At 38.8% G+C, this 116,215-nt stretch overlaps 4 protein-coding genes and 1 long non-coding RNA gene across 5 annotated transcripts; 3 read left to right on the plus strand and 2 right to left on the minus strand.

The window, feature by feature from the left end:
- Positions 1 to 7,111: 7,111 nt before the first annotated feature.
- LOC117294595 (cilia- and flagella-associated protein 58-like) lies at positions 7,112 to 66,077 on the minus strand. Its single transcript, XM_033777080.1, has 16 exons — positions 65,801 to 66,077; positions 64,819 to 65,124; positions 63,448 to 63,596; positions 62,293 to 62,449; positions 61,530 to 61,724; positions 60,721 to 60,858; positions 58,582 to 58,741; positions 57,618 to 57,892; positions 56,890 to 57,051; positions 55,709 to 55,827; positions 51,902 to 52,070; positions 37,781 to 38,004; positions 37,036 to 37,252; positions 31,610 to 31,729; positions 15,942 to 16,075; positions 7,112 to 10,255 (listed from the first exon to the last, which is right to left on the minus strand). The coding sequence occupies exons 1-16, from the start codon at positions 65,807 to 65,809 to the stop codon at positions 10,129 to 10,131; spliced, it is 2,661 nt and encodes an 886-aa protein (XP_033632971.1). The 5' UTR covers positions 65,810 to 66,077; the 3' UTR covers positions 7,112 to 10,128.
- LOC117294596 lies at positions 37,964 to 57,739 on the plus strand. The gene is made up of 3 exons (XR_004519565.1): positions 37,964 to 38,048; positions 55,834 to 55,897; positions 57,679 to 57,739. It is a non-coding gene; the product is annotated as an uncharacterized LOC117294596 (long non-coding RNA).
- Positions 66,078 to 66,263: 186 nt separating the features above from the next.
- LOC117295050 (grpE protein homolog 1, mitochondrial-like) lies at positions 66,264 to 76,275 on the plus strand. Its single transcript, XM_033777620.1, has 4 exons — positions 66,264 to 66,367; positions 72,226 to 72,379; positions 73,849 to 74,082; positions 74,841 to 76,275. The coding sequence occupies exons 1-4, from the start codon at positions 66,270 to 66,272 to the stop codon at positions 75,036 to 75,038; spliced, it is 684 nt and encodes a 227-aa protein (XP_033633511.1). The 5' UTR covers positions 66,264 to 66,269; the 3' UTR covers positions 75,039 to 76,275.
- Positions 76,276 to 82,025: 5,750 nt separating this feature from the next.
- Positions 82,026 to 107,090, minus strand: LOC117294709 (eukaryotic translation initiation factor 3 subunit A-like). The gene is made up of 19 exons (XM_033777221.1): positions 106,939 to 107,090; positions 105,478 to 105,668; positions 103,568 to 103,704; positions 102,799 to 102,962; positions 101,551 to 101,609; positions 100,717 to 100,857; positions 98,626 to 98,834; positions 97,628 to 97,799; positions 96,043 to 96,240; positions 94,420 to 94,536; positions 93,268 to 93,456; positions 92,189 to 92,326; positions 91,559 to 91,768; positions 90,402 to 90,620; positions 89,418 to 89,540; positions 88,635 to 88,788; positions 86,911 to 86,998; positions 84,315 to 84,521; positions 82,026 to 83,346 (listed from the first exon to the last, which is right to left on the minus strand). The coding sequence occupies exons 1-19, from the start codon at positions 106,985 to 106,987 to the stop codon at positions 82,026 to 82,028; spliced, it is 4,086 nt and encodes a 1,361-aa protein (XP_033633112.1). The 5' UTR covers positions 106,988 to 107,090.
- A 210-nt stretch (positions 107,091 to 107,300) lies between these two features.
- Positions 107,301 to 114,681, plus strand: LOC117295051 (DENN domain-containing protein 10-like). Its single transcript, XM_033777621.1, has 7 exons — positions 107,301 to 107,358; positions 108,628 to 108,827; positions 109,820 to 110,048; positions 110,755 to 110,866; positions 112,090 to 112,301; positions 112,884 to 112,978; positions 113,879 to 114,681. Exons 1-7 carry the CDS (start codon positions 107,319 to 107,321, stop codon positions 114,050 to 114,052), a joined length of 1,062 nt encoding a protein of 353 aa, XP_033633512.1. The 5' UTR covers positions 107,301 to 107,318; the 3' UTR covers positions 114,053 to 114,681.
- Positions 114,682 to 116,215: the final 1,534 nt, after the last annotated feature.

Raw genomic sequence — 116,215 nt, forward strand, 5'->3', positions numbered from 1 at the left:
ACATGGTATCTCTCAAGAATATTACCGCACAGCAACATTCAACCATAATTGCTTCTATACAATTAGGAAGGTAGTGCATTCTGCTCTATACTAGACTGGACTCAAGTCCCAATTCCATCGTCATCCGTAGAAAACTACTGTTTTGTGATGCTCTGCATTCCCCAAACTGTTCTGGACCACATTTTGACGGCGAGCGCGCACTGTACTGTCATTAGGGACCTCTCACACGAGAATGGGACTTGAATCAAGTCTAGCTCTAAACCAGGCCCCTATAATTGATGATAACCATGCCTACATCCATACAGACTGTAAAGTGGTTAACCCTGTTTCAGCCAAAGGAGTATGTGCGGTAGCGTACCGCTGAAAACAGTTACTTGGGTTGACAACCCAAGTGTAATAGCCCTCAGCTTGACGTCGTCGTCGTCGTCCGGTTTTATGATGTCAGGCGGGCGATATCTCAAAATGTTGACTCTACAAAATTGCCGACCTTGTTTGTTCGCAGCGTAAAAGGAATACTGTACAATTTCGAGGCATGTTTGTGTGGATAATTTTATTCCACTCTTAAGGTATCTATCTATCCATACGCATTTCAGAACAAACGGTTCCAAACTATTGTTAAAGACCAACTCGACCGATTTAAAGCAACGTGGTCGTTGAATGGTATTCAAAAGGTACCTGGACGCATTTTTTGTTGCACCGCAGCTAGGGGTTTAGACTGCAAGTTACTGTTTTGAGTAGGAGACTACGTTACTAAAAAACATCGTTGTGGTGTGAAGCAAAAAATTCTACCCGTCCATCATGTGGTCACAGCTTTAGTCCTCTCTCGTATTGACTGTTAATTATGGCGGCTTTCCTTCATTTGATGAGATGTCATATGAATTGACATCACTCACTTGAATGTTCCCCGTGCAAACAAAGTTCTGGGTCAAAAGCTCTCAGTGCAGCTGGACCAATGTCTTGGGTCCTCTTTCGTCATTTCTTTCCTCCGTCGAGTTTTTCTCTGTTTCGTTAACTCTTAACTTCTTCAGACTCATCTCTTACCAAAGTCAATTTGTACGTGCGCTAATATCTTGATGGTGGAATAGTGCATTTGAAATGGTTAAAATTATGTTCGGTTATGTTATTAGACCATGTGGACCTCTGTTTACAATGAATGTGACGTTGTACATTATTTGGGTATTCTGGCAGGCAAGATACTGCATTGGTCATGATGGGAAAGTTGACATTTTGTGTCATAACTTCCACATAAATCCAAGAGTTATGAAAGTAAAAGCTGGACAAGTTTTGAGATGTGCCCCTTTTTATCATATCAAAAGTTGATAAGAATTAGGCACTGCAATCTCCATAAAATATATGATTTTATGTTTCCTTCCAATAGGCTGTGTACAATTCGTGCCTGCAGGAAGTCCAGGCTCTGTGGTTCTTTTGTTAACATGTGACGTCACAGTCTATATTTTCTGCGCTGAGCATTTTTTTTTACGCTTATCAGATTTCTGCCTAATGTCCCCAGCTAATGTCTATGCCCCACCCCTTTTAAAAATCAGGAGCCTTTTATGTTAAACTGCTCACAGATAAAATATTGTGACATTTTCAAGCTTTTGTGTATTGGAATAAATTTAGAAATTATTGTCTTAGAGCCATGGGACACTTTCGGAACAGAACAAAAACTAAAAATTCACAGATTTACAAATAACTTACAGGGTTTACAGAAGGTAATGCATTGGTTAAAGACTTCTCTTGAAATATTATTCCATGAAATGCTTTACTTTTTGAGAAAACATTAAAACAGTATCAATTCTCGATATCGAGAATCGAGAGCTACGGATTTATTTTAAACACATGTCATGGCACGGCAAAACGTGCGGAAACAAGGGTGGGTTTCCCGTTAATTTCTCCCGACTCCGATGACCGATTAAGCCTAAATGTTCACAGGTTTGTTGATTTAAGCATTTTTGATACACGAAGTGTGGGCATTGGACAATACTGTTTACCGAAAGTGTCAAATGGCTTTAAATATACACGCAGATAATGTATTTGTTTTTACCTCCACATCAAACTGTCTTAATGTAAAATACAAACGCAATAATACAAATTTCATTGTCCCCGAAAATGCCCTTACAACAAAAATTAATCCCATTAAAGTGAAACCTTACCTTCATTCTCTAGGTTCAATGAGTGTTGCACGACGACAACAATTCGATGTATTTAGGTGTTGATGGATTATTCTTGACGATATTATTAATATAGGTTTTCTCGGTCAAATTCGGCAAATGAGCAGTCAATTTAAATTTCATGCGTTCGAATTAAAGCTGTTTTGCTTTTCCAGTTGTACTGCGTTTAAAATTCAGAATTCGGCCATTCAGTTTCGTTTTGGATCGAGTCAAATTCCTTAAGCACTCTGTTCAATTTAGCGTAGCGTCATTCTTTTTCGTGACACACACGCCTCAAGAAGCGTCTGCGAATTTGAATGCTGCTTTGATGAATTGTTAAATTGAATGATTATTTTGTTAATTCGAATGACGCAACATTACATTTGACTAATCCCAAATGACGAAATCGAATGACCCTTTTAAGTAGCATTCGATTTTGCGCGAAATAGAATAGCTTGGTGGTTAAATTGGCTGCTCCTTTTTTCCGAAATTGACCGAAAAACCTATATTTTATCTCCTTGTGACATCAACGTTTCACATACTAACGTAGTACATGACACTTAAAGGCAGTTGACACTATTGGTAATACTCAAAATAATTATAAGCATGAAACCTTTCTTGGTGACGAGTAAAGGGGAGAGGTTGATGGTATAAAGCATTGTGAGAAAAGGCTCCCTATGAAGTGCCTTAGTTTTCGAGAAAGAAGTAATTTTCCACGAATTTGATTTCGAGAGTTTAGATTTTATAGAACTTGAGGTCTCGAAATCTAAACGCTTACAACTTCGTTTATTATCTCGCAACTTCGATGACCGATTGAGCTCAAATTTTCACAGGTTAGTTATTATATGCATATGTTGAGATACACCAACTGCGAAGGCTAGTCTTTGACAATTACCAATAGTGCCCACTGCCTTAAACATCACAATACTAAATGCTCTTTTTGTATGATTGCATTTCAGAACTCTAAACCGTAAAGTTTGAAATTGTTTAAACCGGACGCCAAAGTTTTCGAGAACAACCTACTCGTGAAGGTAAGACTTTTTTTGTGGGGGGGGGGCAATCGTTTCTTCTATTCCATTGGCGTCACAAGCTATAAAAAAAACTTTCCACTTGATTATTTCTCGTCGTAAAAAATGAAAAATGTATTCTTCGCCGTTTGACTTAATTAATTTTAAACAGATGTTGTACAAACTTTGTAGTGCAAAACAACAAGTACTCCAGATTAATATTGACTGGAGGTAAATATTTGTGACTTTTGGGAAAACATTTCAAAATATAACATGGTATATATCGTCAGTAATTAATAGTTGAGAGTAATTAGCCAATTTCAACCATACAGTTTTGTCTAAATCAACATACTCCAGACTACTATTGAGGTAAATATTTGTGACTGTGGTTGAAACATCTGAAATTATGGCATGGACAATATTGTCAAAAATGATTGCGAGTTGAGTGTAATTCGCTAATTTTAGCTTAAAATTTGACGACAAGATTTGCATCGATGTCAGCAACGGCTGAGAAAATAATCCTCAAGTCGGTTTGTCACGTCACATTAGCCACTCAACGAAAGACGAAATTATTGTCCTTTTCCCCCAAATTCCTGATCCATTCTTTTTAATACTCTCTCTCTTCCCCCCCCCCCCCTCCTTGTTTTCAACCTCCCGTCCCCCGAAGACGTAAGAGCAGCACTATGTTAATAGACACGGGGCTTGTTTGTGTGTATACGGCCAGCTTAAAGTGGCCTATTTTGAAGGAAGCAGATGTTGAATTTCGGGAATGTTTGAGATGGTTTCGTAGCAATATAAGAAAAAGAAATCTCTAAATCCCCACAGACGAGGTCTGTACATGATAACGTTCAGCCACGAAGCGGCTTAAAACAACAGCGAACATTGTAATGACAACGAGTAGGCTATTACGTGTATTACCGACATCTGAGTTCGATTTATGTTCGTATCATAGCGATGCTTGTCACTGTACATCAGTCGTATTAGTTATTCGAGATATAAAAAGGAAAACTTGATACTTGTACAGTACAGGTTTGTTTATTGGGTTTTGGTTTTTTTTTTATTTATGATAATTCACATTGATGTGTGTTAATCTATACCAGCTCAGTACCAATAAATCATATAAAAACCAAACAATCAATCAATCAATCAATTAATCAGTCAATTAATCAATCAATTTAAAAATAAATAAATAAATAAAAAGTCAATAAAAAAATATAAATCGATCGTTCAATCAGTCAATAAATGAATAAATACATCAATCAATCAATCAGTCGATCGATCACTCAGTCAATCAAGAGCCAACATCAAGAGTTTGCTCGCTGTCACTTTTATATAAACGCGAAATGATTGGTTAAGCCTGCTGGAGTGGGTGAGAGTGGATGTTGAATGAACAGTCCTCTCTTTAAAACATAAAGTATATTACACATCTTTGGGAGTGTGGAGAATCTTGCACCCAAGTAGAACATTGAGCTTTGAGTTCAACATTAATGGATCGAGATGCAGGCTAGATAATGGAAGTTGTCTCTGTTGAGATCTTAGTTTGAGCATGTCTGTGGTCTACTAAAAGGCTTGTTTGAGCTTTGAACATTACAAAGATATCTCACTTTAGATCTTTGTTTGAGCATGTCTGTGATGCACTGAGGGGCTTGTTTAAGCTTTGGACATTGAAATGATATCCATGGAAGTTGTCTATGTTCAAATTATAGATTGGGTTTTTAATGGTGAGCTTTGAATATTGAAAAGTACCAATCGAAGATGTCTATGTTGATATCTTAGTTTGAGCAAGTCCGGTCTACTGAAAGGTTTGTTTGAGCTTTGGCCATTGGAATGATGTCCATGGAAGATGTCTGTGTTCAGATCTAAATTTAAGCTTATCTGCAATGTACTGAAAGGTTTTTAATTGTGAGCTTTGAATATTGAAAAGTATCAATGGAAGATGTCAATACTGAGATCTAAGATTGAGTTTGTCTGTGGTCAACCGAAAGGCTTGTTTGAGCTTTGGCCATTTGAATGATTTCCATGGAAGATGTCTATTTTTAAAGGTGAGCTTTGTTTGGTGAGATCTTAGTTTGATTATGTCCGTGGTCTACTAAAAGGCTTGTTAATGGTGAGCTTTGGCCATTGGAATTATTTCCATGAAAGATGTCTGTGTTGAGATCTTAGATTGAGCTTATCTGCGATGTACTGAAAGGTTTTTAATTGTGAGCTTTGAATATTGAAAAGTATCAATGGAAGATGTCAATACTGAGATCTAAGATTGAGTTTGTCTGTGGTCAACCGAAAGGCTTGTGTGAGCTTTGGCCATTTGAATGATTTCCATGGAAGATGTCTATTTTTAAAGGTGAGCTTTGTTTGGTGAGATCTTAGTTTGATTATGTCCGTGGTCTACTAAAAGGCTCGGTAATGGTGAGCTTTGGCCATTGGAATTATTTCCATGAAAGATGTCTGTGTTGAGATCTTAGATTGAGCTTATCTGCGATGTACTGAAAGGTTTTTAATGGTGAGCTTTGAATGTTAAATAATACCAACGGAAGATGTCTCTGTTAATGATCTAAGATTGAACTAGACTGTGTTGCATGAGATATCCATGGAAGATGTATCTGTTTGAACTTATCTCGAGTCTCCGTATGATATACTGATGGGCTTGTTTAATGGCGCCGGACGCTTTTGGTAATTACTCAACTTAACTGTTGGCATACGGAAGTGAATGCACTGACAGAACAACAACAAACAAACAAACAAACAAACAAACAAACAAACAAACAAACAAACAAACAAACTGTTTGTATAGGCATGTAGGCTACATGTACTATAGGTTACGTGTACAATAGCTTTTGTATTTTTTTTCTTCTCGGGACAAGTTCAGTTGCAAGGGGTGAACGAACAATACAACCTCGGAAGATATTTCATTGCAAAAACAATGATACATTAGTTAAAATTAAAATCTTATCAGTTAACACACAAGAACTAATAACTAAGATTCAGGACACTCGTTTTCTGAACAAGTTTTTTAAAAGTTTATTGGAATAACATTCAAGTAGAAAATATTATTTACCGTGCAACTTTCTTTAAAAAAATACACCAGTAAGCTCATGTAGCTGCGAGTCACCATCATCAGAAACTGTCGAAAGACCGGGGGAAAAGTCACGTCATGGCTCTGCTTTTTACCGTGGAATTCTGCGCTTACGGCCCAACAGAACCGCCCACTTTTAAAAGGGCGCCTCAAGCGCAGAAGTGTGCGGTAAGCAGCGCATGGTAATGTTGACATGGTTTTTCCTTTGGGCGGAAAATGGTTTTAAGAATTTGTCCCCCATCTCACAATAACAGTATCTGTACAATCGGGAAGACCTATATATGCCATCATTTACTCCCAGTGTCACTGTGTGTTGTTTTAAAACACAACAAGAAAACAATGCTAACAGCACTCGGAATTAATTTAATATAGATGTTAAATTTGCATCGGGGATAGAGAGTATTTATTTGTATTTTACCCAAAACGCTGTGTGTAGCACTGTTTATTACTTGGTATACTTTCCCCGAGTCAAGTGTAAAACGGAATTGGGGAACGTACTGGGTATTCATCGGCGTATTGGGTGAAACACAATTTATACTCCAGTTAAAGGAACACGTTGCCTCGGATCGGTCGAGTTGGTCTTTGAAAAGCGTTTGTAACCATTTGTTATAAAATGCATATGGGTAGAAAGATGTTGTAAAAGTTGAATACAATGATCCACACAAACATGTCTCGAAATTGCACGGTTTTCCTTTTACCTCGTCAATTAACACAGTCGGCCATTTATGGGAGTCAAATGTTTGACTCCCATAAATGGCCGACCGTGTTAGTTCGCAAAGTAATATAAAGGGAAAACCACGCAATTTCGAGGCAAATTTGTACGGATCATTGTATTCTAAAATATCTTTTTAACCATTTTATAACAAACGGTTTCAAACGCTTTTTATAGATCAACTCGTCCGATCCAAGGCAACGTGTTCCTTTAACTTGTTAGAAAATTACATTTTTAGGAAGCAGATAGTACGTCACCGATACGAACCAAATAATGTACCGCACAACGGCCTTGTAACACGAGACAATTTTTCCCATGCAACTTGGAGGCAACCAACTGCAGTTATACATGCAACAGGACCACTTCGGTATCCTAGAGTAAGTAATATCTTACGATCTCTAAGAAGAATGTGAGAACATTTGAATGTGAATGCCTTCTCTTTTGGATAGTGCCTGGAACTGGTTGCATATAGATCGCCTCGTGTGGCATGGTCGTAACGTAAACTAGAGGTGCGGTAGCGTTCTCTAAGTATTATCAGTAGGATTCGAAAGTTTGCATGGTGGAAATACGATATGGAAAAGTTTGCTGTAACACCATGTAATGACTATCTCTAATGAGTTGGAGAACCACCCCAACTCATTAGAGATAGTCTTTACATGGTGTTACCGCAAACCTTTCCATAACTTAAGTAGTGTCGTTCTCACTCCATAACAGTCTGCACACCAGTGTAGAGTCCGTACAATTACTTGTAACAGTTTAAAGAAGGCATCCATGTTTTTATGAGAAACCCTCTGTTTTTATTGTGTTGATGAATCTAATGAAACAAACATACCCACAGAACAGGGGGTGTGTACCATTTCCAATAGAGAGAGAGAGATAGTAACTGCAAAACAGCACTTAATAATAATACATCACCCGGGCGCCACAGGGACCACTATATTAGAGTAAAATCCTGCCTGTGGCTTGTATACACAATGATTATGTTATGATACAGCGTCTGCTGTTATCCCCGTGGCTAACATAAATGCACAGTACTTCCTGCTGGGTGGGAGTCGAGTCTCTTAATCCACTTGCTGAGCCAACATACAATTTTTGTAATAACTTTTTGGCGGCCATTTAGATGTTGCTCAGAGGAGCAGAGATAGGTGACTGGTGGCGGTTCAACCTGAGGCTTTCACGAGTGAAAACTTTGAATGATTTGCGTACAACAAAATGGATTTTCAAATCGAGGCTTGCATGAAAATACATGCAAGCCCACGGTGGCCATTTAACAGGCCCAAGAAGGGTGCCTTACGCCACCCAACCCGCTCCCCTAGGATTGTATTTGCATCTGCTCTACATAAACACATGGCGGGGTAGAGGCTTATGGCCTTGTCACACGGGGCAACTTTTACATCAGGCAACCTAGTGGCAACCAACTGCCGTACATGCTACCCTGCAAGACCACTTTGGTAGCACATGAGTAATTATTTTTGTTAACCAGTGTGAGACAGCAGGAGGGTTGATGATACCATATTGCAGAATAACATAGTTAATGTGTCTTTCAATACAACATGGTGTTAAATGGTCAGACAGTAGGAGGGTTGACCGAGTAACGTGTAGATGCCTTCACCAAATGATACCACATTGCAGGCCAACTGTTAATGTGTCATTCAACACAGCGTATGTGATATTAAATGGTCAGACAGTAGGAGAGTTTACTATTCAATGTGTAGCTTTCACCACATGATACCATTTTGTAGGCCAACGTGTCATTCAAACAACATGATATTAAATGGTCAGACAGTAGGAGGGTTGACTGTGTAATTTGTAGATGAAGTCACCACAATATACCACCTTGCATGCTCACTGTCATCTCTAACCACGGAACCATGTTACAGATTACACCCACACTCAGTGTTTATCAGCAAGGACTCACGTTCAGCTTAGCTTAATACTTTCCCATTCTGCTCATCTCAAATGAAGATGGTCGTGACAGATATAGGGCAAACCAAACAAAGGGAAAACTGTCAAAATACAATTCTACCTGTCCTTGTGTTTTTGTTATCACAATATGAAAATCACCCAGATTATGGCTACAGAGTGACAGCGGTGATGTGTGCATCATGGCTATACACTTTGTCAGTTACAATCACTGTCGGTGTTTATTGTAGTTTTTGATTGTTTCACGGGGTAATGATTAACCAATTAATAACCCAGATCATGGCAGTTGCCCTAATGAAGGATTGGTTTGTCAACACACTGAAGAGAGACTAATCAAGTCACTCAGATGTCAACAAGCAACCCCCCCCCTTTCCTGGGGAGAATAAAGCAATGTTCACACTTGGCTGGATTGACTTGCAAAGCAGGAGTGTGTTGGCGACCCCAACCATAAACATGGTCAATCGGTTGAGCGTTTTCGCGTGTTCGGTCGAGGCGCGGTGACGAAGCTGTTCAGACCAACCGGCGTAAGACTCGTGTATTGCAATCATCAAATTTCAGGCCTTTATGCTTCCTTTTTTTTTGAAAGTGCAAGGGCACCAAGGCATTTTCTCCCAGGTAAAGGGCACCCTATGAGGAAATTGTAAACTTCTACTTGAACATTTCAAGGGCATCAAGGCAATAACCAAAGGACATGGAGGGAATCGCCTTTGTTACCTCCACGAATTATTAAGCCTGAAATGATCTTTATCACATTTCTTCAGCCGGCACAATACGTCCCCTCCAACATTATTTAACGATTTCCCTTTTATAGCAGAGCAAAATGCAACACAAAATGCTTTAGTTGCTACTAAAAACATCAGCAATTGCTACTCAATACTAGCATTCAGTGCGCACAAAGTATGTTAAGTCTGTGTGGAAATATTTTGCCATGCCAAAGTGCTGGGTGAAAACGTTCCCTGTTTGGCCATTATAACTGAAAGAGCTTGTTTAAGTAAATGTTAAATTAAAATCCTACAAAGAAGTTCCAGGGTCAAAGCAACCAAAACGCAACAAAGGGAATGTTATTTGTTTGCACCCTGGAAATAATAAAGCCATGTAATAATAATTATGCACGCTTTTATATTTAATTATAACATAAATGCATTCATAAATCCATTAACATTGAAGTAAATTATTTCCCAAGTGGACGGAACTCTCTTGTTTTGATAAAAAAAAAACGTAAGATATTTCGATTCTCAAGATCGCGGTTGAAGGTTGTTTCATCTATGACGTGACTTTACCCAGTCCGGGCTGCTTGAGGTTGAAACCACCGCCAGTGAAACGAGGGCCGTCCGTACGCTGTGGTTGGATGGGGGCTGAACCAGCCTGAGCCATTGACCGATCTCGCTCTCTAGAAATTGAAAAAAAAAGTAACAAAATTAAGAGTTATGTACACACTCGTTTTGACTTCATGCCTCTTTCAGACTTTAAGACACTGGACACTATTAATTGTCAAAGACTAGTCTTCACACTTGGTGTATCTCAACATGCATAAACAAAAAACTGTGAAAATTTGAGCTCAATCGGTCGTCGAAGTTGCGAGGTATTAATGGGGGAAAAAAACCTTGTCGCACCATAGCCACACGAAGTTGTGTGCTTTTTAGATGCTTGATTTCATGATCTCAAATTCTAAATCTGAGGTCTCGAAATCAAATTCGTTGAAAATGACTTCTTTCTCGAAAACTACATCAGTTCAGAGGGAGCCGTTTCTCACAATGTTTTTGTTACTATCAACCTCTCCCCATTACTCGTTACCAAGTAAGGTTTTATGCTGATAATTATTTTGAGTAATTACCAATAGTGTTCACTGCCTTTAAGGCGTTTTGATACCTTTGGTAGAGCAAGTTTTTGGCCATAACATGAACCCTTATCTCACTGTGAATGAAGTTGTATGTAATATTTATTAACATGAAGAATTTCAGCCTCATTAGTATTCAAGTTTTTGAGAGAAAAAAAAGGAAATTCACAGGGCAATATTTTCAGGAGAGCTGCATAAATCCGTTGTACGTATATACACAGTATAACAAATTATTTCATGAAATTGTTTCACGTATTACTCAAAAACTACAGCACATTAGAAGTTAATACTTTAAGGGAAGCTTTCTATATTAATATCTTTAAAGGCAGTGGACACTATTGGTAATTACTCAAAATAATTATTAGCATAAAACCTTTTTTGGTGACGAGTAATGGGGAGAGGTTGATAGTATAAAACATTATGAGAAACGGCTCCCTCTGAAATGCCATAGTTTTCGAGAAAGAAGTAATTTTCCACGAATTTGATTTAGAGACCTCAAGTTTAGAACTTGAGGTCTCGAAATCAACCATGTAAACGCACACAACTTCGTGTGATAAGGTTGTTTTTTCTTTCATTCTTATCTCGCAAAAGAACTGATTTGAGCATGCAATTCCCATCATTTTGATACCAAATTTGCATATATGTGATTGAGAATTGACATGGTTATGACATATTTTTACCAAAAAGATGGTATTTTACCCTAAAAATGTCAGATTTTAGTGGTTTCTGCCCTGACCACATGGTAAGTCCGATCGGGCTAAAAATTGCTGTGCATTCATTGCTCATAAGGACCTACAATCACAGCAATTTTTATCAAAATCGAAAACATGAGGTAAAAAAGTGCGTTGGTCTGACATGGAATGACCCATATAGTATAAAAAGAGAGAGAGGAAAGGTATAAACAATAAATATTTATTCTGAACTGTACAAAGCGGGCGAATTCATCCTAACAAAATACCCCATAGACATCTACATGTATTTAACCAGGGCAGCCATAAAACATATGTGAATATGAGTAGATCTAAAAGGCAGTGCATAGTGAGGTAGAATAATGAAAACAATTAGCACCGCAACTAATATAAATAGAGAGGGAAGAAAGATATAAATAATAAATATTTATTCCGAACTATACAAAGCGGGTGAATGCATTCAACAAAAATATCCCATAGACATCTTTGTATCCAGGGCAGCCATAAAATAAATGTAAATATGACTACATCTAAAAGGCAGTGCTATCTTTTAAAATAAACAAAAAAACATTCTCCCTGTATTTCCTGAAGAAAAATACATCAAAAAACACTGCTCCTCCAGAGAAATCAACATTGTTTATATTAAAGTGAGATTTGAATTGAAAGAATATTGGTTGAATCGATGGAGTGGGAAACCCACTTAAGTGGAAGAAAAATCCGAAGAGATTTCGAGCAGATTCTAAAAAGGAAACGGTATTGTGAAGATTTTACTGATAAGAGAACTCATTCACGCAATACATAAATTGTTAGAACAACTGACGTGTAAGAAAAGCAGAACAAGTCATGCTGATTGAGGCAAAGAGACTATATTCCCAAGAAAAATGGCACCAAGTCCGGGCAAAAATATGACACAAACATGAAGAAGAAATTATGTGAAAAACTCTGTTCTGGACAGTAAAAAAAAAAAAATGTTGATATAAATAAAAAAAATGAGACAAGGGCCAAATTTCATCTGAACGACTCCAAAAACTAAAGGTATACTTTTGGTTATTGTCAACAACCAGTATCCTCACCTGGTGTATCCCAACAAATGCACTAAAAACAATATGTGACCATTTTGACTCAATTGGTCGTCGAAGTTGCGAGAGATGGACGACAAAACATGAAATTTAGAGCGAAATTACTTCTTTCTCAAAAACTACGTTACTTCAGAGGGAGCCGTTTCTCACAATGTTTTATACTATCAACAGCTCGTCACCAGCTCGTTATGCTAACAATATTTTGAGTTAATTGCCAATAGTGTCCACTGCCTTTAAATGAGGACAGCTGTGATAAGGTTAACGACACAAACATCCACTCATGATGAGAATATCTATCTGTGTGAGGGTCTGTGACAAAGGCTAAGAGAGTCAACGACACCTCTCAATAGATTGCTCTTCATCGGCTTGAGGACCTCATAAGCCTCAGGGTGAGGATGACGCCTCCTGTCAGTTACAACAGGGCGTGAGGCGACTTACATTAAAGCAATCCTAAAAGTCGTTAAAAGCACTGTACACTAATGGTAACTACTCAAAATAATTGTTAGCATAAAAGCTTACTTGGTAACGAGCAATGGGAGTTGTTTATAGTATACAACATTGTAAGTATAGGCAGATGAAAGCACACACATCATTCTCTTGCAATTTCGATGACCAATGAGTCCAAATTTTCACAGAGTTGTTATTTGATGCATTTGTTGGGATACGCCAAGTGTGAATACTGGCCTTTGAAATTGCCAAACGGGTCCAGTGCCTTTTAAGCATATAGTTGTCGTGGCACTCAGTAACCTTGCAAATGTATACAGATTTGTTCATGTGTCTTATTATGTACTCGGAAAAAAAGGTCTCGACATTTTCGAACACTTAGCTAGCCTAGAAAGTAACGTGAAGAGGGTATAGGATTAAAGCGTAGTACTGTATGTAAAGTTGGTATTATTTGAGTAGAAAAAGAGTTCACGCATGCATCAGTAAAATACGCGTAAACTAAGATATTTTTACGGAAGGTCACGGCAAACATTTCAACAAGCTGTTAACAAAGCACATCAAGTAGCAATATATATGCTTGAAAGGTTGCCAGCTACAACAGCATAAACATGTGATGGTATTCTGATCATGATTGTTTTCGTTTATGGAAAAAACGTTGATACACTAACACATAAAATATAATGGATACAAATATGAAACTTTAGATCTCATCATAGTGGGGGTGAATTTTACATAAAATATATGATTGCCTAAACGTGTTACTCTACGTGTGTAGATAACATTTATGTGGAAGCTTTGTAAACTATTGTTAATTGTGCACCTGTTAGGCCTAGCTTAGGGCTCGTATTACACGGAGGCCAGAGTCTCTGTTGCCCTGGTCTTGGCCTCTGTATCCCAGTTAAAAAAAATGATCCCATCGACCTTACGATCTTCCAAAGGAGGCCCTTTACACAAAATGAAATATGGCCTTGCCCTCTCAAAGATTAATATCCAGACCAGGGTCTCTGTTGCCCTGGTCTTGGCCTCTGTACCCCCTTCAAACAATTTCCCATTGGCCTTACGATCTTCTAAAGGAAGCCCTTTCACAAAATGAATTATTGCCTTGCCCTACTCAAAGATGAATATCGAGGCCACGGTCTCTGGTCCCGGTCTAGGCCTCTGTACCCAAGTTAAAAAAATGTACCCCAGTTAAAAAAAATGATCCCATTGCCCTAACGATCTTCCAAAGGAAGCCCTTTTCACAAAATGAAATATTGCCTTGCCCTCTCAAAGATGAATAACCAGTCCAGGGTCTCTGTTGCCCTGGTCTTGGCCTCTGTACCCCCTTCAAAAATGCTCCCATTGGCCTAACGATCTTCCAAAGGAAGCTCTTTTCACAAAATGAAGATTGCCTTGGCCTCTCGACGATGAATATCCAGACCAGGGTCTCTGTTGCCCTGGTCTTGGCTTCGTACCCCCTTCAAACAATTTCCCATTGGCCTTACGATCTTCTAAAGGAAGCCCTTTCACAAAATGAAGATTGCCTTGCCCTGTTATATCATGGAGGTAGCTATATCCAGGCCTGCCAGCTCCTACTGATGCTCTTCTCTTCCTCCATACATGGAGAGACGAATTAGGACAGTATCAGGTCGTTGCTCCGTGTGGAAAAGCGCACATATAGATCTCCCCGTGACTCAGATCTACAGATCACTACAGGTGACCCATCATGGCTTTCCATAAGCATGCACTTTTCAGGCAATAAACCAATATTACACGATTCCCGACTCCCCTCCGGTCAACTAATACCACTAATAGTAACCCATGAGCTCTTGTTTGTTGATACGAGACACACACACAGGGCACACAGCCTTTACCCGTCCAAAACGCTTAGGCGTGACCCTGTCAACTAACAGTAAAAACAGCATTTGTGTACTGGGAGCTCCCTGAGCTATTCATTTTATATCTTAATGGCATCTTGCCGATTGCATTCTGGGTTGTATTTTATTTCCGAGAGGATGGAGGGATGGGGGGGGGGGGGGTAATTCAACGGCACGGTGATCATAATCTTGATGGAAAACATTTTCAGCCTGTAGCCTGTGGGAGAGTGTGTGAGCACTAGCAGAAAGGAGCAATCCAATCTGGGGTTTCATCCAGTATTCCAATATGGACAAATCCCTTCCTGCCTTAACGGTGGATTTAGAGACGAACATTATGAGTTGAGATGATAAGAAGTTATCTCTCATGAATAGCAAAGGAAAAAAAAGTTTTTAATACCAAATAACTAAAAACCAAGATTAGGTGACATTTTGTTTTCTTAAAATGATCAATAACCTACTAACATTCTAGTTTTGACGACAGGCAGCCTTCACGGTAGAAGTGCTGTTCCTATTTTGCCTGGGTGAAAGGCAAACAGATGTAGAGACTTTTTCGCAAGACTGGCAGATGATAGATCATGGATAATTAATCTAAATTGATGCCTCAATGACAAACAGACAACTCCGAGTCTGTTTGAAGTTTCTTCCGTCGTCAATAATCAATACTGTGCGCTGCAGGGCCAAGTTAAAGGGATTGAGGCTGGTTTTCCCGTAGAGTTAGTACTGGATACTGGATACTATTGGTAATTACTCAAAATAATTATCAGCATAAAAACTGACTTGGTAACAAGCAATGGAGAGCTGTTGATAGCATAAAACATTGTAAGAAACGAATCCCTCTGAAGTAACGTATAGTTTTCGAGAAAGAAGTAATTTCTCAGTAGACTTCGTGTGACATAAAGGGTGTGTTTTCTTTCCATATTATCTCGCAACCTTGTTGACCAATTGAGCTCAAATTTTCACAGGTTTGTTATTTTATGCATAATGTTGAGACACACCAAGTGAGAAGACTGGTCTTTGACAATTACCAATAGTGTCCAGTGTCTTTAAACGTTGTGGTATCTATTCTGTGTAAGAACGCTATATAACTGCTTGGATTATAACTATTACTAGTATTGTTATAACTTCCATGAACAAACTAATCTATACAGTGTCTGTGTCATTCGATGCTTACCTGACTTGTTGGTCCTTTCGTTTCTGTGTGTAGTACTTCTTCTTCACTTCTTGTAGCTCTCTAGCAAGTCGTTCTATCTCGTACTTATACTCCTGAACTTGAGACTCGTACATGTTCAGCTCTGATGCCATCCCCTATAAAGAGTGAGTCAACAATAAGAAGGAGAAAGAAGTTAAAATCATGAGTGTGTGCCAAACTCATTCCCAGTGGTATGGTCTCGGCCTAATAAATGAGTAACAAACAAAAATGGATAAAGAAGTTAAACTCATGAGGGGGTGTGCGTGTGTGTGTGTGTGTGCCAACCTTGTTCCCAGTGGTGTCTGATCCGATCTTGCCAAGTATTGATATGGACCATAACATTTGGTAAACAAACCGAGCTGATTGACATGGACGGCCGAATGTTAGCAAAACACTCACTGTCTGAATATATGTTTTTATTGGTTCAACATTTTCTGCAAACTTTCATTTCAATATGTACCTCCAGTGGGGGCATATTTCCTTTGTTTTTGATAGTTGGATAACCGTTTTGGACTATAGGGTGAGCCACCTGTATAAGGTATGACGTCAATGCTCAAATGGCTACTTGATCCTCCCATGTTTTTGTGCTTGGTAGCAAGCATGCAGTCAACGGCTATATCAAATGTTGGGAAACAGACAAGAGACACACACACACACTCCCCGGTTGGAGAGATATCCGAACATGGTTACCCTAAACAGATTGATATAAATGCATGAGGAGGGAATCCAAAGGTGAATGTTCAACTCATCAGTGGAATAATACAGCATCCCCAACGTCCTCACGAACAGAGTTCATATTTCCTAATTTAAATATGTTGGTACTCGTGTTGAGGTTGGGGTTTTGTTTCTTTCTCTCTTGACGTTTTCCAAAGTTGATACATGTTAACGGTGCTATCGTGTTGCACTCTCTTGGACTGGCTATAAAACCCCTTTCACCCGAGAGCAATTTAGCTAGTGTCCCTTGCTAGTGGTTGTACAATTTTAACAAAAATGTACCTTATGGACAGCAATTTTCTCTGCTGTCAAGTTCTCTTGCAAAATCTTGTCAAGCATTGCTATAACCATGCTAAAATCAAGCAAGGGACCCCAGTTAAATTTCTGTCGTGTGAAGAGCACTATTAAAAGAAGGGCCATCAAATTGCTCCCTTAAATTGGAGTTGGGCACTACCTGCGTAATTAATGAACTCTGAAAAAAATTGTTTGACAGCTTTGGCTTTTTAAGATGTCTAACCGCGGGCAAAGTTTGGGTTGGAATTTGTCACAAAGAGTTAAAGGGAAAAGTGCGAGTCTGACTAAGGGAACTGACTACTAACAGTTTCATTGCTTGTTGGTTGTTCTTTTGTAGAGAGCAGCGCCATGAGCGACGCTTGCGGCGGATACCGGCGCTATAAAAGTGTCCATTGTTTTTATAATTATTATTGGTTCAATTTGTTTTTGGTTCAATTTGTTTTGGGTTCATACAGAAAGCTTGACTAGAGTGGGATTTAAAACAGTGATCTTCAAATAAACGTGTCGGTGCTCTAAAAACTGAGCCGATTCGCCCTTATAATGACCGTCTCCCAATATTGTTGTCAACATCTTTGTTCGGAATGAATGCCAGTCATAAGTCATTTGTATATGTGTGTAACTTTACTCCCCTCTTTTGGAGACTAAAATTTATTCCAGAATACCAATCTCAAAAGAAAACCATTTCAATGGATAAGAATGGCCATTTTCAGAAGAGAGAAAATGAGAATTTCTCATACAAATTAGAGCAGCTAAGTGTCGTATATTTGAACAAGTTGGCAATTTGATAACCAAATGCCAATGGACCCAACTTTAGAGAAAACCCAGTCTCAATGGAGGCAAATGAAGGCACTTAGTTTGTAAATTCTTTGGATATATTTGTTAACTCTACAACTCTATGGAGCACAAATCGATGCTGGATAAAAAGGCTATTTCATCCTCAAAGAGTTCTGACGGAGAATCTGAGACTAGTCGACAAACATCACCAGCGATGGCTTTATAAATAAATATATTAAACAAAACTTCTTTTTGTCCTTTGATAACTTGTAGGCCTACTCGTTTTGAATATCTGAGAGAGGCTAAAAAAAAAAGGGTAAATTGGGGGGGGGGGGGCGACAAGGAAAAAGGGGAATCCGATACTTATAAGTGCATTAAACTTAATGTGTTCAGGCTATATGAGCAGTACGTCATTGCCTGCAGAACATCATGCGTGTTTGCACAGGCATAGAGTGGGAATTATCCAGTACCCATCAGTGGCAAAGAGAAGGGCTAGACCCCCTCTTTCTTTCACCCTAAAGAGGAGGTGGTTAGCCACTGAATCTGCTGGGAAGAAGTAACATTCTTAGCGATCAAAAGAAAGAAAATCTGACTCCTCGTTCGGTTTATGTGTTCACCCACAGGAGAAAGTGACTCAACTCACTGCTTTGGATGCAATTTCAATGAAAAGGTTCCATTGGGAATTGATTGGTGCAGGTTGCTATAAATGTTTTCCTTTTTGTATGCAGTGAAAGAGCCTGTTACACTAAGCAAGGATGCCAAAGTTAAGTAAAAGACACTTTTGCTATGAATAGATTTCTCTTCTGTCTGAAACTTGGTATCCACAAGGATAAAGACAGGCACTGGTCCTACGGGCTCTCTGATTACATTAAATAATGGTGAAATTAGATAAACGCGCAGTGACCAATAAGCTTTCTATATCTGTGCTGTCAGACACACTTTTGGTCGTCTGTGGTGTGCCAAGTTTGTATTTAGTGTGAGATGTACATGCACGCATGTAATGTTTATTTAAATATATGCATGTACGTAGGATTTGACTTTGAATCCCAATGTGATATGAATGAGAGGTCAAAGGTACATTTGTACGGATCCGGACACTCGCTCAAAGCTGGTATCTGGCGTAGTTCACGAGCCTCGATCTATGACGTCAGTTGTTCATGCTATTTGTATTGGTGCATTCGTTTAGCTACCCTGGGTCGACCCCGGTACGTTCGAATACCTTTTACGTAATTCTAGGGACTCACCCGGTTCACTAAAAAGAGTGGGTCGTCACTTGGGGGTGTCACCGCGAGAGGGCGAGTGTGATCTTTCGATTAGCTCTTGTCAGGGGCTCACCCGAGTGAAACCGCGGGGTCGACCCAGGGAAGCTAATCGAACGCACCGAACAAGTAGATCCATGCACCATTATTGCATGACGCGCCATGTTTTATTTGAATAGCCAGGCAATGTCAATCTGTGTTGTAGTTCCAAAACAATAAGGCTACGAGCTCATCCTGCCATCTTTTTTTTGCCCATCAGTTTTAGCCCGCACTCCCTGCTTTGTTCAAACAAGAGAGCCCTTGGGACCCCCCCCCCCTGTGTTTGCTCAAGATCGAGTGACACTTCCGGCATTAGAACAAGAAAATTGCATATGATACAGATCTTTACGGTTGATTAATATCTTCATTTTAATAAAAACGGGCAGTTTATGGCCTTGTTATTTGTAACTGGGTAGCTGCCGATAATTGCCGACAGGCAGGTAGTAAATTATGTGATAAAACCATCAGATCTCTTGGAATTAATTACTCGGTATAAGTTAAAGGGCACTGGACACGTGACTGCTTAGGCGTTTTTAATTTCGCGCGAAATAGAGTAACTACATGTATTGTGGCTGTGGTTCATGCCTCATTGTTCAAACATTTTTTAGGAACATTGATGATTCCCATTGCTTTAATGTGATGGAAATACACTTGGGCATATTAAATGGTCCCAATATTCAACTACGAAAAAGGCTTGCCATGACTATTTTATAGCCCAGGGCATAACAAATTTCTGCCGAGTTATTCTTTGTGCTATTTTACCTTTAGGCGTTTCCTGATTAGACGAGCATCATAAAATCAGTGCACATACCAAATGGGGGAACATATAAAGAGGGGGTGATACTGAACACCTCGCTTATCAAACAAATGTGTGATTATGAAGAAGGGGAAGATGAACACACGGGGTGAGCTCATATTAGGTACCTTCGGGAGACCAAGGACAAAACATAGCATGGAAAATAAAAGGAATCTGCAGTCCTTCTGATTTGAAAATCACATGCGTGTGGGAAAAAGCACTCCTCGATTTTCCCGAGGGGTGTGATTTTCGGAGTGAAATTGTTAGCGCGTAGCGCGACGCCATTACGGCGTGGGGTCTGGGGCCCGCTTTATTACGGAGTCAACGTATGGAAATATTCTAAAGACCGGGGTGGTCCACAAGATATTTTGTCTATACAAATCTTAACTCTACGGGGACAATGGAAAGAACAGAAGATGTCTACACAAAGATGCATATAATGTGGTTTCATGAGTGTGAGTGGCTATTGTTATCATGGAGGGGGCTTTGTTGGATCATACGTACGTACTCTTCAGTCAGATTATAATGAATCAGGAAGGGCTACCCCCTGCTTCTCAGTCTGAGATATGTGAGACGCCTTTGGTTCGCGCAATAAATTAATCAGCATTTTATGGGGTGGGGGGGGGATGAGCCAACAATGGCAATTGTCAATATGGTTTAATGTATGGGTGATTGTCAATTGCAATGCATCTCTGCACTTTATGTGACTCGGCACATGAAATTACAAAACATGTGAAAAGATGCAGCTCAATCGGCCATTGGAGTCACGACAATAGTGCACATTCCATTATACGTTTTTTCTGTCTTTAAACGTCATGATCTCAAAACTAATTTGTTAACTCATCTCTCACTAACTACAGCCTTTCAGGCAAACAGTTAATGTCCAACCTTGACCACTACCATAAGTAAATCTGAGAACTTTTATCTAAAATATCTTAGAAATTTGTGCATGTACCCTGTAATCATTTCTTCACTATAGGATCTAATAAAGATTAATTGAATTGAATTGAATCGAAAGGGGGAAAAACGAAATCCTATGTATTGGTCTGTTTATGTTCGTGTGTGATCAGCAAACTACCCTACTCACGAGACGACCTAGAATGACCCAAGTCAATTTGATTTGATTTTCAAAACGTATTTGTTCTGAACTGAATTAATTTTGTTTAGATGTAACTTGTGACCAAGCAAGGCATTGTTTCGTAGACCATGTTATTCAAATCTAATTCGCGAATGGCTCCCTGCTTGTGTGCCCATGTAAAAGTCACGCTACCCCTTGGTGCCCCTTTAATTAAATGCTTTTATTAAAGCAATCGCACAACATCGGTAAACAGTATTGTCCAAAGGCCCATCACACTTCGTGTATCACAACTTACATATAAAATAACAAACCTGTGAAAATTTAGACTCAATCGGTCATCGGAGTCGGGAGAAAATAACGGGGGAAACCCACCCTTGCTTCTGCATGTTTCGCCGTGTCAAGGCATGTGTTTAAAATAAATCCGTTATTCTCGAGAACTGATAATTGTTTTAATGTTTTCTCAAAAAGTAAAGCATTTCATGGAATAATATTTCAAGGGAAGTCTTTCACCATTACCTTCTGTAAACCCTGTATTGATTGTAAATCTGTGAACTTTTAATTTTTGTTCTGCTCAGAAAGTGCTCAATGGCTTTAACATAATAGCTGCACATTCAAACTGAATGAAAAGTGCTGTAACCTTGACAAGATATACAGGCCCGCTGGCTTCACTTGTGACAAGACCACTCCACCTTGTTACCACACAAATACAATTCCAGCATTAGGTTAATTTGACGTGCCCAAGAAAATAACAGTAACTGGATTAAGACATAAACCTGAAGGCTAGGAGTACTTTTCGAGATCGTCTTCATACTCAACTCTTACTTGTACAGTATATATACAAAGTCAGAAAAGAAGAGACTCGACAAAAGACTGAAATTTTCAGTGAAATTAAATTGCAACTTTGCTGATGGGGGGAATGATTTAAACCAGCTCATTGGGGGGCTACAGTCTAGACCAAGAGTGTGTGTTAACCGAGATTCTGCTTCTCGGTGCATTGCTCAAAAAGTATTTCATGCATGCATTAAATAGTTCATATTTTCACTCTATTTCCCTCGTCTTGCACCCCTAGTCTCTTCCTATAGGCAATACATTCTCAACAACTCTTATTAATTAATAAAAAATTCGATATTTAGGTTTTGTATGTTTATTTCAGTCGCACCTGTAGGCCTACGTGCCTTTCTAACAAATGTGATCGGTCCACACCCCCCCCCCCCCCCCCCCGGGCTCCACATATTTTTCTCGAATGCCAAGTTCTGAGACGGGTTTAAGATACCGATCCACTAACTGCAGATTATGTAGTAAAATAGGCCATTATCTAAACATGATCACCCTAATCCATCAACATTTGAACCTATACTTGTGCATTTAAGTCAGAAAACACAAATTTCTGCGAAAACATCCACCCCCTGAGAATCTTCGTCATGTAACATATTGTCTACAAATGCATGTTTTTTTGCCTCAAATGGAGATAGCATGTTGTCTTTGAGGGTAGTGATTATTTCGGAAGGAGAGTGATCATTGTACGAGTACATGTAGAACAGGAGAAAAGTAACGCACAACACACATATCCTGGCCAGGAATCGAACCTTGACTAAAGTTTAAGAGGCGAGCACTTTACATAATAGCCACTCAAGCCATCCCATAACAAAACATGCTTTCCACTTTTGAATGAAACTTCTGGCAATGTTTCACCTACAGCTACAAAGTGTCTTTGTTTTGAAAGTACAAAAAAAGGCACTGGACAAAAAAACCACTTGGTTTGGTGTATTCCAACGCATCAAATAAAAAACCTGTGGAATTTGGGCTAAATAAAATTGTCAAGAGAATAAAAACACCTTTCCCTATGTGTGCTTTCAGATGCATAATAAAAGGCTGCAGCTAAAGTTGTTTGTTAATATTTGAATAAGAAATTATAACTACGTTAGTTCAGAGGAAACCGTTTCTCGCAATGTCTTATACTATCAATAGCTCCCCACTGCTCGTTACCAAGTAAGTTTTAAACTAACAATATTTTGATTAATTACCAATTAGTGTCTAGTGCCTTTCATGACCAAAATAAGATAACTTGGATAAATAGTTTGTTTCCTCTCGACAAACTTCAATTCCGAAATTGAAGACAAAATACATGTTCTCTCAACCTATGATGATGTATTGGTTTTCCATAAAGACACTGTGTGTATACACCCCCAGACAAATATTTCAAATGATTTTCCTCCTGACGGCTTTGTAAATTTATACCCGTGCTGAGAATTTCAGGCTGAGGGTTTACTCTATCAATCAAGTCAACTTCAGGATACAGCATTTCGTATAATAAAGGTACGGCATATCACTCTATAAATCCACTAAGAAAAACGTGTATTGACAGAGACAATAATTTACATTAGCAATCAGTCAGGACCGTGTCCACTACGGACTGTTTTCATGACATCACATCCCAGGGTTTATCCAAAGAACAAAAACCCATCAAGAATAACAAATGGTGGTTGATTCAATGGGGAGGTAGAGTGGCCCTAACGTAGATTACGACGAGCTAACACGGGGACTCTATATATACACCTATAGACTTGACTCAAGTCCCAATCCCGTGCCATCGCCAAAAAACTATTGTTTTGTGATGCTCTGCATTCCCAAACCTGTTCCGAACGGGACAAGCACCCCACATGACTGCGAGCGCGCACTGCTATACACCTTTGGGTGCGTTCGTTTATAGCTCCCCTGGGTCGACCCCGGTGTGTGGCGGTTTTTTTCCCAGGACGAACGTGGGTAATTATCTGCACTCGTTTGTCCTGGAAAAAACACGCCACACACCGGGGTCGACCCAGGAACACAAAAACGAACGCACCCTTTATCATGCTGCGTCCATCTTGGTCATGTTCCTCGTATCGAATAATGGATGCTAATAATCATCTTGCAGTTATAGGAACCAGACTATGTTGTTCTTCCAGCCTCGATTTGTATGATATCAAAAGGAGAAATTTAAGATGGCTGAACGTGATGAAGGTCTATTATACGGCTTGCTTGCTAGTTGGCACTATTAGGGACCTCTCACACGAGAACGGGGATTGAATCGAGTCTATAAATACACCAAACGTCAAATCCCATCCTCTCGGGCTAATTTGAATTTCGAAATTGAAGATCCAATCCCGCTATGTTTCAATCTTGAAAAGGTAACGACGGGGAGAGCTTAATATAAGAGAATTGTGTGCTGAAGACATTGTCCACACACACTGAGATGGCACTTCCAGAAATTGTGTATTTGCTGACAATGTGAAGGTGTTATTTCCTGCTGCCCATTTGCGTCAGACGTTAAAATGTTTTTCCTGTGAGCGGATCTATAACGACCATTAGTGGAACAAATCAATAATTGCCCTTAACTGAAGTAGATGGCTCTACGAGTAAAAAAAAAAGAAGAGTAATTTGGGTATTTTTTACGCCTCTTTCGGAAGCATGATCACCAATTATGGTAAAAGCTTCCAAAGTTTTTATAGCAGTGCAGTTTCTTGAACAAACTTTAACGTTTTACTGAACTTATCTTAGTTCCAAGTGATCATAAATATATTTTGGAGTGGAACACTTCATTAACAAACATTGGAGAAAAAGAGAAGGATTATGAGACATAGTGTATTTACCTCAGTCCTTTAATTTGTAGGAGGGCGTGGCGGTGTCACATTCTGTTTTGTTCCAAGTAGAATTCAAGCATGATTCAACGAGCCCTTCTCTACCATACTGGACTAAAGTTTGGGTAAACTGCGTGTGTCACTTATATATGTAAAAACTTCAAAGAAAATGTAATATGCCCACACTTTTACACAACATAACAAACCTGTAAAAGTTTAAGCTCAATTGGTCGATGAAGTCATGAGAACAAACAGGGGGAAACCATGTTTTCACTACGAGTTTTTGACCTGTATGGATTTTAAAGCATGGATTATGATGTCAGTTTAACATCAGTTTCGGATCATTTTGACGAAGAGTATGGGCCATACTGACCCAGAAATGGGTCAGACCCCAATGGGAACCGGAATCCAAGTCAATTATGACGACCCAAGTGTGTTTAGAGTGTACTGCAACTATAACTTGTTATCATTTTGAAAATGGTCACATATACATGTTTCTTTTTCAATGAACTGTAAAGGCCACGACAAGCGAGCTAAACTTCCTTATTGTGTTACGCGATTGATCAAAAAGACTTGGGGACTACTTGAACTCGTCATAGCTTGCTCTATGGTCATAGAGCATGCCCTATAGCAGGGATAAAATGAGATGGGTGAGGGAACAGCTGTTTTCAACCAGGTAGAGACTACCAGTAGCCGTTAATATTACACACTAACTAGATTTGTGACTACTGGACTTTGCTCATTTAACTTAAGGTCAATTTGCCCGATTGTAGGGCAAATCATCTTGCACAATTTGGCGCTGATAAAGGTAGGGTGTTAAAGCTGAGCCTTAAATAAAAAAAATACATTATCTTTTAAGTATGACTCCTGTGGTGGTCCGGTAAAGAAAGTGCACAATTACTACGTTAAAATATAAAATATTGATTGGATGCCATGTATACGTCGGTCAACGTTTTTCCAGAAACCTGTTAAAGATGCGATGTCAGATTTTTGGCCGATTTGACCCAAAAATTTTGATTTAAAATTCAATAGGTATTTTGATCGGGGTCGAGAAAGTTACAAGCTTTCATTTGAGCCATTGCTTGAAAAAGTCCGCCAATTATTAGTAGCAGTGAAATAAAGTGCTCAAAATTAGTTTTTTGTCGGGATCCCGACAATTATAATCACGTGACCAATTCTTATGTGTTTTATAAGAAACGTTTTAAATTTCTGTCATGGTTCCTGACCATTAAAAGTAAAAGTTAAACTTGTTTTCGTTAGAGCGGGTGATACTCTTTGAAATACCATTCACTCAAACTATTTCACTCAAAAAAAATCTCTTTTTTAGTACAAAATATCAAGGCTCTGCACGTAATACGGTATATAGGTCTCCCAATGTTTAAAAAAAAATTGCTACAGTCCCGGGCCAGAATCGGGCTTGACCCGTCACTAAAGCAGACTCCGAGTGAACACCCTTTAAAAAAAAAAGGGTTCTGAGAACACTTTTCTGTCACATATTTCGTAGTGTCAAATGGTTTAGGTTGAACGATCAAGTAACTGTGTTTAGCAACCTTTCGTCTGTAACTGAACACCTTATGCTTACACAATATAAACGCCTAACAGGTCAAACTAAACGCGTCAAGCGTTTACAGTTTATACAGAGCAAATCTTGGTCAGCCTGACCACGTACGAAATGGGTCAGGTCCCCTGAGACCAAGAATCCAGGTCATTATTGACCTATGACTTTTTTGTTGAGTGGATCTATTCTTGTGAAGAACAGGTGAAGAACAGTTGAGGCCTCTAAGCTCAATCTCAAAATCTATGTGTGTTCATATTGCTGATGTTGTTTTTGTCTGTTTGTGAAGCGAAATTGTCATTTTTGGAATTGCGCTATATAAGAGCTATACTTAAGAATTACAAAAAAACACTCAGCCATCAGAAACTGCCATAACAGCGGTTGTGTAAGGACAGTTTAAAGTCACCTGGAAATAGATTTTTTTTCTTCTTTCAAACATAAAAGTATATGCTTACGAACAATAAAACAATTTTTTTAGTAATTGTTTGTAACGTTTTATATGTTTAAAAAATATATAAAGTTGTTTGGGGGCTGACTCCGCCTACCCCTTTTGTGACGTCAATCCAGGCAGACTTTGCCTGCAATGCATATAGTAAACACACGTGCAAAGTACATGTACGTCCAAGTCATGAGTTGGAACATATTAAAAAGTGTTTTTCTGCATTCAGCAGCAATACACCTGGTCGGCATTGCCGGAAAAAAACATTTTTTTTTTGGAAACGTACAAACTCACGACTTGGTCCGTACATGTACTTTGCAATTGTGTTTACTCTACGCATTACAGGCAAAGTCTGCCTCGATTGACGTCACGAACAGCGCCCTCTCGGGTTCTACTCTTAAATTTGTAAATAACATAAGAACTGATTTTTTAAAACCTTAGTTAACTGTTTATTCACATTCCACTCATCAAAACACATATACTAGTGACAAAAGCTTTATTTTGAAAAAATACCACTTCCAGGTGACTTTAAACAACAAACAGGAAGGAGCAGGTTTGGGCAAACATTTCAAACGCTCCATCTTATCTTTAATAACCTTTTCGGAATGAAAAACGGAGGATTCTCTTCAAACCCTATCATCTGAGGAAATCAACTTTTGAATATTGGGTACATGTTGAGTGAGCCGATGATCTATACAGATAGGGCTTGTCCTGGGATCTTTCTACGCTGACAAGCTGAGCCGTTTGTTAACTGGGAATGATTCTGGCTTTAGTTACGATATAAACAGAACACTGTCCACCGTGTTTGGTTTTCATCAAGACACATCCCAAGACAGATACATATCTAGTGTTTGTTATTGACGGACAGTATACAGTCGCGGAAACATGTTTGCTGAAGGCAGAGCGATATCAGACCCGTTATTAAACAGACAGGCCACGGCGACCACGGCCTCCCTGGCCCCCGGTCTTGGCCTTGGTGCCTCCTTCAAGTTTCCCATATTCTGTAAGATGGAGCATTTGTGTCTGTGAGGTGCCCTTTCCAAAATGAAAATGGATTTGCCCTGAAACAGATGAAATTCAAGGGCTGCGATACCGAATGTTCAATGGAAAGTTGTATCTATAGCCAAGTAACGGTTTTGGTTTGGGTTCTCTCAACATAATGCTGATTTTGTTTAATCTATTTAGGCAAAACTATCCACTGCGAAAAATGTGTTTAAAGGAACATTACTGAATTGGTTTTTGCTAACAAAAAAGTTGCTGACAGTGTACGCACGTTATGTAATCCACCATATACATAAACTGACAAACCTGTAGAAGTTTGAGATCGATCGGCCATCTGGATCACGAGAGAATATTGAAAAACCGATTACAAATTTTGCATTGATCGATGCCAAAATAAAAATGGATAACACTGAGCGGTAAACTCCAAACGCGAACTTAGATTATTTATTTCTCCTCAAATTATGACATTTCAGACAGAAATATTTCAAGGGATGTTTTCAACTATCATCATCATTAGACCATGTAAGTTTTATGTAAATCTGTGATCTTCACGATTTTTGTTTCTTTACCAACTCTGTAACGTTCCTTTAAATGATAACCTTGCTTATCATTTGGACACCTGCTCACATGGCTTCCAGGATTCATATACACACACAAGAATCTAAGCATGTTTCAGGTTTAGCCCTATAATAATAGGACTCTTACGCTGTGCTTTCACTGTAGTATAATATGAAAGTGTAAGGCCATATACATCTGAAACCAAGTGTGTACAAAACTTAAGCTTAGAAAAGTGTCGAAAATCAAATACTGTTTTTAGAGTGTATAGGTACCGTGATATCTTTAAAAGTCTACAGTGTGTATGTTTCAGGGTGCAGCAGTGCCTATCTTGTTGAGAAACAGAGACCATAGAATGTCGAATTCATCCACGTTTAGCGAGGTGACAGCCGGTACCATGGGCTGCACTTCTGGACGTATTGGATGAGGGCAGCATTTCAATTATGCCAGAAATCGCGGCTATATCCAAAAGCCCCCCCCCCCCCCTCCAGTAGGCATGCTTATGGAGATTCAAATTTTCCAACATTGATTTCTAATCAACAGGGGAACTTAAGAGGAAACCATTTCACTAGATGCTTACTATCGTTACAATTTTTAATAACAAGCAGGCGATGGTATACAAAATTACACATTTTCTTTTCGGTACATTACTAGAGTAATGACACTGTGTTTGAGGAACAATTATGGTTGTAGACACGTGTATTTGCTACACGGCTACAAATCGTGTTGAAATGGAAAAGAGAACTACATTATACAAGATTGAAACATATAATGTTTGTTTGGAAATGAGAGACCAAAACTAACCTTTCACGTAGTATAGGGTCAACATGGAACCTGTTTGTCAAACTACGCTTCAACAACATGTAATTTCATTATAGAAGATGTCAGAATTCAATTTGTCATCAAATCCTAAATTTGTTGTTATACCAGTTTTGCTCCCAATATAATAAAAAAGGGACTCTCTTAAATTCTATCTGAGCCTGTCGTCAAACATACTCTTACAAAATAAAATCCTCTTCATGTTTTTCAACATCCCCATTTTGTCCCAGGTTGGGAAATATTACCGAGTGATCGGATTACGGGGGAACGCTGTTTCAGATTTGAAACACATAGACATGTAACTCAATATAGATCTCCACTAATGGGGGTTTGGATATCTCTCCTTAATGATGTTATCCCAAAGTTGTTTCCCGATGAACCCTTCACTCTTACAACAGATGACATAAAATGGTTATCTCGTCTTATTGTTGTATACACATAATTTCTCCCTCGACATAGTGCTGTTTGTTCATACAGAGTGGTGAGTATTACATTAAAACTTCTTCAACAGTTCCTTTGTAATACCTGCTTTCAACCTGCGTCCAATGCCGCACACGGCTGTCAGGTTGTGTTTTGTCACCAATCAATTTTTTGGGAAACACTTTCACGGAAAGTAGCCGCATACTCCTAAGGAGTAAATGCTATGGGGTTGAGATGGATTCAGGGTTGCTTCGGGCCAATGAATATGGACTATTTAACAATAGGCTAATAAACGCAAGATGCTTTGAATTGTAATTGTATTGAAGAAGAGAAAAAACTTCCCTGTCTTCTGTCAATTTTGGTTCTTGGCTAAGAGGTTGGTGGGAGAGGCCAAAATGCTATATGAAACACTTTCATAACACTGTAAAAAGTTTGCGTCACAGTTCATGTAAATCCCCTGGGCCTTTATAGACAGTATTTCAACCTCATTTAAACAGAAACCAACACCCGAATACTTAGGCTTCAGGCAATCCAGATTTGTGCAGATAACCTTAGGATGAATGTGATCCGATATGCAGAATAACATGTTTTCACCGTGCTGAATTTTTTTTTAAAAGGTTCCCCCCCCCCTCTCTGTGATTCTTTTGTTTCTTTTTGGTCAGCTAATCTTAGTCTCCCCTTGAAACTTGGTGGTTTGACGTACTTAGATGAAAACTCAGTTCTCTTGTCTCTTCCCCCCCCCCCAACCCCCGGCATCCTTCCCAGGATACATCATGGGTGATTATTGCAAATTGACGTGTGCAATTGAACATCTATTTTAAATACATTGTTTCGCTTCTTTTGTTGGGGTTTCTCCAGGCCCTGAAGTCGTCAGAGGACTCTACACACAATCGCATCTGCTGAGGACCCCCCCCCCCCCCCCCCGTTTTCATTAAGAGACAAAGTTCACACACACACAAAAATTGCACAAAGACCGTTTCTTTCAACATTCATCAGTTTTTTGATTGCTTGTGTCTCTTTTTCTATCGTTTCTCGGAAAGAAGACGGAGTGTTATCACAAGCAAAAATCCGTCTGGCATGGAATAAACTCCACATGGTTAGGAGGGTTGGGATTGCAGTCAGTCAGGCCCAAATGTCAAATGACGTCACGGCTGTACCTGAACTCATCACAATCACAGGAAAAAAAATTAATCTAACACCAGTCCCCAGTAAGTCACCGAACATCAACTTGTGTCAATATTATTTGCAGTCTGGAGCTGGTTATGGAGAGTACACTTTTGAGTTGAAGCCAAGTCATTTGCTCTTGTCGAGTCAATCTTTAAGACAAGATAAGCTCTTCTGTACCCAGTACAAAAAAAACGGACAAATCCCCTTTAAGGTTGGCTTTATATTGCTTAATATTTAACAATGTTAAAGGTGCAAATTGAAAAATGTTTCTCAGTTGAACTTTTGAGCATATAAACCTGTCACCTGATTCATCTGATGTCATCACCACAATAATATTTGTTGCAACATTTCTGAAGCAAATGTCTCTATAAGTTATTTAGTGCACTTTTTAGGCCACAAGGCGTTCATGATTTAACATCATAAGAGCAAGTTCTTGGGCCAATTTCATGGAGCTGCTTTAAAAGCCAAAAATAGCACGAAAATAGCTCGCTTATTTTACCCATGTTACTGAACCGAAACCACCGCGAAAACCGCTACGCCACGATCACCGGCTGGTGCTTGGTCCGTCGTTGGTGACGATAGAGAAGAAGCACTGGAGCATGGTAAATTCTAGAGCCTCGTCACAGTTTCTGGTCAAGTCTGGTCAAATTTAGCTCTAATCTTAATCCTAAGATGGCCAGTGTGGTAGACTGTAGACTGGTCCCCTGGCACTGGTCTTACAGGCCAAATGATTTCTTTGAATACACTTATTTCGATGGATAAAGGTGCGGTGACATAAGCTTTCCATATTATTTCCTTATTCTGATTGTTATTATGATGTTATTTGTCAGCTTGCCAGTAACTATTGGAACGTCCAACATTTGAGTAATTCCTGTGGTTACTCCTACATGTAGTTGTCAACTTTTTATGAGTTTTGAGTCTTGAGTCGTTGTACTCCCCTAAAAGCATTGCTGCTGTTCCGGAGAGGGTGGGTTGCAAAATCCATTTGTGCTTTATGCTTTCAATGTATTTTGTGTGTTAGAATGTTTAAGCATTCCCAATCATTTAGACCTTCACAATCGCTGTTAGTCTTGTAAATAGAAAAAACACTATACAAGAAATGTGGATGATTCATTGACTTACCTTCAGCTGTTTGGTCTTGTCCTTCATAGTCTGCTGGTAGATCTGCAGTTGCTCAGCCACCTCGGGACCTGGCTGTCTGGCCAGTATGTGTTTCAACTCAATATACAGTTTTTCTTTCTCCTGTTGAGACAAAAACAAACAAATTCAATCAGGGAATATTGAATACACCTTTAATGGGATTTTAGGAAGTAAAAACATGTGGTTTTCAAAATGATCTCTCTGTTTGCTGTGGAGTGAAGATAAATTTTCTGTTGCAATTTTGTTTTCACACTTCCATCAGAAGGGCGTGTGTAAGTTTAGAATTAGCTGCTAGCCACAAACTGGAATTAATTTTTTTTTGTCAGGAGGGTCTTAGAGCTCTATAGGGACAGTCTAGACAGTCATGTAGGAGCCAACAAAAGCATCTCTCCGTCCGAAACCCGGGTTTTCAATAAGAGCAAACCTAACTCCCATCAACAAGGGGGGCAAGTTCTCCTCAGTGAGTGAAGAAATAAATTTAATCATGTAGAAGCACATTTTATATGTGAAATCCTGGTAATAACCAAGCCAGTTTCATGCACAGCGATGTTTGAGATCCCCCCTCGGGGGTTGTCAGGCGTATATAAAGAAACAAATTCAGCCATGGTAAAAGCCTATGGTTCGGGGCACAATTTCAGAGAGCTGCTAAAGCACAAAAATTTGATAAAGACAGGATTACCAACCAAATTTCTGTTTGTTCCATATTGCTTGTTACTGGTACAATCAACTCTCCTGCTGAACAACAATGTTCGAGTCATTCAGTCAAGAGAGTAAATTTCTCAGGTGTATGTGAAAACCATGTACAGCAGGTGTACAGGGGGCCAGTTTTCAAACTAACTCTCCTGCACAGCATTGCTCAAGAAATTTGTTCAAGAGGATAAGTTTGTCAGTAGTGTTAAAGGCAGTGGACACTATTGGTAATTACTCAAACAAATTATTAGCATAAAACCTTTCTTGGTGACGAGTAATGGGGAGAGGTTGATGGTATAAAACATTGTGATAAATGGCTCCCTCTGAAGTGCCATAGTTTTCGAGAAAGAAGTAATTTTCCACGAATTTGATTTCGAGACCTCAGATTTAGAACTTGAGGTCTCGAAATCAACCATCTAAACGCACACAACTTCGTGTGACAAGGGTGTTTTTTTCTTTCATTATTATCTCGCAACTTCGATGACCGATTGAGCTCAAATTTTCACAGGGTTGTTATTTTATGCATATGTTGAGATACACCAAGTGAAAAGACTGGTGTTTGACAATTACCAATATTGTCCACTGTCTTTAAGAAACAAATTCAGTCAGGGTTAAGCTACGAGCCCTTACAGAAGTCCAGGTTTTGATAGAAACTAAACCAACTCTCCTGATGAACAGCAAACGTTCGAGTCATTCAGTCAAGATGGTTAATTTGTCAGCTGTACATGTACATGTACGTATGTGATTAAAGAAGTTTAGACAAGTCACCTCTTGTTAAAAGTCAATAGTCTCAGTTTTGTTTTCCTTCTGCTGCCTGGACACACGTCTGACAAGATGCATCTTTAAGGCCCTTGTTCAACTAGAAAGTATCCTGACGAGTATAGATTTGATAAAGATCTTCCTTCATAATGTCATATGTCTGGGTTGCGGTTTTTTTTTCTCCTTCAACATTATGTCAAAAAGCACTGAACAGAAACAAACATTGTGCGATGACGAGCTTGTATGTGCAATATGTAATTTGATATACTGTCTGTTTCTATTTAATACTCGTTTGATGAGTTCACCTTTCACGTCAAAACCATCATCTTTGGTTCATGTCTTAAGGGTGTGATGTCAAGTCGTTGGAGACGTTCTTGATATTCGAGGACCAGTAGCTCATAAGTTTGTCTTGTCAAAGATAAACCTGCTTGCCTTAAAAGCAAAATGTAATGCATTTTTGCCAATCTCTGATGTCAGATGTCTTGTAAATGTACCATTTGACGTTTGATATTATTGAAATGCTGTCAATAGACCCTTCCCATGAAATGTGTAAATTGCACATTGCGCGTGCGCACTAACGTTTTGGTTGGCAAAATGAGGGAACATCGCGCTGTTTTGTACACCGCTAATGGGTGAGTGACGCAGACGCAATTGCGCGTCTGCTTAGTGCACAACTCTATGGCGTTTGCCAACGAACAGGGTCTGTACGCATGCGTGAATGTAATTAGCATATTTCATGGGAAGGATCCATTAAATACATGTACATGTATGTATCTGCTGCATCTGGGGAAAATAGTCCAAAACCACCAACGTGTGTGATGATAATGTATACCAGTCATATTAAAGGAATATAATTTTTATTGTATATAGGGTGTTAAATTTGCTTCAGGATGGAGTATATTACATGTGTTTTACCTTTGCACCGATGTGTGATAAGAAACAAAATCCTAGGTACACTAGCCTACATTCTAGGACATCTATAGGCCCCACTCCATGGGGGAGTGAGCCATTTCTGGGTCAGGCTGACCTGGAACCTGCAACAAATTGACCCAGAAGTGGGTCATTACTGACATAACATTTGAGGAAAAAGAAAAAATTTTGTTTACCAGGATTCAAGATGAACAAGAAGTGGGTAAAACGAGGCAGAGAATCCGATAATACAAAAAAAATACAATTTCTTTTTACCTCTTTCCAGTTCACACTGACCTTAAATGGAGCAGGCCTCCTGGGCATGCTATCCAGGTGGGATTTGAACCCAATACCTTTGTCATTTTATCACTATCAGCAGAATATTTTGAATATTTTCACAGGTTGATTGACTTCCAGTGCACAAACAAACTTTGATTCCATTCCGATAACAAGTTTTACAAACCTCATGTTCCCATAAAAAATTAAGCTTCTTCCAAGGGCGTTTTCGGGTGAGATTTGAACCCAAGACCTTTGTCATTCTATCAGCAGAACATTTTGAATATTTTCACAGGTTGATTGACTTCCAGTGCACAAACAAACTTTGATTCCATTCCGATAACAAGTTTAACAAACTTCATGTTCCCATGAAAAATTAAGCTTCTTCAAAGGGCGTTTTCGGGTGAGATTTGAACCCAAGACCTTTGTCATTCTATCAGCAGAATATTTTGAATATTTTCACACGTTGATTGACTTCCAGTGCACAAACAAACTTTGATTCCATTCCGATAACAAGTTTTACAAACTTCATGTTCCCATAAAAAATTAAGCTTCTTCCAAGGGCGTTTTCGGGTAGGATTTGAACCCAAGACCTTTGGCTTTCTACCTGTAGAATATTTCGAATATTCTACAGGTTCATTGTCTTCCATAGCACAAACAAATTTTGATTCCTAATTAAGTTTTACACAAAGTAGAGGATGTTCCCATAGAAAAGGAATCTTCTTCAAAAGGTGTAGCTTTTTCCGTCTACTTTGTCTGAACAAAAAACCACCCCTACGCATGACACACATCGGAGATCTTTTTTGTTCCAGTGTCGGCAACAAGCCTTTAATTTGCGTGTATCCTTTCGAATAGGTTCAAACAAATACAATAAACTGCCACTCAGTGCCGCTGGCCATCATGTAACATGGGAAATAAAGTATCTCTTCCATCTGCCAGGCTTGTGTCAACAAGAGAAAAAAACTGGCGGTTATGAACCCAAGAAACAAACTACATGTGTATTGAACCTTTTTTAAACAGTAGAAACACACTCTTATGTTTGTCGTGTCTCCTTCTTCGTTGAATGTACTTCCAAGTCTTTAAAGGCAAATTTTACCTTTGTTTTTTTTAACCATTCGATTGTTTTTATCCTTTTATACATATAGATTCAAACCATAAAACTAACATGTGAAAATTTGGTTTCAAAAGGTGGTCGTGTTTTTGAGATACCGCCGTAATTTTGAAGCGCTTATGTCCACGCAGGAAGAACAATCTGCAAATGGTATACACAATCTGAAAAGCTTTACTGCAGTAACGCTTCTCAGAATTAATCTTTTAAGGGAACAAAAAGTGATTATTTTTTCCCATAACTGTAGTGCTTTTTTCACAAAATGCTCTTTACTTTTGAAAACTGCTATATGCTTCTAACCAATAGTTTTTATTGCTCCTAATTTCTAGGGTGATAACAGATGACCGAAAACGTACACCTTCCCTTTAACACACATCCCAGGTAAATGTCTCTCAAAAACTCACATAGTGGCTATAACATAACCTAGAACAACACCCATTAAAATAACACTGCGGGAAAAATAACAGTGTCTAAGGAGAAAAACAAATTCCACCAGTCGAAATTGCTTTTTCTGTGTTTGGACAAAACCCGCACGCTGTTTGATCTGAAGGTACTCAGTATATCAACTGAGAGAGTTTGAAAACTTTCTGTAGTGAGTCAAAACATAGATTTTCGAAAGCAGGCACAATGGACCCTTCCCATGAAATATGCTAATTACATTCACGCATGCGTAGAGACCCTATTGGTTGGCAAACGCCATTAGCCGTGTACAAAACAGCGCGATGTTCCCTCATTTTGCCAACCAAAACGTTGGTGCGTACGCGCTATGTGCGATTTACATATTTCATGGGAAGGGTCTATTTGTTTTAGTATTTGTTGTTGACCATGTTGACCAAAGCCACAAGAAACGTACAGTGAACACTAAGTGCATACAAGGAATAGGCCCTTAACAATTAAAAAAAACAAAAAAACATTTTAATATAAAAAAAAACATGGTGGACTTAAAAGCAAAGCATGTCAAAAACCTACAAAATAAACACAAAGGAAAATGTTAGAGGAACACCGACAAATTTTGAAAAATCGTTTTTTAGGTCACAGATTTTGTCTCATTTTTTCAAAAAAGGAAACTTTTGAACGTCGAGAATATAAGAGTAGGCGATGAGTTCTTAACTGGCCGATTAAAACCAGCAGGGTCGCGGCCGTGCGATAAAGGCCTGAGCCAAAGGCGAGTGCATTTATCTCACGGCCACGACCTTAACAAAAACAAAAATTTGCTCAGCGGGAAATTTCTTCCTTGATAAAAACAGGACTACCAACCAAATTTCCGTGTGATTTTCACGATAAGCAAACAACAAATCTGAATACCAGTATCAAGCAACATGAAACAAATCAATAATTTGGTTGGTTATCATGGTTTGACCGAGGAAGAAATTTCATGCTGAGCAAATTTTTGTGCTGAGTGCAGCTCTATGAAATTGGTCCCTGGGGCCTTTCTCAAACCTCGACTTGGGCTCCGGCTCAGGCTGAGGCTCCGCGCGCTGAGTACACACCTCAGCCTTAAACCTGCATGTTGGAGCAGCGCGTATTGCACAAATATCGGAACGCAGAGCCTGAGCCTAAGCCGAGGTTTGAGAAAGGCCCCTGATCTCTCCACCGTCTTGTCTCTCATGTGCGTGACAAGAGTAGCAAGGCTGCCGAAGAGAAAAGAGAAAAAAACTCAACTAACCTGAATCAGAAGTTCCTTCTCCACCACCTCTTCTGTCTTCTGTATAAGACGCCTCTGCAGAGTCTGGATCTTCTGAATCATCTCGTAGGTGCTGGGGTCAGAGCCCTCCAGCTTCCTCCAGCGGTGGATGTTCATGGGGTTCTCTAGCTCCTCCTCCAGGGCCTTGCAGCGAGTTCGCTCCCGTAGGAGCTCTCGCTGGAGGTGGTAGACTTCTCGTCTGGAGTGGACAACAAATCAATAAAGTCATGACTAACGTGATCCTCTAATTATCTAAAACCTGTCTATTTTTAATGTATAATCATAGCCAATGGCTTTTGTTAGGCCTGGGGGACTAGTGAAATTCACTGCTAGACTAGTCCCACTACAAAAATAGTCGCGAGTTGAATTATATTTTCAACAATAGTCGTGAGGAACACAATTGGTTCACCAAAAAAGGTATTTGCGCCTACTTTTATAGTTCAGTAGTTGTTTGCCTGATTAACCAGTCCAAATTACATTTAAGTTTGCATTGTTGTGACTGGTTCCCAACTTAAATTTTGCTTAGCAAAGTAATTTGTCAAGCAGTATTTTCTGCTTAACAGCTTTATTATTGGGCCCCTGGTATGTTAGGGTTATCTCTTTTGACTGCAGGTTTGGGGTTTTTCTTTACAGTCCTACCCTGGATGGTTTCTGCTCAGAATAATATTGTCCAAAGAATAACTCTTAAAAAAACGGGAAGAGTGCTAAAAAAGAAGAAAAAAGGTACCTCAGATCATCGACATTGGCAACACTCTTGTTCAAAATATTCTTCTCCCTTCTCAGCTTCTTGATTTCTAATTTCAGGAGTCGGACGTCTTCCAGGCGCTGCCGGTACTGCATCTCCCCCTTGGCCAGTGTGGACTGCTGAATCTTGATTTTTTCGTAGAGTAAGGCCAGCTCGTCGTTACGACGGACCAGTTGGGTACCGAGAATGTCTCGCTCGCTTATCACCTTGTTTCGGAATGAGGGGAGAAAAACAAATTGACAATGATCAGGTGGGTGTTTATTTCTACTTTCTCATTTGTAAAGCTTTGTCAGTGTGGAATATGGGCAGACCTCGAAATGACCCACAGCACAGCAACTGCCATGGTGCCCAGTGCTTTTGCTGTGGTGCCCTCCTCAGGGTTTCAACACAAACTTGCATTCCCCCATTTAAGTGCCCCTTACCACCAGGGGGAAATTGCTCTGCCTCTTTAAGAGTACAGTTCAAAGTTCAAGGCCTGTTGGTGTGATTTGGGAAATGACAAAGACCTTCATACAATAAGAAATATTTGTGTTTCAAACAAACATACACCACAACGCAGAATACCTCGACCAAACTTCTCAAAAGAGATTTAATAACACATGGTTCTACCGAAAACCTTACCTAACATAATACCTCAGTCTTTCCATATCCTATTAAAAAAGCCACGTCAAATACGTAATAATGCAATTTTGGGTGGATAAATCATCAAACATTAAACTAGCTCAATGCAACTCATGGTTTGTGCTTCTATTAATCAGTGGAACCAGTTTGTGTGTGATGGGCATGGCTTGCAGTGGTTCTGGATAGGACAAGGTTCTTCTCAGTCAGTCCCTGCATGCCTGATACATGCCTGATACGTCGCGGAGACAACAAGGGCGATTGCATCCATGCCCCCTGGTCATTGCCTTGGTGCCCTTGAAATGCTCCAGTAGAAATTTACAATTCCCTCAGGGTGCCCTTTACCAGGGGAAAAATGCCTTGCTGTCCTTGCCCTATCAAAAACGAAGCATATACAGGCCTGAACTGTCTATGTGGATTTCATTCAATTTGTTGTCTATAATTTGGACATAAATTGAATTTGTGAACAAAAGTGGTCCCCACAGTAATTGTTTGACAAGAAGAAACAATCGTTTTTAACAAAATCATATTGTGGATTTTCACTTTCCTTCTTAATCAGATGTAGGCCTATAGTGCGGTACTTTTCATGCTTAAGAGAAAGGTCTGTTCTCTACAGTTCATGCAACCTTTTACAGATGTGGAATTGCAATTGATTACCTTACAGCACTTAGCCGACAGTCTTGTTATTTTAAAACCTTGCAATACCTCCCTCTAAATAGGGATTTTGAGCTGTGTGTCTAGAGCACGTAGGCTCTTCTCTGTGCATTTGTTTTGACATGTTCTTCCGTGCAATTTCATCTTGCTACACAAAGGGACTCATCTTTTAAAGGAACGTTACAGAAGTGGTAAGAAACAAAATCGTGAAGATCACAGATTTACATAAAACTTACACGATCTATAATTATGATGATTGTAGAAAACATCCCTTGAAATATTTCTGTCTCAAATGTCATTTTTTGTGAGAAATAAATAATATAACTTCGCGTTTGGAGTTTATCGCTCAGTGAGCATTTTATTCGTTGTTTTTCTTCCACCGATGTCATGCAGAATGTGTAATCGGTCTTTCACTATTCTCTCGTGACCCAGATGGCCGATCGATCTCAAACTTCTACAGGTTTGTCAGTTTATGTATATGGTGGATTACAGAAAGTGCGTACACTGCCAGCAAATGTTTTGTTAGTAAAACCAATTCTGTATTGTTCCTTTAAAGTCGTGTGTCCACAGGCACTATAATGACCTACAGAATGCATAAGCACAGTTTATTTGTTATAGCAGTCAATGCACTTTACTGCAGTCAATCGAATTACAAGTGTTTACTTTGGACTTAACTAAACGATCAAACAAAATGTGAAGTTCACATTTCAAAGAAACTATTCCTATTTTGTGCATATGCTACGAAAATATTAAATATAAAAGTAAATAATTATGTATACACAAACAGCTCTGTGCTGCAGTCACTGTGTGGACATTCCTTTATCTAAACACTATTTTTAAAGACCAGTTTTCTCACTTGGTGTATCCCATCACAGGCATCAAATAACAAGCCTGTGAAAATTTGGGCTCAATTGGGCACCGATGTTGCGATAAAATGATGAAAGAAAAAACACCCTTGTTGGACGAATTTGTGTGCTTTTAGCTACGAATGAAAGACTTCTAGCTAGAAGTCTTTTAATATTTTAGTGAGAAATTACCTCTTTCTCAAAAACTACGTTACTAGAGGGAGTCGTTTCCCACAATTTTTTATCAACAGCTCTCCAATGCTCGTTACCAAGTAAGTTTTTAAGTTAATTACATTATATTTGTTTGAGTAATTACCAAACGTGTACCTTAATTCCCTTTAACACTGTAAATAACAGTGTAGCCTTGTGTAGTCCACATAGTGACGGTAAGGATAGCATTACAGAAAAAGTTTCCTTTCTTAAACAGAGACAATAATTGAACCACCAGTTTTATACAAACAACTTTAGAGCTTTTTAAGGTAAATACAGGCGTTAAACACCTCCTTTAAAAGGAGCCCTCCCCCCCCCCCACACCCTCGGGAAAAAAAAAGCAAACATAAAAAGCTTGATGCGGCCACACACCAGCTGGCTCGCTCCTAAACATGCATCGAGTCAATTGGTGCACTCGTACGTGATCTGATCATGTTGAAATCATGTCAACATGAATGCAGTATTGTACAAAAAGCAGCTTCATAAGACTGTCAACATGCGATTTCTTCAGCATCGCCACAGATCTATACTCATTCACCCTATAGAGCAAGGGTGTTACAGCCCATGTATTGCAATCTGGGCCTTTAGCTTGCATTAAAGGCACTGAACACTATGTAGTAATTACTAAGAAAATAAATGTCATTGTAAAAGCTTTCTTGGTAACGAGCAATGGAAAGCTGTTGATAGTATCCGTAACACATTGTGAGAAACGGCTCCCTCTGGAGTCATTGCTTTCTGCTACTAGAGCTTCTTCCATTTTTTATGGCCACAGATCTTTTTCTTACGCCGCACCGTTTCTTTGGAATAGTCTTCCTGTGTATATTCGCCAAGCTAATACTTTACAATGTTTTAAGTCCTTGTTGAAAACTCATTTGTTTAAAGCTTCTTTTTTGTAATTTACCTATTTGTATCTTGTATCTTTCTCTAATTGTTTATTTTGTTGTTTCTTTAATGCGCTTAGAGGCTTTTGCATTAGGCGCTTTACAAATGTCTTATTATTATTATTATTATTATTATTATTATTATTATTACTATAAGAATTTTAGAAAAGGGTAATTTCTCACTCAAATAAGCTATTAAAAGACTTCAGGTCGGAATCGTCTCATATGACATCTGAAAGCACACACATTTAGTGCAACAAGGGTGTTTTTTCTTTCATTATTCTCTTGCAACTTTGATGACCAATTGTGTCCAAATTTTCACACACAAATTGAGAATACTGATCTTTGACAATTACCAAAGGCATCCAGGGCCTTTAAATTAAAGAGAGGGTATACTTTTTGTAAATCAACGGCCATAAACACTTACTTGGTAATAAACACACACTTGGTAAGAAGCGTTGCAGCTGTTGATAACTTAAAACATTTTGGGAGATATTTCCATTCAAAGTGGTAGAGAGAGAGACTCAAAAACATTTAAACTTCAGAATTTTTTTCTGCACGAATTACCGACTATTCTTCCTGCCTGGACAGCTTCAGATTTTCAGCAATATCTCAAATATCCCAATGTAATTGTGTTCACAGAATAAAGTGTTATTGTGACACCCTATAGTATGTAAATTTTGTTTCTTTTGTGGAACCTACAAAATGTGACAACAATCTTGGTGTCAATGTAACACCCAAGTTTTTGCAGTGTTTGAATGCGATACAAAACAAAATGTCTCCACACTGCAATCAAAATGATTTCTCGAAAAAAATTGAGTTGACGCGACTTTGTTGCACTGACTGTGATCGTGATGTCTTTTAAGAACAAACCTCTTGAGTATGAAATTGATTTCCCCGGAAAATACAAAATTTAGTCAAAAGAACTGCAAGTCGATACAGCAGTTGAGATACTTCCCAATATCCCCACGTCATCCCCCACTCAAACGACCCCAATGTTATCCCGGTGTCTGAGACACTGACACCCACGTCAAAACCATTATCCCAGTGTGAAACAGCTCTGTTAGTGTCGTTTTAGGATTTAATTACAAATCCTCCATTCACTCCAAATCGCTATCTGATACCGGAGTCTTTGTTTGAGGCAGGTGACACTCGAGAATGACTTTCCGTTTTATCCCGAATCACAACAGTTAGGGCTATCCCTATCAGAGTCGTAATGCCCATACGAGTATAGCCAAGCCCGTCAATCAAGTGCACTTGTTGGAAATTTAATCCAACAAGTGCACTTTTTCGGTATAATATCATGCATGATTTTTTAATGTTACAGGGGGTTTGTGGTATAGACCTGGTGGTAAAGTTATCCCCATATTGATTAAAGGCAGTGGACACTATTGGTAATTACTCAAAATAACTATCAGCATAAAACCTCAATTGGTAACGAGTAATGGGAAGAGGTTGATAGTGTAAAACATTGTGACAAAAAACAGCTCCCTCTGAAGTGATGTAGTTTTCAAGAAAGAAGTAATTTTCCGTGATTTTGATTGTGAGACCTCAGATTTAGAAATAAAGGTCTCGAAATCAAGCATCTGAAAGCACACAACTTCGTGTGACAAGGTGTTTTTTTCTTTCATTATTATCTCACAACTTCGACGACCGATTGAGCTCAAATTTTCACAGGTTTGTTATTTTTTGCATATTATGTTGAGATACATCAAGTGAGAAGACTGTTCTTTGACAATTACCAATAGTGTCCAGGGTCTTTAAATCACTGCACTTTTATCAACGGCTAAGTAGCTAACTATGGCCCTTTTCGTAACTACGGACCATGGCATGGGCTTATAACTATAGGAAAGGACCCAAAGGAGCCTCAGTCCAAGCCCTAAAGCCCAGGACGCCGTTTCGGTGCAATTTCATGGCCCTGCTACGGTGGAATTCTGCGCTATTGCCAATAATCATTGTGGCCGTTTTGGAAACCACTGTTTCGGCTTGAGGCTTCTTGGTGGGTTTCGCTCACCTATTTGAAGCCCCGTAAGGAAAGCACACACTTTCTGAAAATAACTAATGAAGCCCAAACCAAAACACAATCCCAAGACGTGGTTACGAAAGATGACCACTTTACTTTACAAAGACTGCATTTCCTTAAGTTCTACCTCAGCAATTGAGATGTCAGACGTAATTTAATCATTGAAAGCAGAGATGTTAAACTTGCATCGGGGATAAAGTAATATTATTTTAGGTTTTTGCCCATGCACCGATGTGTGTTAGCACTGTATGCTCAGTACTTTCCCGAGTCCTGTGAAAAAAAGTCTAGTTGGTAAGACACTGCTCTAGAACGACAAAGGTCATGGGTTCGAATCCCAACAAAGTAATACATTATGCCTGTGATATTTTTTATCACAGGACTCGGGAAAGTACTGGGTATCACAGTGCTAACACACATCGGTGCATGAGTAAAAACCAAAATTGACATTGAAAGTATTATCTTCTTCTTGTTTCTCAAAGAAAGAGCCAAACAATAGAAACATCATTCCCTTTAATGCGCAAAATCAAGATTGATTTCTCCTCCGCGCCAATGCTTGACAAAATACCCATCGGGTTTAATATCACCTGAACTGTATGAGATAGAAACATGCAAGCAGGCAATGTACACTCTCTTGGCCCCCTGCAGTTGCTACATGTACATATTTACATGTGTATGCTGAGGACCCAGCGCCTGAGACGACCGATTCAGGATGTGCAATCCTTCTGATAATTGTTTGCGGTTAGTTGAGCACATTTATCAATTTAAAAGGTAATTTTGAATGAGAGAGAAAAAAATAATGTTGCCAGGTAAAGATATATTTTTATTTTTTATTTCATTTGGTTGGATGACGGAGGGAATGACCAAATGAACTGCCACAGGGATTGCTCCTGTAGGGGGTCTATTGATTTGCACATTACACTATACTTCTATCAGACAGATTTGACTGTAATAATTGGAATGGTTTAAAGGTACTGAAAACTATTGGTAATTACTCAAAATAAATGTTTAGCGTAAAAAATTACGTTTCTCACATAGCTCTATAGTTGCAAGGGTCGTGGGTTGGAATCCAACCCGAGTAACATGACTGTAATATTTTTTCCACAGGACTCGAGAAAGTACTGAGTATACAGTGCTTACACACATCGGTGTATGGGTAAACAACCAAAATTAATATTCTTTATCCCCGATGCAAATTTAACAAGTCTTATATCATTGCGGTACCCGCTGCCAAAACATAGGATTTGAACTGCCTCTAGCTACCGGGCAACCTCGGTAGTCTAGTTGGTAAGACACTGCTCTAGAATTGCAAGGGTCGTGGGTTCGAATCCCACCCGAGTTTACATGCCTGTGATCTTTTTTTCACAGGACTGGGGAAAGTACTGAGTATACACACGTTGCTAACACACCGATGTGTATGGGTAAAAACCAAAAATTAATATTCTTTATTCCCGATGCAAATTTAACATCTCTTATCTCCATTGCTCGTTAAGTATTTATGCTAACAATTATTTTGAGAATTTACAAATAGTGTCCAGTGCCTTAAAGGCATAGATTTGGCTTCATGTTTTCTTTCATTTTATTCTGCTAGGTGAAACTCCACTTCCTATAACAGTGGAGGTTGCAAATTATTACCACAATGATGTAGTCATGCCGTAAGTGCTTTCAATTCGACTCATGGGAGTACTTTGGCGTGACTCCCGCCAAAAGTGCACACAGATTACCGCCCTTATTAAAATTCCATTTAGGTGTGGAGTTAAGTACCGTTGTTACGACAGAGACCAATTTACCCGTGTTGTTGTTTCTGTTCTCTTATTTTTTTTAATGAGCAAAACGTACAAACAATTATCCCAGAACAAACCCCTTGCCTTTATCGCAGTGCACCGAACAGTGATTGATCATGGAGTGGATGTATATCATGTACTGTGATTATTAGTGAGGCAATTATAATTATATACAGTTTTTAAGTGCAGCAAATGAACAAGACAAATCATGAACGTGAAAACAGTTGTAAAGTTCAACGCTTGTGTTGTAGAATTATTTATACTTCAGTTGTTTTCATTTCAAATCTATATGGAATGAATTCTTTCAAACATGGGGTTGTTGACTCTACCAACTCTGCTCTACCAAGTATATGGTGCACTTATTTGTCAATATTCTCAAGAGAGAGAAAGAGAGAGAATAGTCTACTTTTTTATTTTTATAATTACCGTAATCACTGATGACATTACTCTTTCTTAGAAATAAATTCCCATCCGCATCCCCAAAGGCAGCTGCCCTTTTTTAAAAGCATGCCAATTTCCATTAAATATTCATTAAATTTACAATGTCAACATCTCATAATATAAATATTCATCAGACGTCCCAGATAATTTTCTATCAGCTAACTTTGCGATTTGTCGATCCTGATTTTGGCGGCAATAATAGACTACATTGTACCACTTCCCTGGTAACAGTTCATGCCCATGCATATTTGTTTTCTTCTCTGAATGGTGCGGTATAATCAAACAGCAAATACAGGCAATCAATCTTTTCAAACGAAAAAAAGAAGATTTTCAGCTCTTTGGGGGAAAATGCCGCTGGAATTTCAGGATTTCGAATTAGAAACTAAACACCTTCTCTCGAGGGGGATTTGTGACAGGAAGAGAAGTTACAAAAATAATAAATAACCACAAGTTCAGATGAGATGTGTTCTTTGAAATATTTCCCCTTCAATCAGAGAGTTGTTTTTTTTGTTTTTGTTTATTTATCGCAGACACGTTGATATTTTTATGTCCTCTAAAAAATGTGAACTGTAGATCTTTGGACAAACTGCTTCTGTCAACACCAAAGGCAAGTGCTTCTTCTTACAGAGAAGGCATTAAAAGGAGGTCACAGCCCTTCTCTGTTGCCCTGGTCTAGGTTGGAAGTGCCGTTTGCAAAAATGAAAATGGCCTTGTGGCCCTCTTAAAATTACAAGCCAGCGGTGAAACACAGCTTTTCATCTTTTGCGCCCAAAGTAATATAGGTCTCTTAATAATGTCCGCAATCTTACTTGTTATGTTAAAATATAAGTTAAAGACTTTCCTATTCCCATTTTCAACAATTTTTTTATTCAATTTTAGTTTAAAATGATCGTCCGTCTCGTTAGCATTCAAACAGTTTATTATTGATTTCACTGGTCAAAATATGGTCATTCAATTTCACAAAAGCAAAGAGCAAGAGGCCGGTCAGCCATTCAACTGAAGTATAACTAAAAATAGTCTTCAATGACTAAAAAAAAAAAAATCCTTAAAAAACAATATTTGAATGGGAAGAACGAAATCATGTGTGCACAATAACGAATTTTGAATGCAATATGGCTTAAAAAAAGACTTGTTTGAATTATGATATTGATAGGCATTGCATGGATTTGAATGGATATAAAACTGGATATTTTTTTGCTAAAGTTAGCCGGGAAAACTTATATTAGTTTTGATGCATTTTGGTTGTGGAAAAAAAAAATTATCCATGTATGATCAACGAGTCACTGTTATGGGAGACACTGCTTCCTTCTCAAAAACTAATGACGTCATCATTAAAAGTGCTTCCATTTGAAGTGCATGAAATATTGCTTTTTGTATGAAAAATATTGACGTCAAACATCTCATATTTTGTGCAGATTCAGCTGAACTAACCAAACGTTAGCACTCCAGGAGCATTGGTTGTTGGCAGAGTGATCCTGTCTTGTTTTGATATGATCTTGTGTGGCAATTTAGTATAGCGTGAACATTGAGCCAACTATGTGTTGTATGCTGAGATGTTTTGTTAAAAAACCCTCATCGCAAACATTTGACAGATGAAATTATTATTTCTTGGAAAACATTTTTTGGGGTGCTATACTCCTTTCACATTTGGTGCTCGATATGTGACATTCATCCCCCCTTAATATAAACTGCTTCTTCACAGTTTTTTTTTTACCCAATGTGTTGTCCTGTCAAAGCGCAGGAAATATCCCACATCGCATCCATGGGTCCTCATTTCAGTATCGTATGCAATTTCAATCCTGATACTTCACCGAGGCAACAAGGGGGATTGCCTCATGTGCCGGTCATCGTTGCCTTGGCCCCTTCAATGCTCCGCTGGAAATCACAACAATTTCCTCATTATAGGGTGCCCTTAACCAATGAGAAAATGCCTTGGTGCCCTTGCCCTTTCGAAAAAGAAGCACAGCATACAGGCCTGCGATTTAATCCACACAAACATACCCATAAATCTCGCAGTAAGCTGATGGTGACATCGTTTCAATTCCATGCCATAATTGTTCTCCCTCTTTACATGAAGTATACATTTCTTTTTTGGATCTCAGTTTCCAACTTTCATTACCAAACAGGAAGTACACTGAACACAAAATCAATGTTTCCCTCAATTTATTTTTAGCGTCCCCCATTCTTTTGCGGCGGTGACGGTAGTTTTCAATTCCGCAACAATTTGTCACCTAAGTGCAAACAATGCCGACAGCTAGATATCAAATATTTGCCCGTCTCAGGATTAAAAGTTAGTTTTTTTCACCCCTGGGCTTATCGATGACGGACTCAAAAATATTATTACTATATTCAATTTGGGAAACAGCTGAGATTTTGTCCGATCAAACTATGACGCAGATTGTTTTAAGTTCCTGAGATGGCACGAGTATAGTGAATGGCAAAGATGGGAGAGCCTGATCAAACAAATGGTGATAGCACGTTCGAAGACTTTATTGCAGCATAGAGATTGTTGTGTACTTGCCCTGTCCACCCCCACCCTTCTTTCTCTCTATCTTGCTTGCCGAAGAAACGTTTCCCTGTCCACCCCCATTCCTTCTCTTTCTCAATCTCTCTCTCTCTCTAGCCAATAGAGCACTAATACCCTGACGCAAAGCCAAAGGTGAACCACTCTCGGTGTGCTTTGGCGACCATGACCAGAAACAATTTTCTGACAAAAAGTTCACCGACCGAAACAATTTCCGAGAGCTACGTAAAAGCGAGTCGGTAACCAGAAACAGTTTGAGACGTAGGTCGATCATTTCAGTTTTGCAGTATTCAGAGAAGTGCGCGAAATGCAAATATTGTGTCCTCCATAATTCATGTAATTTGTCAAGTTGTTTGTACAACCTGGCACCATTGTCACCTGGTTTTATTTTTATAGCGATTTAAAAAACTCTCTTTTTGTTTATTTTGGGGCTTGAACGCGTCAGTTTCCCTTGTGGTTTAATATTCTTGATATTTTTTGTCTGCTTAAGATATTTACATAATGCATACTAAATGGAGATTAAACAAGACTTGACGGTGAGTAGTGAAATAAATCATAATAATTGAATCTAATTTGTGAAGCCGACACTATTTTCACCTAGGTTTATTTTAATATCGATCCAACTTGTTTTAATTTTCTTTTTAGTTTTGGGTTATGAACACATCAGTTTCCCTTGTGGTTTATTTGATTATTTTGTTTACAACAGTACCAAAATTTGAATTTTTATTAGATGGGGCATTTAGTGGTGCTTTTTCCTGGCTGGACTAGCTTTTTAACCTTTGTCTTTATTCTATATTTTGCTTGTTGTAAAGATTTTGTGCTGTTGTCGTATATCCGTAGTCTTTATTTAAACTAGGCTGTTTTCTGTTTGATAAATTAAATGTTTATATTTGCACAATATTAAAATTTTAATGTATTTGTAGTTGCTGAGCATCTCCGAAAAACAGTATAAAGTTTTTCTGACACCATCGCTAAGAGTTTCAACAAACTGACAGAACCTTAACTATGGATACAGCGCCTTCACAGATCAATTAGCCCATAGTCTGAACATCCAAGAGATTGACTGACAACCTTTCGTCTTTCTTTTCCACAAATATCTTCCTGCTTAGTCTGTCTCATTCACAAACTAATTACTTTCCTCCCAACTTTTGGTTTTGTCTTTTGTATTTCCAACGTCTTGCGCTCAACCCCCCACCCCCCCCCCCCCTTACCCCTCACAGGTCACACAGTGTCTTGTTGAAAAGTGTGGGGTAATTCTGTACTATAAGCATTTTTTTTATTTTAGTTTCCATCATTGAGCTGCCCTCAACGTCGAAAAAACTGCCCTTGTGAAGACCTTGTGAAGTAAACACTTAATGCATCTATTGCACTGTTAACACATCGCAAGGGGTCATTCTAGATTTTAAAAGTTCAGCTGTTTGTTGTGTGGACATGACAAAAGACAATAGATCTGTACTGGCCATAGGAATGGCTGACCAATTTCTCCATGCGACATTTCCTGATATCAGTGAATGTAAAAGTACAAACATGTTGTACTAAAGAAAAATTACAGTGTAGCTCTGTACATAAAACCTTACATAATTGAAATTCTATAAAATGTCCTTCGTATATTTTATGGTCAGGGATGTAGCACACGCACAGATGCAACCCGACTACGGTTTAGGTTACTTGATAAAAAGCAGAAGTACACTCGGATACTCTACTTGTGTTAGGGTTACATGTAAATGAATGCCAGTGTTTCCCCCTTGCCTGTACATATGATATGTAAGGTGTGCTCCCACAAAGTTTCAGAAGTGTCTTTCAAATGTTTACGGCATCATGCATTTTATGCTAACACAAAACACAGCGAAAAGGTGACACAGGCTGCAATTAAGTACTATCATGTCTAAAAAAAAGAGAAAAAAGGGGGAGATATAACACAACAAAAAGTGCTGCAGACATGAGGTCTCAAATCAAAAAAGATTTTTATTCCCGCCAATGGACAACTGAATGACAATAAGAAGAATATTTTCACTTATCCGTTTTTCAAGTTGTCAATAATCGGGGGAAAAAAGCTTGTTGCAAAAGTTTGTGTGCTTTCAGATGCCTAATAAAAAAGCCTTCAGACTTGGAAGTCTTTTTAATGTTTGACTGAGAAATTACATCTTTCTCAAAAACTACAATACTTCAAAGGGAGCCGTTTCTCACAATGTTTTGTACTAACTGAGCTCCCCACTGCTCGTTATCATGTTAGTTACAATGCCAACAATTACTTTGTGTAGTTACTAATAGTGTCTATGGCTTTAATGTTGATTAGTAATTTACTGTCTTTCAAAGGCTTAGTGTAAAAATACATTTCCCGGGAGACCCCAATGACTATAGTTCTGAGAATATAACTATTGTTCAGGCCCGAGTCCATTCTTGTAAGGCACTTTAGCCTGGGACCATCAGAGATAATGGACACATTTAGTAACGCTGACTTACTTTGGTATTTTTTTTTGCTAACTTTGAATAGACCCAACCGCAGTTTTAATTCCATCAGTGCTGTAGCCACAGAGCAAACACTGTAGCTCCTGCTAAAATGCTGCTACCACTCTGATGTTTTTTGCCTAACTTTGAAGAGACCCAACCGCAGTTTTAATTCCATCAGTGCTGTAGCCACAGAGCAAACACTGTAGCTCCTGCTAAAATGCTGCTACCGCTCTGATGTTTTTTGCCTAACTTTGAAGAGACCCAACCGCAGTTTTAATTCCATCGATACTGTAACCGCGAAAAGCCTGCGCTTGATGGTTTCATGATCATTTCAAAGTATGTTAATCTCTTTGCTGGTGGCCACGCTGGAGCCATACCTATTTAAAATTCTGCCAAGAAGACAAGCATTCGACCCCCCCCCCCCACACCCTCTGGCATCTAAGGCAATATGGCCTATAAATGATGAAGTCTGCCTAGTGGTCAGCAAAGGCGTCCAATTACACAATCGGCGAGTTTTGGGTTGCTCTTAAGGCTTGCAGTCATGCCATTTGATCTTTCGCTGCGCAGTCCTCAATCACGGAATGAGTGGACTAATTAATAATCATTTGATGCGGAATTGCCAAGTACTTATTCAATTCCACAATCTAAAATTCTGAAACCTGTTAGGGACAGCTTTAAAGGGTTTGTACACAACCCTGCAAGGGATCAACACAGGTGTCCTTTTTTTATAGAGCTGCTTAAGCACAAAAAGTAGCTAAGCACTGTAACCAAGTTATGCTTACCATAACAGGGTTACCAGTCAAGATACTAATTTGTGATTGGTATCCTGCTCATTTCCGCTAAGGAGAAAATTTTCAGGCATTATTTGTCGCTTAAGTAAACAGTAAGCACATTTTCTTTGTGATCACTTCATCAGAAAAGTTTGCTTAGCATAAGCATATTTCACAGGTTAGCAAGAAAATTAGGCAGCCAGCTTGTGAGTTCACCATAATAATGTCATCATTCAACTTGAAACAGTAAGCAACAAAAGGTTGTCATGCCCTTGTGTGTGCTTCAGTTAATAAACCTTAGCGCTATGAAATGGACACTTGGCAGTAAGCTCAAAATCGGTCGTTAAGCTTCTCTATGACAACTGGCAATTTCTCGCTGTAAAGAAAACTGAATTCCTCCTTGAAGAAATCAGTCCATATGTAACATTAGAGAAAATTATAACTGGAAAATTTGTTTAAGACGTTGATCATGGTAATGTCATCTTATTTTAATCTAATACAAGTCAACGTAACCAAAAATTTCATGGGAAAATATACAATTTTCACACACACCACTTGCTCATACTACCCTCTTGTTTTACAAAGCCATGAAAGCTATCGTCCGATCTAAACAATTGCACGCTTCAGTGCCCCGAGTCACATGAATGAGTTTCACATTAAGAATTTTCCAATAGACCCCTTATCTGTATCAGATTGAGCTTTCATGGTCCTCCATCCACCATGTTTCCTTCGTCGGCTAAAAAAATCCAAGCTGTAATGCAAGAGGAACTAAAACTAAGCGTACCCCGATTGTTTACCCCATCAACAAGTCATGCCGCCCGCTCCTTCTTATCGACTTTCAAATCAATTAATGCTAGCCGACTGAACCAGTTTGGGGTTTCAAGAAATTGCCGCAAAACACCTACCTGATCAAGTTCCTTCTTCTGGCGGAGACGCTCCGCATCTGCCTCGGAGATGATCTTGAGGAGTTTACGTTCCTCCGCTTCCTGGGCCTCGATGTAGGCCTTGCTCTCGGTGGCCTGCTGTTTCATGCGTTGCAGCTCTCCCTTCAGGGCCTCTTTCTCCTTCTCAACCCTAGAAAGGAGGAATAAACAAGGAAATGCAATCTTCAAGAAGGTGGACAAGCAGTTTAGCGTTATGTATTGTCACGTTCGGCATTTCTTGGATAATGGCCTTTTATACTATGCAGGAAAGACACATTCAGTTACACTATGTAAAAGGAACACACTGCTGGAACAAAATTTAACATTTACTTCACATTGGTGATGAGTGAAAAATCAAGAGACAGACAAAATTTGTCTGTATTGCATTTGCTATGTTTTTCCACTGTGACCATTATTTAATTTATTTTGGAAGTATTATGAAATGTAATGGGTTTTATGTGGAGGACTTTATGGGTATCAAGGTTAATCGCAATAGTGGGAATATAGTTCTTCGTAGGGTTGAAAGTTAAAGACACTGATTTGGTAATAAAACTTTAACAAAAACTTATTGGTAATGAGCAATGGAGAGCTGTTGCTAGTATAAAACATTGTGAAAAACAGCTCCCTCTAAAGTAACTCTGTTTGTGAGAAAGAAATAATTTCTCACTAAAAAATTTGAATTAAATTCGAGACCTTAGCTGAGGTCTCGAATTCAAGGCATCTGAAAGCACACAACTTTTCTTCCATTAATCTCTCGTAACTTCAATGACCAATTGAGTTCAAATTTTCACAGGTTTGTAATGTTATGCATGCTGAGATACACCAAGTGAGAAGACTGGGCCCAATTTCATGGCTCTGCTTACCGTAAGCACAGAATCGGCGCTTACGGAAGCAGGGAATTCTGTGCTTACAGCAAGCGTATTTCACGGGTTGGCGGAGAATTTTGGCTTTTGCGCGTGCGTACTCCCCGTTAGCTACGCATTCTAGGCATACAGGGCTAGCGCAGAAATTCGGCGCTTGCACGTAAGCGGGGAATCGTGATCCTTGAGCGCAGAATTCGGCGGTAAGCAGAGCAATGAAATTGGGCCCTGGTCTTTGACAATTACCCAAGGTGTGTCCATAGTGCCTTTAAGAACACTGTGTTTACATGCTGAAATTTGTGCATGGTTTTTCATTACTTTCTCGTTACTCACACAACAAATTAAGCCCAAACTTTTACAGTTTTGTATTTTTTTTTGCATCATCTAATGGTTGATCGCCCACACCATTAACACTGCCTGTCACTATTTTGTCAGCTCTACCAATCCTATAAAGAGAAAGGGCAGGTCCCAGTGTTTCTGGCAAGGTCTTGCGCCAATAGGCGCAACCTCTCCTTGTATTTTTTTAAGGGGTAAATAAAGGTTGCTTGACCTCGTTAAATCATTCTTGATAAATCAGGGCCCACAAGTCGTTTTCTCGAAGCACTATAGGATTCATCTTAAGATGAGTTGACAGTATTACCATTAGTGATTTGTAATGTGACATCAATGGGAGACTTTCTGGGACGATAGAGGGCAGCAGACTTACCGGGTAAATCCATTGTTCTCAGAATTATGCGCATGTTCAGAACTACGTAAACAATGGAAATTTACCCGGTATGTCTGCTGCCGCCTAGCGTTGGAAAGTCTCCTATTAAGATTGATACACAGACAGTTAAGAACAAATTGCCCCCCCCCCATATGATAGACATGATGCATTATAAATGTCCACTTTTATTATTATTATTTTGGATTTTTTTACAGGAAATCATGGTCCCTGTACACGTTTGCTAATGACTCTTAAAATTAATGTGAACCAAAACTTGACTTCTATTATTATTATTTTGCACTAGTCCTACTAGACTTGAGTGCTGCTTTTGACACTGTTGATCATAACATCCTTCTCTCTCGGCTCCAGAATCACCTTGGCATAGAGGACACAGCCCTAGCATGGTGCAAATCGTATCTCCACAATAGAAATGTATGTATTGGCACTGCGATATCCGACCCTGTTGTTTTGAACTACTCTGTGCCACAGGGGTCGGTACTCGGCCCGCAGTGGTTTACGCTGTACACTTTACCGATTCGTGACATCATCCTCAAATTTAATCTGAATTACCATGTGTACGCAGACGACACTCAGCTATACATCACGTTTAAATCTTCTCAAGAAAACGCCAATGCATCTATTGCAAGACTTGAGAAATGCATCCAAGAGATTCGACGTTGGACACAACAAAACTTCCTGAAGTTAAATGATGATAAGACAGAGTTCCTTTTATTTGGATCAAGTCAACAGTTAACTAAGGTTTCAGTGCCATACATCTCCATCGGTGATGCTCGGATAGCTCCTTCGCTGAAAGCTCGGAACTTGGGGGTTATTTTTGATTCATCGATTGACACTTCAGCCAAAAATCAACAATATTGTTCGTTTATCATCATATCACATCAGGATTATAGGTAAGATTCGCAAGTACTTGGACAAAAGTGCCACTGAAAAGGTCATTCATGCATTTGTTACCTCTCGTCTTGACAACGACAATGCTCTTCTCTACAGTCTTCCTAACAACCAGATTTCCCGACTTCAACGGCTCCAAAATACTGCTGCCCGCATTGTGACACTGTCTAGAAAATCCTGTTCTATCACCCCCATTCTGAAACAACTACACTGGCTCCCTATCTCTCAACGAATCATCTTCAAGCTGATGCTCATTGTCCACAAAGCTCTAAATGGCAAGGCTCCCCACTATATTTCTGATCTGCTACAAGTTTACACTCCATCAAGGAATCTTCGATCAAGTTCCATGCTTCTCCTCATTGAACCCAAGTCTCGACACTCATGGGGTGACAGGTCTTTTTCTTCAGCCGCGCCACGCATCTGGAACTCTCTACCACTTAATCTTCGATCTTGTGTTTGTACCGCAAAATTCAAGTCTCTTCTCAAAACTTATCTTATGTCACAGGTTTTCAATGACTAATTTTGTTGTGTCTTTTTCTTTGTGTTGTGTTTTGTTTTTGTTTTGTTTTTGGTTTAACTGCGCCTTGAACACCCAGCAGGGTGGATATGTGCGCATTACAAGTCTTATTATTATTATTATTATTATTATTATATAATACTCATTTATTTTTACAGGAAATCATGGTCCATTAAAGAGTCTGTATACATTTGCTAATGACTCTGAAAAATTAATGTCAACAATAACTTTACGTGCTACGAAGTACAGCAGCTTTGAATAGTATATTGCCTTTTGAGAAACATTTCACTTCGAAGTACGGTGGAAATAGGTATCCCTTTTTATTCCCAAAAATTTGAATATAAGTATGATTGTGTATTCCTAAGCGCTTAGAGACTTTCTTTTGGAGGTGCAGTGGACACTATTGGTAATCACTCAAAATAACTATCAGCATAAAACCTCACTGGGTAACGAGTAATGGGGAGAGGTTGATGGTATAAAACATTGTGAGAAATGGCTCCCTCTGAAGTGACATAGTTTTCGAGAAAGAAGTAATTTTCCACAAATTTGATTTCGAGACCTCAAGTTTAGAATTTGAGGTCTCAAAATCAAGCATCTGAAAGCACACAACTTCGTGTTACAAGGGTGTTTTTTCTTTCATAGTTATCTCGCAACTCCGACGGCCAATCAAGCTCAAATTTTCACAGGTTTGTTATTTTATGCATATGTTGATATACACCAAGTGAGAAGACTGGTCTTTGACATTTACCAATAGTGTCCACTGTCTTTAAAGGGTTAATGAAATATTGAGTTCTTACCTTTGATGATCAAGGTGCTCCTTAACCAGTGCTGCCTCCTTGGCAGTAATCTCCTCCTTCAGCTGATCTATCTGATGGTTCATAATCTTCAATTTACGTTTCATCTCCGTGATCTCATCCTACAGATAAAGAAAGAGAGGTAAAGAATTTATACCAGTGAACAGGACTCAAAATTAAACTGGATCGCAGGTCAGTACATTAAGATTTGGGCCACTCCAGTAATATCGCGATCGGACAAGCCTGGTTGTCTTGTATATTTAAGTAAATTAAATACAGAACTCACTGATATATCAGACATAATATGTCTTTCAGTTCTGTTGAGTATCAAAGCAGCATGACAAATGAGTAAGATCTGTGCTTGTTCAACTCATTTTAACATGGTTTTTGTAAAATAAGTTTTGCTCCAGTAAAAATGTTGAGCTTGGACAAAGAATCTGATATGTCTTTCTTTCTTTTGAGTATCAAAATAGCATGACAAATGAGTAAGATCTTCGCTTGTTCAACTCATTTTAATATGGTTTTGTAAAATAAGTTTTGCTCCAGTAAAAATGTTGAGCTACGAGCCCTACAGTCTTGTGGTTTCCCCCCCCCCCCCCCCCCCCGAATAGACCGATCCATTAGGCTCCGCCCACAGTGCGTGTGTGAGCAAGAACACGTGAGCCTCTCCAATGCCATTCTGCACAACTCTGCCGCGCGCGCCAAGCATACGTGCACGCGAGTCGGACTTTATTTTGTCAGACTTTTGGTGACGCAATGGGTTGTGATTGGTCAATAGGCAATGGGGCGGAGCTTGATGGAGCGGTCTGTTGGAGCCCTGAGTGAAGGTACTGACTAAGGAAGTTTGGGGGAAATTGTAATTTTAAAGATTTAACATTCAATTCATACACCAAGCTTAGTGTCTGATGCCTGAAACCTGTGAAGGTGGGTCGAAGTCCAGGCTGCGGTGCCTCTGTTAATAACCTTTGGATAATCAGTGGCCAATAAGTTGGTTACCGGTTGGTCTGAACAGCTTTGTCACTGCGCCTCAACAGAACACGCGAAGACGCTCAACGGAAGACCAATGTTTCTGGTTGGGGTTACCATAACGCACTCCAGCCTGATTGGTGTAGCAATATAACACCCAGTGCCTTTGAGGCATACAATAACTACCAGAGATCAGTGGGTCTTCTACTTAGCCTTACCTGAGACTCAATCAAGTTCTTGCTGTACAGGTTACGGTCACTGCGCACTGCTTCATACAGATTCTGCTGCTGCTTCAACTTGGTCTCTGCCTCCGCAATCTTCTTCTTGTAGTCAAAGATCTGCATCTCACGCACTTTGACATCCTCCATGTGTTGAAGAACCTTGTGGGTAAATAATAGGCGAAATCATGACATGTTCTGGTACATGGGCGTGTTTAGGCGGCTTGTCAGAAAATAGTTTTTGATGTAATGTTCGATGACCAAAACCTTTTCCCGAGAGCTGCTTGAAAACTAGTCAGTTAACAGAAACAGTTTTGTGACCTAGAAGTTAAAAGTTATTGTTGTCAAAAGAGTACAGCTTTAACTTTAATTTCAAAAGTTTGGAACTTTGGTCTTTTGAAATGTTATCAAAATGTTAGGATTGATATTTTTTCATTTTTAACAGAACTTTGTGGAAATTTTGTTGTTAGTTTCTTAACTTTACCATCTTGAAACCAAGCCAAACAGCGCCACATCTTGGTTACAGTTTGGTTGGAACAGCTGCATCACAGTGGTTGACCCAAACTCACAAACAAAACCAAACCAATAATCGAATGTGAAATAAATAAAAATTCCTTTTGACTGAAATTTCCGCAGATTGACACGCAAATCGGGCGTATCTGCCTGATACTCAAGCTTTGGCAGCAGGGGAACCCTGATCAAAAGAAAAAGTAGTTAGTTGGCGTTACCTTTTGGGTGAGATCACTGGCCTCATTGATGTATCTATCTCTCTCTTTCTCCAACTGGTAGATGATCTTACGTTGCTTCTGCGCCTCGTCTTTATAATTCTGGATCTCCTGCTCCAGGTTCTTCTTGGACTGTTCGTGGAGCTTGACCAGGTTGAGCTGCTTCTGCGTGGCGTTGGCCGCCTTCAGGAGGTTCTTATTGAGGATGTCTCGTTCGCGGACGAGGTCGTCGATCGCCTTACGGTCCATCTCAACTTGCTTCTTGTTGGTCTCGATTTCTGCGAGAGGAAACAATGTGACGAGGTGAGTACAAGAGATTGATATGAAAATAGTGGATTCTAAATATATCCTTCATACCCTAGCCCTAAAGAATGGTACACCAACTACATGTAATTAGGGGTACGTTTTGGCGAACGTAACCGGTAACTTTTTCGGTTGAATTGGCCAATGATAAATCACTAGCCAATGACCAAAACAGTTGATCATTATGACTGCCAAATCGCACCCTTGTTAGGCACATTTGCCAGCCAATCAAACGAATTCTCTTCTAAGGTGGGGATAGTGTCAGAGTTTGTGGCACCATATTTGACAAACGGCCAAGTGGTCAAGGGCAAAGGACTCAAGCTCTCGAATCACCCAAGCAGAATATGACTTCCAGTCTAGGTCTCTACACTTGCGTCTTTAGTAAACCATTATTGCTTCGGGGCTTAGGGTTATAAAGCGATAGGTCCTGTGTGTTGTGTAAAGCATGTAAAAGAAACCAGTACACTTGTCATTAAGACAAGTGATTGTTACGGACTGTGAAAAGGGTCACCCTGTTTCAGGCCCAGGAGTAGGTTGCAACGTGCTCGTGGTGGCAGTTGGTCAACAGCCAAAATTGGTTGTAGCAACAGCCTTGAGATGTAAGGTGATTTCTCACACACACACACACACAAAAACAGAAAATAAAACAACTCTTCAATCTTACCTCGTTCAAGCGCCACTATCTGTGACTTGAGCGTTTCTTTCTGGGACTCTGTGTCAACCTTCTGTTCCTCCACGTTGCGGAGTTTACGCTGAATCGTCTCACGCATCTTAGTAAGGCGTACAGTGTCCGTCTTCAAGGCACCGATCTCATCTTCCTTAGCCTAAAGGGGCAAAAAACATTGAATGTTTTGCATAAAAGTTTAGCTTTACCATTCTTTGCTTACATAGGACCTTGTCACAACAGGCAACTATTACAGGCAACTTGGAGACAAACAACTGCAGTTCATAAAAAAGGACAACTTAACTGCTCACAAAAAGTTAGGAAACTTTTTTCAATCAAGTATATTTTCATCATTTATTGCTGTTTGTATTAAGTTATATCAATGCAAAGCTGAGGTGTTTCTCTTTAAAATTGATACCACATTTGCAATGATGGCATGTTGCTGAAATTGGCTCTATGAATGACAATGAGGCAAGTCAGAAATCAAATGTGCCAAAATTACCGTTATCTGTACTAAAAAGTCAATAGGTAATGATCAATAATCAACCCCAGTCAGGCTTGAATGGTTTACACAAAGATTTGCACCAGTGAGAACACCACACACAATTACCCCCATCTCTTGAAATACACATTGCTTGGTATTTGCAAGACTCTTTAGTGAACTTCTTGTCTCAATAAAAAGTGGATTAAGATCAGTAAAGTTGCCTTGCTTGCTTGCTTAAATTTCAGTGTCAATATAGTTTGTTCACACAGTAACACAAAATTGCAAATTTTGGCACATTTGATTTGTGACTCTGTCTCTTTCTCACTCATGTGGCCAAGTCCAGCAACATGTAATCATTGCAAATGTAGTATTTGTTCAACCCCAACAACCATCATTTTAAAGAGGAACACTTCAGCTTTGCATGATATTTATCTTAATACAAAGAGAGCAATAACTAATGAAAATAGACTTGATTGAAAAAAAAGTTTCCTAACTTCTTGTAAGCAGTCTACATAAAAGGTGGCACATGAGTATTTTTTAAAACATTGCCTTACAATTCCAAATAAAAATAGATTGAACATTGAAATGTGAATGGCTTTTCTCCCTTCAGGCAAACTCATGGAACTGCAAATTGCCCGGTGTAACACGGCCCATAGTTCCCAAAAGCAAACACCTACATAAACCTAATGGGTTTTTTAACCTTAAAAGCCAGATGCTGATGTAGACCTTTACCCGAGGGTGAATGTGCTGTGACCAAGCATTTAATTGTTGGATGAACACTTGCATGGTCCATTTCCGAGCGATTATTTATCAAGCCTATGAATTTTAAACTTTTTCAAGCTTTGAATTTCATCTTTGAGAGGCCAGTTTCATTTTGGAAAGTGCAAAATCAACCCAAGGGGCAACCATGTCATTTCAGGCCTGCGCCTATAGATCGTATTGAATAACCCTTTTTTTTGCTATGAAAGTCGCCATCTTGTAGGGCAAACTGTATGCGTGTCTAAATGTGTACATCTATGAGCACGCAGCACGCAGCGTTCCCAGTTTGATTTCTACTGAACATGCATGCACACCCCCACGCACACGCTCAAAGACGCCATGTTGTAGGGCAGATATTTGAATAGTGACGTCATATTCAATAAGGTCTATACAAAATACCTAATCTGTCTAAAATAACTTAAACTGCAATGTTCTATTTTCCCTTCTTTTTGAACAGATTATCATTAAAGGGAAGGTACACTATTGGTAATTGTCAAAGACCAGTGTTCTCACTAGGTGCATCTCTACATATGCATAAAATAACAAACCTGTGAAAATTTGAGTTCAATCGGTCATCGGATTTGGGAGAAAATTATGGAAAAAAAACACCCTTGTTGGATGAATTTGTGTGCTTTCAGATAGGAATAAAAGACTTTTAGCTAGAAGTATTTTATTATTTTAGTGAGAAATTACCTCTATTTCAAAACTTATGCTACTTCAGAGGGAGCCGTTTCTCACAATGTTTTACACTACCAACAGCTCTCCAATGTTCACTACCAAGTCAGTTTTTAAGTTAATATTTGTTTTGAGATATTACCAACCGTGTACCTTCCCTTTAACCTCGTTTCAGGAAAGAAAAATTAGAAGATTCCAATAAGACGCTTGATGGCACTGACCTTGAGTTCAACGACCCTGGTCTGGTTCTCCTGAGCGAGACCATCGCAGCTGATCAGCTGCTGGTCATAATCTTGCTGGAGTTTGCTGAAGCGCTGATTCAAAACATCCGTGTCCTTCAGGGTACGCTCATACAGAATCTGTGTAAAAAAAAACAAGTAAATTCTTGTGACTCAGTGGTAAGATTGGAAATATAATTTGCCTTTTTTCCTTACACTGATGTGTATTCAGCACTGTATGTTCTAAGGTGAGCCATACGTTTTGTATATTTCTTAGGACTATTACTAAGTTCTAACTTTTTGTGATATCGACCCCAGTACTTTCTTGAGTTCTGTGGGGAAAAAAATTGAAATATAAATGATTAGCATTTTAGACTCATTTTTCATGATATAAAGTTGGGGAAAACTCCCTTGAAATAAATCTATGTTTTAGTTTTCAGAGAAATTAGTAATGGTTGGTTTGGATTTTGCAAGTTCACCATGTGATTTTTTTAAACGTTAAAAACAGAGAGGTTTTTTTTCTCTACAAATGTTTTTATTTTAATTTTATAATTACTTACTATTTTGCTCTTTATCTTCTAGACTGTTGAACAAGAATAATGTGTTGAAACTTTTTTAAGTTGAGGAAAAATGTGAGATTTTAAAATATTATACTTCTAAATTACCTCTCAGGATCAAAAATCTCATTTTCAAAAATCTCACAAAAATGTTTAGTCTTTCTCTTTCAAATTGCTGACAGTCATGTTCCTGTCCCGTCAAAGGACAAGAAATTTCAGTGAGTATTTCCTCGAGACTAAAACAAAATTATTCACCTTCTGTTCTTTGAGCTGAGTCTCCAAGCGGCCGATGTCGTCCTTGTAGCGCCCTGTCTGGAGCTGCATCGTTTTGATGTCGCCGGCTTTCTGCTCGAGCTCCACCCGGGATTGCTTCAGTTCTCGATCAAGCTTCTCCTTACGTCTGGTCTCACGCTGCGCTTCATTGCTGCGGACTTGAATATCTTGAGCAAGCTATTTACATCACATGGAGATAAGAACAATAATTGAGTTTTAAATTCGGCCCAGAATTAAAACTTTGGTTAAATGTCGCATTGGGAGTTGAGATAAGTTGCAGATTTGTTTTTAAAAAACTCCATAGATATACGTTTTATGAGAACATGCAAGCTTGTTTTTAAAGATAACTTTTGAACTTTTTTGTTTTTTCTCAACTGACTTTGAAAGTTGGTTAGCTTGTGAAGTACATACAGTATGATGAACTACATGTAACACCATCCAGAAAGAGCTTATTATTTTGGTATGAAATGAAGGTATTTAAGTGAATTTAATACTATTTTCACATAATTTAACTGTAATTTCATACATCTTTCCTTTAATCACTAATCAGAGGAACATTCATTTCACCAGCTCATTACCCATTCATTTTTCTAAAGTACTGTTCCGCTACACGTCCCTCCAAGCCATTTTGTAACTCTAGCAGTCTAGTAATTATTGAAGAAGGCAATTACTCCAAATTGTCCCCCACATAATTTTACGACCCTCATGTTCTTTCCCTTCACACAGGAGAAAGGTTTTGTCTTACCTCTGCAATCTTATTCTCTGCCTCGGTCCTATCTTGTTCAGCTTTCTGTTGGTTAGTAGCACTCTCTGTAAGTGCTTCACGGAGTTTGACGATCTCGGCAAGCTGCTCATCTCGCTCTTTGGTCAGGTCTTCCTTGGCTTTCAGCAACTCATTCACACTGGGGCATAAGTTACACAGACGTTTCTCAGATTTCCAGATAGTGTTTCTTCAGGTTTTTATACTTTGGTAAGGACCGAGGTTTGGGGCAACCCCTCTAGCATAGCTGGTAATCAAGGGTACTTTGGTTATCTGAGGATGATTGGATTTAAAGTGGCCATGGCCACTGTGGCTTCTGACTGTGGCTTCTGACTGTGGCTTCTGACTGTGGCTTCTGACTGTGGCTTCTGACTGTGGCTTCTGACTGTGGCTTCTGACTGTGGCTTCTGACTGTGGCTTCTAACTGTGGCTTCTGACGGGAGAGTCGTAGCCGTAGAGCCATGTCAAAGCCATGACAAAAGACCTTTCGCTAATTGGCATGGATGACCGATTGAGAGCAAAACATTCAATCGTGTTAACAGATGTTGTGCCAAAATTCACCTTTTTTTGCAAACTTTCAATTAAATAAAATACCTCCCATGATTTAAGGTTGCTTTGTCTGCTGAGTTGAAAGAGCGATAGCTTTTAATCAACAATTTTTGGGGGAAAACAGCCTCTCCCTCTCCATTGAGACAAATGATCAGATAATCAGGCAAGAAAGACCTTAAAGGCACTGGACACTATTGGTAATTACTCAAAATAGTTCAACATACAACCTTACTTGGTAATAAGTAATGGGGAGAGGTTGATAATATAAAAAATTGTGAGAAACGGCTCCCTCTGAAGAGCCATAGTTTTCGAGAAAGAAGTAATTTTCCACGAATTTGAATTCGAGACCTCAGATTTAGAACTTGAGGTCTCGAAATCAACCATCTAAACGCACACAATTTCGTGTGACAAGGATTATTTTTCTTTCATTATTATCTCGCAACTTTGATGACCGATTGAGCTCAAATTTTCACAGGTTTGTTATTTTATGCATATGTTGAGATACACCAACTGTGAAGACTAGTCTTTGACAATTACCAATAGAGCCACTGCCTTTGACATTAAAGTTACAAAGCAAAGACTAAAGCTCACCTGTGTTCCTGTCCCATAGTCAGACCAGCTCCCTGCTCAACGAGCTTACTCAAATTGGCAATCTCAAGTTTGAGAGATTGGATCGTCTCGCGAGCACGCTGCTCTTTCTCGTGGGACGCATCCACCATCTTCCACGCTCTTTCGATTTCCTGACCGGGAGCAAGACAAAATAACAATGGTTGATTTCAATTGGAAGGAAATCATTTTCTATAAAAGGATTATAGGCCTACCAATAGGGAAATAAAACAAGTTCTTTGGAAACCAAATGATAGGAAAAGTGTCCAACTGTACAAAAATTGAAGTTTAAGATTAACGGCCATAATTAAGTGGGAAAAACTATAGTTAGTAAACTTGTGGGAACAACATTGTTTAAAATTCTTTTGGGAGAAGTGTTGGCTTCTGAGAAGAGCTGTTGTCGTCTAGACATATGAACAGGGCCCAATTTCATAGAACTGCTAAGCACAAAAATTTGCTTAGCATGAAATTGTTGCCTTGATAAAAACAGGATTACCAAACAAATTTCCATATGGTTTTCAGGATAAGCAAACAATGGCTGAACACCAGTAATAAGCGATATGCAAGAAATGGAAATTTGGTTGGTAATCCTTTTTTTTTTCAAGGAAGAAATTTCATGCTAAGCAAATTTTCGTGCTTAGCAGCTCTGTAAATTGGGCCCAGTATACTCTGCTCATCTTCAGGAAACTGCTGCTGATGCTGAAGTTTAAAGGCACTCGACAAGTTACGTTTGATAATTAATCAAATATATTAGCGTCACAACTAACTTTGTAATGAGCAACGTAGAGTTGTTGATTGTGATGTATACAACTTTGTGAGAAATGACTCCCTTTGAAGTTACATAGTTTTTGAGAAAGGGGTATTATCTCACTTAAACATTTGAATCTGAGAAAGACTTCAAGTTTGAAGCCTTCCTCCACATCTGAAGTTTTCAGAGATTTGTTTATTTTATGCAAATATTGGGATACAACAAGTGAGGACACTGGTCTTTGACAATTACCAAATGCGTCCAGTGCCTTTAAAGTAGAGGGATAACTTTCTGTATGGCGCCACCACTTTTTCACTCATATTTACAAAAAGGGATATCTCATTGAGGTAAATTAGATACTATATTATATTTCATATCAAATGAAAAAGTGGTGGCGCCATACGGAAACTTTTCCAAGTAGAGCTGGAGGAATGCACATTTTGGCAAGAATATAAGGTGGATACTGGGTGCATTATTTTATTATTAACTATTAGAATTCTACTGCATATACCTCCATGAGGTAGAATTCTGCCTCCATGGTAAGACAATGCAGCTTCTCACCTACAATAAAGATGTTTCTGTAGCCTCCCCAACTACAAAGTACGTACCTTCTTAAGCTGTGCAATGGTCGTCTGGTCCTCTTGGGACAGTCGTAGTGCCGTGGAGACCTTTGCGGAATTGGCAACGATCTCGCTGTTCAGCTCTCTGCATTTGGTCATGAGTCTCTTCTCGCTGTCATGCGACTTGCGCAGGGCCCTGTGTAACTTCTCATACTCGACCCGGAACTTCTCCAAACTACGATCGCCCATCAATTCATTGAGCACCTCTTGGAAGTCTTTCTCCAGGGACTCGAAGGCGCTGTCCTCTATAGCGCCTTTGTCCTTACTGGGACTCTCCGTCTCTGGTTTCTTGTCCTGTTTGAGAAGGAAGTGTCGAAATCAATTATTATTAACAATTTTAATTAATTAAAGAGAGGGCACATGCCACAACCAAGATTTGTCTGCAAAAGTAGAAACTTGAAACGTTTAGCCATTGCCAGCAATATCAACCAAATGCGAATGCGACGTGAATTTGACATGAATTTGACGTCACAACCCTCCTTTTGCAGCATTTTCGTTAAAAGTGAGTTGAGCAGAGTTGGACTGCTGCAAATTATTTGTTGCGAATTTGTGACGTCAACCTTCGCTTCGCATTGGCAGAGTGTATGAACCTGCCTTTAGGCATGCTATTACTATCAAACTAAGTAATTTTTATATATTGTTTTATTACAAATACAAATCTTGATTTGTTATTATTATTATGGGCGGTCAATTGAAGAAATATAATTAGGTCTATAATTTATAAACAAACAAATAATAAATATTACAAAGATAAAATCAGATCGACATTTGAAACTAGGCCTAAACACAGAGATTTTATGGGGTTATAAATCAAACGTTTAGCTTGGTTTTGCTTTTAACAGTTTCAAGTTATTTATTCAAAAACAGACCTAAGTTTGCAAGATTCAAAACAAACAGCACGGGACAAACAATAAACACAAACAGAAAACCAATTTCTTGATACTAAAAAGTTGTCTAAATTTCTTCTTACCTCTGACATGTTTTCAATGTTGCTCCACTGCTACTGCTGTAGGAACCGTGTTAAACAGAATTAAAAACAAATGCAGTTAACGATTTATCAACATGCAATCAACATTCTAAAATAGCAGACGTTCATGACCTTAATTTCTTAATGTAGCTGATTTCTTTTTTGATCATGCAGAAACTGTTTACACGGGAATCTCCGTTACTAAGCCAAATGATTTACTCACTAGAAAAATTATACCGCGTTAAAAAGTAGTTCCTTTAGATTACATTGTTCAACTTGCGGGAATATTTTTATATTCAAAACCGAATAACTATAATTTTCCTGCGTCCCTATTCGATGTTTTTGGTGCATATTCGAGTTGAATATAAAGACCATTTGTTTTCATACATTTCGTCTTACTTATGATATCTGATATCCATGCGCCCTTACAAAGGATTCTGGGATGAGGTTCAAAGGTGACGTAACATCCAAGATGGCGACGACCATGCAACTTTTAGGCTGGCGGGCAGTAACTCGGCAATTTTTAGTTAGAACAAATTCTCAAAGTCTCTGCAGAAGGAATGCTCAAAGGTATGTTGGACAAGTAGTTATAACTTTCTCTTGTTATAATTTAATTTCGTTATGTAGTAATTATCATATTGAAATTGTATTTTTATTTGTACGATCGCAAGTCACTGAAGTTGACTGGGGCCACACGGATGCAGCGCACCTGCGCGCACACCCACACACATGCCGTCGCACGGATCAAAGCCGCTAGTCACAGACGGAATTCGGGTCATCTCGTACCCAAGTCAACTCGTCAACTCGTACCAGAGTCAACTCGTACCTGAGTCAACTCGTACCCAAGTCAACTCGTACCCAAATAAACTCGTACCCAAATAAATTTTTACAATTTGTTTTCTCAACTCGTACTGATAAATATTGTGTAGTTTAATTTATTTATTAATGTTAATCATACAGTTAGCTATTCAATATTCATTATTGCAATGATTTTGTTTTCCTGGTTTTTTTTTATGTTGCAGGTAAACGAACAGATATGCAATGGCCTATTTTTTCGAACTAACTAACGAAAGCAATGAATGAAGCGAAACTAATCTGTGGCTAGAGCAAGTAAAATGTAGTGGCATAACAGTCAGTTTACAAAAAGAAACAAACACAGTCAATACAGTATGTACCTGCGCTAAATAAAGGAAAAGTTTCCGTATGGCGCCACCACTTTTTCATTCGATATGAAATTAATATAGTTTCTTGTTTACCTCAATGAGATATCCCTTTTTGTAAAAATGAGTGTAAAAGTGATGGTGCCATATGGAAAGTTATCTTAAATAAATACTAAGCAATAATTTAAGAGATGAACATGAAACAGATAAACAATAAACAAAAACTTTACATCAATAATTTAACAGGAAATAGAACATGACAAGTCGGGTGTATAATTAATTTAATAATAGAGATCAATCAAAATCACGGAGGATTCTTCCTCCATGGTGATGTAACATCAATTTGTGACTTGTAAAATTGTTAATAATACTAAATAGCTTTCACTTTTCAGTGTCACTCACTGGCACTGTTCAGCTGCAATGCAATGCAATGAATGAGGGGCGAATGAGGCCAATATGGATTCTGGAAGGCTCATTAAAAAAAGTATTTGGAAAGATTCCCGCATCCTGTCACACAGGTGTCATCACTTTTTTACTTTTTTTGTCAAATTTTTGACTCCCATAAATGGCCGACCGTCTTAGTTAGCAAAGTAAAATGAAAACCAAGGCGACGTGTTCCTTTAAGGGATGTGGCATCCCTTTACTCCTAGAACTTTGAGGTTCTTTCCTCTATCGTCTCAACGAACCTCTACTGATGGTGAATCTCACAACACACGCAAATTTGTTTGCCCTTTAAAAAAACATTCCCAATTTACAGGTTTTTGTATCAAATCTCTCCAAAACTAGGCTCAACGCTACGTGTTCTTCGAACTCTCCAAACTTATTTCAGGGGGCAAAAAAAGGACAACTTTCCATATATAGGGCCACCACCCTTCACTCATTTTCACAAAAAGGGATATCTCATTGAGGTAAATTACGATATTAAATTATTTTATATCGAATGAAAAAGTGGTGGCGCCATATGATAACTTTTCCCAAGAAAACCCACTTCGGAAACTCAAAATTGTTACAAAGTTATATATTCTTACAGTAATTCAGATCCCATTCACTACGTTTAGCGATTCTGTGATTTTGCCTACGGCTGTTTTCAGCGTTAGCCAAAAAAATTGACAGAGCTAACTGGTACCCAGCTGGTCACAAACCTGAGGGCTTGTTTTGTACACCAATCACTTTTTGTAAATGCAGCAAACAGCTGTAGGAAACAATATCCCATCCCCCTCTCTTTCTATTGGCTGCTGAAAACACTATATTAATCCGCAGAAAAATTTAACTTCCATTATCAGACCCTCTTGTAATTGATAATCAAAAAAACTTGACTTGGCATTTATTTTTATACAGGTACATACAGTAGTTACCTAGTTGTGATATCGTAACCCTCCTCCCGACGGCCAGAGGTCGAATGATTACGAGACAATGTGACAAAACGACCACATTTATCCAACACGTACAATTTCGACCCATGTGGACAAACTAGTCAACAGATTTGCCCCATTTTTACCACTTCGAAAACCATTCGTGACACAAATTCTGGTGACACAAATTCTGATAACACGAACTTGATCCTCAATGTCTAATAAATCCATTCAAAGTTCTACTTGCTCATGTATGCTAATCGTACGCAACCACCCCACATTAAATTTTGTTTTTGCGATCATGTAGAGGAAGCTAGGAAAATCATCATCTGAAAGTTTGGTGTAGAAATTGTTTCAACGTTTTACTTAAAGGTGAGTAAAGATGTACTGTACTTTAAAACCTATACTTTATGAAATATATTCTTACTCAATGAAATTTACAAAATAACAATTTGCTTGAAAATTGTATACTTACTAGCAAAATATGAAGAAGAAAAAATTATAGATGAATATGGTCGTGACACTTGCTACGTAAAACTGGGGAGGTAGTGCTTTCTGCTCTACCAGCCAGGCTTCGGACTGATGACACCCAAGCCTACATGGATGGTAAAGGGGGTAACCCTGTTTCAGCCCAAGGAGTAGGTGGTAACAGCCCCTGGGAAAAAAACGGGGTAGCCCACACCTTGAAAAAAGAACAGGAATTATGTGTATGGCTAAACCTTCAAATGTGCCTCTTGTGCAATTGAAAGTTTATTTCTAAACGCCATTTTTTTTCTAATTGAAAAAAAAATGAAGGAGTAAAATCAATTAGTTAAAATTGGATCCCTCTTATTTTTTAATTATTGTTTTGCTTTTTTCCAATTATCTTGTTTAGAGAAAGACAATGCCAACAAAAAAGAGAAGAAAATTGTGTCCACAGCCACTCGGTATTTTTGCACGGCATCTGACTGAAAATTTTGGTTCCTAAACGGACACGTGCTGTTCCTGTTTCTTCAAAATGACCGCTCATATCAAAGAACAACTCTGGATATCAAGCACTTGATGCCAGACTTGACACTTGAGTGCAGCAAAATGAGAGTGAAGTTACTATTCGGCAAAACATTTCAGAAATACACACGTCCACGTCGCAAAAGTGAGCTGACAAAATTTGATACAGTTTGCCGTGAGAAGTTTGATTGTTTGCCTCGGACACCAAGACCGAGGAAGAGGTTGGAACTAAATTGTATACTTTCTGGCTAAGAGAGGTTTGCGGTAACACTGTGTGGAAATCTCTTTTCAGTATTGTTGGCTCTGAATAAAAAACTGGTGGTCGATAAGCTTGGCGATATCGATTTATTTTATTCACGATATATCGCCGACAATATATCGCGATATTCGATATAATCGCGATTAATGAAATTTGACATCATCAGTCTTAAAACTCCAAGTGAAAGTTGTAGAAGAGACAGTCCTAGCATAAGAGAGGTGTTCTAATGACCTATTCTTTTGGTTTTACTCCAAACCTATGGGGTGCAAGATGTCTCAGCTAGCAAATACATCGCGATATTTAATCGATATATCGCGATATATCGCGATATATCGATATTTCGTTTAAAACCAAATCCATCCGATATCGAAATCGTGTCCAAATTAATATCGCGATATTCGATAATATCGTGATATCGCCCAAGCTTAGTGGTCGACAATGACATAATTTGTTTGGGTGGTATTTGTGCAATACAATTTGCTTTGAGACTTGTGATTGTGCGCCTCGGACACCAAAACGGAAGAAAGCTAAATTGAAGAAGAGGTTGGGACTATTTACAAACTTGTATTTACTTTGTGCCTAACAGAGGTTTGCAGTAACACCGTGTGAAAATCTCTTTTCAGTATTTTTGGCTCTGAAAAAAACCGGTGGTCGACAATGACATAATTTGTTGAGGTGATTTTTGTGCAGGAGTGATTCTGATAATTTTTTATATCTGCCGGTATCTGTACATGTTGGCAAACTCTGATTTACTTAAGAATACAAAAAAGAATTCTAAGTCTCATCTCATGATTCCTAAATCTAAAAGAAGGAAAGAAAAATCTTTTCAGTTTTTTGAGCTGTTTTAATGTGGGGCGTTGTTTTTCCCAGGTTTTCTTTATCATTATTTTTGTTTAAAGCCCGGTTCATACTTCATGCGAATGCGAAGCGAATTTGTTGTGAATTTGACATCACATCTCTCCCTTTGTGCAATTGAGTTGAGCAGAGTTGAACTGCTGCGAATTATTCGTTGCTAATTTGCGACATCAACATTCGCTTCGCATTCGCAGGAAGTATGAACCGGGCTTCAGTAAGGGAAGTGCTCTTCCATCAAAGTCAGAATATTATTGTCAAATATTATTGGCCTGGTATTTGTTTTGTTTGCATTTGTTTTTGTTACTCCCTCTCAGAAATCTTTTGGAGGTTGATGTTTGTGTTGTATATATTCTTGCCATGCTTTTATTAAAAGATTGGTCTGGGGGATTGCAGTTGGAGACCGGTCCATTTTTGATTTAGGGGTAAACATTTTATTTTTCAGTTCCACTGTTTTATTTTGGTGCATGAAGTGGATCGGTCCCTGACTGCGGTCCTTTGGATTGACTTTAAATCCCTCCCATTTTCTAAATAATCTCCGTTTTAGAGTGTAATAGTTTATTCGCCATTTTAATTTTGATTGTAATGTATTACTCATATGTTTAATTAATTAATTTTAAGTAACTGTTCTCCTCCCTATAGGAGTGTACAGTACTTCTCCCTCTCAGTTTTTCTGTGTAAGATTTAGGCAATTTTAAATAGTAATGTTATGTTTTACTCCCAATTATTTAACTATGTAACTGTTCATGTAATTCTGCTGCTGGCAGCGAATTGAATAGAATTTTAATAAACCATTGAATGAATGAATTAAGAGTTGAAGAATTGAGTTTTTTAAAGCTCTTTGAGCACTTCAGTTTGAGTACCAACTTTCATTTGGATTATCTATGTATTGAAGGATTCCTACATGTAGTTCTGCTCAAGAGTAATGAACTAATATAATCAATTTGAATCACTGAATTTGTGCATGAACTTTACATTGTTGTAACTTCTTTTATTAAACTCTATTGCATCTTCTGGCGTACTAGCACCCCAGTGAGTCATTGTAAGGTCTGCCACATCATTCGTAAATTTGCTTTGATTTTCCGGAAACCCATCAACAATAAATGCCACAAAATGACGATATTGTAATAGAACTTTCATTATGGCCTTATTGCAACTACTGTCACTCATAAAAATGGTATTAAAAACTTAGAAATCTTCATTTCAGTTAGGAATACATGTATATAAATAAAGTGAGATGGAAGCTGGTTATAATTTATCATTCATCAGCAAATTTTTCATTTATCAGCTACTTGTACAGTAGCCACCAAGTATTGCTGCTTCGGTTCTAAACCTCCTACGATACTATCATGATACCTTAATAGAGCATCCACTCTTATATAAGCAAGGTGGACTTCGAATTTAGATTTAAAGTCTAGTACAATGACTTGCTTGATCACAAATTACAGTACCACTTACATTTGAGTTCCTCAGACTATAGAGAGAGTTGCTACAATGAATGTCAAGTGGTTCGGGGCAAGCTTTTTTATAGCAACCTCCAGATGAGCAAACCCTAGTACCATTGTGACATACACATCCATTCAGAATTGTGTTTCAGTGTTCGCCGTCTCTTACGTAACTTCGCAAAAGCTTGCCCCAAATTACGTGATGTAGCAACTGCATGGTCTGAGGAATTCAAATTTAAGCCTTAACTTTTGATCAAGCAAGTCATTGTGCCAGACTTTATTTAAATCTAACTTGCAATATTGCTTATTGGATGGTGACACCCATAGTTTGCAAGACATTTTTTTAAACCTTACACATTTCCTCAATCAACAGAATCCAATGGCAATCAACGGAGACTCAAAAAGCAAACGATTCACAGTCGTCAGAACAGACGGGCAGTCAAGCGGCTGGAGAAGGGGTGAGCGCATCGGAGAAGAAGCTCCTAGAAGAGAACAAGAAACTTCAAACGCAGATTGGTGAAGTCACAGTAAGCCAGATTTTTTCGACAGTTTAGTTTAGTTTAGTTTATTACCTTTGTTGCACAACCATTCAAATACATCGTGGTTGGGTTGCATAGAGGTATCTTTCCTCAACGTCTAAATAGGACCCCTTGTCGAATCATGCCAGGGGCACTATGTGTAGAGGGTTTTTTTAAGTTTAGTTTATTACCTTTGTTGCACAACCATTCAAATACATCGTGGTTGGGTTGCATAGAGGTATCTTTCCATAACCTCCAAATGGGACCCCTTGTTCTAATCATGCCGGGGGATCTATGGAGTGGGGTTGATTTTTTTTTTTTTGAGGGGGGGGGGGGGGGCTAGAAGTATCTTTTCTCACCGTCCACCTACAGGAACCTGGTTTGAATCGTGCCGGGGGCACTGTGTGGATTGGTTTTTTTCAGTCTCTACATGACAGTGTGGAATTTTCTCTGCAATAATTCCATGGGGTTTTCCTCCCACATCTAAAACTGAAACTTCATTGTCTTCTTTCCATTGGGTTCTTGGCTTGTACAGTGATGAAGTTTGCTTTTCTGAGAGACATTGGCTTTACAACCAGAATAAATTCAATAAAATGAAACCACCTTTGTTGATTTTCTTTTAGAGTCACTTATAATATTTGTTAAATTTCATGAAACCTTTGTAATTGTTTCATGTTTCAACATTGTGTGTGTTTAATGGTAGGGTCATCGATTGTTTTTCTTGTCACCAACAAGTTAATTTACACGTATAGGTAAACTTATCAAGAAAGATACAAGAAAAGTTAACAGTGAAAATTTCAGCCAATAACGGTCACTGTTATTGTCATCAGAACGTTGAATCCATGCCCGTTTAGCGAGTTGACCGCGAATAACCAAAGTCCTGTATTTCTTGTTTCTGTGTTCACAAACAGACACCATGCAAATTTGAATCTCCAAACAAAACCTGTCTTGTGTTTTTAAGATTCAAATTTTTGACACAAATTTACATGTATGATGCTTACGGCCAAACGCTTCTTGCCTTTTAACGCATTTTTTTTTTTTTAAGAAGCCAACATTTCTTTAACATTGGTTTCATTTAAAATTTTCTAAATTAAACAGTATTGTCCAAGTCCCACACTTCGTGTATCACAACTATAAATATATAAAATAACAAACCTGTGAAAATTTAGGCTCAATCGGTCATCAGAGTCGGTAGAAAATAACGTGAAAACCCACTCTTGTTTCCGCGCGTTTCGCCGTGTCATGACATGTGTTTAAAATAAATCCGTAATTCTCGCTATCAAGAATTAATATTGTTTTAATGTTTTCTCAAAAAGTAAAGCATTTCATGGAACAATATTTCAAGAGAAGTCTTTCACCAAGTTGCCTTCTGTAAACTCTGTAAATTATTTGTAAATCTGTGAACTTTTTCTTTTTTTTCTGTACCGAAAGTGTATAATGGCTTTAAGGTTAATTTTGATGTCATATTTTCAACACAGGATAAGTACAAGAGAGCGCTCGCTGAAACAGAAAATGTCCGGACAAGATACAAGCGCCAGCTGGATGATAGCAAGCTGTACTCGATACAGGGTTTCTGTAAAGATCTACTAGAGGTGTCGGACGTCTTGGATATAGCAACTAAAAGTGTCCCAGATGAGGAGCTTAAAGGTGGCAACAAACATCTGAAGAGTCTGTACCAGGGTCTGCAGATGACAGGAACGCAGTTACAGACGGTAGGGCTAGTAAAACAAATAATGGTTGAGCTTAGGTTGATTAAAGCCCGCTTCGTACCTCCTGTGAATGTGGTACGATTTTTGACGTCACGTCACAGGGCTGTTTTCGCAGCAAATGAGCACAAGTCAACTGATTTGTGACGTTATTTGTGACGTAAAATTCAAGACATTTCTTTTCAGAACTGTTCCAGGAACTGACGTGGTAGTACAGTTACTTATGATCCTATAAGCTAAAGTAGTAGCCCCAGCCTATTTCCATACCATCCACCCAGGTAATAGTTAATAAGCAGGACAGTTCTTTTCAGAACTGAGAAGTCTCCCGAACACCCGAACAATCTACTCCGCGGTAGCAGAATTAAGCAAGACAGTTCTCTAAGAACAAACTCTACCTGGCAAGTAGATACACACATGGTGTTACCGCAAACCAAATATATAATACAAATGTAGTGGCCAGATAAGGGAAATATTGTGCCTTCAGGCATGTACATGAATGAGGCACGCAGCACGCAGTGTTCCTGGTTTGATTTCTATGGCACCACACCCACATGCACATGCCCAAAGTAACCATGTTGTGGGGCAGGTATGTGAATGATAACGTCATACTTGACACGCTCTATATAAGGCCATAGCAGATCTGACCTTTAAAAAAACTAAAGGAGGAATCACAATCAATTTACAGAATTTTTAAAATGGCTTACTTGAGCAAGTGAAATTCTTACACAGGATTTTTAATTTTTGTCTTCCTTCCCTGGTTGTAGGTATTTAAAAAACACAACCTCCACAGAATCGACCCACCTGGAGAGAAATTTGACCCTAACCTCCATGAAGCTCTGTTTGAAGTTCCTGCTGCGGAAGGCAAGAACCCCGGAGAGGTTGCAGTGGTCACTAAGGTCGGCTACAGGCTCCATAATCGGACTTTAAGACCGGCACTGGTCGGTGTAGTAAAAACATCATAATGCGGTGGAGACTTGTAATCAGGGAACGACATTTTGTGGATCTAGCCACGAGGAAACCAAGGAGTTCTGATCATGAAAGGTGCTGCAGATTTGGAGGGGCTGTCAACATTTCTACATTCAGGACAAGTTAACAGAGAGGGGCAAGTAGGATATGAAACTTCGCATGGTGGAAATACGATATGGAAAGGTTTGTGGTAACACCATGTAATGACTATCTCAGAGCATACCTTAAACTTAAACTTAACTTAAATGCATTTACAAAGTGCTTTAACACTGTTTCAAAGCGCTGAACAGCATACTGATCGGCATACATCAGCATACTGATCAAAATGTCGAGTTGAAACCAATGTTTCTTTTCAGAAACAGGGGCAAGTTCGATCAGCGACCAGTTTGTCAATAACCTGTCAATGTTTCATTGTAACCTTTGCATTTTATAAATACATCCTGGGTACGGAGCAAAATTGCTCAATGGTCGACCGCTCGTCAACTGTAGTCCTTTGATTGAACTTGCTACATGATAATCCTTTAGAGACCATAGCGGCCGGAAATGGCTTGTACCAAAATGCCCAAAGCAGTCCAGAAACGGCTGCAAGATCTGACCTATTTCCACTCAACCAAAAAGGTCAAAGTAAATGTCATGACCTGAATTGACATTTTCGCATGTATTCCATGTTAGCATAGTATCTTTCTTTCTGATGAAAAAAATCTTTGTTTTGATACCTTTTTAGACACTTTTACAAGAAGTTGTCTCAAAAAAATCAACAATAAATCCATGTTTGGGTATATGGTGATGTTAAGACAAAATGTTATGGCGTCTAAAGGGTTAAACACTAGACTGTATAACATAATGTTTTCTTAAACCTACTTTGTGTAAATATCGACTTGTAGTGGAGTCACCTGTGTCAAGTTGGAGTCACTTGGTCCAAGTCACAAGTACCTAAAAAAGTAGAATTCTTGGACCGACTTTTTTAAAAGACAGGATCACTATTGATCGCAAACCAAATGTCGTGGAAATGACAAAATAAGACACTTTTAGTTAAAACTGCCTAATTGCATACGCTTGAACATAAAAACCACGTGGTGTGGTTATGGAAAGAGATTTTACATGTGCCGGGTACTTGTTATTCCAAAAAATTGAATCTCAGAAGCAATACTGGCAGAAAGGTTTCTCAGATTGTGTATTATTTCCATTTGCAGATTATTCTTCCTGCATGGACATAACTGCTCCAGCCGTCGATTTCACAAAACTCTTCCTAACTTTAATCTTAGGACTTAGGACGAGTCCTAACTCTGCACTGTAGCATGCAGACCTTAAGATTAATCCTATAGGACGAGTTACTCGATAAGACGAGTCCCAACTCTTTGTGAAATCGACGGCAGATTTTGAAAGGAAATTTTATATATGGTTTTAATCATTTTTTCACCCCTACACATTTGAATTCTGAGAAATGACTCATGCATGAAATGCTTCTCAGATTTATTTGATTGGCGGAACATTCAACGATCTGTGGTGTCAATTCCCGATTGCTGCCAGCAGAGATGTTGTGGTACTGTTACCTCACTAAAACGTGAACAAGATTTGACTTCTCGATGAAAATACTGCAACAGTTCGTTTTCTCAACAAGTAGACCAGGGCCCAATTTCATTGAGCTGCTTAAGCAGAAAATATTGCTTTGCATTCCTGCTAAGCAGAAATGAGCAGGAGGCCAGTCACGATTGGTACATGACATGGTAGTTTGGCTGGTAACCTTATTGTGGTAAGCGTATTTTTTGTGTGCTTAGCATCTTTTTTTGTCCTCTTTGAAACTGGGCCGTGTATGCAGGCGTTTCTCATACATGTGACATTAATTGTATCTTGCTCTATAATTTACCCTATAATCCTGTCAGTTAATTGAGTCCAATTTATAATGCAAAGTTTGATTGGGACTCTACCTACCATCATGAACGAAAGAGATTATGTCAGATAGCACTTACCAGCCAGCAAATGTCATATTTTACAGCGAGTCAAAGTTTCTTTTGTCTTGGGGGTGAGGGCGAAGGTAGAGCACTTAATCTCTTTTGTTTGCAAAAAAAAGAGCTATTGTGTTTATTGCTTCATTGTGAAAAGTCTAATTAGGCTTTGGGTGTTGAGTGACAGCTGTTGGCATTGTTCAATGAAAGCGCTGATTATAATCATGATTGTACAAGCAAACTACTTTGGGCAGGAAAATAAAGAATGGATGGTCAAAATACATCACGAAAATGTATCAAATTCATCAACAGATTCAATCATTCTTATTCCTTTTTTGTTATTGTAGAATTACATATGCTAAATCCAGCACTTTTATAAATTTGGGTCAAAATGCTGAATGTTTTTGTAGTTAAGGACCCAAATTTGTCAAAAATGCTGTAGTTATCCCCCCTATGAGGTTTTTTCTTCAGTTTTTGACTAAAATTGGAGCTTACCCCTTGTGATTTTGTTCAATTTTTGATTAGAATTGTTTAAATTTTGAACTAAATTACATAAAAGTGTTGAGCATGTATCATGGCTAATATTGCGCGCTCCGCGTAATGCACAGCCGCTGGTCGTTTTCAAGCGCTGTGCGAAAAACACGCGGGTTCGATCCACATGTGAAGAATTGTTTCTTGTTTGAACTGTTCGTCTGCTTATTAAACCATGATTGAACTATGCATTGCTCCGTCTTAATAATGTTTGAAGATGACAACAGAACTTCGAGAAGAGGAATAACAATGTTACCAAGGTATAACAAAACAATTGTTGCACGCTGTGACTGGGGTCCATGGGTTTTGTACACCCTCGGCCAAAAGTATCACAAGGCTATAGCCTTGTGAACATTTTTAGGCAAAATTTGCTAAGTATCACAAGGCATTTATACACATTTTAGGCAAATTTTGCTTAGTAACACAAGGCTATATGCAAAATTTGCTTAGTATCACAAGGCTATAGCCTTGTAAACATTTTTAGTCAAAATTTGCTAAGTATCACAAGGCTATAATATAGCCTTGTAAACATTTTTAGTCAAAATTTGCTAAGTATCACAAGGCTATAGCCTTGTAAACATTTTTAGGCAAAATTTGCTAAGTATCACAAGGCTTTATTTATAGCCTTGTAAACATTTTTAGGCAAAATTTGCTAAGTATCACAAGGCTATAGCCTTGTAAACATTTTTAGGCAAAATTTGCTTAGTAACACAAGGCTATATGCAAAATTGGCTTAGTATCACAAGGCTTTATTTATAGCCTTGTAAACATTTTTAGGCAAAATTTGCTAAGTATCACAAGGCTATAGCCTTGTAAACATTTTTAGGCAAAATTTGCTTAGTAACACAAGGCTATATGCAAAATTTGCTTAGTATCACAAGGCTTTATTTATAGCCTTGTAAACATTTTTAGGCAAAATTTGCTAAGTATCACAAGGCTTTATTTATAGCCTTGTAAACATTTTTAGGCAAAATTTGCTTAGTAACACAAGGCTATATGCAAAATTTGCTTAGTATCACAAGGCTTTATTTATAGCCTTGTAAACATTTTTAGGCAAAATTTGCTAAGTATCACAAGGCTATAGCCTTGTAAACATTTTTAGGCAAATTTTGCTTAGTAACACAAGGCTATATGCAAAATTTGCTTAGTATCACAAGGCTATAGCCTTGTAAACATTTTTAGGCAAAATTTGCTAAGTATCACAAGGCTATAATATAGCCTTGTAAACATTTTTAGGCAAAATTTGCTAAGTATCACAAGGCTATAGCCTTGTAAACATTTTTAGGCAAAATTTGCTAAGTATCACAAGGCATTTATACACATTTTAGGCAAATTTTGCTTAGTAAACATTTTAGGCAAAATTTTCTAAGTATCACAAGGCTATATATAGCCTTGTTAACATTTTAGGCAAAATTTGCTAAGTATCACAAGGCTATATATAGCCTTGTTAATATTTTAGGCAAATTTGCTAAGTATCACAAGGCTATAGCCTTGTAAACATTTTTAGGCAAAATTTGCTAAGTATCACAAGGCTATATATATAGCCTTGTAAACATTTTTAGCCAACATTTGCTAAGTATCACAAGGCATTTATACACATTTTAGGCAAAATTTGCTAAGTATCACAAGGCTATAATATAGCCTTGTAAACATTTTTAATCAAAATTTACTAAGTATCACAAGGCTATAGCCTTGTAAACATTTTTAGGCAAAATTTGCTAAGTATCACAAGGCTATAATATAGCCTTGTAAACATTTTTAATCAAAATTTACTAAGTATCACAAGGCTATAGCCTTGTAAACATTTTTAGGCAAAATTTGCTAAGTATCACAAGGCTATATATATAGCCTTGTAAAAATTTTTAGCCAAAATTTGCTAAGTATCACAAGGCTATAGCCTTGTAAACATTTTTAGGCAAAAATTTGCTAAGTATCACAAGGCATTTATACACATTTTAGGCAAATTTTGCTTAGTATCACAAGGCTATATATATAGCCTTGTAAACATTTTTAGGCAAAATTTGCTAAGTATCACAAGGCTATAGCCTTATTAACATTTTAGGCAAAATTTGCTAAGTATATCACAAGGCATTTATACACATTTTAGGCAAATTTTGCTTAGTAGCACAAGGCTATATGCAAAATTTGCTTAGTAACACAAGGCTAGCCTTGTAAACATTTTAGGAAAAAATTTCTAAGTATCACAAGACATTTTAGGAAAAATTTGCTAAGTTTCACAAGGCATTGTACACATTTTAGGCAAATTTTGCTAAGTAACACAAGGCTATAGCCTTGTAAACATTATATAGGCAGAATTTGCCAAGTATCACAAGCCTTGTAAACATTTTAGGCAAAATTGTATACATTTTTAGGCAAGAAAGGTCTTGCATCAAGACTAGCGCGGAGTATCCGCTCACAACCGGTTATAAACACTGGTCATTATCAAAGGTTTAAACACCCCAACGTGACGCGCTCTCCACCAATAGGAATAGCGAAACTGTCTGAGGTATTTATGAATATTGAATAATACTGCAAAGAGAGTTCACTTATATTATACCACTTGCATCTTAATTGTTTATTTTGACAATTTTAGACAGTAATTAGCTATAATTGAAATATGTCACATGCTAATCTACACAAACTTGAAGGCTAAATAGAGAAATATTTCCCCCACAGTAAGCAATTTTGATGGGGGTAAACGGAAAAAAAGAAAAACATTGTTCAGTACAATGACTACCATCAAGGTTTCAGCTGGGTTTATACCTAACCCATGTACATTTAAATGTTCCTTGATGCAAAAAAAAAACCACGTAATTTTCTTAATTTGTTTTCTTCAAATGTGTAATAAGAAAAATTGCTTCTCTTTTGCGACACAAATGGGCCAATTTCATTGCGCTGCTTAATGGTTTACAAGCAAATCTTCGTGCTAACTATAGCAGAAATATTTGCTTCACCGTGAACGTATTTCACGGATTAGCTTACGCGTTCACTAAGGATTTACATCGTACCTCATTCATTTTCATACAGTAAGCACCGGAAGTTTATCATGGTTTTTTTTTGCGTGCTTACGAGTAGCAATGAAATAGAAATCGACAGCAAACACAAAATTTACCACTAAGCAGCTCTATGAAGTATGGGCCATAAGTATGAACCAGACTTAGAGACGATGACTACCCATAAAATACACATACAGGTTACCAGAAAACTTACCCTACTTCCTAAAGCAGACACAGCACTCTCCTTTAAAGGCAGTGGACACTATTGGTAATTGTCAAAGACTAGCCTTCACAGTTGGTGTATCTCAACATATGCATAAAATTACAAACCTGTGAAAATTTGAGCTCAATCGGTCATCGAATTTGCGAGATAATAATGAAAGAAAAATACCCTTGTGTCACGAAGTTGTGTGCCTCTTGATGCTTGATTTTGAGACCTCAAATTCTAAACTTGAGGTTTTGGAATCAAATTCGTGGAAAATTACTTCTTTCTCGAAAACTACGTCACTTCAGAGGGAGCTGTTTCTCACAATGTTTTATACCATCAACCTCTCCCCATTACTCGTAATCAAGTAAGGTTTTATGATGATAATTATTTTGAGTAATTACCAATAGTGTCCACTGCCTTTAAAGGTCATGAGTACTTTGAGCAATAATTTAGAACAAGGAAGTTAAAGACCTCAAAATAACCAACCAAACCCACAGCAATTGTCGTGGTGCCCTGTGAATTTGCGGTGGTGCACCCCAATGGTTCCCATACAATTTCCCCATAGAAGTGCACCTTACCAGAGAAAAATTGCTGTAAACCTTCAAGAGTGAAGTTTAAAGCCTGGTGTTAACATGTAAGACTTCCTTCAAATCAACTGCAAATGTATTTTAGGAGTACCAATAAACATGATATGTGCGTTAACATGTGCGTTAATTCAAAATCTACCCTGATGAACTTGGTCTGTTATGTCATTCTTCCGCATTTGTTAGTTTTGGGTTTGGTTTTTTTAATTTTTTTTTTATGGGGGGGAGGGTGTTTAGAACAGTAACATTATCATGAAACTAGATATTTAAAGAATAACCATACATTTTATGATAAATGTCCCTACATGTACGTCAACATATTAAGGTAAAACTTTACGATAATTTTTGATAGCAGGAATAAACAAAAAAGCACCAAATTCATTTATTTGGAATATTACAATTATTCTTGGGAAAATCGGTTTTGGTTGTGAAGACTGACAAGTAAAATTTGAAAAGGAAAGGAGGGAAAGGATCGCATTGTCACACCAAAACATTGCCTGACAGCAAATTTGTGAATCTGGAGTAATATTGTTCCCATGACTATTGCAGAAAATAATCACCAATTGTCCAAACTTAATATGATAAAGGAGGGGGAAAAAAATCATTTGGATACATTTTTGCAAAAAGAAATTCCATTGAAACAACTTTTCAAGAAACTTGATAAAGTTGACATTTTGTCTAATTCCCTGAAGAATCTCAGGATGGTTATGATGCAGGTTTAGCGACGTCTTACCGTCTCCCAACCTTCCTCTTCAGACTTCTTGGAAGGTGCAGGTGCAGGTGCAGGTGCAGGCTTGCTCTCAGGCTCTGCTTCCTGCTTACGAGGAGGAGGGACGTCTTTGGACGGCCGCTGCTCAGAGGACAAGTCCTGCTTAGGTGCGCTGCGTTGCCATTTATCCTCAGATGGTTGGGGTGGTCCTCCTCGATCCCGACCACCTTGACGCCACTGACCATCATCCCGCCGGGATTCCTGCCCACCACGGTCACGGCCTCCTCCCCGCCCCCAATCATCACCTCCTCGACGATCATCACCTCCTCGACGTATTGGGGCTCGTTCATCTCGAGATTGGCCACGGTCTTCACGCCAATTGCGTCCTGGTTCTTCCCTGGAACCTCCACCTCGGGCGTCTCTACCCCAGGACTTCTCCTCACGTCGGTCATCTCCCCAACGAGAGTCGCCTCTTCGGTCCTGTCTGAAGCCACCTCTCTCCTCTCTCTGAAACCCTCGGTCATCTCTGTTTCCAAAGGCACTACTACCACCACCGCGACGATCAAAGCCACCACTGCCAAAGCCACCACGATCGTCCCTACCACCACCGAAGCCACCACGTTCATCTCTCCTGCCACCAAAGCCACCACGCTCATCTCTCCCACCAAAACCACGTTCCTCCCTTCCACCAAATCCGCGATCCTCTCTACCACCAAAACCACGGTCATCCCTACCGCCACGGTCATCCCTACCACCACGATCATCCCTGTCATCCATCCCTCTACCATAATTCCCCCCATCCCTTCCGGAACCCCTATCATCAAAGTTGCGTCGTATCTCCCGAGGGCGCTCTTCACTGGAGTAGGCCGGCTGACGGCGGTCATCATCATTTTGCCCAGAGCGCTCCTCCTGTTGATAGCTACGCTGCGGTTGGTCACGATCACTAGGTGGCGGACCAGACTCCATGCGTCTCTGTTCTGGAGCTTCTCTCGCATCATTCTGGTCTTTGCTGGGTCCATCGAAGTCGTCCTTGATACCTGCGCTGCGACGGAACTCTGGATCATCCATGCGTATGTCGCGGTAGTTGTCGCGACGGTTTTGTTGATACTCCCTCTCTTCCTCTTCGTTTCTGTACGGGTTTCTCCGTACCTCTGCACTAACTTCTGGTTTGGCCTCTTGTCGGGGCTCCTTCTCTTCAGGTTCATCCTGCTGGGGGTCAGCTCTTTCTTCACGGTGAGGGGGTCGGTAAACATCTTGCTTCTCTCGATTCTCTCTGGAAGGGCGCCATGGACGACTCTCAGCAGGTCTCTCAGCAGGTCTCTCAGCAGGTCTATAAAGAAAGAAAAAACATTATTTTGATAAATATTTCCTGCTTGCTTTCTACAACAAGGACTGGTTTTCAAATTGACAAAACCAAAATTTTATTTTTATAAAGCATACACAGGCTGGAAACCCCCTTCCTCAGTAGAGGATCTGTACACTAATTGATAATTGTTCGAGGCACCACAGCTGGGCAGAGTACAGAGTAATATTAGTAGGATATTAAGATAACACAGTTCCTCCACCAACAAGGTGGGTAGCGATCCAAGTCTCTGTGGTTTGTAAACAAAAGTGCAACCCAAGGCCCTGTGAATTCTCCAACACCCAATTTCAAACAAGATGATAGAACGGCGTGTAAAAAACCTTTTCCTGGACTCATTTTGACAATGTCCCGTACACGTTTGGTAATTACCCAAAACAAATACTAACTTAAAAACTGACTTGGTAACAAGCATTGGAGAGCTGTTGATAGTATAAAACGTTGTGAGAAACGGCTCCCTCTGAAGTAGCATAGATTTTGAGAAAGAGGTAATTTCTCACTAACATAATAAAAGACTTCTAGCCAGAAGTCTTTTATTCCTATCTGAAAGCACACAAATTCGTCCAACAAGGGTGTTTTTTTTTCGCTCGTCATTTTCTCGCAACTTCGATAACCAATTTAGCTCAAATTTTCACAGGCACATTATTTTATGCTCATGTTGGGATACACCAAGTGAGAAGACTGGTCTCTGACAATACCCAAACGTGTACCTTCCCATTCAGCTCGTTAAATACTTCTGGCAAATGCGAAGCAAATTTTGATGACGCAGTAATCGGTACATACTGCTTTTGAAATGTCCTTCCTGCGAAGCTAATTTTGGTGGTGCAATATTTGGTACATAACTGCTATTCCAATTGTGACACAAGAACATGCGCATAGCAAAAAGCATTTACAAGAAGTATGAGCCAGGCTTTCACACTTATCAATTTGACACCTACTTTTCATCAGCAGGTGCAGACCGTCTCCATTTAGCATCATCATTCGTAGGTTGTCTATCTCTCTCCCTCTCCCTCGGCATATCACTCACTTGACGTCGACGCCATTTATCCTCAGAAGGTTGTTGTTGTTGTTGTTGACTGCTCTTCATTGCCAACTGCACTCGTCCTTCCTTTTCTCGTTCGAGGCGTTCGTCGATCTCTCTCATCCTGAAAAGCACAAACATAATTCAACAAAGTTTTAAGGGTGTATACATTTGGTAAAAAGTTAATGGCAATAAAACTTACTTAGATACTTTAGTACTGCAGTTATGGATAAAGAGAACACTTTTATCCCCCAAAGTTTGATGTGCGAAATAGGTATACAAGCAAAAGTTTCAGATTCATTGAGAATTTTATGAGTTTGTTTTTTTGGTCAAAAATGGTCTAATTTCCACATTTGGGTAAAAAAAACAAAAATTCTTGTTCCAAATCATACAGAACGGACTACTGAAGACATTTTATCAGTTCATAATAGGTATACACTCAAAATTTTCAAATTTATTGAGAATTTTGTCAGTTTGTTTTTTTAGTCAAAAATTAAAACAGATCTGCCATGCCGGCATGGTCAATTTTTCAGATTTGGGGTCAAAAACCGGTCAATTTCGGGTAACTTTATGGTTCCAAATTATACAGAACATGGACTACTGGAGACATTTTATCAGTGCAGACTGGGTATACAACCAAAAATTTCAAATTTATTGAGAATTTGGTGAGTTTGGATTTTTGGTCCAAAATAAAAACAAATCTGCCATGCTGGCACGGTCAAATTTTCAGATTGGGGTTAAAAAAAATTGGTGATTTTATGGTTCCAAAAGATAAAGAACGAACTACTGAAGACATTTTATCAGTGCGGAAGCGGTATACAACCACAATTTCAGATTTATAGAGAATTTTGTGAGTTTGGATTGTTTGGTAAAAAATGTAAAAAATCTGCCATGCTAAAAATGGTCAAATTTTTCTGCTTTGGGTAAAAAAAATTCCTGAGATTTTATGGTTCCAAATGATACAGAACGGACTACTCAAAACATTTTGTCAGTGCGAAATAGGTATACAATCAAAATTTTCATATTTATTGAGAATATTGTGAGTTTGGATTTTTGTGTCAAAAATTTAAGAAATATGCCATGCTGGCATGGTACCATTTCAGATTTGGGGTCAGAAAAATTCCGGTGATTTAATTATTCCAATTGATACAGAACAGACTACTGAAGACACTTTATCAGTGCTGAATATGTACACGGCCAAACATTTTTGATTTATTGAGAATTTGGTGAGTTTGGATTTTTGGTCCAAAATAAAAACAAATCTGCCAAATTTTCAGATATGGACAAAAAAAAAATCTGTGATTTTATGGTTCCAAAAGATAAAGAACGAACTACTGAAGACTTTTTTTCAGTGTCGAAAGGGGTATACAACAACAAAAAATCCAGATTTATTGAGAATTTTATGAGTTTGGAATTTTTGTTCAAAATAATAAAAAAAATGCCATGTTGGCATGGTCAAATTTTCACATTTGAGTAAACAAAAATTGCTTTTATTTCTGAGAAGTGTTACTGACAGTACCATTTCTCTTGTGTTAGCGGTCTACAGCTGACCCAGTAAATGTTGCCCAAGTGGACGTTTAACAAATATCAAAAGGTAAGGACAAGAATTTTAGACTTCAATCAATCAATCAATCAATCAAAGGTCATTTGTAGAGCGCCAAAATCAAGAGTTTGTTCTAGGGCGCTGAGGCACAGTTGAATGGTTAGTAAGCCTGCTGGAACAGGTGAGCTTTAAGGAGTGTCTTGAATGAGGTCAGGCATGCAACTGCCCGTTGAAAAAAAAAAGAGGGAAATTTTCAAAGGCACAACGCAAGTGAGGAGCGAGGCAGTCAAAACGCCACGGGATATGATACCCACAATGGTACCCTAGAAAATGTTGAGGTTTATTATGCTCTTACAATGTAGGTGCATCATTAGCATGTACTAGGCTTATTTTACATGATTGTAGTTGTACACTGTTGTTGCCAGGCATATATTACACTTTTAAAAAAAAATCCAATAAAAACCCCCCAAAAACAAAAACTTTTTCACGTACAAAAAAAAAAAAAAAAAAAAAAAACGCGGAAGAGTTGCATGCCTGTAAGGTGAGTGAGCTGGCATTTCTGATCCGTGTAGGAGGCTTATTCCACATTTTGGAGCCATATACAGAGAATGATCTTTCTGCAAAAATAGAGAGTTCTTGGCACAACAAAAAGGGAGCATGATGTAGTTGAACGAAGATGTCCTTGTTGAGATCTTAATTCAAGCATGTCCGTGATATGTCCCTATATATAGACGATGTGACCTCTGACGTCACACGAAAACCATAACATGATTCGCGCGCATACCGCCGGGCAAAACCTTTGTGTTTTGGCAGCCAGCTAGAAAGTGTATGCAATCTTACCATGACTACGTGTCTTTTTGCCCGGCGAAACATGACGTATACAGTGTTTTTTCAACAGAGGGCGGTTTAAATGTAAACATAGGTCACATCGTCTATAGCATGTCCATATGTATAGACTTAGTCTTCCTACCTTGCTTGTTGTTTGGCCTCTTGTTCTTGGAAAGCCTCGACCTTCTTGCGATATTCTTCCTCTTGTCTCTCCTGCTCCTCCTCACGAGCTGAAATTCACATTTAAAAAAAAACAATGAGTACGACATCTTCCTAGAATTCCAATTTTAGGATTTATGTGTGACCACCCTTGGCTTGCACCTCATCCCTACGTGTCAATAAAATTTGAGTTTGGATACAAGTTTTGTAAAAGTGATGACAAATGTTATCAAGCAATACGTAGAGACCGAGCGATCCATTGCATGGGACTCAAGTTCTGATGGCTGAATTGTCAAAGTGTGGGTTAGATTCCCGGTGATTTCAATTGGAGACTTTCCAACGCTAGGCGGCAGCAGACATACCGGGTAAATTTCCATTGTTTACGTAGTTCTGAACATGCGCATAATTCTGAGAACAATGGATTTACCCGGTAAGTCTGCTGCCCTCTATCGTCCCAGAAAGTCTCCCATTGGGTCCTTGTATTGAGCAAGGCACTTACAACTCTATTGTCTACTTCGGGCTCCCATTTATACACTTATGGGTTAAGAGTTTGTGTTGAATTAACCCCTCAGTGCTAACTTTAAGCACCTTGTTCGCTCACCAGGGAGTTTTTAAAAGGATATACCCACGTCATAATAATAATCATAATAATGATAACATGCATTCATCGGGCACTCTTACACAGGGTAACACAGCGCTTTTACAAGAAACAGTATGTTATTACGCAATTAAATAAAGGCACTAATAAGATGGAAGACAGTTGGTCCTTAGCGATCAATCATTGAACAGGAAAGTTTTGAGATGTTTCATGCCATGCATGCTAGCAACCTAAAACGACCTCTACAGGGCTCCAATTGGAGAGAAAATTCACATGACTGCAGAATCAAATGCTACAAGACCTGAATCAAAAAGAAAAAACTTCCGGAGTCCGTACACAGAAATAGTATGCATAACTGTGTTTTTTTTTAGCAAATTAATAAGATTAATCCCAACTATCTTTTGGGGTGTTAAGTATACTTCATTTATCAACAGAATTGAAAGGTATTTTTCAAACTCAAAATCAACATTTAAAGGGTCTATGTGCTTTTTCCCAACAAAAAACACAATGTCCACAGATTTACATCAAACAACTAAAGTTTGAAGATTATGATAGTAGAAAGCTTCCCTTGAAGTTTTACTTACTGAGGTGCTGTAGTTTTTGAGACCAAAATGATTTTGTGACTAGTTTTACTAATTTCTCAAAAACTACACAACCTTAGTTGGTAATATTTGAAGGGAAGCTTTCCACTATCATTATCTTCAAACCCTGTAAGTTTAATGTAAATCTTTGGAAATTTTAAAAAAGTACTTGAATCCTTTAAACACAATTTGTTTCTACTCAAGATGTTTACACAGCGAGGTGAATTGATAAAAAACACAAGACTGCCGTACTTGTCTCATCATAAATTTACTTGCCCGACATAAAAACAACTGGCCTTAAAGTAACCCAAGGCATCCACAGCAATTGCCGTGGTGCCCTGTGCAAGGGTTCCTGTTCAAGTTTATATTTACCTCAAAGAGGTGCCCCTGACCAGAGAGAAATCGCTGTACCCATCAAAAAGCAAAATTCAAGGCCTGAAACTACTTGCCTCATGTCTTCGCTCCAGGGTTAAAATTCGAGCCCTGCAGAGGACAAAAAGTACAAGAACAAACAAAAATTCTACTGACCTCGTTTCAATTCTTCGTCCTTCTTGCGTTGTTCCTCTTCCTCTTTCTCCTTGAGCCATTTAAGACGGCGTTCCTCCTTACGACGATTCTTCCTCTCCTGAAGACGTTTGCCACGTTCCTCCTTCTCCAGCTGCTCATACTCGGCCAGCTTTTCCTAAAGAGAGAAGAAAGATCCACTCAAATTTGAGAAAAAAAAATTCTAACCATCTAGATCCTGAAATAACTTCACTGGCTCCTATCTCCCAATGAATCATCTCTCATTGTCCACAAAGCACTTTACGACAAGACTCCCTAAGGTTTTTGGTCTGATGTTGTGAGGAAGACTACTCCAGACTCAAGGGGGCCAACACCCCAAGTTTGTCTACTTCTAGGAGTGAATAATGCATATCTGTCAAATTTGAAGCACAAGTTACGATTCGTTTTATGGAAAGTCAGAAGGTTGGTCAAGTACACTGGACCTTGAGAATTCGATCCAAAATGTTGACCATTTGCACTCGAACCCAGGCTGGTCGACCATTGGTTGACTACTGTGGTCGACATTTGGAACCAGCCTCGAGACCATGGTTTCTTCACGGGTCCCAACAGCATGTTCCATTCAAACATGTGTAAAGTGCAGAGGGGAACCAGTGACACTAAAGCGAAAAGGCGGATGGTCGACTAGACTCCAAATGAGTCGTTCGAGTAAGTGGTTACTGCACATGTACGCTGCTGGTCAGTAGTTATCCACGGGTCGACTAAGTGTGACCACTCGAACTTGCTCCTTGTAATTCTGTTTGCCCTTACCTTGTATATACTGAAGCGGGTCTGCTCCAGCATTTCAGCAAAGTTCTTCTTATCCTCCGCCATGCGAGATAGACGTTCTTTACAAGCTAGTGACTCCTTTCTCTCACTGGTTGCTTCAATGATCTGCAGAATATATTGCAAGGAAATGTAATTAATTCCTCAACAACAAAACAAGTACTGTAATTCCAGAAAAAAAAAAAATGAAACTCTATCAATTTTTTAAATTTAACACAAAATTTGCTAAGGTTGTGAAAACGTTGCTAAGCTTGTGAAAATCTTGCTAGGCTTGTGAAAATCTTGCTTAGCTTGAAAAAACCTTGCTGTGCTTGTAAAATTGTTGCTATGTTTGCAAAAAATTTGCTAAACTTGTGAAAATCTTGCTAAGCTTGTGAAAATCTTGTTAAGCAAAACCAGGTCAAATGCCTATACACCAAGAATTCAATGAAATTTGTGACTGTTATTCCCAGAGCTTGGGTCCAGTTTGCTTGACTGCTCGGCAATCGACACACCACCATTTATTATTTTACTCTTTTTTTTTATGCAAGTAGCCAGACACACAAAGCATGAAGGCCAATTCAAGGTGTGGGCTACAAATCAACTATTTTTCTAGGGGCCGTTGCCACCTACTCCTATGGCTGAAACAGGGTTACCCCCTTTACAGTCCATATGGATGTAGGCTTGGGTATCATCCATCAGAAGCCTGGCGAAGCAATCATGGTCAAGTGTCTTGCTCAGGGACACAAGTGTCGCGACTGGCACTCGAACCATCACTCTGCTGATCAGAAACACCAAGGCCCATTTTCATAAAGCTGTTAAGCAATAAATAATGTAATTTGAGCTAGTAACCTAATTCTGCTAAGCAATACTATTCTTTAATTAGCAAGTTTTTGTGCTTTCAGGGTTTAGGAAATTGGACTCGGAGCTTAAATTCGGTGCTCTCAACCGCTAGGCAGTGACACGCCACAAGATGAAACCTTCACCTACCCTCTGCTCCTCCATCTCTTCCCACAGCTTCTTATCACTGACAGACTGCTCCTCGTACTGCTTGATCAACAAAGGAATCTCCTCAACGCGCTTGGCTCTGGCAAAGAAATCCACTTTCTTCTCCTGGGCTTTCAGACGCATCTGTAGCTCCTTCTTCTCCACTTCAAGCTGTTCAACGTGCTTGGCCATGATCTCATCCGGATCTAGCTTCTCCAATTCCTGAAGGAAAAATATTGAATCAGAGTTTAGTACCAAGCAGTTCTCTAAGACGGAATATTCGCCCGTCATTCACAGTAGCCAATTTAACGCTTCAGCAGATAAGTAGGATTAGAAACTTTGTATTGTGGGAATACGATATGAAAAAGTTTGCGATAACAATATGTATTGTTATACCTCGGTAACAAACTGTTAAGTTTGATTGGTCGACAACCAATCACGTGACGTGTAACAAAAACGCATGTTACATGGCTCCGGGGTCGGGTAACATGAAAAGTGATGTACATCGTTTTACATCACCTTGATCGTTTCCAGTGTTGGTCGATTTCCAGCACTGAGTACGAAACAACCGCGGGTTCGAGGGAACAGTAAGGAATTGTTTCTTGTTTGTCTGCTTATTAAACAATGAATACTCCGTCGTAATAATGTTTGAAGATAACAAAAGAACTTCCAGAAGAGGAATATTAATGTTACCAGGGTATAACAAAACAATTGTTGCCCCTGTGATTGGGGTCCATGGGTTTTGTACAACCTCGTGGGAAAATGGCACCCTCGGCTTCGCCTCGGGTGCCATTTTCCCCCTCGGGTGTACAAAACGCCATGGACCCCGTCACAGCGTGCAACAATTGATTAAAGGAACATCTCTCAATGAGTTGGGGTGGTTCTAAAAAGACCTGTTGGTTTCAACTCGACGATTCAATCAGTATGCTCTTCTGGAGAAACCTGGACTGTGATGCTGCATGCTGCTTAAGTACTGCGGATGCAGATTAGCTTGGTGATGCACAAAGGCTGAAAGGAGGCGGGATGTTCACTTTGAGAATTACAAGTGTTTTATTAATAGCCTTAGCTGTTGCAAATTGCTGAAAAACCAAAGGTAAAGGGCCTCAACAAATCATTTACTGGGGGTGGAGACGCAGCGGATTCGCGGTCAATCATCCTACCTCTTCGTTGAGTTTCTTGAAGACCTTCTGGCTGACCGTGGACTGCTTGAGCATCTTAATCCTCTCCCTGGCCTGTGAGCGTTGAATCTCCTCCACCTTCTCCTGTTCCTTCTTACGTTGACGCTCCAGTGCCTCTCTCTCCAGACGCTTCTCCTCCATCTCACGCTGGTTGCGCTGCTGCTTCTCAATGACTTCTTGCTCCTCCTTTTCCTGCAGGATAAAAAAAAAAAAAAAAAAAAAAAAAATGTCACTGATAATAATAATGGTTTTTTATATAGCGCTCAGGTCCGTCACGCAGTGACGCTCGTGGCGCTCCAACATTATTACCCCTGGTCACTGGGCCTGAAATCATTCCTTAAACTATCTCAGCTCCCTGGGGAGTAAACAACCTCAAATGCGCTACTTGGCTAAATCAATCGCAAGAACCATCTCTACCCTCGCAGGTACCCATTTACCCCTGGGCGGACAGAAGCAATTATAGTGAAGTGTCTTGCTCAGGGACACAAGTGTCACGACCGGCCTGAAATCAGGGAGTTGGCAGCTCCGAGAACTTCTACTATTCTGCTTATTGAGACAATCCCTCAAGAGACTGACCTCTGACCCATTGACTCCATTGATCCCGTGACCTACCCTCTGGACGGTAATATGCTCCAGCTTCTCTTTACGATACTCAATGATGTGGCGACGAGTCAGGATACGCTCATGTTCTTTGCGAGCCGTACGACGGTAGTGCTGGATCATCACTTGCTTCTCATTCTCTTCCTCTTTCTAATCGAAAAAAATAATAAAACATTGACAATAATTCACCAGGGACTTTGCAGTTGTGACTTAATCGTGGAATTAACGTGCTAAGAAGAATAGCAGGCCCTTAGTATCAGTGGCAGCCGCCACATCTTTATTTATATGTGTAAAAAAAGATGCCTCGTGTGACATTACTCAAAAACAGGATCACAATTTTGTGGGGTAAAAAAAGTGGACAACCCATTTTTCCAAACAATCTGGTAGCTGAAAGCAGAATTTACGTCCAAATAAAGTCCCATTTCAAAAACAATATTTTCTGCTATCAAAAATTTGGATACATATTACATTTTTATCATCAGTGGCGGTCTGAAAGTGAACAACGCAAATTTCAAAATTTCTAATCTAAGCAGAAAATTGGAACAAACGCTTCAGACCAAACCAAATTCCTACAAGCAGAAAATTGGAATGAACATTTTGGACCAAACCAAATTTCCAAATTTCTACTAGTAGAAAATTAGAATTAACTTGCTTAAATTAAGCAGCATACCAGCAACACATAGTACATGTGAGATGGTATTTTGGCTGGTAACCTTATTCTGGTAAGCATAATGTTGTTGTGCTTAGCTACTTTCTGTGCTAAAGCAGCTCTATGAAATTAGGCCCAGGGTTTTAACACACCATGGTCAAGTGGTTAGACTGCAGGACTTGCAATCGCAAGGATGTGGGTTGTGGGTTTGAATCATCCCCCCAGCTAAACCCTAAAATCACAATGACTAGACATAAACATTGGCATCTAGTTACTGAATCGCAATTTCTTGAATTGTGTAATTCATAATCATAGATGTTAAACCAATGATTGTACGAGAGAGATTGGCTGTTGCCAGCTTGGTGTTTATGAACCCCTTGTGGGAGTTTGCCGAGTTACCTTGATGGGAAGATCATCTGAACAAACAAACAAACAAACATACCACCATATGCATTGGGCGGATGATCTTGATAGCCTTGTGCAGGGTAATAGACATCTGACTGAGCTGGTTACGGATCTGATCGGAGGCTTGATCCTGAAGATGTGGTCCTTCGCTGATCTGCTCATCCTGCTGGGATATGGACACCGTCCCGCCAAACACGAGAGACTTTGTGGAGTGATCCACTCTGATCTGTTGGTGTTGTGTAAGGACAATTTCATTAGTGGTTTTCATTCAATCTGATACTTCACACAGCAGCGATGTGGACAAATGCCTACATGCCTTGGTGCCCCTTGAAGGCCTGATACTTCCTAGAGGCAATAGAGCCAATTGTTCCCTGAAACAGACCATTGCTTTATCAGGCATGCAACTGCTCGTTGAAAAAAAAAAAGGGAACATTTTCGAAGGCACAACACAGCCGAAACGCCACGGGACATGATACCCACAATGGTATCCTAGAAAATGTTGAGGTTTATAATGCTCTTAGGTGCATTGTTAGCATGTTAGGCTTATTTTAAATGATTGTAGTTGTACACTGTTGTTGCCAGGCATATATCAGGCTATAAAAAAAAAGATCCGGAAAAAAAATCAAATCAAATGTTTTTTGTTTTTTTTGTTTTTACAATATTTTTTTTTTTTTTTTTTTTAAACACACAAAAATGCGGAATTCTGCGTAATTATGTAATTGCGGAAGAGTTGCATGCCTGCTTTATGGTGCCCCTAACATGCATGGTATTAGGCCCTTGCAAACAAGTAGGTATATTTTATTGAGTACAAGGACTAACCTACATGGCTCTAAAATACATTTCAGGCTATTTAATAACAATTTTTCAGATTTTTCCCAAGGGCTAACAAATCAGAAAGCAGACAAAAGTATGAAAGAATATCATGCCTCCCCTAACTTCACTCATACTTAATGAAAACAAAATTATAGCCAATTGCCACTTTGCCCCTGGTCCATGCTTTGGTGCCCTTTTGCCTGCCCAATTTAAATTTCCCCTTCTTTTTCTTTGTACAAAAGAATGCCTTGCCCAAACAAGATTTAAGTACCAGGGCTGGTTTCCTTAAGATTTGCTCAGACCATACTTCATCCTAAAGAACTAAAGACTGTCCTGATACAAAAAAAGGCTGGAGAAACTTCACAACCAATCTTACCTGTACAGCCCCATTGCGAGCAGCATCTACGATGACTCTCTCCAGATGAAACTGAGTTGAGTATGGCACAAGGACAGCCAGGCGAGACAAAGACATCGTCTCATAGATCTGAGCGACCTAGATGCAAAAATGTAGAGAGAAATACCACATTGTAAGAGGCTTGAATGCGGGGTAAAATTCCACACGATATTTTGTGCTTAACCCTTTCAATACCATTGTCGAGCATTGTCGAGTTTACTCGACCGCGCAGTGCAAGCGCTTCCTTACCATTGTCGAGAAAACTCGACCGTGCGTCGTGTAGTCGCTCCGTCCCAATGTCGAGAAAACTCGACAGAAAAAGCCTTGCCTTTGAGAGATTGTATTTATTTTGTTTGGCGCCCTCTGTTGTTAGGTTTTATATAGACGGGTTGCTTGTTTACCAAGCATTGCAATGGTATGTATTGTATAGGGGGTCGCCATTATGATTTTCCGAGAAAAGTACGTTTGAAGATTTCACGCTTCCGGTTTTTTTAGACAAAAATCACCATCATGTCTCCTCATTGCACGAAGGTTTTGGCTTATATGTTTGCCTATAGTGACTCTATAAAAAGACAAACAAATTTGACATCGTAGGAAAGGTTATTTCATATGCTACAAATTGCATGCACAAAGTTTTTCCAAAAAATAATGTCTTCCCACAGAAATTCAAGATTGAAAACAGTACACACTGCAAATTGCGTTATATTTTTTTTAGTGTGAAAAAATACGGTACACAGCATTGTGACCTTTGTCAACAACGCGGTATCCGGTTCGGCGCTTGCAATAAACAATGTGGTATTGAAAGGGTTAAAGGCACTGAACAAGTTTGGTAATTGTGAAAGACCAGTATTCTCACTTGGTGTATCCTAACATCTAGGCATAAAATAGCAAATCTGTGAAAATTTGGACTCAATTGGTGATCGAAGTTGCAAGAAAACAATGAAAGAAAAAACACCCTTGTTGCATTATTTTGTGTGCTTTCAGATGCACAATAAAAGGCTTCGGCTAAAGTCTTTTACTAGATGAATGAGAAATTACCTCTTTCTCAAAAACTATGTTACTTCAGAAGACGCCATGTCTCAAAATGTTTTGTACTATCAAAAGCTCCCTTTGCTCGCTACCAAGTAAGTTTTTATGCTAACAAGTATTTTTAGTAATTACCAACAGTGTCCAGTGCCTTTAAAGGGTTTGGGTACTTTTTGTAACACAAAACACAGTGTCTACAGATTTACATTAAACTTACACCGTTTGAAGATAACGATAGTAGAAAGCGTACCTTAAAATATTAGTTGCTGAGGTGCTGTAGTTTTTGAGAAATGAGTAAAACAGTGTCATGGAAATACTATTTAACATGCTACAATAATTTTCTTCTCGTGATCACTGAGACGAAAATTGCTTTCATGACATTTTTTTTACTTATTTCTCAAAAATTACAACACCTCAGAAAGGAATATTTTCAGGGAAGCTTTCTACTATCATTATCTTCAAACCGTGTAAGTTTAATGTAAATCTGTGAACTCCGTGTTTTGTGTCCTACAAAAAGTACCCAAACCCTTTAAGCAGCTCTATGAAATTGGACCCAGACTATTTGAAACTTTTGGTTACCTGTTTCAGTAGACGCATAATGGTGTTGTCTTGCAGGGCTTCAATGTACTGCTTCAGTTCACCTTCACCACCTTCTTGGATCATCTTGTAGACCGAACTCACACGCTCGCACAGCTCCAACGGATGGAACTCTACTTCCAACCAGTTATAGAGATCCTTGACTTGGGGCATCACAAACGGAATCACACTGTACTTCACCTAGGGGGAAGAAACAATCTGGACTTTAAAAGAGGTTCAAACACTAGGGAGATAGTATCGTGGACGTTCAATGCCAACTTCCCTTCTTGAGATAGCTGCGTGCTCTCTTCTCAAGCTCCTTCAACCTCCATATGGTGTCTAGGTATGACTTGATCCTCGAAAAAAAAGTAGGAAGTTTAATCATACCCTATATGTACACATGTTGTAGGCTCTAATAGAATGACACTGTATTTCACCTGGGGCTGAAACAATCTGGACTTCAACGAGGTTCAAACACTCATGAAATACAACCCTTTTAAAGGGAAGGTGTCAGTATGGTAGTCACTCTTAAAATGAATGGCAAAAAAACCTTTGGTTGGAAGCCTACAGCTGCTTTCAATAGTATCAAGCATTTTGAGAAACATTTCACTTGGAAGAAATGTGGTGTGGGGAAAAAGATATCAGTTTTTATGAAAATTGAATAGTGAAGTTTCTCCAGTTGTGTATTTCTACTCGGGATTATTCTTCCTGTGTGGACAAACAAATTCGCTCTAGATTTTTGGTGATATCTCAAAAACACAGCTTATTAAATAAAATGTTCATGTTAGTTTTACTGTGTACCACTGCATTAATATATAGGATTAAAACAATGCAACAAAATGTATACTCCTCCCCTGAAAATCGAAATGTCCCAGGTTTTTGGGGGTTCTTTTAAAATTGGAAATTCTGACAGTCCTAGAAAAAAAAACATTAAAAAAAGTTATGCATTAAAGGGTACTTTATCAAAATGTCCACAGATTTACATTAAACTTACAGGGTTTGAAGGTAATGAAAGTGGAAATCTTCCCTTCAAATAATACTAACTAAGGTTGTGTAGTTTTTGAGAAATGAGTAAAACAAGTCACAAAATAATTTTGGTCTCATGAGACCAAAAATTACTTTAGCATGTACAATCCCCTTAAACAGTTATAATATTATACCAAAACCATAGCATAACGTTTTTGCATGCTAAAACTGTTACAAAAATTATTACTTTTTACTCATTTCTCAAAAACTACAGCACCTCACTAAGTAAAATTTCAAGGGAAGCTTTCTACTATCATAATCTTCAAACTGTGTAATTTTAATGTAAATCTGTGGACATTGTGTTTTTTGTTAGGAAAAAGTACATATACCCTTTAAAGGCAATGGACACTATTGGTAATTACTCAAAATAAGGTCTCGAAGTCAAGCATCTGAAAGCACACAACTTCGTGTGACAAGGGTATTTTTTCTTTCATTATTATCTCGCAACTTCGACGACGAAGGTTTGTTATTTTATGCATATATGTTGAGATACACCAAGTGAGAAGACTGGTCTTTGACAATTACCAATAGTGTCCCGTGTCTTTAATGAGCTGTTTCTTACCAGGTCTTTGACGAGTTGGGATCTGGTCGGTGGCAGCTGCAGTCCCAGGAGGTTGGCCAGCTTGCGCTTGTTCTCCATTGCAGTGTCCCCCATGTCCAGCATATCCCCGATGTCGTTACGGGGAGGTAGGATGGGAACAGCGAGGGTGGCTAGAAGCACACGGGTTGCCATCCTGTGATGAGATTAGATGAAAGACAAAGGAGAAATTGCTTATAGAACTGATAATTCAAAGAATGCACACCATCTTTCAAGTGTAAAGGCCAATTTATAGTCGGTCGCGCGATGGAAATCCTGACGCGCGATCCTAAACAGACACAGTGTTTAGGCCTCAGTCTTAGGATCGTGCGCAAGATTTCCATCGCGCGACCATCGTGCAACCGACTATAAACCCGCCTTAAAGGTAGGGTCATATGAACATGAAAATATTTATCAGAAAGGTTACTTATTATAAAGATGGTAAAAGCAGTAATCATCCTACAAAATAATACGTCTGAATTTCCCCATTGATTCATTTTTTTTTTTTAGTTTGTCGACTTTTGGAGACTCAACTTTTCAAGGTATGTGTTTGTGAATGCTGCGGCCAGAGATGAGGTTGGTACCGTGCTAAATGGGGACAGATTTGACATTCATGATGAATATACCAAACCACGGTATCCAAGTGAGACTTTGACGGTTGTCTCCCCTACATAATAGGGAGACCACCAACATCAGGGCCACAAAGCTCAGTCAGTAGAGCGCTGACATTAGCCTGGAGGTTGCAGGTTTAAATCCCACTCTAGTCAATTCTTCTAATACTACAAACCAAAATTATATAAAATTCACCTTATCAGTTCCCTTGTGGTTCATTACCTCAAATTACTAAGAACTGAAACATTTCCCGTACCTATTTCACTCGATTGCCTTGCTCTTTCAAATGAAATGTCAATAGTTTTGTTTCCACATTTCAAAAACAAAGTATTCTTTAATACAAAGCAGCCCCACCCTCCACCAAGACAAACCTCTGTATCTCCTCCTGAGTCAGATTCTTTCGCTGCTCACGAGACAGCTGCAGCAAACGGTGCAGAGCACACGCATGGAAGAGGCCGTTGCCAGACTTCCAGAAGACCAGACCAAGCTTCTGGTAGTAGTTGGCCATCATCTGGGGCTTCGGGGGCTTCTTGGAGAGTCCCATCAGACTATGGATGTCCTCCACTGCCTTGTAAGCTTCCTGCAAGACAAAGTGAATAACAACAACAATTATTACTATTGTCTCCTACAATACTTTGTTCATAATAATAATAATAATAATAAAAACTAGTTTATAAAAGGCAAAGTATACCCTTGGTTTTTGGAAACGTTCAATGTTTTAATCCTATATAAATGTAGATGTATAGTATACAAAAAAACTATCCAGGGTTCGAAATTCGCGATCGCCGGGTCGCCAAATGCGAGTGAAAATAGTGGCGGGCAAGTGAAAACCCTTTCTCACTAGCCCGCCAGGCGAGTCAAATAATTGTTCCTTTTCACATATAAATGAGGGTTCAGTGGCAAAATCCCACAGAAAACTTTCACTAAAGCTTTTAAAATAGTAAGTTTGACATGTCTAGATACTTGCTAGATTTAATTTGGCCGTGATCAGGACCTGAATTGTTGTCGTTTGTTTCAGAAAACACGTACAATCAATTGAAAACACGGTGCACAAACCACATGGTGTCGAGTATTCTCACAGTACACGGTCGCCCACTGGTCCATGCAGAGTATGCACAGCACATACACAACACACACAGACGTCCAAATTCCATTCTGACCAATAGTCTGCACGCTGTGATTGGCTATTGATTGCTGTTGATAGTTCCACATTCATGATCTTTTTGACTAGACTTCAATGCAGTACACGTTCACGAACGGAGTAAAGAATTGCCGCACGTTGTGCATAATGCCTGCAGACTGTTCACAATGTACAACCTTGGAGGAACTCTAATAATAATAACATGGACATTTTTCGCCAACAGAGGGCGTTGCAGGGCAAAGTTCATTGAATTATTTCTCGATGTGCGTTGTTGACTGATCGTTGAATCATGAAGATTTTGTTCAAATCAACCTACCGCCTAACCACGAAGTCATTCAAGTTGTTGTTTATGGAAAAGGGATAATTTAAGGTAAAAATTAAGATATAAAATCCTCCAAAAACGCAATTTGAAGGGCTTTACTTCCGTGTTTTTTTTCTTTTGGTTTTTTTTTTTTCGTTTTGAAAATTGTGTGTATAAATACATACGGGCTAGTGAAAAAACCTGCAGGCGATCGAAAACTTTGGTTGACTCGCCCGGCGGGCGATTGACAAAAAAAGTTAAGGGAAACCCCTGCTATCATGTGAAAATTTTATTTAACATTTTAAAAAATCATCGAAAATCTGAAGCAATTATTTCTACGCAGTAAAGTATCCCTGACAGGAATACACAATCTGAGAAGTATTATGCGGTATTGCTTCTCACGTTCCAATTATGGGGCATAAAAACTTATACCCCATACACAATACACAATTCTGAATGAATGTGTATGTCACAATAGTACCAGGGTTTGCTCATCTGGAGGTTGCTTTAAAAAAGCTTGCCCCGAACCATTTGACGCAGCAACTTTCTCTATAGTCTGAGGAATTCAATTGCAAGTGTACAAGGCTTTATTCAAAGGGAACTTACAAATGAGGAAACTGTAAACTACTGGAGCATTTCAAGGGCACCAAGGCAATGACCATGGGGCATGCAGGCAAATGCCTTCATTGCTCCCGTGTATAAGGCCTGCGTAATGAAATTGGGCCTGCAGGCCCAAATCCTCCAAATGTCAGACAACTTTCTTGTTGGGTTTTTGAAGGAGTTAGAACCATTGAAAACTGTCTTACTGTATTCTTCTACCGCGGAGTAGGTTTATCGGATGTTTGGGAGACTTCTCAGTTCTGAAAAGAACTGTCCAGCTTTTTAACTACTACCCGGGCGGAAGGTATAGAAAATTGTCTGGGACTACTACTTTAGCTTATAGGATCGTAATTAACTATACTACCGCAGAGTCAGTTCTTGGATTGGTCTCAACGTTTCATTTTTGGGGGAGTTTCGTACCTGCCAGAGCTCCATAGTGATGGCAGTGTCCAACTGGAAGAGCCGCGTGTCAAGGTGAAGCTGCTGGCTCTCTGGTTTGTTCAGATCGATGGCCGTCGTCTGACTCTGGTGCTTCTGGATCAGACCAAGATGGTTCCTCAACTATGAACAGAAAAAGATATTACAAATGTTGATTGAATTAACTCCATCTTTATGATTAGAAGAAGAAAAAATGGATTATATTATTCAAATAATTTAATAAACAATTTTCTAGATTTGAGGCAAATGTACATGTATGTGTAATGTGTATAATTTCCTTGTTCTTTTACATTTCTTTCTGATTATTTTTCAATTTGTAATTATTGTTAAACTGTTTTCTTCTAAGATGTTTTTTATCCTGTAAAGAGCCATAGCAATTGATACCAACAACCAGAGTCCAGCATTCTCCTGAAGACGATCAGAGCATACTGATCGAAAGGTTGGGTTGTCAACCACTGGTTCTTATTCACATGGTGCTACCACAAACCTCACCTGACATTACTCCCACCATTCAAAGTTTCAACCAACCCTTATCATGTTAAATACGCCCTTAGGCACCAGTTGGTAAAAGTTACTGTAACTTCTTGCACATTGGCAGTCTACTCAAATCCCATACTTGATGTATTTTGTTGCGCTAAGTTGACAAAGCGATAATTTAGGATTGATTTTGCTGTTATTGTACAGAGTTCATGATGGGAATTGAGTGCCATCAGTGTGAAGAAAAAAAAAAATCACAAAAGCTTCTGAACTTTAAAAAAAATATTCATTATTAAAATTGGGACCAAATAAATTATAACAGATTACATAAAGACTCACATTGTCACACAGTTTCCTGAACTCAGTTTTCCTCTGGTACTTCTGGCAGAAGCGGAAAGCTGTAAAAAGAGAGAATTAGTGTTCACGTTTATATGTTACACAAAAACAGTCACTGCATCGTTGATCTATTCTCTCCTCTGCCCAAATACTACGACCCACGATCCCTTTACTTGCCTCATAGAAAATATACACCGAAATAAAAAAGTTGCATCCCCTTAAAGATGGTGGACACGACTGGCAATTGTCAAAGACCAGCCTCCTCACTTGGTGTATCTCAACATATGCATAAATTAACAAACCTGTGAAAACTTGAGCTCAATCGGTCAATCAGAGATAATAATGAAAGAAAAAACACTCTGGTCACATGAAGTTATGTGCTTTCAGATGCTTGATTTCGAGACCTCAAATTCTAAATCTGAGTGAGGTCTCGAAATCAAATTCGTGGAAAATTACTTCTTTCTCGAAAAACTACGTTACTTCAGAGGGAGCCGTTTCTCACAATGTTTTATACTATCAACATCTCCCCATTACCTGCTACCAAGTGAGGTTTTTTGCTGATAATTATTTTGAGTAATTATCAATAGTGTCCACTGCCTTTAAGGTGAATCCTGGCTGCCACTTCTCAGGTTGTATCGTAAACTTGGGTGTGACCCCTGGCTACACGACCGTTATCCTTTGTTTGGCTTCTGACTGGCAACCCCGAACAAAGATATTGATAAAATAGGGAAACCGCCAAAATAGGGCTAGATAAGCTCACTTGGTGGAGTGTGGGCCTGTTAATCTGAAGGTCGATGGTTCACATCCCGCTCTGGTAAATTTTTCTTTGTTAACCCAAAATCAAGAGGCCTTTAATTTCATTCATAAAATTTCCCTATGGTAAGGGGCACTTCTATGAGGAAAATGTAAATTTGTATTGGAACTTTGCAAACGGCACCACAGCAAAAGCACAGGGAACCACGGCAATTGATGTGTGTGCAGTGGTGGGTTATTTTGAGGCCTCTAAAGGGCCATGTCACAGGAGGCAATTTACGGGCAACCAGTTCCAGGCAATCTCCAAGAAGAAAAGGCATTCCCATTTGATTGTTAACATTTATCTTTTGTGAATCGCAAGACACTGTTTTAAAAATGGACTCATGTGCTACCCAAGTGGTCCTGTAGCAAGCACCGCAGTAGGTTGCCTCCACTATGCCTGCAAAAGTTGCCTCGTCGTGTGACAAGGCCATAAGACATACACTGATCACAACTCACCATCCTGAGCGATGTCCTGGTACAGCTTCTCCACACGGTTGTTGTTACGGAGCAGATCCAGGCACTGGCGGTAGGACTCCCACAGGAACTTGACCCACGGTATGAGCATAATGCGGTCCGTACGAGCCTGGGTGTCCTCACCGCTTACAGCACTCAGAAGAAGGCTGGACAAAACAGAGTCAAAGACAAAAATGAGTGACATTAAAAACCTTAGAGACTATCATGAGTGGGGTGTTGTCAGTAGCACATCTATATATAATAGTTATGTATATATTCACTCTCTGCATATATTAACAAGCCTTATGAAAAACGTATTGAAAAACATGGCTATCAGTTTATTGGTCTTCGTTCCCATGCAGCATATACCACAAATTTAGCACTCAACAGAATCGCTCGCCTAGAAAAATCCAGGTATGCCTTTTCCCACATGCCTGTGTGATTTTCAAATCAGAAGGTCTGGTGTGGACCTCTTTTGTTCCGAAGTCCACACTTCGTGTACTATGCTCAGACACAGATACATGTACCAACGATTAGGTACATGGGTTTTACTTCTGTTCATGTGGCTAGTAATATGTATTAACTCCATGGCTTGTACTGTGGACAGTCTCCAGTGGTACATGTATTTTGTGGAATGACCAAGTCGGGCAGGAGAATACAAGGATAGTCCGAGAGTTAATCCCCCCCCCCCCCAAAAAAAAACAAGGAACACAAAAGGCTTGGGCTTAAAGAGAGAGAAAGTAAATAATAAACAGATAAAGGCAATGTTTACCTCTCAGGTGTGGCAACATTATCCAGATCATCAATGTCTAAGACGGTTTGTTCCGATGCCTTGCGAGCCTCTTCAGTCTTTTCCTCGGCAAGACGCAGGTAGCCTCTCACAACATCCTCTAAAGATTTCACATTCACCTTAAGACAAAAGGAAAGACATGGAATAATCATAAGAGTAGTTGCACTCATATCCGTCACTCAGTGACACTCAAGATACTCAAACATTCAGATACTTCAACATTCGGTTTGTGGTTTTAATTATTGGCTGGTCCATTTTTGTGGTTTATATTTTTAGAATTTTGTTATGCTCTTTGGTTATTTCTGCCTCTTGTTTGCAGCTATTTTTAATGTGTACAGCGCCTTGGGGTCAAGTCATGGATGTAAGGCGCTTTATAAGCGTTGTTTATTTTCATTATTCAGTATTTTTCCTGCAAGGTATGTGGATTTACATTTTGAAGTTTGATACATATTCCTTCATAGCACCATGTAATGGTTTTCAAGGTGCTGTGGCGCAATATGCAGCCATTCAAACCAGGAACACCAGGGCAACCTCTTCTCTTTTTGATGAACACCCTGGGTTCTTTTACGTGCGTTACTCAACACACAGGACCAATGGTTTTTAATCCCATCCGAAGGACACAGTATAATCGTTAAGTAACTTGCTTGAGGACACAACATTTTGGTCTAGAATAACCCCCTCCTCTCAGTTCTGGAAAAAAAAACCAGGGGAGAACACTAAATGTAGGGCCACTGATTTTCCGCGATCGCGGAAAACGGACGGAATTCGCGGAATCCGCCCTTTGAAACGGAAAACGGGATTTCAGAAAATTAGATTTTTTTTTTTTTCTTGACGCCAAAACTATTGAAATTGCATTCTTTATTAAGATTCTTTTTGTTAAACTAAAAAGGCATCAGAAATCAGACCATTAAAAAGTACGAGATCGTAACCGTGGATCATTCTGTTCTACTTCACACCATCCTCAATGTTTACACACATGATGTACACACGTTGTTAACATGGTTAAGCGAAGGGCATTATTCGCGGCACGTTTTAAACATTTTTTGTTCACCCAAATTGCATTTTCTCCCTCTCTTTTACCAACAATAATACACAAACTAGCTTACCTATGATCTATAAGAACACATACAATGTTTTTTCATCTCGGAAAGGTCTAAAATAAAACCGTAAACTGTCAACATTCTGTCGCCAAAGCGAAAACAAAATGGCTGACATTTTGTTTGTGGATGGAGAATGGTCACGTCCATAGACTTGTTCCCAAGTCTTTGATCATGCTGAAACAGCGCCCTCTTGTGGATACACTCCTGTCATTAGACTACAATGTGGCTGATGCAGAGAATCAACTGAGTTTTAGACTTGGAATCAAGTCTATCACATCATGTGCATTGATACTGCAGTCACAGTGCAACCTTTTTAGAACAGCAGTATACAAAATAATCCACAATTATAAAAAAAAGTATTTTTTTGAAATTTGTCAGTTCAAATGAACATTTTACGAAGTCAACAGTGCAACTTATCTCAAATTGATTTTTATAAGTATGTCCCTGGGTATTAAACAACCTTTTATCTAATTAAAAAAACATGAAACGGAATTTTTTGTGCCTGAAACGGAATTCATGTTTTTGCCAAACGGAATTTGCACTTTTCTGAAACGGAAAATCAGTGGCCCTATAAATGGTGTTCCTCCAACTGCAAAAACATTAACTCATTAGTTTAGATTATAAGCAAGTCTCTATAATGTGGCAAGTTTACCGGGTAACTTTCCGTATGGCGCCACCACTTTTTCACTCATTTTTACAAAAAGGGATATATCAATGAGGTAAATTAGATACTATATTATTTCATATCGAATGAAAAAGTGGTGGCGCCATGCGGAAACTTTTCCAGTTTACCTGTTGGCAGATGTTCTTGTACTGGTAGAGGCCCTCCTTGGCAGTGTGGCTCTTCCGTAGCTCAACGCAGAGCGTGAGATACTTGTCCATGATTGGCTCGTGAATCTTCTGCCATGTCCGATGCTTCTTGCTCTTGATGACATCATAGAGCGCATCCAAGGCCGGCTGCTTCTTGCCGACATCGATGAATTCTGGTAGTCGGATAAAAGTACGGAAAGATATAATTTAAACAAATGAAGTTTTCTCTTTTACTACCGATGTAGGAGGGGGTGTTTCTAAAGAAATAAGACACCTAATTTTGTTTGCCATTTTAGAAACTATAAATCGATTATCAATTGGAGCGTTTGTCATTGGAGTAAGTGCTTCCAATGAGATTTCTATACACTATTCCATGGGATATTTTTCTCAAATGGTATGAAATAACATAGCAATGACTATTTCCTTCCCGCACCTATGCATTGACCAACTTAATTGTGAAAATTTTCTCCTTCAGTTCTTCCCTACAGTCGTCAACCAGAGGGTTGAAACGAATCATATCATAGCTTTTTTAAAAACTGTTTTGGGGAAAATATTTCTGTATCCTGCAACTTTTTCAATTTTTATGAAATAATTTAGTATCTTATTTATTCAAATAATATTCATTTTGGTAAAACTTTTCCCTTTTAATAAGTTTTATGTACTCAAGTCAAGTGAAATGGTAACCTGGTTACATGTATTTAATTTTGTTTAAATTAAACATATGGTGCGTTCTTGTTTAAGATTTGACCAACACAAAAGGAGCCTGCCATACCATCACTGTGTATATGTAGGACGATGGGTAAAACAAGTGCCACAATCCACATCGGTACCCTCCCCCCAAAAAAACTCAAAATAATAAACAAGAGCTGTTTCGCTACGAAACAGCTAATAAATAAATAAGTAAAAATAATAAAACAATATTATTATTAGGGCCTACATTAAATAAATAAATAAATTAAAATAAAATAAATAAATATTTTAAATATGATAAAAAAATGCACATAGGGCCTAAAATTAAAAACACTCCTCAGATTCAGAAATTAAACCAACAACAATGAATTGGCAATTAAATTTAATTTTAAATTGTAATTGATGATGTTGTTTGTTTTTCCTTTTTTTATTTGAATCCTCTGCAAAATTGCCTCTGCTGTTCAAAGAGAATGATCTGTTCGGATAACTTTCCGTATGGCGCCACCACTTTTTCACTCATTTTTACAAAAAGGGATATCTCATTGAGGTAAATAAGATACTATATTATTTCATATCGAATGAAAAAGTGGTGGCGCCATACGGAAACTTTTCCAAATTGTGCATATCTAGACTGCAACACTGAAGTATGCCTGCAGCCGCAGGCATGGCACTGCAGTGCAGGACTGCAGGTCATGATTTTCCTGTTAAATTTGAACTCGTTTTTAAATAGTTGTTTATACACTTCAAACTCACCATTTGCCCTTTTCAGGGCATTCTCCGGGCGCTGGAAATACGTGGGCATCTTGACGGTAAAGCCTTTGGCTGTGCGATGTCAAAATTCCTCAAATTCGTGATTTTATTGTGCCCAAGTCACCATCACCCACACACGACTGGTGCACAATATGGCGCGGTGCAATTTCCATGTGGGAAATATGACGTCACACTTCCGAGGATCAATATTGTTTTTAATTTATCATACAAATATAGGTATTTATGCACAAATATAGGTTTAAAATATATTTTTGTTCATTTTGTATTTTTATTCGTGTGGTTTGAAGTATTTTAAATATGTTTTGTTAACATTAAGTAATCATCATTATTTTGATTGTGTGAAAGAGGACAACAAAAAGAAAATGGCGGCGCTCATAGATCTTCTTGCTGCGGGTTTGATCGGTAAGAAAAATCAAACATTTGTGTACATTCGATGCATTTTATTGCCAAGAAAAATAGGTAGGGATTTACTGCTACTGTTCATTCTACTATGTGTTCACTTTGGTACCTTATTGTGAACGGATATAGGAACGTCCTTCGACAGGCACACCCTTTTAATTTATTTAACCCCATCTCTTCTCATCTCGCCAGTGCAGTCATTACGCCCCATACGCCCCCTTGCTGTGACTGTGAAAACGTAATTAATATTAAAAAATTATGTATGACAGGCCAGGTCATGGGGTTAAAAAATACCTTGTTGTGACTTGTGGTAATAAAAATATATGATATCATAAATATTTCAGTGGAAAGATTTTCGTATCCTGCCACAACTTTTTCACTCATTTTCACATTTTTAAATTAATTAAACAAGTTAAATTTATTAAAAAGTTATTTTATATACAGGAAATCTCGGATAACTTTCCGTATGGCGCCACCACTTTTTCACTCATTTTTACAAAAAGGGATATATCAATCAGGTAAATTAGATACTATATTATTTTATTTCGAATGAAAAAGTGGTGGCGCCATACAGAAACTTTTCCGAAATCTCATTTGACTCAATCATGTCAATGCTCAATTGTAAGGAAAAGGTTCCGTATGGCGCCATCACTTTTTCATTCGATATTAAATAATACAGTATCTAATTTACCTCAATGAGATATCCCTTTTTGTAAAAATTTCTGAAAAAGTGGTGGCGCAATACGGAAAGTTATCCAATTTCAATGGTGTTATTGTTTGATTTCATAACGAATGAAAAAGGGTGGCAAGATACAGAACATTTTTAAAAGGAATCTCATTTGACTCTATTCTATTGTATATTTGACTTCATAACAAATAAAAAAGTGGTGGCAGGCAATGGAAACTTTTAAGGTATCTCATTTGAATTGAGTAAATAAGTTGTAGACGTTGATTTATTTCAACACTAATCAAAAACTGTTACAGCATTCAAAGATATTTCCATTCAATTCAAGAAGAAACAAAATTAGAATTGCACAAAAATTACGTCTGCTGCTGAGTATGAATTTGTAGTTTGGAGAAAATGCATTTGGAGCGCCAACTGCAGCTTTGGGCTATTTACTCCCCTGTATAAGAAACTAAATGTAGTTATTATTAATATTCTTATTATCTGGGATGTTGTTTGTTTTAGGGGTATATTTTGTAAGGTTGCATACACTGACTTTTATCGACTGTACATAATTAAAGGCGTTTATTGTATCTTTTTTACTTTAGAGAAAGACGTCAACTCGGATGTATTATGGGTCTGGTCCTATCCTGTGATCAATGCCAAGCAACGAGATCTTATCCAGAGGAAAGGATGTCTAAACACTACACACAACGGTTCCTTGGTTCCCTTTGTGTATGGTCAACACAATAGGCAGTGGTTCTACATTAGCACGCAGGAAGTGGTCGACTCATCCACTCTCCCTAAGGTGTCAATAGTAACAACAGTTCATAGTAATACTAATAATAGTAATAATAAGTTAATAACTAGTTCTTATATGGCGCATCTACAATTAAGTATCAATGCGCTTTATATTCAGACATTAGTGCCCTGAGCCAATACCTTTCCTTTAAGCCCGGTTCATGGTTCATACTTCCTGCAAATGCAAATGCGAAGCGAATGTTGACGTCACAAAATTTGCAACGAATATTCGCAGCAATCAGCTCTGCTCAACTCACCTGCGAATATCGCTGCGAATGGGTAGTTGTGACATCAAATTCATGTCAAATTCGCTTCGCATTCGCAGGAAGTATGAACCGGGCTTTAATCTTTCTCAGCTCCCTGGGGAGGCTTTTTCAAACACAACAACAACCTCTACCCTCACAAGTACCCATTTATACCACTGGATGGAGAGAACCAGTTATGTGGGTAAAGCATCTTGCTCAAGGACACAAGTTGTTATTACCAGGATTCATTCAAACCAGAGGACCTTGAGTTCAATACTCTAAACCACTCAGCCATGACCACCTACTGATAAATTAATTAGATTTACTGAGCGCCTCACCTCTTCAACATTTTCACTTCCAAGTTTTGAATTTTTACACTGGAACTGAGGCCATTGATTTTAGCTTTGGGCTGGTAAATCGGGCTAGACTTAAAGGGTAGGTACACGTTTGGAAATTACTCAAAACAAATATGAACTTAAAAACTGACTCGGTAACAAGCATTGGAGAGCTGTTGATAGTATAAAACATTGTGAGAAACGGCTCCCTCTGAAGTAGCATAGATTTTGAAAGAGGTAATTTCTCACTAAAATAATAATGAAAGAGGTAATTTCTCACTAAAATACGCGAAGTGAGAAGACTGGTCTTTGACAATTACCAATAGTGTACCTTCCCTTTAAGTGCAGATCTCTTGGATTTTTTCAATTGAACCAAAAATTTGCCTTACATTTTTTAGTGATTTTGCTTTATTTTTCAGGTCAAAAGTTTCTCTCTTGTGCTCCTAACAAGAGACTTCAACCCGGAGAAGTACAGCCTGTTGACCAAGATCCTCTGCCAGGCCTATGTGTCGTCGGGAAACCCTGCCTCATTGCTAGAACATTACTTATCAGTCATTACAAAAGGGAGCTGTCAGAGTGAGAACAATGGCATGTTCCAGGTTCGGGATTTTGACTTGAGGAAAGCTTACGCTACAGCTTCCATAAAAGGTTCTTTTCTTTAAAATGTTACGGCCCCTGCTTTTCTAAATGATTTTTGGTTGCACAAAGAAGAATTGACTAGAGCGGGATAGGAACCAACGCCCTATGGTTTAACTGCCAGCCGTCTACCAACTGAGCCATCTAGCCCTATGTTGGCGGTCTCCCGTGTCAGTCTCTCTTTGTTCAACCCCAATTTTTTTGTTTTGAATTACCCAGTCAGTTTCCCTTGTTGATGTAACTTTTCTACTAATATAACCACAAGACAAATTTACTGAGTAAATTAAATTCAAATTTTGGGTACTTTTTAAGGATGGTGGATCTTCTCCTGGGATTAGAGAAGTCGCACACAAAGATCTTGCAGGGGTGCAGAGCTCCGAGATGTTTTGACTGGTAGGCTTGAAAAATATTATGTTCTTTATAGGATTTGGGGCATTGCATGGTGAGGTATCAATATATATTTGGTTATCGGTAACACCATGTGTGTGTCTACTTGCCAGGTAGAGTTTGTTCTTAGAGAACTGTCTTGCTTTATTCTACTACCGCGGAGTAGATGTTTGGGGGGTTCGGGAGACTTCTCAGTTCTGAAAAGAACTGTCCTGCTTATGTTCTAAGTTCCTTTGATTGATGCTTATATACATAACTGTGCAGTCTGGTAACAATTGGCAACTTGCATTTCCCAAAAATAATTCCTTTCTCTATTTATTTTTTTGCCCAGATGTCATCAATGCTTTTGAGTTGGAGTCCATCCTGATTTATACAGCTTTACTGCTGAAGAAACGCGTAGCAGTGTACCACTCCAAAGTAGAAGAACTGCTTGATTTTGTAAGGTAACGTTTATCAAAAGTACACACCTCAAAGAAGAGTTAAAGGAACATTACAGAATTTGTTTTTGCTAACAAACAGTTGCTGGCAGTGTAAGCACTTTATGTAATCCACCATATACATTAACTGACAAACCTGTAGAAGTTTGAGATCGATCGGCCATCTGGGTCACGAAAGAATAGTGAAAAACAGATTACAAATTTTGCATTGCATCGATGCCAAAATAAAAATGAATAAAACTGCTCACTGATCGATAAACTCCAAATGCGAAGTTAGATTATTTATTTCTCATCAAATATGACATTTCAGACAGAAATATTTCAAGGGATGTTTTCAACTATCATCATCATTAGACCATGTCAGTTTTATGTAAATCTGTGTTCTGCACGATTTTTGTTTCTTACCAATTCTGTAACGTTCCTTTAAACATATCCAGGTCCAGTGTAAAGTCGGGGTGAAAAATTCAGAATACCGCAGGGCTTGCAGCTCAACAATTTAATTAGACTAGAATTCTGTTTGCAAATTAACAAATTATTTTTTAATTTAACCAGCTTGTAGGGAAGGGTTTCCTCGTAAATCTTATTGGTAAATGTATTCGATACTCAATTTAGCAGACTCAAATTTCAACATTTTCACATCTTTTTTAGGATGATAAATTTGCATTTTTTTGTGTTTCACTATTGCACCGATATATATAAAAAAGCAATGTATACTCAGTACTTTTCCTACTGGACATCGGCCTGGCATGGACGGATTTATTGGTGATCAGTTTGAATTGCGAAACACCGCACTAGGTTTTAAGTCTAAGTTCAAAGTAACTCGGTGCCCGCCTGATTCTCAAAAATGACCCTGCAGCCACAAAGAGTCCCGTGGTGCCTAGAAATTCATTGCAAACTATTCACAAAACCCATCGCAAGCTAATTGTGACTGGAGTATAGCAAAACTTATGTTAGGACATACAACAATTTTTGCTGTGACACAATGCTAAATAAATCTGCAATGCATAACCAATAAAGTCGAGTTCAAAAAAAAACAACGCTGCTTCGTCCTTGATTACAGAGCATTACCAAGCCTGGTATGGCATCGGCAAAACTGGTCTCTACTTTACCCATGATGGTGCTTTCGGAATACATAAAACAGATCGTACATGTATGAACTTGGAACTGATTGGGTTAACCAGTCAAAGTTGAAAATGACAGAAACGCTTCTTCTGCCTTGCTTTTTATAGAGCATTACCGAGCCTGGTATGGCATCGGCAAAACTGGTCCCTCCTCTACCCATACGTTGATCTGGAGTCCGAGGATGAGATACAGGAATTGAAAGGAGCTTCGTCTTACATTGCTGGATTCACCGATCCTGTTATTGAGAATAGGACCAATCTCTTTGATGTTTTTATCAACGTCCCGACCGGTGAAATCACAGTTAATCCTACCGCTAAAGGTAATAAGATGCCATTTTACAATTATTTTTCTTCTTGTGAGCGCCTTGATCACCCTTGGGTGGATACTTTTTGCAAATCATTGATACTAAAATTATCTTTTATTTTTAAGGTAGGTTTTGCAACATAAGTGTCTCTGACCCATTGATTATTCCTCACACTGATTATTTGTTGTAGTTCTTCAACTGGAAATTGAATTTTAGGCAGCAGTTTTCGTTTCACTTTTAGTGGGAGACTGCCAGTATTTCAAAACTTGGAGTGTGAGTCTATTGCGAGACTTGCTTCAGTAGATTTCATTGCGACAGTGATAAGTTTAGTTTTCAGCAGCAGAGTACATTTCTTGACTTGAGCCAAATGGTGAAAAGGCCATCTTTTCAATGTTCCTCAAAAGATATGAATCACAGTTTCAGATTATTTTTGTCAAAAACAACTCTCACCTCTGAAATAAGTAGCAAATCAAAGTAACTTTAGTTAACCCCCCCCCCCAAAAAAAAAGGATAGTATAAACAAATTTAAAATACAAAAAATTAAACAATAACCAAGTATGAATTTACTGTCTTACTTGCTTATGTTTTCCTTGGTAGAATATTTCACGTTGGGTAAGCTGCATAAAGACATAGCCAAGGTGATGGTTACCAGTGCTCAGGATGAGTCCATAAGCAACAAACAGACCATTGTGGTGAGTTTAGTCATCTCCTTCGTTGATGTCTTAGAAGCCTTCGGCAGCTTTTGAAAGGATAAAGCATTTTAAGAAACATTTCAATTTACGTTCCGTCACGTCATCCCTATGTTTCGACACCCCTATGTTCCTACAGGCACACTAAAAATGCAGCACCTTGTTTAATGGTGCATACATATTTGGATATTATGTTGTAAAATTTGCGATCCCTACAGCGGCCGCAAGTCTTGCAAATAATTATATAATATCAAAGTTTTAGATAGCGCATGTTTCTACCAAACAAGGTACTCAAGGCGCCGAGTATATACAAACTTTCAGAAAGATAGGTTATTGCAGTGATGAGTTCTGAGACCCAATTATTTAGCACCTTAAAGGTTTACAAGGTGCTATGGCGCATTTAGCAGCCACAGCCAGGAACACCGGGGCGAACCCCTTCTCTTTTCGACAAGTGCACTGGGTTCTTTTACATGCATTACACAACACATGGGACCAACAGCTCTACGTCCCATCCGAAGGACGAAGCAACGGTTAAGTGTCTTGCTTAAAGACACAAGTGTCACGGCTGGGGATTTGAACCCATACTCTGCTGATCAGAAACACCAGAGTTTGAATTCGGTGCCTTTAACCACTCGGCCACTACACTTCCATAAATATCTAGACATGTCTTGTCAAACTTTTTTTTTTTGAAAATATTACACCTTATTTAGTTTTTAAACCCCCCCCCACCCCCCAAAGTGGTCATGGTTGAAAACTTCCCTTGAATAATTTTTGCCTGAAATAGTAGTTTTGGAGAAACAAGTTGATCTTAGCACAGAGCTCAATAGTGTTCCATTTAATGTTAATAATTTCCTTTGAAATTTTGCCTGAATTTGTGGCCAATTTATTCACATTGAATTGCAGGATATTTCAAACAAGACGATGGAATTAATCAACAACTTAAAATCCCTGAGTGACTCTGGTCCCAACGGATCAGGCAAAGTCAGCATCGAGACGTTGCATGAACGTAAAATGCCACCAGCCACAGAGAGCTTCCTGTTCAACCTTGCCGCTGCAGAAGGAATGGCACAAGTCTAGTAAGATGTGTACACAAAATGAGAATATTTTTTGCGGCAAATTGTACTAGTGCAGAAGGACCAGCCGGGTCGAATAGGATGTGTACACAAACTGAGAATGTTGGTGTTGGTAAATCTTGCTGGTAAAGAAGGACGGGCACAATTCTAATATTAGTAAACCTGCTTGTAAAGAAGGACCAGCACAAGTCTAATAGGATGTGTAAACAAACAGAATATTTTGTATTAAAGTAAATCGTGCTAGTGCGAAAGGACTGGCACAAGTTTAAGAAGGATTTCTTTCTGTTATGATGTGCTTCACAACCAAGCCACTAACAGACTGGCACAAGTCTAGTATAAAATGGCAAATGGGAACTTGCAAACTTAGGCCCAATTTCATATTTAGAGAGCTGTGCTTAGCTTCTTTTTGGTGTGCTAAAAAAGCAAAGGTATACGGGAACCAGTCACAAGTAGTACATGTACAATCTGGGTTTTTTTTGTGCTGGTTACCTTTTTCTGGTAAGCATAATTTGTTTGTGCTTAATTAGTTTTTGTACTAAAGCAGCTTCAAGAATTAGGACTCTTTTGGGCCGTTCAATGAATTTACACACAGAGAATGCATTTGAATTGTTTCAAAACAATTACATATTATTTGATATGTTATTTTTTTTTAACAATATATAAAAACAGCTATACGTATAAATTGACTCTATTATTAATGTATCCCTGTGTATAAGACAAGTTTTGTCCTTGCGTATTTTGTTTAAAGATGTTTAAAGAGTCTATAAGTGTTATACTTGTTTTTTACATGCTAATGTTATACTTTTGAAAAGAAAGCGGCTGGTATGCCTTAAAAAAAATTAAATTGCTTGTGGTTAAAGACACTGGACACTTGGTAATTGTCAAAGATCAGTCTTCTCACTTGGCGTATCTCAACATATGCATAAAAAAACATTTGAACTCAATTGGTCATTGAAGTTGCGAGATAATATTGGAAGAAAAAAACACCCTTGTCACACAAAGTTGTGTGCTTTCAGATGCTTGATTTCGGGACCTCAAAATCTAATTCCGAGGTATCACAATAGTGGAAAATTACTTCTTTCTCAAACTACGTTACTTCAGAGGGAGCCGTTTCTCACAATGTTTTATACATGCTTACCAAGTAAGTGTTTATGCTAAAAATTATTTTGAGTTATTACTAATAGTGTTCACTGCCTTTAACCCACAATGAAACAATGCTTAAACAAGTAAAGGAAACTTAAGTAAGTCTTTGGCTTATCTTAAATATTAATACATTCTCTCTTCCTGGCTACTCTATGTACACTATACTCTTGAGTTGGTGGGATTAGATGAATGTGTGAATTTAAGTGAATGTTCCAAGAGGGAACTGTTATTTTTTAATTTATTTTTTAAATAAACAACATTCCAATATAATTAATTGACCGTCAATCCTACAAACTTTTTGAGATACAAATATTAATGCAAAGAGCAAAGCATATTTTCATTGACACTTTGTAAAGTTTACCAATTCAGAACTACATTTTGCAAAGGTTACCAAAGTGAGATGACATTAGCACCAAACATAGAGAGGCCTTTGTTATTACACAATAACCAGGCAGTCCCACCATGGACCAAATTCCTTTGGGTAGATTACATACTCCACAAAATGTTGCTTGTGTGAATATTGGTGCTAACCATGGGCCCAATTTCTTATAAAGCTGCTCTTAAAGGAACACGTTGCCTTGGACCCGTCGAGTTGGTCTTTGAAAAGCGTTTGTAATCGTTTGCTATAAAATGCATATGGTTGGAAAAATGTTTTAAAAGTAGAATACAATGATCCACACTAACGTACCTTGAAATTGTGTGGTTTTCCTTTTACCTCGTTGACTAACACGGTCGGCCATTTATGGGAGTCAAATTTTTGACTCCCATAAATGGTCGACCATGTTAGTTCGCAAAGTAAAACGAAAACCATGCAATTTCGTTGCAAATTTGGGTGGATCATTGTATTCTACTTGATGAAATCTGAGAAGATCCTGCACATATACTAGTATTCATGGTGTACTAGTATTCATGGTCAGAAGGGCTGCATTAAGCCGAGAATTGTTTGGGTAGGGATTACAATTCAATTACAGTCTCTATGGTAAAACCAGAAAACAGTCTGGTATGCTTGCTAAAGGGCTAAATT

The sequence above is a fragment of the Asterias rubens genome, chromosome 9 (assembly GCF_902459465.1).
Source record: "Asterias rubens chromosome 9, eAstRub1.3, whole genome shotgun sequence".
Lineage (NCBI taxonomy): Eukaryota > Metazoa > Echinodermata > Asteroidea > Forcipulatida > Asteriidae > Asterias > Asterias rubens.

Coding starts and splice junctions, on each gene's coding strand:
- LOC117294595 (XM_033777080.1), bottom strand. Junction 38,005..51,901: donor AGAAGAAGGAACTTGATCAG/GTAGGTGTTTTG, acceptor TTCCGAAACAAG/GTGATAAGCGAGCGAGACAT. Junction 10,256..15,941: donor CGAAAGGACCAACAAGTCAG/GTAAGCATCGAA, acceptor TTCAATTTCTAG/AGAGCGAGATCGGTCAATGG.
- LOC117295050 (XM_033777620.1), top strand. CDS start 66,270: ATGGCGACGACCATGCAACTTTTAGGCTGGCGGGCAGTAACTCGGCAA. Junction 66,368..72,225: donor TGCAGAAGGAATGCTCAAAG/GTATGTTGGACA, acceptor CTCAATCAACAG/AATCCAATGGCAATCAACGG. Junction 72,380..73,848: donor CGCAGATTGGTGAAGTCACA/GTAAGCCAGATT, acceptor TTTTCAACACAG/GATAAGTACAAGAGAGCGCT.
- LOC117294709 (XM_033777221.1), bottom strand. CDS start 106,987: ATGCCCACGTATTTCCAGCGCCCGGAGAATGCCCTGAAAAGGGCAAAT. Junction 96,241..97,627: donor CCCAACTCGTCAAAGACCTG/GTAAGAAACAGC, acceptor TCTTCCCCCTAG/GTGAAGTACAGTGTGATTCC. Junction 93,457..94,419: donor CTCGCAATGGGGCTGTACAG/GTAAGATTGGTT, acceptor CAACACCAACAG/ATCAGAGTGGATCACTCCAC.
- LOC117295051 (XM_033777621.1), top strand. CDS start 107,319: ATGGCGGCGCTCATAGATCTTCTTGCTGCGGGTTTGATCG. Junction 110,049..110,754: donor CGCTACAGCTTCCATAAAAG/GTTCTTTTCTTT, acceptor TTTTTTGCCCAG/ATGTCATCAATGCTTTTGAG. Junction 110,867..112,089: donor GAACTGCTTGATTTTGTAAG/GTAACGTTTATC, acceptor TGCTTTTTATAG/AGCATTACCGAGCCTGGTAT.